This window comes from Nerophis lumbriciformis, linkage group LG01, assembly GCF_033978685.3.
Source record: "Nerophis lumbriciformis linkage group LG01, RoL_Nlum_v2.1, whole genome shotgun sequence".
NCBI lineage: Eukaryota > Metazoa > Chordata > Actinopteri > Syngnathiformes > Syngnathidae > Nerophis > Nerophis lumbriciformis.
Window position 1 is genome coordinate 68986156 of NC_084548.2, and position 133845 is coordinate 69120000.

A 133845-nucleotide genomic window follows, 5' to 3' on the forward strand; every position below is an offset into this window, starting at 1 on the left:
GTTAGATCCACTATGGACTGGACTCTCACAATATTATGTTAGATCCACTACGGACTGGACTCTCACTATTATGTTAGATCCACTATGGACTGGACTGTCACACTATTATGTTAGATCCACTATGGACTGGACTCTCACTATTATGTTAGATCCACTATGGACTAGACTCTCAAACTATTATTTTAGATCCACTATGGACTGGACTCTCACAATATTATGTTAGATCCACTATGGACTGGACTCTTACACTATTATGTTAGATCCACTATGGACTGGACTCTCACAATATTATGTTAGATCCACTATGGACTGGACTCTTACACTATTATGTTAGATCCACTATGGACTGGACTCTCACTATTATGTTAGATCCACTATGGACTGGACTCTCACTATTATGTTAGATCCACTATGGACTGGACTCTTACACTATTATGTTAGATCTACTATGGACTGGACTCTCACATTGTTAGATCCACTATGAACTGGACTCTCACAATATTGTGCTAGATCCACTATGGACTGGACTCTCACACTATTATGTTAGATCCACTATGGACTAGACTCTCACTATTATGTTAGATCCACTATGGACTGGACTCTCACAATATTATGTTAGATCTACTATGGACTGGACTCTCACAATATTATACTAGATCCACTATGGACTGTCCATTGCACCGATCGCCCAGGGTGTGGGGGTCCCCACATCTGCGGTCCCCTCCATTGTCATCCCATTGGGTTGAGTTTTTCCTTGCCCTGATGTGGGATCTGAGCCGAGGATGTCGTTGTGACTTGTGCAGCCCTTTGAGACACTTGTGATTTAGGGCTATATAAGTTAACATTGATTGATTGACATAGTTTAATTACAAGAGACTCACCTCTCTAAGTCCGATACCTCAAAATTACAATCACCACAATACCCTAGGGTTGTACGGTACACCGGTATTAGTACAGTACTGCGATACTAATGAATAATATTCGGTACTATACCACCTCTAGAAAGTACCGGTCCCCCACCTGTCGTGTCATGCAGAACGCCCCTCAGGAAGAGGTTCTTTGCGGCAAGATATAGCTAGCTAGCGCCTAAAGTCTGTCCACAGTTGTAATTGCTTCAGTATCACTAATCCTTGTCTCCATGGAGCCAAATCAAGTACGATTATTCCAAGTATCAACTCTGTAGGGTGTTGTGTGACTGCCATCTACTGGTCACACTTATCATTACACCATGCACCAAATAATATAGCTTTGAGGTCGGTAAGCACAACCAGAACTAATACGTACATTAGGCACACCGGGTTATAAGGCGCACTGTCGATTTTTGAGAAAATGAAATTATAGTCTGCTACGTAGCTTAGCTACATGAACGTGTTACTGCCCATCACCGAGTAAATGTATTATTTAAGTAACCCAAAAAAATATCACTTAATGGAAAAAATAAAACATTTGATTGTTTAATTTGTTATCAAGACGTCCAGTTTCCAAAAATAATTTGAAATGTGGACTCGTCAGACCACAGAACACTTTTCCACTTTGTATCAGTCCATCTTAGATGAGCTCAGGCCCAGCGAAGCCGACGGCGTTTCTGGGTGTTGTTGATAAACGGTTTTCGCCTTGCATAGGAGAGTTTTAATTTGCACTTACAGATGTAGCGACCAACTGTAGTTACTGACAGTGGGTTTCTGAAGTGTTCCTGAGCCCATGTGGTGATATCATTTACACACTGATGTCGCTTGTTGATGCAGTACAGCCTGAGGGATGGAAGGTCACGGGCTTAGCTGCTTACGTGCAGTGATTTCTCCAGATTCTCTGAACCCTTTGATGATATTACGGACCGTAGATGGTGAAATCCCTAAATTCCTTGCAATAGCTGGTTGAGAAAGGTTTTTCTTAAACTGTTCAACAATTTGCTCACGCATTTGTTGACAAAGTGGTGACCGTCGCCCCATCCTTGTTTGTGAATGACTGAGCATTTCATGGAATCTACTTTTATACCCAATCATGGCACCCACCTGTTCCCAATTTGCCTGCACACCTGTGGGATGTTCCAAATAAGTGTTTGATGAGCATTCCTCAACTTTATCAGTATTTATTGCCACCTTTCCCAACTTCTTTGTCACGTGTTGCTGGCATCAAATTCTGAAGTTAATGATTTGCAAAAAAAAAAATGTTTATCAGTTTGAACATCAAATATGTTGTCTTTGTAGCATATTCAATTGAATATGCTACAAAGACAACATATTTGATGTTCAAACTCATAAACTTTTTTTTTTTTTTTGCAAATAATAATTAACTTAGAATTTCATGGCTGCAACACGTGACGAATTAGTTGGGAAAGGGCATGTTCACCACTGTGTTACATCACCTTTTCTTTTAACAACACTCAATAAACGATTGGGAACTGAGGAAACTAATTATTGAAGCTTTGAAAGTGGAATTCTTTCCCATTCTTGTTTTATGTAGAGCTTCAGTCGTTCAACAGTCCGGGGTCTCCGCTGTCGTATTTTACGCTTCATAATGCGCCACACATTTTCGATGGGAGACAGGTCTGGACTGCGGGCGGGCCAGGAAAGTACCCGCACTTTTTTTATGAAGCCACGCTGTTGTACCACGTGCTGAATGTGGCTTGGCATTGTCTTGCTGAAATAAGCAGGGGCGTCCATGAAAAAGACGGCGTTTAGATGGCAGCATATGCTGTTCCAAAACCTTTCAGCATTAATGGTGCCTTCACAGATGTGTAAGTTACCCATGTCTTGGGCACTAATACACCCCCATACCATCACACATGCTGGCTTTTGAACTTTGCGTCGATAACAGTCTGGATGGTTCGCTTCCCCTTTGGTCCGGATGACACGATGTCGAATATTTCCAAAAACAATTTGAAATGTGGACTTGTCAGACCACAGAACACTTTTCCACTTTGCATGAGTCCATCTTAGATGATCTCGGGCCCAGCGAAACCGGCGGCGTTTCTGGGTGTTGTTGATAGATGGCTTTGGCTTTGCATAGTAGAGCTTTAACTTGCACTTACAGATGTAGCGACAAACTGTATTTAGTGACAGCGGTTTTCTGAAGTGTTCCTGAGCCCATGTGGTGATATCCTTTAGAGATTGATGTTGGTTTTTGATACAGTGTCTGGGGGATCGAAGGTCACGGTCATTCAATGTTGGTTTCCGGCCATGCTGCTTACGTGCAGTGATTTCTCCAGATTCTCTGAACCTTTTGATGATATTGTGGACCGTAGATGGTGAAATCCCTAAATTTCTTGCAATTGCACTTTGAGAAACATTGTTCTTAAACTGACTATTTGCTCACGCAGTTGTGGACAAAGGGGTGTACTTCGCCCCATCCTTTCTTGTGAAAGACTGAGCATTTTTTGGGAAGCTGTTTTTGTACCCAATCATGGCACCCACCTGTTCCCAGTCGAATATCCCAAATGATGGAAAAGGGTACCTAACATAGAACCATGTGGAACACCACTTGTAATTTACATCATGATAAAACTGTCATAAAGGAGGGGGCTTAGAAGAGGGCCCTTTGGGGAACGCCTCAGTTATGTCACAAGTTTGGACCTGGAAAACATGTCAATGCGAGGATCTGCCATCGTGTTTACGCTTGTCCAAGCTCCGATACGACAACAGCACTGTTTTGCGGCAAAATTGTTTGTGTGCCAAGTTTTCAACTGAACTTTGGGGCCTGTGTTGACTCCCCGGGTCACCAGTTGATTCAATTAACCGAACATGCGTTAGTTAATATATGCACGCTCGTTGAGGACAGGACTTCCACCACCTGGTCGTGCGGGTGACATGATGTACGTGTAGAACATTCCGCGGGCATTCACTCTAGTCTGGTCCATAGGATTTGCCTGCTATCAAACATTTGTATATCGAATATCAAAATTAGGGATGTCCGCCGATATTATGGGCCGATAAATGCGTTATAATGTAATATCACTTACAATTAGTGCACCAACCCAAAAAACTTCCCTCCCCCAAAAGGGTTGTTTCTTTCTGTTATTGATATTCTGGTTCCTACATTATATATCAATATATATCAATACAGTCTGCAAGGGATACAGTCCGTAAGCACACATGATTGTGCGTGCTGCTGGTCCACTAATAGTACTAACCTTTAACAGTTAATTTTACTCATTTTCATTAATTACTAGTTTCTATGTAACTGTTTTTATATTGTTTTACTTTATTTTGTATTCAAGAAAATGTTTTTAATTTACTTATCTTATTTTATAATTTTCTTTAACATGATTGTGCGTGCTGCTGGTCCACTAATAGTACTAACCTTCAACAGTTAATTTTACTCATTTTCATTAATTACTAGTTTCTATGTAACTGTTTTTATATTGTTTTACTTTCTTTTTTATTCAAGAAAATGTTTTTAATTTATTTTATCTTATTTTATAATTTTTTTTAACAAGATTGTGCGTGCTGCTGGTCCACTAATAGTACTAACCTTTAACAGTTCATTTTACTCATTTTCATTAATTACTAGTTTCTATGTAACTGTTTTTATATTGTTTTACTTTCTTTTTTATTCAAGAAAATGTTTTGAATTTATTTATCTTATTTTATAATTTTTTTTTAACATGATTGTGCGTGCTGCTGGTCCACTAATAGTACTAACCTTTAACAGTTAATTTTACTCATTTTCATTAATTACTTGTTTCTATGTAACTGTTTTTATATTGTTTTACTTTATTTTTTATTCAAGAAAATGTTTTTAATTTATTTATCTTATTTTATAAAAAATGTTAACATGATTGTGCGTGCTGCTGGTCCACTAATAGTACTAACCTTTAACAGTTAATTTTACTCATTTTCATTAATTACTAGTTTCTATGTAACTGTTTTTATATTGTTTTACTTTCTTTTTTATTCAAGAAAATGTTTTTAATTTATCTTATTTTATAATTTTTTTTAACATGATTGTGCGTGCTGCTGGTCCACTAATAGTACTAACCTTTAACAGTTAATTTGACTCATTTTCATTAATTACTAGTTTCTATGTAACTGTTTTTATATTGTTTTACTTTCTTTTTTATTCAAGAAAAATGTTTTTAATTTATTTATCTTATTTCATAATTTTTTTTTAACATGATTGTGCGTGCTGCTGGACCACTAATAGTACTAACCTTTAACAGTTAATTTTACTCATTTTCATTAATTACTAGTTTCTATGTAACTGTTTTTATATTGTTTTACTTTCTTTTTTATTCAAGAAAATGTTTTTAATTTATTTATCTTTTTTTTTTTTTTTAACATGATTGTGCGTGCTGCTGGACCACTAATAGTACTAACCTTTAACAGTTAATTTTACTCATTTTCATTAATTACTAGTTTCTATGTAACTGTTTTTATATTGTTTTACTTTATTTTGTATTCAAGAAAATGTTTTTAATTTACTTATCTTATTTTATAATTTTCTTTAACATGATTGTGCGTGCTGCTGGTCCACTAATAGTACTAACCTTCAACAGTTAATTTTACTCATTTTCATTAATTACTAGTTTCTATGTAACTGTTTTTATATTGTTTTACTTTCTTTTTTATTCAAGAAAATGTTTTTAATTTATTTTATCTTATTTTATAATTTTTTTTAACAAGATTGTGCGTGCTGCTGGTCCACTAATAGTACTAACCTTTAACAGTTCATTTTACTCATTTTCATTAATTACTAGTTTCTATGTAACTGTTTTTATATTGTTTTACTTTCTTTTTTATTCAAGAAAATGTTTTGAATTTATTTATCTTATTTTATAATTTTTTTTTAACATGATTGTGCGTGCTGCTGGTCCACTAATAGTACTAACTTTTAACAGTTAATTTTTACTCATTTTCATTAATTACTAGTTTCTATGTAACTGTTTTTATATTGTTTTACTTTATTTTGTATTCAAGAAAATGTTTTTAATTTACTTATCTTATTTTATAATTTTCTTTAACATGATTGTGCGTGCTGCTGGTCCACTAATAGTACTAACCTTTAACAGTTAATTTTACTCATTTTCATTAATTACTAGTTTCTATGTAACTGTTTTTATATTGTTTTACTTTCTTTTTTATTCAAGAAAATGTTTTGAATTTATTTATCTTATTTTATAATTTTTTTTAACATGATTGTGCGTGCTGCTGGTCCACTAATAGTACTAACCTTTAACAGTTCATTTTACTCATTTTCATTAATTATTAGTTTCTATGTAACTGTTTTTATATTGTTTTACTTTCTTTTTTATTCAAGAAAATGTTTTGAATTTATTTATCTTATTTTATAATTTTTTTTAACATGATTGTGCGTGCTGCTGGTCCACTAATAGTACTAACCTTTAACAGTTCATTTTACTCATTTTCATTAATTATTAGTTTCTATGTAACTGTTTTTATATTGTTTTACTTTCTTTTTTATTCAAGAAAATGTTTTGAATTTATTTATCTTATTTTATAATTTTTTTTAACATGATTGTGCGTGCTGCTGGTCCACTAATAGTACTAACCTTTAACAGTTAATTTTACTCATTTTCATTAATTACTAGTTTCTATGTAACTGTTTTTATATTGTTTTACTTTATTTTTTATTCAAGAAAATGTTTTTAATTTATTTATCTTATTTTATAAAAAATGTTAACATGATTGTGCGTGCTGCTGGTCCACTAATAGTACTAACCTTTAACAGTTAATTTTACTCATTTTCATTAATTACTACTTTCTATGTAACTGTTTTTATATTGTTTTACTTTCTTTTTTATTCAAGAAAATGTTTTTAATTTATCTTATTTTATAATTTTTTTTAACATGATTGTGCGTGCTGCTGGTCCACTAATAGTACTAACCTTTAACAGTTAATTTTACTCATTTTCATTAATTACTAGTTTCTATGTAACTGTTTTTATATTGTTTTACTTTCTTTTTTATTCAAGAAAATGTTTTTAATTTATCTTATTTTATAATTTTTTTTAACATGATTGTGCGTGCTGCTGGTCCACTAATAGTACTAACCTTTAACAGTTAATTTGACTCATTTTCATTAATTACTAGTTTCTATGTAACTGTTTTTATATTGTTTTACTTTCTTTTTTATTCAAGAAAAATGTTTTTAATTTATTTATCTTATTTCATAATTTTTTTTAACATGATTGTGCGTGCTGCTGGACCACTAATAGTACTAACCTTTAACAGTTAATTTTACTCATTTTCATTAATTACTAGTTTCTATGTAACTGTTTTTATATTGTTTTACTTTCTTTTTTATTCAAGAAAATGTTTTTAATTTATTTATCTTTTTTTTTTTTTTTTAACATGATTGTGCATGCTGCTGGTCCACTAATAGTACTAACCTTTAACAGTTAATTTACTAATTTTCATTAATTACTAGTTTCTATGTAACTGTTTTTATATTGTTTTACTTTCTTTTTTATTCAAGAAAATGTTTTTATTTTATTTATCTTATTTTATAATTTTTTTTAACATGATTGTGTGTGCTGCTGGTCCACTAATAGTACTAACCTTCAACAGTTAATTTGACTCATTTTCATTAATTACTAGTTTCTATGTAACTGTTTTTATATTGTTTTACTTTATTTTTTATTCAAGAAAATGTTTTTAATTTATTTATCTTATTTTATAATTTTTTTTAACATGATTGTGCGTGCTGCTGGTCCACTAATAGTACTAACCTTTAACAGTTAATTTTACTCATTTTCATTAATTACTAGTTTCTATGTAACGGTTTTTATATTGTTTTACTTTCTTTTTTTATTCAAGAAAATGTTTTTAATTTATTTATCTTATTTTATAAAAAAATTTAACATGGTTGTGCGTGCTGCTGGTCCACTAATAGTACTAACCTTTAACAGTTAATTTTACTCATTTTCATTAATTACTAGTTTCTATGTAACTGTTTTTATATTGTTTTACTTTCTTTTTTATTCAAGAAAATGTTTTTAATTCATCTTATTTTATAATTTTTTTAAACATGATTGTGCGTGCCGCTGGTCCACTAATAGTACTAACCTTTAACAGTTAATTTTACTCATTTTCATTAATTACTAGTTTCTATGTAACTGTTTTTATATTGTTTTACTTTCTTTTTTATTCAAGAAAATGTTTTTAATTTATTTATCTTATTTCATAATTTTTTTTAACATGATTGTGTGTGCTGCTGGTCCACTAATAGTACTAACCCTTAACAGTTAATTTTACTCATTTTCATTAATTACTAGTTTCTATGTAACTGTTTTTATATTGTTTTACTTTTTTTATTCAAGAAAATGTTTTTAATGTATTTCTTATTTTATAATTTTTTTAAACATGATTGTGCGTGCTGCTGGTCCACTAATAGTACTAACCTTTAACAGTTAATTTTACTCATTTTCATTAATTACTAGTTTCTATGTAACTGTTTTTATATTATTTTACATTCTTTTTTATTCGAGAAAATGTTTTTAATTTATTTATCTTATTTTATAATTTTTTTTAACATGATTGTGCGTGCTGCTGGTTCACTAATAGTACTAACCTTTAACAGTTAATTTGACTCATTTTCATTAATTACTACTTTCTATGTAACTGTTTTTATATTGTTTTACTTTCTTTTTTATTCAAGAAAATGTTTTTAATTTATTTATCTTATTTTAGAATTTTTTTTAACATGATTGTGCGTGCTGCTGGTCCACTAATAGTACTAACCTTTAACAGTTAATTTTACTCATTTTCATTAATTACTACTTTCTATGTAACTGTTTTTATATTGTTTTACTTTCTTTTTTATTCAAGAAAATGTTTTTAATTTATTTATCTTATTTTAGAATTTTTTTTAACATGATTGTGCGTGCTGCTGGTCCACTAATAGTACTAACCTTTAACAGTTAATTTTACTCATTTTCATTAATTACTAGTTTCTATGTAACTGTTTTTATATTGTTTTACTTTATTTTTTATTCAAGAATTTTTTTTAAATTTATTTATCTTATTTTATATATTCTTTTCTTCACCATACCTGGTTGTCTAAATTAGGCATAATAATGTGTTAATTCCACGACTGCATATATCTGTTGATATCGGTATCGGTAATTAAAGATTTGGACAATATCGGAATATCGGCAAAAAGCCATTATCGGACATCCCTAATCAAAATCATTCCCTTTCTTCCCCCAAAGAAAAACGTTTTTTTTATGGCAAAAATGCAATGTTTTTCTATTTGTTGTGAAGTAACTGGAACCTTCAATAGACAAATAATTAATTACCTTTTTTTCCAACAATGACAATTAAAAATTCTCAGGGATAGAAGGTCCCACACTAATAAAAGTCATATATCAATATATATTATTTTACTTCCAATGCTTAAATCTCTAAATCAACTTCAGATCTATTTTTTGAGCCATGACAGTTTAAAAAAAACAAAACAATTTGTGTTATTAGTGTTAATATTGCAACATTGTGTCCTAACATTTCACCTGTTTGCTCTTTAATTACATTTTTTTTGTGTAATAGTATTTTAAAATGGGACGGCATAGCTCGGTTGGTAGAGTGGTTGTGCCAGCAACTTGAGGGTTCCAGGTTCGATTCCCGCTACCGCCATCCTAGTCACTGCCGTTGTGTCCTTGGGCAAGACACTTTACCCACCTGCTCCCAATGCCACCCACACTGGTTTACATGCAACTTAGATATTGGGTTTCACTATGTAAAGCGCTTTGAGTCACTAGAGAACAAGCGCTATATAAATATAAATTCACTTCACTTATCCAGATATGCACCAAAATATATTCTTTCAAGGCTAACATCTTCCACCCAAAACAGAAAACCGGCGTTCATTGGTAGGAATTATTTATTCGGCAGTGCATCTGCGATGATGAAAAGCTGTCAAGTGCTTTTTCTGACACCGAGCAGCGTTCCAACACGACAATAAAACTTGTTTTTTTTTATATACTGTACATGCATTTAAAAATGTGACAAATTGTGAAGATTATTGTGCAGCTTCATAAACCCTGCTGCTCATATAAATATATTACTTATCTGTCATAGCTCGGGTTGATGGTCACGTTTCGCTTCATTTGGGCTACAGTAGGGGAAGAGAATGCAAAATGTAAAACTGCTTAGCTTTTGTGTGAAGTTCCAATTAAAAAAAACTTCTAGAACAGAGGTGCCCAAAATGTCTTAATGAGGGTCATTTTCAACAAAAATTTTTTTTGTACCTTTTCGCCCTCCCGGCGCAGCCAGAAGGGTCTCCCGTCATATATATATATATATATATATTTTTTTAAATAAGATATAATATTCTTAATGCTGTAATCTCTATCAACTTCAGATCTGTCTGTCAATCTAGTTGATTAAAACCCTTTTTAAATGCCCCCCCCCAAAAAATGCAATATTTTCCTCAAAAAATATTTAAGTGTAATTTTTGATATGAAATAATTGGAGCCTTCAATAGGTCAACAATTCATCACAACATTGATTTTGATTCATTATTATTTTTTGAGCGATGACTTTAAAAAAAGAAAAAAACAGCCTGCATGGTAGGTTTGTCTTATTAAAGTCAACATTGTTACTATTTCTCATTATGTATGATATTTTATTCCACTTTTTAAAGATCTTTAAAAAAAATTAGCTGCGGGTCGCACTTTTGACTCCCTGTTCTAGAAGCTAGTGCACCATAAATATTTTTAAACAAAAAATACAAATACTGTCATAGTGTAGCTTGGTTTTCTTAGGGACAACTTTTTGTGTGATAACGTTTTTGACCAACGTCAATGTGGAAAGGGAGTGTGGTCAGCGCGCTTGCAGGAGTAAATGTCACCGCCTCTGTCCGTGGTGCTGAAAACAGAGCGCCATCAGACGGGGGCGTGGCATGTGCTGACGGCGAGACACAGCTGGCAGATGATTAGATTGCACAGGTGGTACGTGTTAATCTAATCATCTGTTGTCTTTTAACAGTGAGCGGCCGGGTGCAGGAGGAGGAGGAAGTTGGGAGAGAGAAACGTATAGCTCAGGGGTTGGCAACCTTTAGCAGTCAAAGAGCCATTTTGACCAGTTTCACAAATGATAGAAAACAATGGGAGCCACAAACATTTTTTGAAATATAAAATGTTGTAACACTGCATACAAAGTTTTTTTTTTGCTTTGTGCTATGTATAAACCAGGGGTCTCAGACACGCTGCCCACACCTTAATATGGAATTTGAATGCTGGTGCGGCACGCGGGTTTTATATGAATGGCGCTTGTCAGCGCCATGCGTGCCGTGATGGTACAGCATATAGCACCCACTACAACCAGCGTGCCTGATCAGCCACACGTTGTATGGGGCTTCCGCTTGCTCATGTAGGTGAAAGCAAGGCATACTTGGTCAACAACCACACAGGTCACACTGACGGTGGCGGTATAAAAAAAACTAACGCTCTTACTAATAATGCGCCACACTGTGAACCCACACCAAACAAGAATGACAAACACATTTCGGGAGAACATCTGCACCGTAACACAACATAAACACAAAACAGGACAAATACCCAGAATCCCATGCAGCCCTAACTCTTCCGGGATACATTATACACCCCCGCTACCAAACCCCGCCCACCTCAACCGACGCACAGATGGGGGGGTTGGTGGTAGCAGGGGTGTATAATGTAGCCCGGAAGAGTCAGAGCTGCATGGGATTCTGGGTATTTGTTCTGTTGTGTTTATGTTGTGTTAAGGTGCAGATGTTCTCCCGAAATGTGTTTGTCATTCTTGTTTGGTTTTGGTTCAAAGTGTGGCGCATTATTAGTAAGAGTGTTAATGTTGTTTTATATGGTCACAGTCAGTGTAACCTGTGTGGCTGTTGACCAAGTATGCCTTGCTGTCACGTACGTGTGCAAGCAGAAGATGCATACTGTATAACAAGTGGTTGGGCTGGCACGCTGTTAATACAGATTGTAGAGGGCGCCAAATGCTGTACCATCATGGTACGCCCTTATTATAACTGTAAGGGTGACCCGCAAGACAGCGACTTCTACAGTCAAGTTTTCAAACTCTGACTTCTCGCTTCGCCGTTAAAGTTTGGACTGCACTGGATTAGTTTGCCGAGTACACATCCTGTCCCCCACCTTTTAATGTGTACCATGTATCATAACATTGCTATTCATTCATGGTCGTTTGTTTTGAAAGCTGTTTGAAGGACGGGGGGCGGTGCTTAGTGATGTTAAAAAGCAATGCTGTATGTGAGTAGTTTGAATATTTACACTGTACACTTTCAGTCTCATTACCAGTAAGTCTCAAATACACGTACTGCCGTACTGCCAACACATTAAGCACGCAAATCGACACATTCAACAGGAAGGCCGGCGCCGCCTGCACGTCCTACGGGCCGGCTCAGGTCGGCTCCGAAAGCAAACAAATATCAAACCGGGCCTTTTGGATTCAGAATTCCTCGTGGACGTTCCTGGCGTAGTCCATCAATTTGCTGCCCGTGAAGTACTCGCTGTACTTGAGGATCTCGTCCAGCTCCAGGGTGTGGTTCTGGTTCTCGTCGGCCACGGCGATCATCTGCTTGGCTTCGTTCAGAGCGTTGTGCTCGTTCATCGGGTCCATGTACTCCTGTGATGGACGACATAGTTAGAAATATCGTAACGGACGACATAGAAAACATTGTTTTGGTTGGCATTGGTTCAAACATAATGGATGGTATTGTTAATATCGTAATTCATGATGGCATTGTTAAAAACATTGTGGTGGATGGCATCGTTAAAAATATCGTAAAGGAAGGAGTCGTTAGAAATATCGTGATGAATGGCATTGTTAAAAACATCGTAGTGAACCGCGTAAGAAATATTGTCATGAATGCCATTGTTAAAGATTGATGGATGACATAGTTAGAAATATCGTAACGAACGACATAGTAAACATATCGGTTTGGTTGGCATTGGTTCAAACATAATGAATGGTATTGTTAATATCGTGATTCATGATGGCATTGTTAAAAACATCGTAATTAACGGCCTAAGTAATATTGTGATAAATAGCATTGTTAAAAACACTGATGGATGGCTTAGTTAGAAATATCGTGGTCAAAGGCATTGTTAAAAACATTGCAGTGGATGGCATCATTAAAAATATCGTAATGGAAGGAGTCGTTAGAAATATCGTGATGAATGGCATTGTTAAAAACATCGTAATGAACGGCGTAAGAAATATTGTCTTGAATGCCATTGTTAAACATTGATGGATGACATAGTTAGAAATATCGTAACGGACGACATGGTAAACATATCGGTTTGGTTCAAACATAATGGATGGTATTGTTAATATCGTGTGATTCATGATGGCATTGTTAAAAACATCGTAATGAACGTCCTAAGAAATATTGTGATAAATGGCATTGTTAAAAACATTGATGGATGACTTAGTTAGAAATATCGTGGTCAAAGGCATTGTTAAAAACATTGTGGTGGATGTCATCGTTAAAAATATCGTAATGGAAGGAGTCGTTAGAAATATCGTGATGAATGGCATTGTTAAACATGTCGTAATGAACGGCGTAAGAAATATTGTCATGAATGCCATTGTTAAACATTGATGGATGACATAGTTACAAATATCGTAACGGACGACATGGTAAACATATCGGTTTGGTTCAAGCATAATGGATGGTATTGTTAATATCGTGATTCATGATGGCATTGTTAAACATGTCGTAATGAACGGCCTAAGAAATATTGTGATAAATAGCATTGTTAAAAACATTGATGGATGACTTAGTTAGAAATATCGAGGTCAAAGGCATTGTTAAAAACATTCTGGTGGATGGCATCGTTAAAAATATCGTAATGGAAGGAGTCGTTAGAAATATCGTGATGAATGGCATTGTTAAAAACTTCGTAATGAACGGCGTAAGAAATATTGTCATGAATGCCATTGTTAAACATTGATGGATGACATAGTTAGAAATATCGTAACGGACGACATGGTAAACATATCGGTTTGGTTCAAACATAATGGATGGTATTGTTAATATCGTGATTCATGATGGCATCGTTAAACATGTCGTAATGAACGGCCTAAGAAATATTGTGATAAATGGCATTGTTAAAAACATTGATGGATGGCTTAGTTAGAAATATCGTGGTCAAAGGCATTGTTAAAAACATTCTGGTGGATGGCATCGTTAAAAATATCGTAATAGAAGGAGTCGTTAGAAATATCGTGATGAATGGCATTGTTAAAAACATCGTAATGAACGGCGTAAGAAATATTGTCATGAATGCCATTGTTAAGCATTGATGGATGACATAGTTAGAAATATCGTAACGGACATATCGTTTTGGTTGGCATTGGTTCAAACATAATGGATGGTATTGTTAATATCGTGTGATTCATGATGGCATTGTTAAACATGTCGTAATGAACGGCCTAAGAAATATTCTGATAAATGGCATTGTTAAAAACATTGATGGCTGGCTTAGTTAGAAATATCATGGTCAAAGGCATTGTTAAAAATATCGTTGTGGATGGCATCGTTAAAAATATCGTAATGGAAGGAGTCGTTAGAAATATCGTGATGAATGGCATTGTTAAAAACATCGTAATGAACGGCGTAAGAAATATTGTCATGAATGCCATTATTAAACATTGATGGATGACATAGTTAGAAATATCGTAACGAACGACATAGTAAACATATCGGTTTGGTTGGCATTGGTTCAAACATAATGGATGGTATTGTTAATATCGTGATTCATGATGGCATTGTTAAAAACATCGTAATGAACAGCCTACGAAATATTGTGATAAATGGCATTGTTAAAAACATTGATGGTTGACTTAGTTAGAAATACCATGGTCAAAGGCATTGTTAAAAACATTGGGGTGGATGGCATCGTTAAAAATATTGTAATGGAAGGAGTCGTTAGAAATATCGTGATGGATGGCATTGTTAAAAACGGCGTAATGAACGGCGTAAGAAATATTGTCATGAATGCCATTGTTAAACATTGATGGATGACATAGTTACAAATATCGTAACGGACGACATGGTAAACATATCGGTTTGGTTCAAACATAATGGATGGTATTGTTAATATCGTGATTCATGATGGCATTGTTAAAAACATCGTAATGAATGGCCTAAGAAATATTCTGATAAATGGCATTGTTAAAAACATTGACGGTTGACTTAGTTAGAAATATCGTGGTCAAAGGCATTGTTAAAAACATTGTGGTGGATGGCATCGTTAAAAATATCGTAATAGAAGGAGTCGTTAGAAATATCGTGATGAATGGCATTGTTAAAAACTTTGTAATGAACGGCGTAAGAAATATTGTCATGAATGCCATTGTTAAACATTGATGGATGACATAGTTAGAAATATCGTAACGGACGACATGGTAAACATATCGGTTTGGTTCAAACATAATGGATGGTATTGTTAATATCATGTGATTCATGATGGCATTGTTAAACATGTCGTAATGAACGGCCTAAGAAATATTTTGATAAATGGCATTGTTAAAAACATTGATGGATGGCTTAGTTAGAAATATCATGGTCAAAGGCATTGTTAAAAACATTGCAGTGGATGGCATCGTTAAAAATATCGTAATGGAAGGAGTCGTTAGAAATATCGTGATGCATGGCATTATTAAAAACATCGTAATGAACGGCGTAAGAAATATTGTCATGAATGCCATTGTTAAACATTGATGGATGACGTAGTTAGAAATATCGTAACGGACGACATAGTAAACATATCGTTTTGGTTGGCATTGGTTCAAACATAATGGATGGTATTGTTAATATCGTGATTCTTGATGGCATTGTTAAAAACATCGTAATGAACGGCTTAAGAAATATTGTGATAAATGGCATTGTTAAAAACATTGACGGGTGGCTTAGTTAGAAATATCGTGGTCAAAGGCATTGTTAAAAACATTGTGGTGGATGGCATCGTTAAAAATATCGTAATGGAAGGAGTCATTAGAAATATCGTGATGAATGGCATTGTTAAAAATTTCGTAATGAACAGCGTAAGAAATATTGTCATGAATGCCATTGTTAAACATTGATGGATGACGTAGTTAGAAATATCGTAACGGACGACATAGTAAACATATCGTTTTGGTTGGCATTGGTTCAAACATAATGGATGGTATTGTTAATATCGTGATTCTTGATGGCATTGTTAAAAACATCGTAATGAACGGCTTAAGAAATATTGTGATAAATGGCATTGTTAAAAACATTGACGGGTGGCTTAGTTAGAAATATCGTGGTCAAAGGCATTGTTAAAAACATTGTGGTGGATGGCATCGTTAAAAATATCGTAATGGAAGGAGTCATTAGAAATATCGTGATGAATGGCATTGTTAAAAATTTCGTAATGAACAGCGTAAGAAATATTGTCATGAATGCCATTGTTAAACATTGATGGATGACGTAGTTAGAAATATCGTAACGGACGACATAGTAAACATATCGTTTTGGTTGGCATTGGTTCAAACATAATGGATGGTATTGTTAATATCGTGATTCTTGATGGCATTGTTAAAAACATCGTAATGAACGGCTTAAGAAATATTGTGATAAATGGCATTGTTAAAAACATTGACGGGTGGCTTAGTTAGAAATATCGTGGTCAAAGGCATTGTTAAAAACATTGTGGTGGATGGCATCGTTAAAAATATCGTAATGGAAGGAGTCGTTAGAAATATCGTGATGAATGGCATTGTTAAAAACTTTGTAATGAACAGCGTAAGAAATATTGTCATGAATGCCATTGTTAAACATTGATGGATGACGTAGTTATAAATATCGTAACGGCCGCGTGGACTGGGGGGATGTCCGGGCCCTCTACTCCTCCTACTTATAGCGCACACAATCACACATATATAGGACTTTGGGGATTGTCCTGCGGGGAGGCATGGCGGGGGGTTGAGGATGCCTCCAATGGGGCTCCAGTCCTCCTGTCTTGTCCCCTGCTCGTCCATCCCTCAATCTTAGCTGCATATTAGACACTTAGGATTTGGGGGGCTTGGCTTGGTTGGGACCCACCATGACCTTGATGTCCCCCAATTTTAATCGCATTATTAGTTCCCACAAGCATACATATCTCACTCACGCTAAACTACACACATCAATAGGGACTGGAGGTCGGCTGTAACGGCTGACCTCCTAATTTTAACTACACAGTAGACACTCTGGGGGACTTGTACACATGCATGGGGGGTTTGGGGTTCGGCGCACCCCTCATTGCCTCGTCGGCCGGCGGGGACTGCGGTCTGGTGGCCTGCCAGGCTTTTATTCATTTATTATTGTTATATATATTTTTTATTTTTTATGTATTTATTATTTTTATTTTTATTATTTACTTATTTTTATTTTATTTTATTTTTTAATTTTAATTTTTTTTAAATCTTATTATTTATTTGTGTGTGGCGTCGCGCGGGTCTCACTTCCTGTTGGGTGGGGTCCGTGCCCGTGTGGCCCGACCTTGCGCTGTGGGGTCTCTGTTGGTGACTTGATGTGGTGGCGGCGCAGCCCCCGTGTCTGGTCTGGATGCTGTGTCTCGGTTGTTTGGGCGGTGGTGTGTTTGTGCGGGTTTGGGTTGGGGTGGGGGTCCTTTTGGTTGGGGGGGTTGTTGGTGTCTCTTGTTTGCGTGTTGGCGTTCGGGCTGACTGGCGGGCTGGCGCCGGGTGGTCTCCGTGGTCCTGGTGGCGTGTGGTTGCTGGTCGCAGTTTTTTTTTGATCGCTTTGATTTGATTGGCTGGTGCTGGCTGTCTGGGGTTATTGCGGCTGCTGTTTCTGCTGCCGTTTGTTTGTGGTGTGGGCGCCCGTGGCTGCTGGGTCTGGTGCAGGGGTGTGGCTGATGTTGTGACTGGTGGCAGCGCGCGCGCGTGATGGCTGTCGGGGCTGACGAACTGTGTATATGTATGTATATGTGTGTGTATGTATGTATGTTTATATATGTGTATGTGTACATATGTGTATGTATATATGTGTATGTGTGGGTATGTATACATGTATGTGTGTATGTGTATGTATATATGTATGTATGTATGTATATTTCTGGGGGTACGCTCTGGGCCTGCCTGTCAGACGGGGGTCGACGCCTCAGGCTACTGCATCCGAACTGCGTGTCTGGAGCTCCTGGGTCCCGCTGTCCATCCCTTCCGGGTGCCCGTCTTGGTTGGGGCCTGTTGGGCCTAGTCCCTGCGTCTATTGTGGTAGCTTGGTGCTGCAAGGTATTCCGGGGTGCTGCGAGTCGGCCAGTTGCTGGGGTAGTGACCTTGTTTGTCAGCATGTCTGTGATCTTCTTTTAATTCTTTTTTTTAATTAATTAATTTATTTATTTATTTATTTTTTAATATATTTTATTAATATTATTTTTTAATTTTTCCCCTCCCTCAGGGGGGGGGCTCGGCGGGGCGGTTGCTGGTTGTTCCATCTCCATCGTTGGGGTCCCTGCGGGTGGGGTGGGTGGTTCCCGTGGCCCTGTGCCTGGGTGGTCCTGCGGCGGCCGATTTGGGTGGGGTGGCCGGGGGCTGGCCTCGCCGCGCTCTCCGGGGGTGGGGGGTGGGCTCGTGGGGGCCCGGTTGCCGGTGGGGCGGGGGCGGTCTTCCCGTCCGGTTGCGGGGAGTCTCTGGGTCCCTCGGGCGGGGCGTCTCGCCTTTCTGCCCGTGTGGGGTGTGGTCTCTCGCTGGCTTGGGGTCTGGCTGTCCCCTGCTTTTCTCGTGCCCTGTCCTCTGCCGGGTGCGTCTGTCTGCGGCCTGCTGCTGGCCCTTGTGGGCGGTACGGTGGATCGGGCTCTGGGGTTCCTGTCGCTGGCCGGCTTGGCTGCGTGGGGGCGGTGGTCCCTGGTTCCCTGGGCACCACGCCTCCTGTTTGTGGGTTGGGCTCTCGGGGGTGATGGGGCCGTGCTCTGGCTCCCACGCACTCTGGGAGTCGAATGTATTGTACATGCAAATTCACATATGCTCACATACGTACATAGGTACCTACGCTCCCACATACATACACAAATACAGTACATATTTACCTACCTAATGTTCGTACATCCACACGCACATTCAATATACAAACATACACATACACATACTGTACATATACATTCACTGTACAAACACATATACACATTCTGTACATATACATTCATTGTACAATCACATATACACATTCTGTACATATACAAGTACATATGCATACTTACACTCATGCACATAATCACGTTTCATCAAACATATATTAACGTTGTTGCCCTATGGTAAACTGGGTGTAACACATGGCACACTGACAAAGCTTAACCTATTGTGACTATAACAATCTACAAGGTTAATGTAGGTTGCTTCTCTTTCTCCCCCTCCATTTTTCTGCATTCTTTCGTATCTCATGTTATCATTACGTATATGTATTGTTGCATTTAAACAACTGTATTGTTGATAATAAAGGTAAATTATTGGTATTGTTCATTATCAATAGCGCTATTTCTATTAGTATTTGTATTGATCCATTTATAGTGTAATAATGCTCATTGTCATTTCTGTATTATTTTTTATTTTTCGCTAACTGCTTATTTGCTATTACTTTTACCATCATATTTGTACATGTCATATTTGCTGATGTTGCTCTATTGTTGTTGTTGTTTGCTGTTGTTGTTTTTGTCTCTCTGTCTAATCCCCCTCTTGTCCCCACAATTTCCCCCTCTGTCTTCTTTTTTTTTCTCTTTCTATCCCCTCCTGCTCCGGCCCGGCTGCACTAAATGATAATATAAATACATTTAATAAAGTCAAATACAAATAAGGCAACAAGAGAAGTATCCTACACTTCTCTTTTGTAAAGTAAATCTGAACAGCCGACATGGGCATCTACATCAACTATATGATTTGCCTGAGAAGCTGGACAGGACACAAAAAAATAAATAAATAAATAAATAAATAAATAAATAAATATCGTAACGGACGACATAGTAAACATATCGTTTTGGTTGGCATTGGTTCAAACATAAAGGATGGTATTGTTAATATCGTGATTCTTGATGGCATTGTTAAAAACATCGTAATGAACGGCTTAAGAAATATTCTGATAAATGGCATTGTTAAAAACATTGACGGATGGCTTAGTTAGAAATATCGTGGTCAAAGGCATTGTTAAAAATATCAGTGGATGGCATCGTTAAAAATATCGTAATGGAAGGAGTCGTTAGAAATATCGTGATGAATGGCATTGTTAAAAACATCGTAGTGAACCGTGTAAGAAATATTGTCATGAATGCCATTGTTTAACATTGATGGATGGCTTAGTTAGAAATATCGTGATAAAAGGCATTGTTAAAAACATTGTGGTGGATGGCATCGTTAAATATATCGTAATGAATGGGGTAAGAAATATCAAGATTGGCATTGTTGAAAACATCGTAATGGATGGCGTAGTTAGAAATATGGTGATGAAAGGCACTGTTAAAACATTGTGATAGATGGCATACAACATATTGTGATGGCATCATTAAAAAATATAATGACGGATTGCAAAGCTCGAAATACCCTGACGGATGTCATAGTTAAAAATATCGTAATGAATGGCGTAGTTTAAAAATATCGTAATGGATGGCATAATTCGAAAAATTGTGATAGATGGCAGCGTTAAACATATCTTAATGGATGGCGTAGTTAAAAATATCGTAATGAAAGGCATAATTAGGTATATTTCGTAACAGATGGCATAGTTAAAATATATTGATGGCATAGTTTGAAATACTGTGATGGGTGGCATAATTAAAAATATAGCTAGGGATGGCACCATTAGCAACATTGTAAAGGATGACATAGGTAAAATGAACATAACGGATGGTATGGTTAAAAACATTGATGATAGCAAAGTTTGAAATATCGTAATGGAGGGAGTACCGTATTTTTCGGACTATAAGTCGCAGTTTTTTTCATAGTTTGGCCGGGCTCCAGTGCGACTTATATGTTTTTTTCCTTTTTTATTATGCATTTTTAGCAGGTGCGACTTAATACTCCGGTGCGACTTATACTCCGAAAAATACGGTAGTTAGAATTATTGTGATGAATGGCATTGTTAAAAACATCGTAATGAACGGCGTAAGAAATATTGTGATGAATGTCATTGTTTAACATTGATGGATGGCTTAGTTAGAAATATCGTGAAAAAGGCATTGTTAAAAACATTGTGGTGGATGGCATCGTTAAAAATATCGTAATGAATGGCGTAGTAAGAAATATCGAGGTGAAAGGCATTGTTGAAAACATCGTAATGGATGGCGTAGTTAGAAATATGGTGATGAAAGGCACTGTTAAAACATTGTGATAGATGGCATACAACATATTGTGATGATGGCATCGTTAGAAATATGACGTATGGCAAAGCTACAAATATCCTGACGGATGTCATAGTTAAAAATATCGTAATGGATGGCACAATTAGAAATATCATACTGAATGGCATATTTAAAGGCCTACTGAAATGCGATTTTCTTATTTAAACGGGGATAGCAGGTCCATTCTATGTGTCATACTTGATCATTTTGCGATATTGCCATATTTTTGCTGAAAGGATTTAGTAGAGAACATCGACGATAAAGTTTGCCACTTTTGGTCGCTGATAAAAAAGCCTCGCCTGTACCGGAAGTAGCAGACGAGTAGCGTGACGTCACAGGTTGTGGAGCTCCTCACATCTGCACATTGTTTACAATCATGGCCACCAGCAGCGAGAGCGATTCGGACCGAGAAAGCGACAATTTCCCCATTAATTTGAGCGAGGATGAAAGATTCGTGGATGAGGAAAGTGAGAGTGAAGGACTAGAGGGCAGTGGGAGCGATTCAGATAGGGAAGATGCTGTGAGAGGCGGGTGGGACCTGATATTCAGCTGGGAATGACTAAAACAGTAAATAAACACAAGACATATATATACTCTATTAGCCACAACACAACCAGGCTTATATTTAATATGCCACAAATTAATCCCGCATAACAAACACCTCCCCCCTCCCGTCCATATAACCCGCCAATACAACTCAAACACCTGCACAACACACTCAATCCCACAGCCCAAACTACCGTTCACCTCTCCAAAGTTCATACAGCACATATATTTCCCCAAAGTTACGTACGTGACATGCACATAGCGGCACGCACGTACGGGCAAGCGATCAAATGTTTGGAAGCCGCAGCTGCACGCGTACACACGGTACCGCGTCTGCGCATCCAACTCAAAGTCCTCCTGGTAAGAGTCTCTGTTGTCCCAGTTCTCCACAGGCCAATGGTAAAGCTTGACTGTCATCTTTCGGGAATGTAAACAATGAAACACCGGCTGTGTTTGTGTTGCTGCAGCCACCGGCCGCAATACACCGCTTCCCACCTACAGCTTTCTTCTTTGCTGTCTCCATTGTTCATTGAACAAATTGCAAAAGATTCACCAACACAGATGTCCAGAATACTGTGGAATTTTGCGATGAAAACAGACGACTTAATAGCTGGCCACCATGCTGTCCCAAAATGTCCTCTACAATCCGTGACGTCACGCGCTGACGTCATCATACCGAGACGTTTTCAGCAGGATATTTCGCGCGAAATTTAAAATTGCACTTTAGTAAGCTAACCCGGCTGTATTGGCATGTGTTGCAATGTTACGATTTCATCATTGATTGATCAGACTGCGTGGTCGGTAGTAGTGGGTTTCAGTAGGCCTTTTAAAGTATTGTGCTGATAGTTTAAGTTAAAATTATCGTAATGGATGGCGTAGTTAGAAATATCGTGATGAATGGCATCGTTAAAAACATTGTGATGGATGGCATACAAAATATTGTGAGGATGGCATCGTTAGAAATACGACGGATGGCAAAGCTAGAAATATCGTAATTGATGGCACAATTAGAAGTATAATAATTGCCATATTTATAAGTATTGTGATGATAGTTTAAGTTAAACATATCGTAATGGATGGCATCGTTAAAAACAAGGTGGTGGATGGCATACAAAATATTGTGATGGATGGCATTGTTAGAAATATTGTGATGAATGGCATAGTTAGAAATATTGTGATGGATGGCATAGTTGGAAATGTTGTGATGGATGGCATAGTTAGAAATATTGTGGATGGCATAATTGGAAATGTGATGGATGGCATCGTTAAAAATATGGTAACGGATGGCTTAATTATTAGAAATGTTGTGATTGATGGCGTAGTTAGAATATGTCGTGACGGATGGCATCACGGCATAGTAAGAAATACGGTGATGGATGGCATCGTTAAAAATATTGTGATGGGTGGTGGCATCTTTAGAAATATAAAGTTAAAAATCCACAATTCTCTCATATCCATAAATGACATGTTTTTGCCGGCGACACACTAGCGACCCACGCTGTCAGACTTGAGTACTGCACGTACATGGTTAAAACGTTAGTCTGGTTTAGAGAGATGGATCACTATCAGTGAGTGACACACTGTGTGGTAAAAAGGCATCAGTCTGCTCATTGCAAAAAAAATAATTTTAGAGTCAAACCTCCAGTTCTTCCATGGTGACGATGCCGTCGCGATCGGAGTCGATGACGTCCTCAAACTCCTTCCTCCGCTCGCGGACCCAGTTGTCGTCCATGTCCTGGGCCTGCTGGTTCTCCACGGTGCCCATGGGCAGCGAGATGAACTCTGAGAGCGCCAGCTTCTGGTCACCGTCTTGGTCTGTGGCACAGCGCCAAACATATACTCAAGGCCTAAAATAAGGATGTGCCAGTAGATAGGCCAAATTTCCTGAAAAAGCATGCGATTAATCATAAACGCAGATTCGCTCTGGCGGGTACTGTATTTATTTTTCGCTCCCAGGTTGACAAACTGTAAGCTAATTGTGCGTCGCCATGCACAGAAGTTAATAGTAATTACTAGGGATGTCCGATAATATCAAACTGCCGATATTATCGGTCGATAAATGCTTTAAAATATAATATCGGAAATTATCGGTTTCAAGATTATCGGTATCTGTTTCAAAAAGTGAAATTTATGACGTTTTAAAACGCACTGTGTACACGGACGTAGGGAGGAGTACAAAGCGCCAATAAACCTTAAAGGCGCTGCCTTTGCGTGCCGGCCCAGTCACATAATATCTACGGCTTTATGCAACGGCCATACAGGTCACACTGAGGGTGGCCGTATAAACAACTTTAACACTGTTACAAATATGCGCCACACTGTGAACCCACACCAAACAAGAATGACAAACACATTTCGGGAGAACATCCGCACCGTAACACAACATAAACACAACAGAACAAATACCCAGAAACCACTTGCAGCACTAACTCTTCCTGGACGCTACAATATACACCCCCCCCCCCCCCCCCCCCCCCCCCCGACCTCAACCCCGTCCACCTCAACCTCCTCAAGCTAATTGTGTGTCGCCATGCACAGTGTGAAGTTGCTACTTGAAGTTAATAGTAATTACTAATGTCCGATATTATCGGACTGCCGATATTATCAGCCGATAAATGCTTTAAAATATAATATCGGAAATTATCGGTATCGGTTTCAAGATTATCGGTATCTGTTTCAAAAAGTGAAATTTATGACGTTTTAAAACGCCGCTGTGTACACGCACGTAGGGAGGAGTACAGAGCGCCAATAAACCTTAAAGGCGCTGCCTTTGCGTGCCGGCCCAGTCACATAATATCTACGACTTTATGCAACAGCCATACAGGTCACACTGAGGGTGGCCGTATAAACAACTTTAACACGGTTACAAATATGCGCCACACTGTGAACCCACACCAAACACATTTCGGGAGAACATCCGCACCGTAACACAACATAAACACAACAGAACAAATACCCAGAAACCACTTGCAGCACTAACTCTTCCGGGACGCTACAATATACACCCCCCCCGACCTCAACCTCCTCATGCTCTCTCAAGAACATGTCCCAGATTCTAAGATGCTGTTTTGAGGCATGTTAAAAAAAAATAATGCACTTTGTGACTTCAATAATAAATATGGCAGTGCCATGTTGGTACTTTTTTCCATAACTTGAGTTGATTTATTTTGGAAAACCTTGTTTAATGCATCCAGCGGGGAATCACAACAAAATTAGACATAATAATGTGTTAATTCCACAACTGTATATATCGGTATCGGTAATTAAGAGTTGGACAATATCGGAATATCAGACATCGGCAAAAAAGCCATTATCGGACATCTCTAGTGTCGATACCAATGGTATCAGTACATCGATACTAAAGTGATTAAGACGGATATTTTTATTTTCTACAAATCATTAAATTTACAAAGTCTGGGAATAATTACTTGCACCCAGTGTAACATAAATATCAAATTATTTAAAAGAGTATTTGATAGTAGGTTTTGATTTTGTTTAGTTACTGTGTGCTATTGACTTTGTCTTGCTCAAACAATTGTATGTAATAAAATAGAATAAGGAACAAGTTTGAATATGGTGTTAAACTGTCAATAGCACTCAGCATATATACCTAGAAAAATTAGTTAATACATTAGACTTAAACTTCCTTTTTTTTGTCATTTAAATTTGAACTTTACAGTACAGATAAAAACAAAATTTCGTTGCATTAGCTCATGGTAGTGCAGGATAAAAAAAGCAATAAGGTGCAGATATAAATAAATAGATTACTGTACAGATAAATATATTGCACTTTTGCATATGCATCCATGTTTATGGTTGTATGTTATATTGTCTTTATATTCCAGCGAGTTAATCCATTTTTGGGGGGAATTGAGGGGATTATTTTAATGCGTTCAAGAGTCTCATATGATCCGCATTCGTATTGATGTCGGCCAATCTGAATCTGTAGCATAACACCCTGATCAGAACATACCTACAAGTGTGAAGGCGTTATTTCATGTCTAAAGGGCTTTAATAATGAGATGTGGGAACATACCCAAGTCGCGCACAATCTCTTTGACCATGTACTTGAGCATTCCTCGGCTGTGTTCCGGGTGCAGGAAGGACAGGAACTCCTGCTCGTTCAGCAGCTGGTCGCCAGGGGGGTTGTCGGCCTGAAACCAGCGATCCTTCAGGCTTTCCAGAACCTCCTGAGCTGCGAGGAGCGTCACACGCAGGCAAGGGACGGTGAGCAGCTGTGACCTTACATACTTGGTGCGTGAACTCACAATGGCTATTTAGTTTGTAACCATCCTATGATCCAGTACATCCTCAACAATCCTCATCTGAACACTAGTATTAGTTTAGACCAGGGGTCTGCAAACTGTGCCTCTGCCCTGGCTCCCTTTGACACACAATTTCAATAAATACCGCATTTTTCGGAGTATAAGTCGCACCGGAGTATAAGCCGCACCTGCCGAAAATGCATAATAATGAAGGGAAAAAACATATATAAGTCGCACTGGAGTATAAGTCGCATTTTTGGGGGAAATTTATCTGATAAAACCCAACACCAAGAATAGACATTTGAAAGGCAATTTGAAATAAATAAAGAATAGTGAACAACAGGCTGAATAAGTGTACGTTATATGAGGCATAAATAACCAACTGAGAACGTGCCTGGTATGTTAACGTAACATATTATGGTAAGAGTCATTCAAATAACTATAACATATAGAACATGCTATACGTTTACCAAACAATCTGTCACTCCTAATCGCTAAATCCCATGAAATCTTATACGTCTAGTCCAGGGGTCGGCAACCCGCGGCTCTAGAGCCGCATGCGGCTCTTTAGCGCCGCCCTAGTGGCTCTGGAGCTTTTTCAAAAATGTATGAAAAATTGTTTTAATATGGTTTCCGTAGAAGGACAAACATGACGCAAACCTCCCTAATTGTTATAAAGCACACTGTTTATATTAAACATGCCTCACTGATTCGAGTATTTGGCGAGCGCCGTTTTGTCCTACTAATTTTGGCGGTCCTTGAACTCACTGCAGTTTGTTTACATGTATAACTTTCTCCGACTTTCTAGGACGTGTTTTATGCCACTTCTTTTTCTGTCTCATTTTGTCCACCAAACTTTTAACGTTGTGCATGAATGCACAAAGGTGAGTTTTGTTGATGTTATTGACTTGTGTGGAGTGCTAATCAGACATATTTGGTCACTGCATGACTGCAAGCTAATCGATGCTAACATGCTATTGAGGCTAGCTATATGTACATATTGCATCATTATGCCTCGTACGTAGGTATATTTGAGGTAATTTAGTTTCCTTTAAGTCATCTTAATTCAATTTATATCACATGACACACTATCTGTATGTAATATGGCTTTTAATTTTTTGCGGCTCCAGACAGATTTGTTTTTGTATTTTTGGTCCAATATGGCTCTTTCAACATTTTGGGTTGCCGACCCCTGGTCTAGTCTCTTACGTGAATGAGCTAAATAATATTACCGTATTTCCTTGAATTAGCGCCGGGGCGGTAATGAATTTAAAACCTCTTCTCACTCCGGCGCTTACCAAAGGCATGCGGTAATTCTAAGCATGCGCTAATTATCTTAAAACCTCTTATCACTCCGGCGCTTACCAAAGGCATGCGGTAAATTTAGGCAAGCGCTTATAAATTTGAGTGTGATGTAAGGATACCATCATGAAAAGCACATAAAAAAAAAAAAAAAAACATTATTATGGTCTTACCTTTACTTATAAATTAAGTCCATGCGCCGCTCCGTCTGAACAAAAGCATCGATAACTTGTTTATCGAAGTCTTCCTTATCTTTCTTCAGTTTTAGAAGTCTCTCTGTCTCGATGGAGATCTTCCTTTAATTATTACCTCCTGCTTTGATTGAAAGTCCAGTTTAGAAAACTGTTGTTGTCACTTCTTCTGCAGCCGAGTAGTCGCAAGAATGATTCCTGGGATCACTATAGCGCCCTCTACTACCATGAGGCGGGAGTCATTTAATGAGTCATATTTGACACATGCAGCTATTGTATTTTACGGAGTATAAGTCGCACCTGCCAAAAATGCATAATAAAGAAGGAAAAAAACATAAGTCGCACTGGAGCCCGGCCAAACTATGAAAAAAACTGCGACTTATAGTCCGAAAAATACGGTATATTAATAAAACATAGCTGCTTACTGTTCTTTAGCATATTCAATAGCTTGGACCTTAAATCCTACTGAATAGCTCTTTATCTTCTTCCCTTTATGCGATTTTAAATGATTGAAATTAGCCTCCTCCATTTTGGAAAATGATGCCTTGAAAGGTGAAGTGTCACTCGTGATGTGACGAGTTTGACCCGGCGGTAAAACGAGGCATATGCTAATTATTCTGCGAAACAAGTTTGACCCAACGGTAAAACGAGATACGCGCTAATTATTTTGCGAAACGAGTTTGCCCCGGCGGTAAAACGAGGCATGCGGATAATGTATAACCGGCGGCAATTCAAAGAAATACGGTATTTTATATTTTACGGTAATGTGTTAATAATTTCACACATAAGTTGCTCCTGAGTATAAGTCGCACCCCCGGCCAAACTATGAAAAAAACTGCGACTTATAGTCCGAAAAATACGGTACTTACTTTCTTCATCCAGTTTCAGGTCCTCGTTATTCTTGATTTTCTCTGCAACCTCCTTTTCGTTCAAACCTTTGCTGGCGAGGAACTTGATTCGGTATTCATCCCACGTCACATGACCTGGAACGGAAGACCTTTTTGTTTTTTCAACGGATCTAAAGAGGAGTTTTTCCGTGTTATTTATCGAACCGGCTCACCGTCACCGTCCGGGTCGACGGCATGGAAGCTGTTCTTGTTCTCCTTCATGGCCTCTTGGAAGTGCTCCTCCGTCTTCTCCATAATCCAGCGCTGCATCTCCTTGGCGCTCACACTGCGGTCCTTGTTGAAATCCACTCTGAAAGACAGGCGTTAATCATTGAGTGGGCGTGGCCAAACAAACATCTTTTTTTTTTAATCATCCCATCGTACTTTGTGAAGATATCAATAAGCTTCTTCCTGTTCCGCCTCGGCTCAGAGTCCTCGTCAAACTCCTCCATCTCTTTGCCCAGGAAGACCTCCTGGTGGAAGTCCTTGTTGAGGTGGCCGTCCAGCTCCATCTTCACGCCGTTCAAGTGGCCCGGCGGGAGGATCTCGTTGTCGTCCTTGGTGTTCTTGTCTTTGGTGGCGACGGACATGTTGGCCGGCCGCGCTCTGACGTCCACGCCCAGTTGAATGGCGCACAGGAGCAGGGACGCCGCCAGGAGGTCCTGGCAGCCGAGTCTTCTCCGGACGACCATGTTTATATTGCCTGCACAGGTAAGTTCAGCAGCGTTGGGGTGGTAATGAATTACAGTTGCTTTCCCCCCAAAAAAGTATTAAAATATTACAGAACTCGAATTTTTACTTTTTAAGGTCAAGACAAGTGTTGCCTTAAAGGAGGGCTCATATTTTAGGGCAGTGTTTTTCAACCACTGTGCCGCGGCACACTAATGTGCCGTGAGATATTGTCTGGTGTGCCGTGGGAAATTATGCAACTTCACCTAATTGGTCCAAAAAATATTTTTTGCCAATCAATAGGGGTGAGGTAAAAAATCTATTCGAATTGCGATTCTCACGTTGTGCGATTCAGAATCGATACCCTTTTAAAAATATATATTTTTATTTTTTATTTTATTTAATTATTTATTTATTTTTTTTTTTTAATTAATCAATCCAACAAAACAATACACAGCAATACCATAACAATGCAATCCAATTCCAAAACCAAACCCGACCCAGCAACACTCAGAAATGCGATAAACAGAGCAATTGAGAGGAGACACAAACATGACACAGAACAAAACAATAGAAGTGAAACAAAAATGAATATTATCAACAACAGTATCAATATTAGTTATTAATTGTAACTAATATTACAATTTCAACATAGCAGTGATTGAAAATCCCTCATTGACATTATCATTAGACATTTATATATATATAAAAAAAAAGAACAATAGTGTCACAGTGGCTTACACTTGCATCGCATCTCATAAGCTTGACAACACACTGTGTCCAATATTTTCACAAAGATAAAATAAGTCATATTTTTGGTTCATTTAATAATTCAAACAAATTTACATTATATAAAACATTGTCCTTTACAATTATAAAAGCTTTTTACAAAAACCTACTACTCTGCTTGCATGTCAGCAGACTGGGGTAGATCCTGCTGAAATCCTATGTATTGAATGAATAGAGAATCCTTTTGAATCGGGAAAATATCGTTTTTGAATCGAGAATCGTGTTGAATTGAAAAAGAAAATCGATTTTGAATCGAATCGTGACCCCAAGAATCGATATTGAATCGAATCGTGGGACACCCAAAGATTCACAGCCCTACCAATCAATAATTATAATAATGTGCCGTTTAGGGGTGTAACGGTACGTGTATTTGTATCGAACCATTTTGGTACGCGGGTTTCGGTTCGGTTCGGAGGTGTACCGAACGAGTACACATGCTAGCAGCGACCGGGCTAGGACAACATGTAAAAGCCAGAACTGGAAGACCCTCCTGTCTCGTTAAGATCTCCCGTTTGGGAACACTTTGGCTGCGCGATACAACAATGGAGGACGGAGGTTTGCCGACATTGTTCAGCAGCTGCTTCTGACAACACGTCAAACATGTGTTGCACCTTTCCTGCTTCCGGCTCCCAGACCGTAGTCGAGGAGCGCAGGGGAGACACTCCTCCAGGGCCAATGTATTCTCGGGGCAACACCCTTCACTCTACCCGGCGGTGGGTCTCCACAGCTCCGGACTCCAGGGTAAATGACGAGTCCGGCGATTAGTTGCAAATCGTGGCTTTATTGAGGTCTTGCACACAGCCAATCCAACAAAACACTAGCCACTAGTGATGGGTCCGGCAAACACCGATGCATCGGCGCATGCGTCGCGCTCATAGAGCGAAACCCTGTGTCGGTGCGCGTACCGCTTTTAGAAAGTCACGTGACCGATCATGAGCTGTTACGGTCACGTGACCGATACGCGAACTGTGTCACACTGACGCCTCCTCTGTGCCCTGTGAGCGGGTCTTTTCTACAGCCGGAGAAATAATAACTAAGAAGAGAAATCGTCTAAAATGTAATACGTTGGAAAAACTGTTTGTTTTTTTTATAAAAATGTGTAAAAAAAACAAAAAACAAATTCCCAGTCCACAAGCATCCTCATTCACAACACGTTCTCTTAGATTTCCATGTTATGATACATGTTCACATTATTTATTGGCTGTATCTAAAAAAGATAAAAATATATTTTTATTTAAATGAAGATATGAAATAATCCTAAATGAAATACAATGACTTGGTTTATATTATTGTATATACTAGGTCATAAAATCAGTGTCATTTGAGTCGGTCCATAGGTTGCCTGTAGGGATTTTTAATGTCCAGCAGATGTCAGTATTTAGTGACACAGTATCAATACAGTTTTGCAATGTGTCGAAACGCTTCATGACGCCTCATCAACCCATCACTACTAGCCACTCCCTGCACTCCTACCGCTCCCTCACCTCGCTCACCCACACACTCACCTCACAAGCTGTCACATATTAAAGGGCCACACACACATATACGCTACTCTCATAACACATGCTAACCCATTTGAAGCGTCACAACCGCATTCAAGCAGCCTCTCCTTGGCGAGTCAGGCAGGGCTAAAGCAATAACAAATGTTTTCATAGCAGCATTGCATTAAAAACTAGATTTTGACCCACTTCTATGGTGGAAGAACAATGAGCCCATATATCCTCTTACTGCACTTTTTATATGTAGAAGAAAAGTTTTGTCATTTTATTTAATCTGAGCAACAACTTGAAGCAGTTTAATGTTGATTAACGTGGTTAAGTCGAAAAACTTATTGGGGTGTTACCATTTAGTGGTCAATTGTACGGAATATGTACTGTACTGTGCAATCTACTAATAAAAGTTTCAATCAATCAAAAAAAGCACTTTATATGTAGAAAGGTTTTGTTAAGAAACCATTCTCAGCCTTATCTTATTTAGTTTTTATTTGATATATGTTGACCACATTAACCCTGGCAATGCACCCTGTGTGTATATGTATGTTATGCCATTGTTTACAAATTTGGTAAATAAATAACCAACAAATGTATATTTTGTTGTTTTCTTACTGTACCGAAAATGAACCGAATCGTGACCTCTAAACAGAGGTACGTACCGAACCGAAATTTTTGTGTACCGTTACACTCCTAGTGCAGTGTTTTTCAACCTTTTTTGGTATGTAAAAGGTATGTAACGCTTAAACTAAAAATGAACGAAAGGCAAGTCCCGCTAGGGAAAGGTACTGAAGCATAGGGATGGCTATGCAAAACAAAAGTAAAACTGAACTGGCTACAAAGTAAACAAAAACAGAATGCTGGACGGCAGCAAAAACTTACAGCGTGTGGAGCACGCTGTTTATATCGTGGGAAAGCGGACGTGAAAAAAGGCTGTCCTCACTCAGGTCCGCGTGGACGGCTGAAAATCGGGAGATTTTCGGGAGAATATTTGGTTTTCGGGAGAGGCGCTGAATTTCGGGAGTCTCCCGGAAAATTCGGGAGGGTTGGCAAGTATGATTATAAATGTATGTTGTTCAATAAAAAAAATTAAAAGTAAAACGTAAAGGTTGCCATCCTTTCGCGGCTGCCGTAAATATCTCGATGTGTCGTAACTGTTCTAAATTGGAACGTCATTTAGTTTTATTAATATCATGACTTAACATATTTCATTTCTTTGATAATAGTCGTTTTAGTAGCTTGATGGTTTTTTAAAATTTGACTTTCTGGGACTCGCTACGTTTGCATACAAAACAGAAGAGTTGCCATCCGTTCGCGGCTGCCGTAAATATCTCAAAGTGTCGTAACCGTTCCAAATTGGGACGTCGTTCATTTCTATTCACATCATGACGTAATGTTTCATTGCTTTGATAATAATCGTTCTTCTTTGATGTGTGTTTAAAGTAGCTTGATAGTATTTTTAAATGTATATGTGCCCGCTGGGAATTCCCAGTTACGTCCAACTAAAACGGGCGATATTCTGATTTAATGACTTATTTATGATCAAATATGAGCAGAAAGCTACATAAGGACACGACCTTTGAGGAAGTGCTTGTCAAAGTGAAGCTACATATGACGTCAGCGTGAAGCTAAGCTAGCTGAACAAGACACAGCAAGTAACATTGTAATTATATATATTTTTTAAAACACTGTGATTTAAGATAATAAAAGGATAACGCTCACCTTGACAACCACTGTTTTGGTTAAAAAGCGTTAATGGCGACGTCTACCTGCGGTGCCGAGTGGCTAACGACGCTAACCGAAGCAGGTTTTGTCGCACTGTCGTCGGTTCCTGTTGACGTGGCTCCCTGGTCCTCCTCCGCCGTTCTCCGCACAACGTAGAGCCACTCAAATGGAGTAAAATTAAAACGACTTGTCTTAATTTCAACTGGAAAGTTGTCGTTAACTTAAAAAAAAAAAGACGTCACAAGGCTTCAAGTCGTCAAAGATAACGGCAAACACCGCAAAAAGTAGGACTTTCAAGTTAAAACATGACCAACCCGATTCAAAACCCCCTAATAACGCAACATAAACGCCTACTGTTGAACATAGAAATGTAATAATAATCAGAAAATATCTAAATATAAATATATTTCTTGTTGCGCTAATTAATTTCGATAGTTAGTCAAGACTTTTATTTCTAAAGCCAAACTGGCAGCTTCCTGTTTTTCGTGTTCGTTTTACTGATGCGAGCTTCATAGAAAAATAAACGAGCTGCTGTCACTGCGCACGCGCAAATAACTTCCTGCGGTGCTTGTTTTGCTACTTTTGAGTCGCTGAAATGTTACAAAAATAACAAGGTATCAGTGACATGCGGTGAACTATACTTTGGGAGTTTTATTTTTTATTTTTTATTTTTATTTTTTCAACTTTCTTTCTTTAGTTTATTTCGAACATGAACACACTTACATCATTATACATCACACAATTTCATATCATTTCATTTTACATCATGCCCGAAAAGGAGTAGGAAGAAGCAAAGCTTATTTAATCCTACCCCTTTCTCACTTCAAGCGTTTACAAATATATAGAATCGTTTACTGACCTTTTATATAATAAAATAACATCTATGAATTAGTATACAACAGTTTTGTAATATGTAATTAATTAATTAATTCAGTCATTAACATACTGAGATACTATACTATAGTATTTCTCATAATTCTTCTTTTTTGTACTCTGTAAGCACTATTATTTTGAACAACCTCTTAAACTGGATCATATCAGTACAATTTTTAACTTCTTTACTTAATCCATTCCATAATTTAATTCCACATACTGATATGCTAAAAGTTCTAAGTGTTGTACGTGCATATAAATGTTTTAAATTATTTTTTCCTCTAAGGTTATATTTCTCCTCTTTAGTTGAGAAGAATTGTTGTACATTCTTTGGTAGCAGGTTATAGTTTGCTTTGTACATCATTTTAGCTGTTTGCAATTTTACCAAATCACCAAACTTTAATATTTCTGACTTAATAAATAAAGGGTTTGTGTGTTCTCTATATCCAACATTATGTATTATTCTAACTGATCTTTTTTGTAACACGGTTAGCGAATGTAGCGCACATTTGTAGTTATTTCCCCATATTTCTGCACAATAACTCAGATATGGTAACACTAGCGAGCAGTAGAGAATATGCAGTGATTTTTGGCCCAGGACATATTTTGCTTTATTCATTATTGAAATGTTTTTTGCCACCTTATGTTGTATGTTTTGTATATGAGATTTCCAGTTCCAGTTAAATTCATATTACAGGACAAAGAGGGGAAGTAATTCGCTTTCATAAAAACGTTATCATAATGATATTAATGATTATGATAGCATTTAAGTCCCGTCTTAAAACTAATTTGTATACTCTAGCCTTTAAATATAAATATGTTTAAACATTTAAAAAAAAAACAGCAATAAAACTACTTCATGTCCCTCACAAAGTATTGTTTAAACATGTTTAACAAACATAATAAAGTTACTTCCTGTCCCACACTTAAGAATGTTAAAACATTTTTAAAAACCCTAAAAATAAAACTACTTCCTGTCTCTCACTTAGTAATGTTTAAACATGTTTAACAAACATAACAATAAAACTACTCCATGTCCCTTACTTACGGTAGTAGTGTTTAAACGTGTTTTACAAACATAATAAAACTACTTCCTGTCCTTCATATAAGAATGTTTAAATATTTAATAAAACTAACAATAAAACTACTTCCTGTCCCTGGCTTAGTAATGTTTAAACATGTTTAACAAACATAACAATAAAACAACTTCCTGCCCCTCACTTAGTAATGTTTAAACATGTTTAACAAACATAATAAAGTTACTTCCTGTCCCACACTTTAGAATATTTAAACATTTTTAAAAACCCTAAAAATAAAACTACTTCCTGTCCCTCACATAGTAATGTTTAAACGTGTTTAACAAACATAATAAAACTGCTTCCTGTCCCTCATTTAAGAATGTTTAAACATTTAAAAAAAACTATCAATAAAACTACTTCATGTCCCTCACTTAGTAATGTTCAAACATGTTTAACAAACATAACAATAAAACGACTTCCTGTCCCTCACTTAGTAATGTTTAAACATGTTTAACTAACATACTAAAGTTACTTCCTGTCCCACACTTAAGAATGTTTAAACATTTTTAAAAACCCTAAAAATAAAACTACTTCCTGTCCCTCACTTAGTAATGTTTGAACATGTTTAACAAACGCAACAATAAAACGACTTCCTCTCCCTCACTTAGTAATGGCTAAACGTGTTTAACAAACATAATAAAAGTACTTCCTGTCCCACATTTAGGAATGTTTGGACATTTTTAAAAACCCTAACGATAGAACTACTTCCTGTCCTTCACTTAGTAATGTCTGAACATGTTTAACAAACATAATAAAGTTACTTCCTGTCCCACACTTAAGAATGTTTAAACATTTTTAAAAACCCTAAAAATAAAACTACTTCCTGTCCCTCACCTAGTAATGTTTGAACATGTTTAACAAACGCAACAATAAAACTACTTCCTGTACCTCACTTAGTAATGTTTAAACGTGTTTAACAAACATAATAAAACTACTTCCTGTCCCTCATTTAAGAATGTTTGGACATTTTTAAAAACCCTAATGATAGAACTACTTCCTGTCCTTCACTTAGTAATGTTTGAACATGTTTAACAAACGCAACAATTAAACTACTTCCTGTCCCCACTTAGTAATGTTTAAACATGTGTAACAAACGTAGCAGTAAAACTACTTCATGTCCCTCAATTAGTAATGTTTAAACATGTTTAACAAAAATGATAAAACTACTTCTTGTCCCTCACTTAAGAATGTTTGAACATTTTCAAAAACCCTAACAATAGAACTTAGTAATGTTTAAACATGTTTAACAAACGTACCAATACAACTTCTTCCTGTCCCTACTTAGTAATGTTTAAACACGTTTAACAAACATAACAATAAAACTACCTCCTGTCCCTTACTTAAGAATGTTTGAACATTTTTAAAAACCCTAACAATAGAACGACTTCCTGTCTCTCACCTAGTAATGTTTAAACATGTTTAACAAACGTAACAATTAAACTACTTCCTGTCCCTACTTAGTAATGTTTAAACATGTTCAATAAACATAACAATAAAACGACTTCCTGTCCCTCACTTAGTAATGTTTAAACATGTTTAACAAAAATAATAAAGTTACTTCCTGTCCCACACTTAAGAATGTTCAAACATTTCTATAAAACCCTAAAAATAAAACTACTTCCTGTCCCTCACTTAGTAATGTTTGAACATGTTTAACAAACGCAACAATAAAACTACTTCCTGTCCCTCACTTAAGAATGTTTAAACATTAAAAAAAAAAAAACTAACAATAAAACTACTTCCTGTCCCTCACTTAGTAATGGTTAAAAATGTTTAATAAACATAACAATAAAACTACTTCCGGTCCCTCACTTAGTAATGTTTAAACATGTTTAAAAAAAAATAAAGTTACTTCCTGTCCCACACTTAAGAATGTTTAAACATTTTTAAAAACCCTAAAAATAAAACTACTTCCTGTCCCTCACTTAGTAATGTTTGAACATGTTTAACAAACGCAACAAAAAACTACTTCCTGTCCCTCACTTAAGAATGTTTAAACATTTAAAAAAAAACTAACAATAAAACTACTTCCTGTCCCTCACTTAGTAATGTTTAAACATGTTCAATAAACATAACAATAAAACTACTTCCTGTCCCTCACTTAGTAATGTTTAAACATGTTTAACAAACATAATAAAATTACTTCCTGTCCCACACTTAAGAATGTTTAAACATTTTTAAAAACCCTAAAAATTAAACTACTTCCTGTCCCTCACTTAGTAATGTTTGAACATGTTTAACAAACGCAACAATAAAAGTACTTCCTGTCCCTCATTTAGTAATGTTTAAACATGTTCAATAAACATAACAATAAAACTACTTCCTGTCCCTCACTTAGTAATGTTTAAACATGTTTAACAAACATAATAAAGTTACTTCCTGTCCCACACTTAAGAATGTTTAAACATTTTTAAAAACCCTAAAAATTAAACTACTTCCTGTCCCTCACTTAGTAATGTTTGAACATGTTTAACAAACGCAACAATAAAACTACTTCCTGTCCCTCACTTAGTAATGTTTAAACATGTTTAACAAACATAATAAAACTACTTCCTGTCCCTCATTTAAGAATGTTTGGACATTTTTAAAAACCCTAACGATAGATCTACTTCCTGTCCCTCATTTAGTAATGTTTGAACATGTTTAACAAACGCAACAATTAAACTACTTCCTGTCCCTACTTAGTAATGTTTAAAGATGTGTAACAAACGTAGCAATAAAACTACTTCCTGTCCCTCACTTAGTAATGTTTATACATGTTCAATAAACATAACAATAAAACGACTTCCTGTCCCTCACTTAGTAATGTTTAAACATGTTTAACAAAAATAATAAAGTTACTTCCTGTCCCACACTTTAGAATGTTTAAACATTTTTAAAAACCCTAAAAATAAAACTACTTCCTGTCCCTCACTGAGTAATGTTTGAACATGTTTAACAAACGCAACAAAAAACTACTTCCTGTCCCTCACTTAAGAATGTTTAAACATTAAAAAAAAAAACTAACAATAAAACTACTTCCTGTCCCTCACTTAGTAATGTTTAAACATGTTCAATAAACATAACAATAAAACTACTTCCTGTCCCTCACTTAGTAATGTTTAAACATGTTTAACAAACATAATAAAATTACTTCCTGTCCCACACTTAAGAATGTTTAAACATTTTTAAAAACTCTAAAACTTAAACTACTTCCTGTCCCTCACTTAGTAATGTTTGAACATGTTTAACAAACGCAACAATAAAACTACTTCCTGTCCCTCACTTAGTAATGTTTAAACATGTTTAACAAACATAATAAAACTACTTCCTGTCCCTCATTTAAGAATGTTTGGACATTTTTAAAAACCCTAATGATAGATCTACTTCCTGTCCCTCATTTAGTAATGTTTGAACATGTTTAACAAACGCAACAATTAAACTACTTCCTGTCCCTACTTAGTAATGTTTAAAGATGTGTAACAAACGTAGCAATAAAACTACTTCCTGTCCCTCACTTAGTAATGTTCAAACATGTTTAACAAAAATAATACAACTACTTACTGTCCCTCACTTAAGAATGTTTGAACATTTTCAAAAACCCTAATAGAACTTAGTAATGTTTAAACATGTTTAACAAACGTACCAATACAACTTCTGCCTGTCCCTACTTAGTAATATTTAAACACGTTTAACAAACATAACAATAAAACTACTTCCTGTCCCTTACTTAAGAATGTTTGAACATTTTTAAAAACCCTAACAATAGAACGACTTCCTGTTCCTCACCTAGTAATGTTTAAACATGTTTAACAAACATAACAATATAACAACTTCCTGTCCCTCACTTAAGAATGTTTAAACATTTAAAAAAAAAAACTAACAATAAAACTACTTCCTGTCCCTCACTTAGTAATGTTTAAACATGTTCAATAAACATAACAATAAAACGACTTCCTGTCCCTCACTTAGTAATGTTTAAACATGTTTAACAAAAATAATAAAGTTACTTCCTGTCCCACACTTAAGAATGTTTAAACATTTTTAAAAACCCTAAAAATAAAACTACTTCCTGTCCCTCACTTAGTAATGTTTAAACATGTTTAACAAACATAACAATAAAACTACTTCCTGTCCCTCACTTAAGAATGTTTGAACATTTAAAAAAAACTAACTAACAATAAAACTACTTCCTGTCCCTCACTTAGTAATGTTTAAAGATGTGTAACAAACGTAGCAATTAAACTACTTCCTGTCCCTCACTTAGTAATGTTTAAAGACGTTTAAAAAACATAACAATAAAACTAGTTCCTGTCCCTACTTAGTAATGTTTAAAGATGTGTAACACACGTAGCAATAAAACAAAACTAGTTTCTGTCCCTCACTTAGTAATGTTTAAAGACGTTTAAAAAACATAACAATAAAAGTACTTCCTGTCCCTCACTGAAGAATGTTTTAAAACCCTAACAATAGAACTACTTCCTGTCCCATGTTTACCGAGTAAGACCTTTGTACTAAGGAAATGTTAGGCAGAGACAAATGGGGTTAGTAGTGAAAGTAGCGTAAAAGCAGCAATAAAAATATATTTATATGGACTAATTCAATGATTCGTTTAGTTTCTGTTCTGTGGATTCGAGAAGTCAACAAACGAAACTTGTTAATAACTTCAATAGAGTTTGTCAGTGTGTATAGTTCAGTTTTACAAGTAAAGTGCAGGTCAAAAGTAAATTAAAGTACAAGACAAAATTAAAGAAAACAACGCAAAATCAACAATAAAGAACCAAAACAGATTAATCTGCTTTGGAACTTTATTGGAACGTCTTAGATTGCTAGCTGTCTGCCAAACTGTATAACCTCAACCTGAACTAAACAATCAAAATGTATAACCTTGAATCCTCCATCTTAATATTCTTTCACCATGTTGCCCTTTTTTATGAATTTTTATCGAATGAATACACAATGTTGGCAAACAGGAACACACAAATGTACACTTAAAAAAGTCTCAAATAATGAAATGTATGGATCTGTCAAAATTCAAAACTGGTTTATTAAGCAAGGAATAATCTGCTGCCACCAAATATCCCAAAAATATTCAAAGACGGAGATAGAAAATTTAATTTGAGGGGTAACTTGAATCTAAGACAGCCATTTGTGTTAACTCTGGAATGTGCATATATGAGTTTGTGGGGTGACTCTGTGTAAACAATTGCATGAGGAAATCAAACAAAGCATCATTCAGTTTAAAAAGAAATATAAAAAAATAAATGGTACAAAAAAAGAGGGGGTGAAAATAAAATATATTAAGAATATATGTTATTCATTTAAACAACATTTGATAAAATGAGTGTTTATTTGATCTATTATTTGTATTATATTTTATTTGAGTCGGATGTGTATCCTGTAATTATGTACTAAATATACTACATACTATAATATAAATGAATTTTGTTGTAAAAACAGGTGAATGTTTGCTTCTTCCTGCTCCTTTTCGGACACACGCCATGATGTTCTTTTTTGTTTATTTAACTCGTTAAAATTGTTTTTGGTTGTTGTGATTGATATAAAAGGTAGTTTTATTCCTCCCAAATGAAATTAACATTGATGTGTTTTATTATTATAGTTAGGCATGTAAGCAGGGTGAAATACATCTGATAAATATTCCGTTTTGGTTAAGTGAATACGTCTAAGTTTGGCATTCCTTGATTTTGTCTATTTTCTCAAGAGTTAATTCCTAAATATTTAAATACTAAAATATTTTCTTTCTCACATTAATGGATAGGGAATTAATGGTGGACTTTTGGCGCATGCGCAAACAGATCGGGCAATGACCAAATATAAAGTCGGGTGACGCCAGCGAGACGCCATATTGGGAAGGTCAGTTGTACTCCACTCTGCTGCCTCTGTGTGGCGCCATTGTGTAATAATACTGCATAAGATGCATGTATGTAGTTAAAAACATGTTGCTTATGCAATTAAGAGCCCAGTTTTCTTTGACATATAGACTTAGATAAACTTTAATGAGCCACAAGGGAAATTGTTCAAAACAGTAGCTCAGAACGGGCAGTGACCAAATAAAAAAATGGCTGGTGACGCCATCGAGACGCCATATTGGGAAGGTCAGTTGTACTCCACTCTACTGCCTCTGTGTGGCGCCATTGTGTAATAATACTGCATTAGATGCATGTACGTTAGGGATGTCCGATAATGGCTTTTTGCCGATATCCGATATTCCGATATTGTCCAACTCTTTAATTACCGATATCAACCGATACCGATATCAACCGATATATACAGTCGTGGAATCAACACATTATTATGCCTAATTTGGACAAGCAGGTATGGTGAAGATAAGGTACTTAAAAAAAAAATAAAATAAAATAAAATAAGATAAATAAATTAAAAACATTTTCTTGAATAAAAAAGAAAGTAAAACAATATAAAAATAGTTACATTGAAACTAGTAATTAATGAAAATGAGTAAAATTAACTGTTAAAGGTTAGTACTATTAATGGACCAGCAGCACGCACAATCATGTGTGCTTACGGACTGTATTGATATATATTGATATATATATATATACTTATATACACTTTATATATAAGTATATATACTTACTTTATTTGTCGCCATGGAGGCGAGGATTAGTGATTTAGAAGTAGCTAAAACACTGCCGACTGCGGATGTCCGGGAACCGGTACTTTTCAAACAGAGTATAGTACCGTTTTTGATTCATTAGTACCACGATACTATACCAATTTCGGTATTCCTTACAACCCTATAGTGGACGATTTAACACTTGCTCATTTCTAAATTGGTCTTTATCGATCTTTATGGGATTGATTGACAGCTAAGGTAGTCTCGAGCTCACCCGTGACCCTCAGAAGGTTCGGGTAGGGATGTCCGATAATGGCTTTTTGCCGATATCCGATATTCCGATATTGTCCAACTCTTTAATTACCGATACCGATATCAACCGATACCGATATATATGTAGTCGTGGAATTAACACATTATTATGCCTAATTTAGACAACAAGGTATGGTGAAGATAAGGTCCTTTTTTAAATAAAGAAATAAAATAAAATAAGATAAATAAATTTAAAACATTTTCTTGAATAAAAAAGGAAGTAAAACAATATAAAAACAGTTACATAGAAACTAATAATGAATGAAAATGAGTAAAATGAACTGTTAAAGGTTAGTACTATTAGTGGACCAGCAGCACGCACAATCATGTGTGCTTACGGACTGTATCCCTTGCAGACTGTATTGATATATATTGATATATAATGTAGGAACCACAATATTAATAACAGAAAGAAACAACACTTTTGTGTGAATGAGTGTGAATGAGTGTAAATGGGAGAGGGAGTTTTTTTGGGTTGGTGCACTAATTGTAAGTGTATCTTGTGTTTTTTGTGTTGATTTAATAAAAAATAAAAATAAATAAAAACCTGATACCGATAATAAAAAAACGATACCGATAATTTCCGATATTACATTTTAACGCATTTATCGGCCGATAATAGTTTATCTAAGTCTATATGTCGGCAGGCCGATATTATCGGACATCTCTAATGTAGTTAAAAACAAGTTGCTTATGCAATTAAGAGCCCGGTTTTCTTTGACATATAGACTTAGATAAACTTTAATGATCCACAAGGGAAATTGTTCAAAACAGTAGCTCAGAACGGGCAGTGAACAAAAAACACAAAAAACGGCCGGTGACGCCATCGAGACGCCATATTGGGAAGGTCAGTTGTACTCCACTCTACTGCCTCGGTGTGGCGCTATTGTGTAACAATACTGCATAAGATGCATGTATGTAGTTAAAAACATGTTGCTTATGCAAATAAGAGCCCGGTTTTCTTTGACATATAGACTTAGACAAACTTTAATGATCCACAAGGGAAATTGTTCAAAACAGTAGCTCAGAACGGGCAGTGACCAAAAAAAAAAAACGGCCGGTGACGCCATCGAGACGCCATATTGGGAAGGTCAGTTGTACTCCACATTACTGCCTCTGTGTGGCGCCATAGTGTAATAATACTGCATACAATGCATGTATGTAGTTAAAAACATGTTGCTTTGGTTGGTTTTCTTTGACATATAGACTTATACCAAACTTTAATGATCCACAAGGGAAATTGTTCCACACTGTAGCTCAGTTACAAAGATTGATTGATTGAAACTTTTATTAGTAGGTTGCACAGTGAAGTACATATTCCGTACAATTGACCACTAAATGGTAACACCCCAATAAGTTTTTCAACTTGTTTACGTCGGGGTCCACTTAAATTGATTCATGATACAGATATATACTATTTTCATAATACAGTCATCACACAAGATAATCATCACAGTATATAAATTGAATTATTTACATTATTTACAATCCGGGGTGTGGGATATGGAGGGGGGCGGGGGGGGGGGGGGGGTTAAGTTTGGTTGGTATCAACACTTCAGTCATCAACAACTGGATCTTCAGAGAAATTGACATTGGAACAGTGTAGGTCTGACTTGGTGCATATGTACAGCAAGTAGTGGACATAGAGAGAGAGATCAGAAATTATAAGAAAAAGTGACTACATTTGATTGTTTACATTTGATTACTTACAATCCAAGGAGGTATGATGAGGAAGGGAGGGTGTTTGTTTAGGGTTGAAGTTGCCTGGAGGTGTTCTTTTAGTGCGGTTTTGAAGGAGGATAGAGATGCCCTTTCTTTTTCTACACCTGTTGGGAGTGCATTCCACATTGATGTGGCATAGAAAGAGAATGAGTTAAGACCTTTGTTAGATCGGAATCTGGGTTTAACGTGGTTAGTGGAGCTCCCCCTGGTGTTGTGGTTATGGCGGTCATTAAGGAAGTAGTTTGACATGTACTTCGGTATCAGGGAGGTGTAGCGGATTTTATAGACCAGGCTCAGTGCAAGTTGTTTTACTCTGTCCTCCACCCTGAGCCAGCCCACTTTGGAGAAGTGGGTAGGAGTGAGGTGTGATTTGGGGTGGAGGTCTAGAAGTAATCTGACTAGCTTATTCTGGGATGTTTGGAGTCTAGATTTGAGGGTTTTGGAGGTGCTAGGGTACCAGGAGGTGCATGCGTAATCGAAAAAGGGTTGAACGAGAGTTCCCGCTAGAATCTTCATGGTGCTTTTGTTGACCAGAGAGGAGATTCTATAGAGACATCTCGTTCGTTGGATGGAAAGGATAATGCACACAAGGCCACAAAAAGAGGGCGAAAACAAAAGGTATAAAGTAGACCAAAAAATGTACCATAGTTGCAATATAAATATAACATATATGTAATATTTACATATTATATTATTATATCATATATACAATATGTATAACAAATCCCAATTACCGTGTACAATATTACAGTATATGTAACAGCTGCAGCAAAAAAAAAAAAAAAAAAAAAAAAAAAAAAAAATATATATATATATATATATATATCATACTTGCCAACCCTCCCGGATTTTCCGGGAGACTCCCGAAATTCAGCGCCTCTCCCGAAAACCTCCCGGGACAAATTATCTCCCGAAAATCTCCCAAAATTCAGGCGGACTCAATAAACGGCGTGCCTGCCCAATCACGTTATAACTGTAGAATGATGGAGGGCGAGTTCTTGGTTTCTTATGTGGGTTTATTGTTGGGCAGTTTCATTAACGTCCTCCCAGCGCGGTAACAACACACAACAACAGCAGTCACGTTTTCGTCTACCGTAAAGCAGTTCGTCTGCCGTAAACAGCAATGTTGTGACACTCTTAAACAGGACAATACTGCCATCTAGTGCATTTGATGAAAGCACTTTTGTGCGTGCCACACAGCAATGCATCATCAGAGAGGGTGTTCAGCATGGTTCGAAAAATAGTGACAGAGAATAGAACAAGGATGGACAATTCAACCCTTAACTCAACAAGTATATGTGTAAATAAATGAACACTGAAATTCAAGTATTTCTTATATATATATATATATATATATATATATATATATATATATATATATATATATATAAAATAAAATAAATATATATTTATAGCTAGAATTCACTGAAAGTCAAGTATTTGTTATATATATATATATATATATATATATATATATATATATATATATATATATATATATATATATATATATATATATATTAGAGATGCGCGGATAGGCAATTATTTCATCCGCAACTGCATCACAAAAGTCATCAACCATCCGCCATCCACCCGAACTAACATTTAATCAAAACCGCACCCGCCCGCCATCCGCCACCCGCCCGTTGTTATATATCTAATATAGACGATGCAAGGCATTAGTGAGGTTATAAAGCTTTTGCCTGTTAAAGAAAGGCGACTGATCCAATGTAGCAGAGACATTCAATGCGTGCCACGCTGTCACGGCCCAGACGCACACCAGTGTGCAATTATCTGGGAGCCGCGCTGAGCGCACCTCCAAGCGCGCTCGCGCCACTCAAACTGCTGCAGGCAGCTGCGTTCACACATGCATCTGTAAGCCTTGTTTTAACATCCTGTGGCACTCTTCTGGGATCACGGCGGACGAAACTGCTCATGCTCAGGGTGTTTGTGGAGGTTCGGGGTTTTGCACAAATGTGATGCACCATGTTATAGATGTCCCGGTTTTGTGACTGTCGTAGACATAAACAGCGTCGCAGCTCTTGCAAATCACGTAGCCAGCATTACTATCATCCTGATTTACAACCTCATAAAAACGAGTCCACGCTGAACTTTTCTGGCCTTTTTTTCCCCTGGTCTTTAGTATTCCCTTTTTTAGTTTGTCGCGTACCACGTTTGCTGCCGGAGTTGCCATCTCTTTTTTTTTCCTTCTTCTGTTGTGGCATGCTGCAGGTGCCTGCTCGTTTTTCGTATGTGGGTAACAACATTTAACTATGTATATATATTTCCGAATTGGTTTAACTGCCACCCGCCTGAATCTATTTAAAATCTAATTTTTTTATTATTTCAACCGCCCGACCCGACCCGCGGATAAAATCTATTTTTTTTTTATTTCAACCGCCCGACTCGCGGATAATCCGCGGACTCCGCGGTTGTGTCCGCAAACCGCGCATCTCTAATTATATATATATATATATATATATATATATATATATATATATATATATATATATATGAAATACTTGACTTGACTTAGCCACGCCCCCAACCCCCCCTCCCAAAATCGGAGGTCTCAAGGTTGGCAAGTATGATATATATATATATATATATAAAAACATAGAGAGGTAGCTAACACATTGGAATACAATTGGAATAATTGCAGGAGTAAAACCAGGAAATCCCTCACACCTCACCAGGTTAGATTTCATGAATTTGCTGGAGGCAGGTTGGATCCGCACGTCGTAACAGACCTCTCACGCGTGCCAAAAGAACCCTTTGTGTGCGTTCAAGGAGAGATGAAGCAGAACCGGGGTCAGCTGGCGGGCTTGGAGAAAAGGGCGGGGAGGACGTGCTCAGTCCTGGGAGCTCAGAACGCCAGGAGGACACGGACGCACTGAGACCTGTTTGATGTCCGACAGGTGTGAGGTGTGGGGGGGGGGGCCGAGGAACCGCTTCCGCGCCTGAAGATCCCGGCAAGGACTAGTCAAGACTAAGAGATGTGATCATTTTTTTCTTCAATCTTTTGAATTGCGACCCTTGAACCGTTCTGGGCGCCCCCTCCCTTCTCCCGGCTCCCCCCCCAACAGAGCAGAGAGCGTGAAAAATCTCACTAATGGGTTTATTTGCTGTCATGTGTCATTCCCTCAGAGCATTCTGCTCGGAACATTTCATAGTTGAGTAACCAGGAGGGTGAAGAGGGTGGAGGTGGGGCGGGGGGCTCAGCTGCCGTCTTTCTGACTGTCTCTCAGAGTTGCCAGATCCTTCCCCAGCTCGGTGGCCGCAGGCGAGCATCCTCCCTCCCCGAGAGAGCGCCCCCCCCAACCCCCCTCCCCGTCAGGATCCGTCCCGTGCGAGCCGGCCTGGAGATGTGGCGCGGGGCCGCGCCGCTGGCCGTGGCGCTGGCGGTGTTGTGGACCCACTGCGTCCTGGACGGCGCGCAGGCCAAGAAGGAGAGGAAGAGGCCCAAGGAGACCCCGCCGCAACACACCGAGACACAAAACCTGACCCTGTCCAACAGCGAGGAGGAATCCGGGATCCTTAAGGTACGTTCAAAGCCTCTGACAGGGTTGTCGGGGACAGGTGTGACCTGCCGGGGGGGTCGAAGCTCGTCACAAATGTGCGAAATTCTTAATGGGTGACTTGCACCGGTATGTCAGGAATGTGACCACGGCATGAATTAGTGTGAAGTGGAGCGTGAGCAAATACTCACAGATTTTTAATGATCGTGGACTAGGGTTGTCCCGATACCAATATTATTAGTACCGGTACCAAAATGTATTTTGATACTTTTCGGTACTTTTCTAAATAAAGGGGACCACAAAAAAATGGATTTATTTTAACAAAAAATCTTAGAGTACATGAAACATATGTTTATTATTGCAATTTAGTCCTTAAATAAAATAGTGAACATACTAGACAACTTGTCTTTTAGTATTAAGTAAACAAACAAAGACTCCTAATTAGTCTATGCAGTAACATATTGTGTCATTTATACACCTATTATTTTGTACACAATATAAAGGACAAACTGTCAAAATTGATTATTAAACATTTTTAAAAACTCTAGAAATAAAACTACTTCCTGTCCCTCACTTAGTAATGTTTGAAGATGTTTAACAAACGCAATAATAAAACTACTTCCTGTCCCTCACTTAGTAATGGTTAAACGTGTTTAACAAACATAATAAAAGTACTTCCTGTCCCACATTTAAGAATGTTTGGACATTTTTAAAACCCTAACGATAGAACTACTTCCTGTCCTTCACTTAGTAACGTCTGAACATGTTTAAACAAACATAATAAAGTTACTTCCTGTCCCACACTTAAGAATGTTTAAACATTTTTAAAAACCCTAAAAATAAAACTACTTCCTGTCCCTCACTTAGTAATGTTTGAACATGTTTAACAAACGCAACAATAAAACGACTTCCTGTCCCTCACTTAGTAATGTTTAAACGTGTTTAACGAACATAATAAACGTACTTCCTGTCCCTCATTTAAGAATGTTTGGACATTTTTAAAAACCCTAACGATAGATCTACTTCCTGTCCCTCATTTAGTAATGTTTGAACATGTTTAACAAACATAATAAAGTTACTTCCTGTCCCACACTTAAGAATGTTTAAACATTTTTAAAAACCCTAAAAATAAAACTACTTCCTGTCCCTCACTTAGTAATGTCTGAACATGTTTAAACAAACATGATAAAGTTACTTCCTGTCCCACACTTAAGAATGTTTAAACATTTTTAAAAACCCTAAAAATAAAACTACTTCCTGTCCCTCACTTAGTAATGTTTGAACATGTTTAACAAACGCAACAATAAAACGACTTCCTGTCCCTCACTTAGTAATGTTTAAACGTGTTTAACGAACATAATAAAAGTACTTCCTGTCCCTCATTTAAGAATGTTTGGACATTTTTAAAAACCCTAACGATAGAACTACTTCCTGTCCCTCACTTAGTAATGTTTGAACATGTTTAACAAACGCAACATTTAAACTACTTCCTGTCCCTACTTAGTAATGTTTAAACATGTGTAACAAACGTAGCAATAAAACTACTTCCTGTCCCTCACTTAGTAATGTTTAAACATGGTACTTTTCTAAATAAAGGGGACCACAAAAAAATGGCGTTATTGGCTTTATTTTAACAAAAAATCTTAGGGTACATGAAACATATGTTTATTATTGCAATTTAGTCCTTAAATAAAGTAGTGAACATACTAGTCAACTCGTCTTTTAGTAGTAAGTAAACAAACAAAGACTCCTAATTAGTCTGTTGACATATGCAGTAACATATTGTGTCATTTATACACCTATTATTTTGTACACATTATAAAGGACAAACTGTCAAAATTGATTATTAATCTTCATTTACTGTTAATATCTGCTTATTTTCAGTTTTAACATGTTCTATCTACACTTCTGTTAAAACGTAATAATCACTTATTCTTCTGTTGTTTTGATACTGTACAAAATGTAGGTATCGATCCGATACCAAAATAAGAGCCCGGTTTTCTTTGACGTACAGACTTATACCAAACTTTAATGATCCACAAGGGAAATTGTTCCACACAGTAGCTCAGTTACAAAGGATGGAAAGGATAATGCACACAAGGCCACAAAAAGAGGGCGAAAACAAAAGGTATAAAGTAGACCAAAAAATGTACCATAGTTGCAGTATAAATATAACATATATGTAATATTTACATATTATATTATTATATCATATATACAATAGTGGAGCGTGAGTAAATACTCACAGATTTTTAATGATCGTGGACTAGGGTTGTACCAATACCAATATTATTAGTACCGGTACCAAAATGTATTTCGATACTTTTCGGTACTTTTCTAAATAAAGGGGACCACAAAAAAATGGATTTATTTTAACAAAAAATCTTAGAGTACATGAAACATATGTTTATTATTGCAATTTAGTCCTTAAATAAAATAGTGAACATACTAGTCAACTCGTCTTTTAGTAGTAAGTAAACAAACAAAGACTCCTAATTAGTCTGTTGACGTATGCAGTAACATATTGTGTCATTTATACACCTATTATTTTGTACACATTATAAAGGACAAACTGTAAAAATTGATTATTAATAGAGATGTCCGATAATATCAGCCTGCCGATATTATCGGCCGATAAATGCTTTAAAATGTAATATCGGAAATTATCGGTATCAGTTTTTTTTATTATAGGTATCGTTTTTTTTGTTTTTTTTAAATTAAATTAACATAAAAAAACACAAGATACACCTACAATTAGTACACCAACCCAAAAAACCTCCCTCCCCATTCACACAAAAGGGTTGTTTCTTTCTGTTATTAATATTCTGGTTCCCACATTATATATCAATATATATCAGTACAGTCTGCAAGGGATACAGTCCGTAAGCACACATGATTAATTGAATTTTACTCATTTAAGTTAATTTTACTCATTTTCATTAATTACTAGTTTCTATGTAACTGTTTTTATATTGTTTTACTTTCTTTTTCATTCAAGAAAATGTTTTACATTTATTTATTTATTTATTTTTTTTTAAAAAGGACCTTATCTTCACCATACCTGGTTGTCCAAATTAGGCATAATAATGTGTTAATTCCACGACTGTATATATTGGTATCGGTTGATATCGGTATCGGTAATTAAGAGTTGGACAATATCAGAATATCGTATGTTGGCAAAAAGCCATTATCGGACATCCCTAGTTATTAATCTTCATTTACTGTTAATATCTGCTTATTTTCTGTTTTAACATGATCTATCTACACTTCTGTTAAAATATAATAATCACTTATTCTTCTGTTGTTTTGATACTGTACAAAATGTAGGTATCGATCCGATACCAAGTAGTTACAGGATTGTACATTGGTCATATTCAAAGTCCTCATGTGTCCAGAGACATACTTACTGAGTTTATAAACATAATGTGAATTTTTTTAAAAAGGAAAAAAGATTTTTGTGACGATACAAAATATCGATGTTATCCTAGTAGTATCGGCGAGATACGCTCTTGTACTTGGTATCATTACAGTGAATGTCAGGTGGAGATCCACCCATGGCGTTTGTTTACATTGCGACGCCGGTGAGCTACGGTGTGTAGTGAAGCATGTTTAGCTATTCCTCGTCCTCCAGTGATACTTGTAAGAAACTTACTTTGTTTGTCGCCATGGAGGCGAGGATTAGTGATTTAGAAGTAGCTAAAACACTGCCGACTGCGGATGTCCGGGAACCGGTACTTTTCAAACAGAGTATAGTACCGTTTTTGATTCATTAGTACCTCGATACTATACCAATTCCGGTATACCTTACAACCCTATAGTGGACGATTTAACACTTGCTCATTTCTAAATTGGTCTTTATCAATCTTTATGGGATTGATTGACAGCTAAGATAGGTTGGAGCTCACCCGTGACCCTCAGAAGGTTCGGGTAGGGATGTCCGATAATGGCTTTTTGCCGATATCCGATATTCCGATATTGTCCAACTCTTTAATTACCGATACCGATATCAACCGTTATATGCAGTCGTGGAATTAACACATTAGTATGCCTAATTTGGACAACCAGGTATGGTGAAGATAAGGTACTTTAAAAAATAAAAAAATAAAATAAGATAAATAAATTTAAAACATTTTCTTGAATAAAAAAGGAAGGAAAACAATATACAAATAGTTACCTAGAAACTAGTAATTAATGAAAATGAGTAAAATTAACTGTTAAATGGGGGGGGGGGAGGTTTTTTGGGTTGGTGCACTAATTGTAAGTGTATCTTGTTTTTTTTATATTGATTTAATTAAAAAAACAAAACAAAAACAAAAAAAAGATAGCGATAATAAAAAACCGATACCGATAATTTCCGATATAACATTTTAACGCATTTATCGTCCGATAATAGCGGCAGGCCGATATTATCGGGCATACCTGATATCAACCGATACCGATATCAACCAATACGGATATATACAGTAGATAATGGCTTTTTGCCGATATCCGATATTCCGATATTGTCCAACTCTTTAATTACCGATACCGATATCAACCGTTATATGCAGTCGTGGAATTAACACATTAGTATGCCTAATTTGGACAACCAGGTATGGTGAAGATAAGGTCCTTTTTCAAAAAATTAATAAAATAAAATAAGATAAATAAATTAAAAACATTTTCTTGAATAAAAAAGAAAGTAAAACAATATAAAAACAGTTACCTAGAAACTAGTAATTGTCATGACTTGGTCCTGGGTGTTAGCTTTTCCGGGATGCAACGGAAAGTTGGCTCGGGCGAGACGGGAATGTAACTACATTTTTATTTAAACTACAAAAAAAAGGAAGTAAACAAAAGGCGCGCACAATGGCGGAGAATAAACTATGAAAAACAAAAAGACTATAAACATGGAACAAAAACTTACTTTGGCATGGGACATGAAGCAGGATCTTAGAGGATGAAGAGTGTACAGAAGCATAAATGTGGAGATGTCGTCAGGAAGACAAACTGAAAACACTGAACTTAAATACTACAGACATGATTAACGAAAACAGGTGTGTGACTCAAAACGTGAAACAGGTGCGTGACGTGACAGGTGAAAACTAATGGGTTGCTATGGTGACAAACAAGAGTGCACAATGAGTCCAAACGTGGAACAGGTGAAACTAATGGGTAATCATGGAAACAAGACAAGGGAGTGAAAAGCCAGAAACTAAAGAGTCCAATAACTAAAAACATGACTAAAACAAAACATGATTACACAGACATGACAGTAATTAATGAAAATGAGTAAAATTAACTGCTAAAGGTTAGTACTATTAGTGGACCAGCAGCACGCACAATCATGTGTGCTTACGGACTGTATCCCTTGCAGACTGTATTGATATATATTGATATATAATGTAGGAACCACAATATTAATAACAGAAAGAAACAACCCTTTTGTGTGAATGAGTGTGAATGGGGGAGGGATGTTTTTTGGGTTGGTGCACTAATTTTGTGTTTTTTTATGTTGATTGAATTAATAAAAAAAACAAAAAAAACCGATACCGATAATAAAAAAAAAAAACATACCGATAATTTCCGATATTACATTTTAAAGCATTTATCGGCCGATAATATCGGCAGGCTGATAATATCGGACATCTCGAGGTTCGGGCTTGAATCTCCACTCTGTGTGGAGTTTTCACGTTCTTCCCCTGCCTGTGTGGGTTTTCTCCCGGTACAGTAGATCCCCGCGGGTGGTCTCGGAAGGAAGCCCCCTGCGGACACTGAAAAAACACGAGTAATTGAGACGGGCCATAAAAATGTTTGACACAGCTTGGATCTGCTTGTCGTTACATCCCCCATGTATGCTGTGTTATTATGCTATTTATCTTTTATTTTCACGTGTTTATACACGCGTACCAACACTAAGTGAGATGGGGTTTTTTTTAAATGAAAAAAAAACCGGCTTGTTTTCAGAGAGAAAAAATGCACAATTAGGTTTCCCCCCCATACACAAGACCTGAACGCACCACAGTTATGGGCAATAAATGCAAAAGAGAAACTAGTACATAACTCTCTCCTATGCTGCCACAGATAGATTTATTATATATTTGCTTACTTTTCTTTAATCACCGATTTGTGCTCACAAATGCCGGTGCTCTGTGTTATTGCTTAAAGGTGAGCTTTTATTTTGCATTTTTGATAAAAGGTGTTGGTCACCCTAGGCATTCTTAATTGGATTCAACCAACGCTTATTATTGAACTTTCACAGGTATCCATCCATCCATCCATTTTCTACCACTTGTCCTTTTCCCACCAACACGTCTTCCTATGAGGAAGCAGTGCCTGGGGAATCTGTGGTGGGCTCTCCTATTTCTGGGGCTGAGGTTGCTGAGGTAGTTAAGAAGCTCCTCGGTGGCAAGGCCCCGGGGGTAGATGAGATCCGCCCGGAGTTCCTTAAGGCTCTGGATGCTGTGGGGCTGTCTTGGTTGACAAGACTCTGCAGCATCGCGTGGACATCGGGGGCGGTACCTCTGGATTGGCAGACCGGGGTAGTGGTTCCTCTCTTTAAGAAGGGGAACCGGAGGGTGTGTTCTAACTATCGTGGGATCACACTCCTCAGCCTTCCCGGTAAGGTCTATTCAGGTGTACATGAGAGGTTGCTACGCCGGATAGTCGAACCTCGGATCCAGGAGGAACAGTGTGGTTTTCGTCCTGGTTGTGGAACTTTGGACCAGCTCTATACTCTCGGCAGGGTCCTTGAGGGTGCATGGGAGTTTGCCCAACCAGTCTACTTGTGCTTTGTGGACTTGGAGAAGGCATTCGACCGTGTCCCTCGGGGAGTCCTGTGGGGAGTGCTCAGAGAGTATGGGGTATCGGACTGTCTGATTGTGGCGGTCCGCTCCCTGTATGATCAGTGTCAGAGCTTGGTCCGCATTGCTGGCAGTAAGTCGGACACGTTTCCAGTGAGGGTTGGACTCCGCCAAGGCTGCCCTTTGTCACCGATTCTGCTCATAACTTTTATGGACATAATTTCTAGGCGCAGTCAAGGCGTTGAGGGGATCTGGTTTGGTGGCTGCAGGATTAGGTCTCTGCTTTTCGCAAATAATGTGGTCCTGATGGCTTCATCTGGCCAGGATCTTCAGCTCTCATTGGATCGGTTTGCAGCCGAGGGTCAAAGCGACTGGGATGAGAATCAGCACCTCCAAGTCCGAGTCCATGATTCTCGCCCGGAAAAGGGTGGAGTGCCATCTCCGGGTTGGGGAGGAGATCTTTCCCCAAGTGGAGGAGTTCAAGTACCTCGGAGTCTTGTTCACGAGTGAGGGAAGAGTGATCGTGAGATCGACAGGCGGATCGGTGCGGCGTCTTCAGTAATGCAGACGCTGTATCGATCCATTGTGGTGAAGAAGGAGCTGGGCCGTAAGGCAAAGCTCTCAATTTACCGGTCGATCTACATTCCCATCCTCACCTATGGTCATGAGCTTTGGGTTATGACCGAAAGGACAAGATCACGGGTACAAGCGGCCGAAATGAGTTTCCTCCGCCGGGTGGCGGGGCTCTCCCTTAAAGATAGGGTGAGAAGCTCTGTCATCCGGGGGTAACTCAAAGTAAAGCCGCTGCTCCTCCACATCGAGAGGAGCCAGATGAGGTGGTTCGGGCATCTGGTCAGGATGCCACCCGAATGCCTCCCTAGAGAGGTGATTCGGGCATGTCCGACCGGTAGGAGGCCACGGGGAAGACCCAGGACACGTTGGGAAGACTATGTCTCCCAGCTGGCCTGGGAACGCCTCTGGATCCCCCGGGAAGAGCTGGACGAAGTGGCTGGGGAGAGAGAAGTCTGGGCTTCCCTGCTTAGGCTGCTGCCCCCGCGACCCAACCTTGGATAAGCGGAAGAAGATGGATGGATGGATGGATTGTCCTTTTCGGAGTCGCGGGGGGTGCTGCAGCCTATCTCAGCTGTATTCATGTTTAATTAAAAAAAAATAATACAAAAGCCCAGTGGCCCTTCTGTGCCCAAGTGCCCTCATGTGCTTGTCCACCAACATCCCATAAACAATGTGCGCGTGAATGCTTGTTATCTACATGTGTGTCATGTAGGGCTGCATTAGGTCATCGATTACAGCGTTTCGAAAAAAGCTTTGATTTGTATTGCTTTGATGATTCGTTCGATGAGTAAAATATGCGGACATAAAACACATGAGAGCGGTGCACCTGTTGGTGATGCAGGTCATACTGCAGGTGATGTGGTGTGTGTGTGTGTGTGTGTGTGTGTGTGTGTGTGTGGCGGTTGTAGCGGAGTGCCAAGATTTTTTGGGAATTGTAGAACTTTGAATATGGATTTCCTGGAAATTTGGGAAAACCGGGCATTTTTGAAAATATTGATCATACCACAATTGTCCTCCACGATATGAATGGGTTGGTGTTGGAATTTTTAGAATTGGTTAAAAAATGTTGACGTAGTAACAGTTTGAATTGAGAATTGGTATTCTGAAATTCCTGGAATTTCGGGAAAACCGGGTATTTGTATGTAAAAAAACAAACTTTTGTTGTCCCCACAAAGAGGAATGTTTTTGATGGTGGAATGGTGGGAATTGGTTGACAAATGCGTGGAGGGGGGCGTGGCCTGCGGACCTGCAGTGAAGCGGGGTGTGCCAGGACCGGCTTCAAGATCAACGACAGTTGCGTAGATGGCCCACCTGGGTCTGCTTATCTAATCACCTGTCGCTCTGTTAAAAGGCAGCAGCCGGGGAGGAGAGAAATTGACACCCACTAAAGACAATTGCTGAAAAGCACAACAGAGACTTTATTGTTAAAAAAAACAGTGTCTAAAAACCCTGAAAAGGAGCGGTGATGTCTGTACTTGGTGGTCCGAAGAACCCAAAGGAGAGATACCTCCACAAAGTGTAAATATGAAAACTCTAGGACTTTAGGGCCTTTGGAAAGCCAGGAATTGGGTGGAAAGTCTTGAAAGTGGAACGGTTCGAATCGGGTGAGAAATGTTTCCGGGAATTGTGCTAGTTTGAAAAATGGCCCATTCATTTTCAACAGGCAGAATGTGCCGGAAATCTGGTATGCTTAGGAAAATGTGAGCAACTGTGTCCCGGCCGAAAAACAACAAAGTAGAAAGAGAGCACAGGGCCCAAAGATGACGAGAGAAGTTCTGCGGTCATTAAAAAGTGAAAAAGACAGACCTTTAGGTCCCATTCTGATGATGCAGCATATTACTTTAAAGCATACTTCATATTTAAGAGCAGAAAATAACCAGAAACAAGGTAAAAGTCTCTTTCGGCAGCTAACGTCATCTTAACACATGTAAGGACGTGTTCGCATCTACAGTCTGTATGCTAATGCTAAACAGTTAGTCCAAAAATCAAACACCACTCCTCCAATTAATACATTTGATACAATTTATACTTTTTCAGAGATAATTTTTGTTTAGTTTGCTTCTTTATTTATCATCATTGCCTGGTTTTAGGCTACAAAGGTTTTTTTTAAGAAAACAATTATCTTTCAAAATATTAGTAAAATATTGTTCCTGTGATAAAAATACAATTTCATTCCTATGTGCATATATAAGAAGAAAGAAGAAATCGATTAATCGGACGAACTAATCTATAGATTCCTCGACCAGTCTGCGATGTACCTTGCGTCTCACCCGCAGTGCAGCTCACCTGATCCTAATGAGGATAAGCAACGGAAAAATGAATGGTTGATAGAGGTTCTGTCATTCCTGCTCTCTTGATGTCATCGCTGTGGTCCGCATGGTGTGAGTCGTGTGACATCACAAGGTAGATTCATACCTTTGTCATAGAGCCAGACTCCAACTACTCAATTGCAGCGTTGCGAGGTTTTATTCAAGGACTCCGGGGCGGGGGAGAAAATGCAGACGGATAGAACAGTGGATGGTGTGGCTCTCCTGCCGATCGTGTCCAAATATTTTGACAAAATCTCTCCAGCACAGTGGTGCCTCCTGGCGGCTGGTGACTTCGACTCCAGCACGGGGGCCACGCTGGCCGACATGTGCACAGAGATGACCCAGAAACTCTCGGCCGACGCCTTGAAAATCATCCTACTGTTGTTCCAACGGCGGGTTGGAGACACACAAGTCGATAAAGTGGTGTCGGTCCCGGAGGGCACCATGAACAACACATTTGCTACGGCGCTTGGTGTTCCCGTGCAGCCGTGCGACTACGCCAACAAAATGGACTCGCTGCTAACGGAAGAGATTTCTCAGAGGGTAAACAGCGGTTTGGCGCCGGCCATCAACATGGATGCTCAGCCACTGGTGCCGGTTATCTACATCCCTGGTACCTTTACCAATCTCAAGGTGCTCTACCAGATGGTGCGCCTTGCCTGTGGTTCATTGTGGACTTACCTGGGTCGCGTTAAATTGACAACTCGGTGTTTCGGACCCTGCTGGCGTCAAGTGTCAGCGCATGAGCCTCATGACCACGCCGAGGTGACCCAGCCGTTAGGTCGGATGTCGGCCAGCAGCCCACAGTCAAACATCCGCCTTGATGAGACGACTGAGGCGGTGACTGAAATCCTCCACAAATGGTCTGAACCCAAAGACACGGAACCTGCAGGCGTACGACCCAAGACCCCTGCGAATGTTGAGGGCACAGCGTCTGACATTGTCACCACAATCGTGGGCGACCTCCACTATGCCTCAGACATGGAAAGAATCAGCAGCAGCTCGGTCAGCCCCCATTTCGATCTGCGGTTAATTCAGAAGACGTTGATTGACTTCTTCGCATCGAGCGTACAACCCATCCACCGCCAAGTCTTCCTCCGCAAAAACAGCTTTGTCGATTTCTCCAGAATGCGATTTGACAAGCTGATGGCGGATGTGGTCAGTCAGGGTCTGTGGAAGAACTCGGAGTACCTGGTGAGTCTTCAGGGAACCTGTGCTAGCACGTCCCACATTGAGCTGTCCCTGCCAGGCGTTCTCCCTGAAACTCCTCTGACTTTCGAGGGAATCCAAGACGACATTGAGGACCTGTATAACAATTTTGCTGTAGCGGGGACAAAAGTCACCGAAACACTTGAGAACCTGAGTGATGAGATCTCAATGTTTTCCAAAAAGTTGAGGGATAAAATCTACAACTATGTGAACACTCACCAGGAGACCTCTCAGCTGGAAGCCAAGCCACCACAGGGTCGGAAAAAGCCCCCCAAATCGGATGTTCTGTTTTACATTGTGGAAGATTCTGTGGGGAAGTTCTTGCAACAAGTGCTCCTCTGGATGGAGATGGAGCCCAGGAAGTGGAAGGCCAGTGCTGATGAAGTCTGCGGTACGCTGAGTGACATCGACACGCTCATAACAACAATTGGTACCTCAACTGTCATCAAATCGTCCCTTTGTAGAGGAGACAGACTTGGCGTGCAGACTCAAACAAAGCTGTCGAGAGGTCTCATCAGCAAGATGATCAAGACGCTGGTCAAAGATTTAACCCCAGACATGAGGAAGTCGCTGAAACCGCACACCATACAGCTGATAATTGTCCGGCTAGCAAGCAAAGTGTCCAAGAAGGTCAACCTGCAGTCTCTGTCTACTTTAGATGCGGACTTCATCCAGACCGTCACGGAAGACGTCCTCCAGCATTATCATTCCCAAGAGAGGCTGTTGGAAGCTTTAATCTCCCAGGAATCATCTTTTGATGACGTTGTGTTGAACCGTCTGATGGACAACCTGAAACGCTGCAAAAGTGATGCAGACGGGAGTAAACTCAAGAAGTTATTTTCCGCTTTACTCAAACCCTTCACTCCTTTCTGCATAGACTGAGTGAAGGACCAAGGACTGTGTCCGGTAATACTCGCATGCATGTGATACATGTAAAGATGATACACTTTGGAGTAGTCAGTGTACAGTTTGTACATGCATAAAGATGTAGTATCCAACTGAAAATGAGTACATATCTTTAACACAAGTGAGTACAGCTCACAGTCAACCTGTTTTTCAGTGGGATCATTGGTATCTAACACTGCCTTGGCTTTCATAGACATTAAATGATTAGAGCTGCCACACTCATGCAGCACCAGACCGTAGCAAGTCTTCAGAATGTTCCAGTACATGTTGGAATTCATTTTTTCGTCAATGAACAGCAGCTCTCCCAGAGCCGGCAGCTTCCATGCAAGACTGGAACTATGACGTTACAGCCATCAAGGGTTTCGGATCTTTAAAAATGTCACAGTACATGTCAGAATACATGTTTCCTTCAATGAAATGCAGTTCTCTAAATGCCGGTAGCACTCATGCAGCTTGAGACGGTGAAATTACGAGCACCAAGGGAGTCAATCTTCAGAATGTCCCAGTACATGTTGGAATTCATGTTTCCTTCAATGGACAGCAGATCTCCCAGTACCGGCAGCATTCATGCAAGACTGAAACTATGACGTTACGACCACCAAGGGTTTCGGATCTTTAAAATTGACAGAGTACATGTTTCCTTCAATGCTGGTAGCACTCATGCAGCTTGAGACAGTGAAGCTACGACCACCAAGGGAGCCAATCTTCAGAATGTCCCAGTACATGTTGGAATTCATGTTTCCTTCAATGGACAGCAGATCTCCCAGTGCCGGCAGCATTCATGCAGACTGAAACTCTGATGTTTCGACCACATGTTTCTTTCAATGAACTGCAGTTCACTCATGCAGCTTGAGACAGTGATGCTACGAGCACCAAGGGAGCCAATCTTCAGAAAGTCCTAGTACATGTTGGAATTCATGTTTCCGTCAATGAACAGAAACTCTCCCAGTGCCGGCAGCATTCATGCAGACTGAAACTATGACGTTTCGACCACTACATGTTTCCTTCAATGAACTGCAGTTCTCTAAATGCCGGTAGCACTCATGCAGCTTGAGACAGTGAAGCTACGAGCACCAAGGGAGCAAATCTTCAGAATGTCCCAGTACATGTTGGAATTCATGTTTCCTTCAATGGACAGCAGATCTCCCAGTGCCGGCAGCATTCATGCAAGACTGAAACTATGACGTTACAACCACCAAGGGTTTCGGATCTTTAAAAATGTCAGAGTACATGTTTCCTTCAATGCTGGTAGCACTCATGCAGCTTGAGACAGTGAAGCTACAAGCACCGAGGGAGCGAATCTTCAGAATGTCCCAGTTGGAATTCATGTTTCCTTCAATGGACAGCAGATCTCCCAGTGCCGACAGCATTCATGCAAGACTGAAACTATGACGTTTCGACCACATGTTTCCTTCAATGAACTGCAGTTCTCTAAATGCCGGTAGCACTCATGCAGCTTGAGACAGTGAAGCTACGAGCACCAAGGGAGCCAATCTTCAGAATGTCCCAGTACATGTTGGAATTCATGTTTCTTTCAATGGACAGCAGATCTCCCAGTGCCGGCAGCATTCACGCAAGACTGAAACTATGACGTTACGACCACCAAGGGTTTCGGATCTTTAAAAATGTCAGAGTATATGTTTCCTTCAATGCTGGTAGCACTCATGCAGCTTGAGACAGTGAAGCTACGAGCACCAAGGGAGCCAATCTTCAGAATGTCCCAGTACATGTTGGAATTCATGTTTCCTTCAATGGACAGCAGATCTCCCAGTGCCGGCAGCATTCATGCAGACTGAAACTATGACGTTTCGACCACATGTTTCCTTCAATGAACTGCAGTTCTCTAAATGCCGGTAGCACTCATGCAGCTTGAGACAGTGAAGCTACGAGCACCAAGGGAGCCAATCTTCAGAATGTCCCAGTTTATGCTGGAATTCATGTTTCTTTCAATGAACTGGAGCTTTCTTAATGCCTTCAGCACTCATGCAGCCTAAGACCGCGAGTGACGCTGCCAACACCGAGGGAGCAGATCTTCAGAACGTCACAGTACATGTTGCGATTCATGTTTCCTTCATTGAACCGGAGCTCGCTTAATGCCTTCACCACTCATGCAGCCCATGACCGAGAGTGACCACCGAGGGAGTGGCTCTTCAGAGTGCAGCATTACATATTGTAATTCATGTTTCCTTCATTGAACCGGAACTCTCTGAATGCTTTCAGCACTCATGCAGCCCAACACCGTGAGCGCCGCTGCCACCACCAAGGAAGGAGATTTTTAGAATGTCCCTGTACATGTTCTAATTCATGTTTCCTTCAATGAACCACATCTCTTCATGCCGTCAGCATTCATGCAGCCCAAAATCTTCAGAATGTCACAATAAATGTTGTAATTTGTGTTACCTTCGATGATCCGCACCGCTCCCAGTGCTTTCAGCATTTATGCAGCTGAAACCATCGCGCTACACAAATGTCCCAGTACATGATAGAATTAATGTTTCCTATACTGAACCACATTTTTCCCAGTGCCAGCAGCACTCACACAGCCTGAGACTGTGATGCTCCTGCCACCAAGAGAGCGGATATTCAGAATGTCACCTACATGTATGAAATTCACGTTTCCTTGATTGAACCGCATCTCTCCTCATGCCGGCAGCACTCATGCAGCCCGAGACGCGACGTGCACCAAGGGAGCGAACCCCAAGAATGTCACAGAACATGTGGTGATTCATGTTATCTTCAATGAACAGCAGCTCTCCCAATGTTTTCCAGCACTTATGCAGCTGTAACCATCTTCAAAAATGTTGGAATTAATGTTTCCTTCAATAAACCGCATCTCTCCAAGCACTCAGACGGCCCGAGACTGCGACGCCCCCGCCACAGTCTCAGAATGTCACGGTGCATGTAATGAACCACAGTGCAGCCCCTGACCATGATGCTACCACGCTTATGCTTACATACACAAATATCTTGCTACTCTTGTTTTGAGGAGAAACTCCCTTGAACTGCAGCTGTCCCACTTTAGCGGCACTCGTGCTGCCCCTGACCATGATGCCACCGCCCCAATGTTTGTAGACATTCATGTTGCTACTAACCTCCGCTGCCAGATGTTCAAACGATAATGACTGATTGTTTTCAGTGCCACTTTCTTCCTTCGAGCATTACTTTTTCCTTCCTTCTTTTGTCTGTTCCTTCCTTCTTTTATGTCCTTCCTTCCTTCCTTTCTTTCCTTAGTCCCTTCTTCCTTCTTTCCTTCCTTAGATCATTACTTTTTTCTTCTTTTGTTCCTTCCTTCCTTCCTTTACTCCCTCCTTCCTTTCTTCTTTCCTTCCTTCGATCATTACTTTTTCCTTTTGTCTGTTCCTTCCTTCTTTTATGTCCTCCTTTCCTTCCTTCCTTCCTTTCTTTCCTTAGTCCCTTCTTCCTTCTTTCCTTCCTTAGATCATTACTTTTTTCTTCTTTTGTTCCTTCCTTCCTTTACTCCCTCATTCCTTCCTTCCTTCCTTCATCATTACTTTTTCCTTCTTTCTTTTGTTCGTTCTTTCCGTCCTTTACTCCTTCCTTCCTTACTTACTTTCTTCCCTCCCTTCCTTCGTTCCTTCCATCAACACTTTTTGCTTCCTTCTTTTGTTCCCTCCTTCCTTTCTTTCCTTCCTTCGATCATTACTTTTTCTTTCCTTCTTTTGTTTGTTCCTTCCTTCCTTTAACCCTTCCTTCCTTCGTTGCTTCGATCATTACTTTTTCCTTCCTTCTTTTGTCTGTTCCTTCCTTCTTTTATGTCCTCCTTTCCTACCTTCATTCATTCCTTTCTTTCCTTAGTCCCTTCTTCCTTCTTTCCTTCCTTAGATCATTACTTTTTTCTTCCTTCTTTTGTTTTTTCCTTCCTTTACTCCCTCCTTCCTTCTTCCATCATTACTTTTTCCTTCTTTCTTTTGTTTATTCCTTCCTTCCTTTACTCCTTCCTTCCTTCCTTAGTTCCTTCCTTCCTTCCTTCCTTCCATCAACACTTTTTGCTTCCTTCTTTTGTTCCTTCCTACCTTCCTTTACTCTCTCCTTCCTTCCTTCCTTCTTTCCTTCCTTCGATCATTACTTTTTCTTTCCTTCTTTTGTTTGTTCCTTCCTTCTTTTACCCCTTCCTTCCTTCGTTCCTTCCGTCGTTGCTTCGATCATTACTTTTTCCTTCCTTCTTTTGTCTGTTCCTTCCTTCTTTTATGTCCTCCTTTCCTTCCTTCCTTCCTTCATTCCTTTCTTTCCTTAGTCCCTTCTTTCCTTCCTTAGACCATTACTTTTCCTTCCTTCTTTTGTTTGTTCCTTCCTTCCTTTACTCCCTCATTCCTTCCTTCCTTCCTTCCATCATTACTTTTTCCTTCTTTCTTTTTTTGTTCCTTCCTTTACTCCTTCCTTCCTTACTTAGTTCCTTCCCTCCTTCCTTCCTTCGCTCCTTCCATCAACACTTTTTGCTTCCTTCTTTTGTTCCTTCCTTCCTTCCTTCCTTTACTCCCTCCTTCCTTCCTTCTTTCCTTCCTTCGATCATTACTTTTTCTTTCCTTCTTTCGTTTGTTTCTTCCTTCCTTAACTCCTTCCTTCCTTCGTTGCTTCGATCATTAATTTTTCCTTTCTTCTTTTGTTCGTTCCTTCCTTTTATGTCCTACTTTCCTTCCTTCCTTTCTTTCTTTAGTCTCTTCTTCCTTCTTTCCTTCCTTCGATCATTACTTTTTTCTTCCTTCTTTTGTCCGTTCCTTCCTTCATTTACTCCCTCATTCCTTCCTTCTTTCCTTCATCACTTTTTCCTTCCTTCTTTTGTTCCTTCCTTCCTTTACTCCCTCTTCCTTTACTCTGCCCCTGACCACGATGCCACCGCCCCAATGTTTGTAGACAATTATCTTGCTACTAACCTCCGTTGCCAGATGTTCAAACGATAATGACTGATTGTTTGCAGTGGATAGTAAATGCAAAGTACAATAAAAGCTGTACACTGACTACTCCAAAGTACACCACAGTTCATTCTGTGTTATGGCTCACCAGAAGATAGAAGTAAAAGGCAGGAAATTAAAATGAATATTACTCAGTTGGAAGTGAATGTGTCGTGTGAACGCAGGGTCCCCGGCTCTTAGTCTCACCTGGATGTGATCCAGGTGGTGCATTTAGCAGGAATTTTAATGTACGATGAAAAATCCCATTGAACATGTCGAGACGCTTGAGTCATCAAATCCCGCCAGCTCAGGTTGTCGTGCGTTGTTGGCGAAGGATCTGCTTACATTGTTCCTCTGGATAAAACACGACCTCTTAAAGGGGAACTGCACTTTTTTTTTTAATTGTGTCTTCTCATTCACGATCCTTATATAAGACAAGCACGAGTGTTTTTTTTTTAATGCATTCTAACTTGTAAATAAGCACTAGCAAAAGTCAGCTAACAATGAAGCCAATGGGAGCCGCGCTATGTCTTCATAAAACGCTCTCTCTCTAAAAAAAAACCCATCCAAAAACCTTCATCAATGTGTTATATACACGCTGCAATATACAGTATAAGCCACTACTTTTACCTATGCTTTGAACCCTGCGACTTATAAAACGGTGTGGCTAATTTATGCATTTTTCTCTGCCCACGGCCGTAAAAAAGTAAATAAAAAAAGACACTGAATAGGTGTATAATTGTTTGTGCTATGGTGCCATCTTTTTGGACGAGTCTGCTCCTTGTAGGTGCCACAGTGTCCTATTTAGTGCTTTCAACCGGAAGTAGACGTGCTGTTCCGTCTTTTAGCCGTCCATAGCGTTTTTGCTCGTGTCGACTTAGAATGCATTTAAAAAAACAACAACATGTGTTTATGGGCGCATTGTTGTACTCCCATTATCTGGATTGTCAGCCACCTCGTACTTGCCATATTTTACGACTTAGAATGCACCGGAAAAAAGAAAAACATGTGTTTATGGGCGCATTGGTGTACTCCCATTATCTGCATTGTTAGCCACCTCGTACTTGCCATATTTTACGACTTAGAATGCATCGGAAAAAAGAAAAACATGTGTTTATGGGCGCATTGGTGTACTCCCATTATCTGCTTTGTTAGCCACCTCGTACTTGCCATATTTTACGACTTAGAATGCATCGAAGAAAGAAAAACATATGTGTTCTTCTCTTACATAAGGATTATGAATGATAGGTAAATATATATATATATATATATATATATATATATATATATATATATATATATTTAAAAAAAAAATGCTGTCCTGGAAGTAGCATCGCTCGTCCAGCTCGGCAGTGCCTTGCTCAAGGGCACCATTGTTGTGAAAGCGGAGGTGTTTGTTTCCTGCTTGTTCGCGCTTCTCCCGCAGGCCCGCTTGTCGACGTTCGGCCCACCCGTTATGTCGGCACACCGGCGACGCTGTCCTCTGTGGCGGCTGACCCCCCCCCAACCGTTGGAATCTAACCCGCGTGGAAACAAGCAGTGAGTATCTGCAAAGCCCCACAGAGGTGCTTGCGGCCGGCTGCTGTTTGTTTGTCTTGGGCCGCGCTGTAAAAGCACAGCCAATGAAGAATGACCTCGTGTCAACTCAAGTCTGCAGCAGATTATAAATCCCTGGGATTCCGCTCCTCTGTCTGAGGGGGGGTGTGGGGGGCAAAGGCAAAGAGCCCCCTCCGTCCCGGCAGTGGGTCCTCATCGTAGGCACGGTGCCATGATGTCATTTCTGGGAACGCTAGGTGGGCAGATATTTTTTAAGAGCCGAGACGGTGTTCTTCCCAGTCAATTGATTCTGTCAATCAAAACCTCCGTCTGACTCCGCCATGTCTGGGACGTCCTAATCGGGAAAGGGGGGGCCGGGGGGGATTTGGGAAGTTTTTAAGGTCCCCACAAAGACCGCGAGAAGGCTCAAGTCCTGAAAGAGAACACCTTGTTGAGCGTTTTTTTTTAACCTGACTTTGAAACAACGTCGCAAAATAGCTGTTTGTAAATTGAGACAGGGTCGGATCCCCATGGTCGTATCAACGACGCCACCTGACATTGAATAAACGTCGTCAAAAAGCATGTTGTTTCAACGTTGTATGTGTGTTGTAGGATATTGGTTGGGAAATTACCAAAATTCAATGGTCAAATTGACGTAGTCAAAAATTAGGTTGATTCAACGTTGTATTTGTGTTGTAGGATATTGGTTAGGAAATGACCAAAATTCAATTGTCAAATTGACGTCAGAATCCAACATTGAATAAACGTTGTCAAAAGGCATTTTTTATCAATGTTGTATTTGTGTTGTAAAATACTGTTTGGGAAATGACCAAAATTCAATGGTCAAATTGACATCGTCAAAAAGTATGTTGATTCAACGTTGTATTTGTGTTGTAGAATATTGGTTGGGAAATGACCAAAATTCAATGGTCAAATTGACATAGTCAAAAAGTAGGTTGATTCAACGTTGTATTTGAGTTGTAGAATATTGGTTGGGAAATGACCAAAATTCAATTGTCAAATTGACGTCAGAATCCAACATTGAATAAACGTTGTCAAAAGGCATTTTCTTATCAATGTTGTATTTGTGTTGTAAAATACTGTTTGGGAAATGACCAAAATTCAATGGTCAAATTGACGTCGTCAAAAAGTATGTTGATTCAACATTGTATTTGTGTTGTAGAATATTGGTTGGGAAATGACCAAAATTCAATGGTCAAATTGACGTAGTCAAAAAGTAGGTTGATTCAACGTTGTATTTGTGTTGTAGGATATTGGTTGGGAAATGACCAAAATTCAATGGTCAAATTGACGTCAGAACCCAACATTGATTAAACGTCGTCAAAAAGCATGTTGTTTCAATGTTGTATTTGAGTTGTAGAATATTGGTTGGGAAATGACCAAAATTCAATTGTCAAATTGATGTCAGAACCCAACATTGATTAAGCGTTGTCAAAAAGCATGTTGTTTCAATGTTGTATTTGAGTTGTAGAATATTGGTTGGGAAATGACCAAAATTCAATGGTCAAATTGACGTCAGAATCCAACATTGAATAAACGTCGTCAAAAGACATTTTTTATCAACGTTGTATTTGTGTTGTAAAATACTGTTTTGGAAATGACCAAAATTCAATGGTCAAATTGACGTCGTCAAAAAGTATGTTGATTCAACGTTGTATTTGTGTTGTAGAATATTGGTTGGGAAATGACCAAAATTCAATGGTCAAATTGACATTGTCTAAAAGCATGTTGTTTCAACGTTGTATTTGAGTTGTAGAATATTGTTTGGGAAATGACCAAAATTCAATGGTCAAAACAACGGCAGATCCCAACGTTGATTAAATGTCGTCAAAAAGCATGTTGTTTCAACGTTGTATGTGTGTTGTAGGATATTGGTTGGGAAATGACCAAAATTCAATGGTTAAATTGACGTCAGAACCCAACATTGATTAAACGTTGTCAAAAAGCATGTTGTTTCAACATTGTATTTGTGTTGTAGAATATTGGTTGGGAAATGACCAAAATTCAATGGTCAAATTGACGTCGTCAAAAAGTATGTTGTTTCAACGTTGTATTTGTGTTGGATAATATTGGTTGGAAAATGACCAAAATTCTAATTTTCAAAACGTCAGAACCCAACATTGATTAAAAGTTGTCAAAAAGCATGTTGTTTCAACGTTGTATTTGTGTTGTAGAATTTTACTTGGTAAAATGACCTAAATTCAATGGTCAAATCAGTATAAGAAACCAACATTGATTAAATGTTGTCAAAAAGAATAATGTTTCAACGTTGTATTTGTGTTGTAGAATATTGGTTAGGAAATGACCAAAATTCAATGGTCAAATTAACGTCAGAATTGAACATTGATTAAACGTCGTCAAAAAGCATGTTGTGTTAGTGGTATGTTTGTGTTGTAGAATATAGGTTGGGAAATGACCAAAATTCAATGGTCAAAACAACGTCAGATCCCAACGTTGATTAAATGTCGTCAAAAAGCATGTTGTTTCAACGTTGTATTTGTGTTGTAGGATATTGGTTGGGAAATGACCAAAATTCAATGGTCAAATTGACGTCAGAATCCAACATTGAATAAACGTTGTCAAAAGACATTTTTTATCAACGTTGTATTTGTGTTGTAAAATACTGTTTGGGAAATGACCAAATTTCAATGGTCAAATTGACGTTGTCAAAAAGTATGTTGATTCAACGTTGTATTTGTGTTGTAGGATATTGGTTAGGAAATGACCAAAATTCAATTGTCAAATTGACGTCAGAACCCAACATTGATTAAACGTCGTCAAAAAGCATGTTGTTCCAACGTTGTATTTGTAAAATGACCAAAATTCAATGGTCAAATTGACGTCGTCAAAAAGTATGTTGATTCAACGTTGTATTTGTGTTGTAGAATATTGGTTGGGAAATGACCAAAATTCAATTGTCAAATTGACGTCAGAACCAAACATTGATTAAACGTCATCAAAAAGCATGTTGTTTCAACGTTGTATTTGTGTTGTAGGATATTGGTTGGGAAATGACCAAAATTCAATGGTCAAATTGACGTCGTCAAAAAGTATGTTGATTCAACGTTGTATTTGTGTTGTAGAATATTGGTTTGGAAATTACCAAAATTCAATGGTCAAATTGACGTCAGAACCCAACATTGATTAAACATCGTCAAAAAGCATGTTGTTTCAACGTTGTATTTGTGTTGTAAAATACTGTTTGGGAAATGACCAAAATTCAATGGTCAAATTGACGTCGTCAAAAAGTATGTTGATTCAACGTTGTATTTGTGTTGTAGAATATTGGTTGGGAAATGACCCAAATTCAATTGTCAAATTGACGTCAGAACCCAACATTGATTAAACGTCGTCAAAAAGCATGTTGTTTCAATGTTGTATTTGTGTTGTAAAATATTGGTTGGTAAATTACAACATTTCAATGGTCAAATCAACATAAGAACCCAATATTGATTAAACGTCAAACAGCATGTTGTTTCAACGTTGTATTTGTGTTGTACAATATTGTTTGGGAAATGACCAAAATTCAATTGTCGAAACAACGTCAGAACCCAACATTGATTAAACGTCGCCAAAAAGCACGAAGTTTGTACAGTATTTATATTGTAGAATATTGGTTAGGAAATGACCAAAATTCAGTGGTCAAATTGACGTCAGAACCCAACATTGATTAAACGTCGTCAAAAAGCATGTTGTTTCAACGTTGTATTTGTGTTGTAGAATTTTACTTGGTAAAATGACCTAAATTCAATGGTCAAATCAACATAAGAAACCAACATTGATTAAATGTTGTGAAAAATAATAATATTTCAACGTTGTATTTGTGTTGTAGATTATTGGTTAGGAAATTACCAAAATTCAATGGTCAAATTAACGTCAGAACCGAACATTGATTAAACGTTATCAAAAAGCATGTTGTGTTAGCGGTATGTTTATGTTGTAGAATATTGGTTGGGAAATCACCAAAATTCAATAGTCAAAACAACGTCAGATCTCAACGTTGATTAAATGTTGTCAAAAAGCATGTTGTTTCAACGTTGTATTTGTGTTGTAAAATACTGTTTGGGAATTGACCAACATTCAATGGTCAAATTGACGTTGTCAAAAAGCATGTTGTTTCAACGTTGTATTTGTGTTGTAGAATATTGGTTGGGAAAATACCTAAAATCAATGGTCAAATCAACATAAGAGCCCAATATTGATTAAACGTCGTCAAATAGCATGTTGTTTCAACGTTGTATTTGTGTGTAGAATATTGTTTGGAAAATGACCAAAATTCAATGGTCAAATTGACGTCGTCAAAAAGTATGTTGATTCAACGTTGTATTTGAGTTGTAGAATGTTGGTTGGGAAATTACCAAAATTCAATGGTCAAATTGACGTCAGAACCCAACATTGATTAAACGTCGTCAAAAGGCTTTTTTTTTTTTATCAACGTTGTATTTGTGTTGTAAAATACTGTTTGGGAAATGACCAAATTTCAATGGTCAAATTGACGTTGTCAAAAAGTATGTTGATTCAACGTTGTATTTGTGTTGTAGGATATTGGTTAGGAAATGACCAAAATTCAATTGTCAAATTGACGTCAGAACCCAACATTGATTAAACGTCGTCAAAAAGCATGTTGTTCCAACGTTGTATTTGTAAAATGACCAAAATTCAATGGTCAAATTGACGTCGTCAAAAAGTATGTTGATTCAACGTTGTATTTGTGTTGTAGAATATTGGTTGGGAAATGACCAAAATTCAATTGTCAAATTGACGTCAGAACCAAACATTGATTAAACGTCATCAAAAAGCATGTTGTTTCAACGTTGTATTTGTGTTGTAGGATATTGGTTGTGAAATGACCAAAATTCAATGGTCAAATTGACGTCGTCAAAAAGTATGTTGATTCAACGTTGTATTTGTGTTGTAGAATATTGGTTGGGAAATGACCAAAATTCAATTGTCAAATTGACGTCAGAACCCAACATTGATTAAACGTCGTCAAAAAGCATGTTGTTTCAATGTTGTATTTGTGTTGTAAAATATTGGTTGGGAAATTACAACATTTCAATGGTCAAATCAACATAAGAACCCAATATTGATTAAACGTCAAACAGCATGTTGTTTCAACGTTGTATTTGTGTTGTACAATATTGTTTGGGAAATGACCAAAATTCAATTGTCGAAACAACGTCAGAACCCAACATTGATTAAACGTCGCCAAAAAGCACGAAGTTTGTACAGTATTTATGTTGTAGAATATTGGTTAGGAAATGACCAAAATTCAGTGGTCAAATTGACGTCAGAACCCAACATTGATTAAACGTCGTCAAAAAGCATGTTGTTTCAACGTTGTATTTGAGTTGTAGAATATTGGTTGAGAAATGACCAAAATTCAATGGTCAAATTAACGTCAGAACCCAACATTGATTAAACGTCGTCAAAAAGCATGTTGTTTCAACGTTGTATTTGTGTTGTAGAATTTTACTTGGTAAAATGACCTAAATTCAATGGTCAAATCAACATAAGAAACCAACATTGATTAAATGTTGTCAAAAAGAATAATATTTCAACGTTGTATTTGTGTTGTAGATTATTGGTTAGGAAATTACCAAAATTCAATGGTCAAATTAACGTCAGAACCGAACATTGATTAAACGTTATCAAAAAGCATGTTGTGTTAGCGGTATGTTTATGTTGTAGAATATTGGTTGGGAAATCACCAAAATTCAATAGTCAAAACAACGTCAGATCTCAACGTTGATTAAATGTTGTCAAAAAGCATGTTGTTTCAACGTTGTATGTGTGTTGTAAAATACTGTTTGGGAATTGACCAACATTCAATGGTCAAATTGACGTTGTCAAAAAGTATGTTGATTCAACGTTGTATTTGTGTTGTAGAATATTGGTTGGGAAAAGACCTAAAATCAATGGTCAAATCAACATAAGAGCCCAATATTGATTAAACGTCGTCAAATAGCATGTTGTTTCAACGTTGTATTTGTGTGTAGAATATTGTTTGGAAAATGACCAAAATTCAATGGTCAAATTGACGTCGTCAAAAAGTATGTTGATTCAACGTTGTATTTGAGTTGTAGAATGTTGGTTGGGAAATTACCAAAATTCAATGGTCAAATTGACGTCAGAACCCAACATTGATTAAACGTCGTCAAAAGGCTTTTTTTTTTTTATCAACGTTGTATTTGTGTTGTAAAATACTGTTTGGGAAATGACCAAATTTCAATGGTCAAATTGACGTTGTCAAAAAGTATGTTGATTCAACGTTGTATTTGTGTTGTAGGATATTGGTTAGGAAATGACCAAAATTCAATTGTCAAATTGACGTCAGAACCCAACATTGATTAAACGTCGTCAAAAAGCATGTTGTTCCAACGTTGTATTTGTAAAATGACCAAAATTCAATGGTCAAATTGACGTCGTCAAAAAGTATGTTGATTCAACGTTGTATTTGTGTTGTAGAATATTGGTTGGGAAATGACCAAAATTCAATTGTCAAATTGACGTCAGAACCAAACATTGATTAAACGTCATCAAAAAGCATGTTGTTTCAACGTTGTATTTGTGTTGTAGGATATTGGTTGTGAAATGACCAAAATTCAATGGTCAAATTGACGTCGTCAAAAAGTATGTTGATTCAACGTTGTATTTTTGTTGTAGAATATTGGTTGGGAAATGACCAAAATTCAATTGTCAAATTGACGTCAGAACCCAACATTGATTAAACGTCGTCAAAAAGCATGTTGTTTCAATGTTGTATTTGTGTTGTAAAATATTGGTTGGGAAATTACAACATTTCAATGGTCAAATCAACATAAGAACCCAATATTGATTAAACGTCAAACAGCATGTTGTTTCAACGTTGTATTTGTGTTGTACAATATTGTTTGGGAAATGACCAAAATTCAATTGTCGAAACAACGTCAGAACCCAACATTGATTAAACGTCGCCAAAAAGCACGAAGTTTGTACAGTATTTATGTTGTAGAATATTGGTTAGGAAATGACCAAAATTCAGTGGTCAAATTGACGTCAGAACCCAACATTGATTAAACGTCGTCAAAAAGCATGTTGTTTCAACGTTGTATTTGAGTTGTAGAATATTGGTTGAGAAATGACCAAAATTCAATGGTCAAATTAACGTCAGAACCCAACATTGATTAAACGTCGTCAAAAAGCATGTTGTTTCAACGTTGTATTTGTGTTGTAGAATTTTACTTGGTAAAATGACCTAAATTCAATGGTCAAATCAACATAAGAAACCAACATTGATTAAATGTTGTCAAAAAGAATAATATTTCAACGTTGTATTTGTGTTGTAGATTATTGGTTAGGAAATTACCAAAATTCAATGGTCAAATTAACGTCAGAACCGAACATTGATTAAACGTTATCAAAAAGCATGTTGTGTTAGCGGTATGTTTATGTTGTAGAATATTGGTTGGGAAATCACCAAAATTCAATAGTCAAAACAACGTCAGATCTCAACGTTGATTAAATGTTGTCAAAAAGCATGTTGTTTCAACGTTGTATGTGTGTTGTAAAATACTGTTTGGGAATTGACCAACATTCAATGGTCAAATTGACGTTGTCAAAAAGTATGTTGATTCAACGTTGTATTTGTGTTGTAGAATATTGGTTGGGAAAAGACCTAAAATCAATGGTCAAATCAACATAAGAGCCCAATATTGATTAAACGTCGTCAAATAGCATGTTGTTTCAACGTTGTATTTGTGTGTAGAATATTGTTTGGAAAATGACCAAAATTCAATGGTCAAATTGACGTCGTCAAAAAGTATGTTGATTCAACGTTGTATTTGAGTTGTAGAATGTTGGTTGGGAAATTACCAAAATTCAATGGTCAAATTGACGTCAGAACCCAACATTGATTAAACGTCGTCAAAAGGCTTTTTTTTTAAATCAACGTTGTATTTGTGTTGTAAAATACTGTTTGGGAAATGACCAAAATTCAATGGTCAAATTGACGTCGTCAAAAAGTATGTTGATTCAACGTTGTATTTGTGTTGTAGAATATTGGTTGGGAAAAGACCTAAAATCAATGGTCAAATCAACATAAGAGACCAATATTGATTAAACGTCGTCAAAAAGCATGTTGTTTGAACGTTGTATTTGTGTGTAGAATATTGTTTGGAAAATGACCAAAATTCAATGGTCAAATTGACGTCGTCAAAAAGTATGTTGATTCAACGTTGTATTTGAGTTGTAGAATGTTGGTTGGGAAATGACCAAAATTCAATGGTCAAATTGACGTCAGAACCCAACATTGATTAAACGTCGTCAAAAGTTTTTTTTTTTTTTTTATCAACGTTGTATTTGTGTTGTAAAATACTGTTTGGGAAATGACCAAAATTTAATGGTCAAATTGACGTCGTCAAAAAGTATGTTGATTCAACGTTGTATTTGTGTTGTAGAATATTGGTTGGGAAATGACCACATTTCAATGTTGGAATCAACATTCAGACCTGCACAAGGAGTTTAAAGAGTAGCAAGTAGCAAGTGGTGTCCAAATTCTTCGGGAAGATTACAAAGCTCCACCCCTTTTTGCTTCATTTGGAGGGTGTAGTGGTAGTGCAGGGGATGTCAAACTCGTTTTCATTGAGGGCCACATTGCAATTATAGGCCACTTTTAACAATGAGTAATATATGATGTGTATATCTTCTTTGGCAGCTTAGTCACAGATGACCATGCTAATTTACGCTCTTGTGTCAGACACTTATTTCGATTTGATGTTTAATTTTTTATTTAGTTTATTTTTAATTTTTTTACATTTTGTAATGGTACTTTAATTATTATTAATAGTTTATTTTTATTTTTAATTTAAATAGTTTTGTCATCCTATTTTAGTCAATTATTAGTAATATATTTTCAGTTTTGATGAGTGTTTTAATTATACAATGCACATACTTAATTATAATTTTCACATTTTTTTGCGATGGTATTTGCAGTACGTTTCCTCCTGTCTGTCTTCTCCTCTGCGAGCTGGCCTCTCCTCAAATCAGCCTCTGCAATACCCCGTCTAACCGCTTGACGCCAGACATTTCGGTTCTCCGCCTGTATCTCCCAGCTGTCTGGAGGAATATTACACGCCTTCAGATATGTATATATATATAATAATATATATATTTTTACATAAGCTTATAAAAACTGGCAGCTCAGTCACCAGAGTTTTACAGTAAAAGCAGTGTTTTTTTTTACAGCTTATAAAAAAATGGAATAAATGGAAAAACCATACCACTGTTCTTAGTGATAAAAGTCATGCAACAGAGCTGCTTTTTTTTTCTTTTTTTTCTCTCTCCGTATAATCTTGTTTTAATGTTTTTTTTTGTTTTTTTTAATGTTTAGTGTCTTACACTGTAAAAACAAATTCTGTAAAAAAAAAACGGTCATCTACTGGCAGCTATGGCTGCCAAACGAAAACCATAAAATTAAAGTAAAACATTGTAAACCAAATAATGATCAAAAACATTATATTTACAGAAATTTTTATGAAACGTTTTGTGGAAAAATATCGTAATTTTACAGATTTTTACTAAATTATTAAGATCAACCACTTTTAATAAAGTGACGATGCAAACAGTTCTGCAGAAAAATACCTTTATTCTACAGAGTTTTTCCAAATTATTACGAGCAAATACCTTTAATGAAGTGACAATGCTGGCAGTTCCACAGAAAAATACCATTATTTTACAGATTTTTTCTGAATTGTTAAGATCAACCACCTTTAATAAAGTGACGATGCAAACAGTTCTGCAGAAAAATACATTTAGTATGGACATAAACTTTTATACAACAAGCTACATATTTAATGAAAGATAATTACTGTAATTTTACATGAATTTGAAAGTAATTTAAGAGAACAGAAAATGCTATGTATAATTAATTTGGTATTTTTCTGTAAAAAAAATTGAAATATACATAGTTTGTCATTACTGGCATATTTCTTAAAATAACAAGCGTATTGTTTATTTACAGAAAATGTCTTCAATTCTACAGTTTTATAAACTATTTAAAAAAATAGAAAAATTACAGTGGAAATTTAGAGTAAATTAACCATAAAAATAGGATTTTTTTTACAGTGTACATGGAAATATACAATGTGTCTATTGTCAATTTTACATTATACAATTTGATTGATAATTTGTTTTGAAATCATAAATCAGGCAGATATTTAAATACAGAATTTCTCTTTATTTTAACAAAAAATATTTTTGGAACACATGATAACATAATATTTAGATTTTGATAATATTGAATTTGAAAAGAGATGCAATTGCATGCAGCACATGATTTTTAATGTCAAAAAAGGAAATATATTTAGTTAGAAAAGAGTAAGCATTATAATAACGCATATTATTATTATTTTTTACATAAGCTTAAAAACTGGCAGCTCAGTCACCAGAGTTTAAAAAAAAAAAAAAGCAGTGTTTTTTTTTTTTACAGCATAGAAAAAATGGAATAAATGGAAAAACCATACCACTGTTCTTAGCGGTAAAATTCATGCAACGAGCTGCCTTTTTTTTTTAAATGTAATTTTTTTTTTTTAATTGTAAAATCTTGCTGTTTTAATGTTTTTTTTGTTTGTTTTTAATGTTTTAGTGTCTTACTGTATATGGGAATATGGAATGTATCTATTGTCAATTTTGCATTCTACAATTTGATTGATGATTTGTTTTGAAATCATACAAACCCTGTTTGCAAATCATTGTATTCCGTTTATATTTACATCTAACACAATTTCCCAACTCATATGGAAACGGTTTGTATATCAGGCAGATATTTAAGTACAGAATTTCTCTTTATTTTAACAAAAACATTTTTTGGAACACATGATAATATAATATTTAGGTTTTGATAATATTGAATTTTAAAAGAGATGCAATTGCATACAGCACATGATTTTTAATGTCAAAAAAGGAAAGAACAAATATATTTAGTAAGAAAACAGTAAGCATTTTAACAACGCATATTATTTTTTTTACATAAGCTTAAAAACTGGCAGCTCAGTCACCAGAGTTTTAAAAAAAAAGTTTTTTTTTTTTTTTTTTACAGCATAGAAAAAATGGAATAAATGGAAAAACCATACCACTGTTCTTAGCGGTAAAATTCATGCAACGAGCTGCCTTTTTTAAAAAATGTATGTATTTATTTTTTTAATCGTAAAATCTTGTTGTTTTAATGTTTTTTTTGTTTGTTTTTAATGTTTTAGTGTCTTACTGTACATGGAAATATGAAATGTATCTATTGTCAATTTTGCATTCTACAATTTGATTGATAATTTGTTTTGAAATCATACAAACCCTGTTTGCAAATCATTGTATTCCGTTTATGTTTACATCTAACACAATTTCCCAACTCATATGGAAACGGGGTTTTTAAATCAGGCAGATATTTAAGTACAGAATTTCTATTTATTTTAACCAAAAATATTTTTGGAATACATGATAACATAATATTTAGATTTTGATAATATTGAATTCTAAAAAAGATGCAATTGCATGCAGCACATGATTTTTAATGTCAAAAAAGGAAAGAAAAAATATATTTATTAAGAAAAGAATAAGCATTTTAATAACGCATATTATTTCCGGTCTTCCGCGGGCCAACCCTTGAGTTTGACACCTGTGCAACTGAGAAATGTCCAGAGAAAGCTAAGGTCTTTGAAGTATTTATTTGAGATACCAAATACAATCATCATTGCAGAGGAGAGATTTTTACGCTGCTACAGAAAGGAAGAAAGAGAGAGAGAGAGAGAGACAAAGGTTTTGACACCTGTGTGATAGTGGGTGGGGGCTCGTGGTAGTGGGTGTATTGGGATCGGGCCTAAGAAGTGTGTTCTTTGCAAAGTGGCGTGCACATGGTGCTGTCATTTTCCACGCGAGTGGAAAACGTTCCCACTTCAAAAGTGCTGAGTCGGGCTGTCTCCGAGCTGAGGAAAACAAGAGAAGCGCGTGTTTGTCAACGTCTACACCTGACATGTGCGTAACCGAGTGGAGGGTGACCGCCACGTGAACGCCGTCCCACTCGCGAGCCATGGGGCCGCCAATAATGCCTTTCAAAGACTTCAAATCCTCCTCTCGCTGACTCTCTTAGCGGGAATGTGAGCCTCGTTGCTCTGCAAACAAAAAGACGAGAGCGATCTGTCATTGTTGAGCGCCAAGAGGAATCTGTAATTGGGGGCGTCAAGTCAAACATCGCGCACGGCGTGTTGAGTAATGGCGGGATTTAGCCAGAGGCCAAGCTTTTTGTTTCCTCGCTGGTGATGAATGCTGCTCTCTGTCTGGCTGACAACTACACCACTTGTTCAATATCACCCCCCATGCAGAGGAAAACTCTCATTTGAATATGTCAAACACCTCAAAAGGTGCATTGTCTGCATGTCAAAACTAGTTTGTCTCATGTAAAACTATGTCAATACAGATGATCTGTTCCAGGGTCAAACTGTGGCCGTCATAAAAGGTGGCCAGTCAATGTCGTAAGAACATTATCAACTGTAATTCAAGTGAAAAAAGAAGTCAACCCCAGTCGATAATCATGGAAATATAAATAATCTGTTCCAGGGTCAAACTGTGGCCATTATCTGAAACATTGTTGACTGGCATTCAAGTGTAAAAGGAAGTTAACCACTTAATAATCATGTAAATAGAAATAATCTGTTCCAGGGTCAAACTGTGGCCTTTATAAAAGGTGCTAAATCAAGGTTTTAAGTACATTTTCAACACGATTAACTGTAATTCAAGTGTAAAAAGAAGTTAACCGCAGTTGATAATCATCGGAATATAAATAATATGTTCCAGGGTCAAACTGTGGCCTTTATGACACCTGTTTAGTCAATGTTTTAAGTACATTTTTAACATGATTAACTGTAATTCAAGTGTACAAAGAAGTTAACCCCAGTTGATAATCACTGAAATATAAATAATCTGTTCCAGGGTCAAACTGTGGCCATCATCTGAAACATTTTGATTGGCATTCAAGTGTAAAAAGAAGTTAACCACATAATAATCATGTAAATAGAAATAATGTGTTCTAGGGTAAAACTGTGGCCTCTATAAAATGTGTTTAGTCAATGTTTTAAGTACATTTTTAACATGGTTAACTGTAATTCAAGTGTAAAAAGTTGTTAACCCCAGTTGCTAATCACTGAAATATAAATAATCTGTTCCATGGTCAAACTGTGGCCTTTATAAAAGGTGTTTAGTCAAGGTTTTAAGTACATTTTATCATTTTTGACTGTCATTCAAGTGTAAAAGGAAGTTAACCACTTAATAATAATGTAAATAGAAATAATCTGTTCCAGGGTCAAACTGTGGCCTTTATAAAAGGTGCTAAATCAAGGTTTTAAGTACATTTTTAACACGATTAACTGTAATTCAAGTGTAAAAAGAAGTTAACCCCAGTTGATAATCATGGAGATAGAAATAATCTGTTCCAGGGTCAAACTGTGGCCATCATCTGAAACATTTTTGACTGGCATTTAAGTATAAAAAGAAGTTAACCACTTAATAATAATGTAAATAGAAATAATCTGTTCCAGGGTCAAACTGTGGCCTTTATAAAATGTGTATAGTCAAGGTTTTAAGTACATTTTAACATAATTAACTGTAATTCAAGAGTAAAAAGAAGTCAACCACTTAATAATAATGAAAACAGAAAGGATCTGTGCCAGAGTCAAACTGTGGCCCTTATAAATGTTGTTAGTCAATGTTTAAAATACATTTTTAACATTTTTGACTGCCATTCAAGTGTAAAAGGAAGTTAACCACTTAATAATAATGTAAATATAAATAATCTGTTCCAGGGTCAAACTGTGGTCATCATCTGAATTTTTTTTTGACTGTTATTCAAGTGTAAAAAGAAGTTAACCACTTAATAATAATGAAAACAGAAATAATCTGTTCCAGGGTCAAACTGTGGCCATCATCTGAAACATTGTTGACTGGTATTCAAGTGTAAAAGGAAGTTAACCACTTAATAATCATATAAATATAAATAATCTGTTCCAGGGTCAAACTGTGGCCATCATCTGAAACATTTTTGACTGTCATTCAAGTGTAAAAAGAAGGTAATCACTTAATAATAATGAAAATATAAATAATCGGTTCCTGGGTCAAACTGTGGCCCTTATAAAAGTTGTGTAGTCAATGTTTTAAGTACATTTTTAACATTTTCGACTGTCATTCATGTGTAAAAAGAAGTTAACAACTTAATAATCATATAAATATAAATAATCTGTTCCAGGGTCAAACTGTGGCCATCATCTGAATTTTTTTTGTTTGTCATTCAAGTGTAAAAAGAAGTTAGCCACTTAATATTAATGTAAATATAAATAATCTGTTCCAATTTCAAACTGTGGCCTTTATAAAATGTGTTTAGTCAAGGTTTTAAGTACATTTTTAACATGATTAACTGTAATTCAAGTGTAAAAAGAAGTTAACCCCAGTTGATAATCATGGACAAAGAAATAATCTGTTCCAGGGTCAAACTGTGGTCATCATTTGAAACATTTTTGACTGGCATTCAAGTGTAAAAGGAAGTTAACCACTTAATAATAACGTAAATATAAATCATCTGTTCCATTTTCAAACTGTGGCCTTTATAACATGTGTTTAGTCAATGTTTTAAGTACATTTTTAACATGAGTTACTGTAATTCAAGTGTAAAAAGAAGTTAATCCCAGTTGATAATCATGGAAATAGAAATAATCTGTTCCAGGGTCAAACTGTGGCCTTTATAAAAGGTGTTTAGTCAAGGTTTTAAGCACATTTTATCATTTTTGACTGTCATTCAAGTGTAAAAGGAAGTTAACCACTTAATAATAATGTAAATAGAAATAATCTGTTCCAGGGTCAAACTGTGGCCTTTATAAAAGGGGCTAAATCAAGGTTTTAAGTACATTTTTAACACGATTAACTGTAATTCAAGTGTAAAAAGAAGTTAACCCAAGTTGATAATCATGGAAATATAAATAATCCGTTCCAGGGTCACACTGTGGCCATCATCTGAAACATTTTTGACTGGCATTTGAGTGTAAAAAGAAGTTAACCACTTAATAATAATGAAAACAGAAATAATCTGTTCCAGGGTCAAACTGTGGCCTTTATAAAAGGTGCTAAATCAAGGTTTTAAGTACATTTTTAACACGATTAACTGTAATTCAAGTGTAAAAAGAAGTTAACCCCAGTTGATAATCATGGAAATATAAATAATCCGTTCCAGGGTCAAACTGTGGCCATCATCTGAAACATTTTTGACTGGCATTTAAGTGTAAAAGGAAGTTAACCACTTAATAATCATGTAAATATAAATAATCTGTTCCATTTTCAAACTGTGGCCTTTATAAAATGTGTTCAGTCAAGGTTTTAAGTAAATTTTTAACATGAGTTACTGTAATTCAAGTGTAAAAAGAAGTTAACCCCAGTTGATAATCATGGAAATAGAAATAATCTGTTCCAGGGTCAAACTGTGGCCCTTACAAAAGGTGTTTAGTCAATGTTTTAAGTACTATTTAAAATGTTTGACTGACATTTAAGTGTAAAAGGAAGTTAACCACTTAATAATAACATAAATATAAATAATCTGTTCCAGGGTCAAACTGTGGCCAATAACAGAACAAATACCCAGAATCCCATGCAGCCCTAACTCTTCCGGGCTACAATATACACCCCCGCTACCACCAAACCCCGCCCCCCCAAACCCCCACACATCAACCCCCCCGACCCCTTCCGTGCTTTGGCTAAATACAAATATATTCCACAACCCCAAACACGTCTTTTAGCCCGGAAGAGTTAGTGCTGCAAGGGGTTCTGGGTATTTGTTCTGTTGTGTTTATGTTGCGTTACGGTGCGGATGTTCTCCCGAAATGTGTTTGTCATTCTTGTTTGGTGTGGGGTTCACAGTGTGGCGCATATTTGTAACAGTGATAAAGTTGTTTACATGGCTACCCTCAGTGTGACCTGTATGGCTGTTGACCAAGTATGCCCTGCAGTCACTTACCCTGTTGGTATGTTGAAAAAGCGGGTTGTAGCCCGGAAGAGTTAGTGCTGCAAGGGGTTCTGGGTATTTGTTCTGTTGTGTTTATGTTGTGTTACTGTGCGGATGTTCTCCTGAAATGTGTTTGTCATTCTTGTTTGGTGTGGGGTTCACATTGTGACGCATATTTGTAACAGTGATAAAGTTGTTTACACGGCTACCCTCAGTGTGACATGTATGGTTGTTGACCAAGTATGCCCTGCAGTCACTTACGCTGTTGGTATGTTAAAAAAGCGGGTTGTAGCCGGGAAGAGTTAGTGCTGCAAGGGATTCTGGGTATTTGTTGTGTTGTGTTTATGTTGTGTTACTGTGCGGATGTTCTCCCGAAATGTGTTTGTCATTCTTGTTTGGTGTGGGGTTCACAGTGTGGCGCATATTTGTAACAGTGTTAGAGTTGTTTACACGGCCACCCTCAGTGTGACCTGTATGGCTGTTGATCAAGTATGCCCTGCAGTCACTTACGCTGTTGGTATGTTGAAAATGCGGGTTGTAGCCCGGAAGAGTTAGTGCTGCAAGGGATTCTGGGTATTTGTTCTGTTGTGTTTATGTTGCGTTACGGTGCGGATGTTCTCCCGAAATGTGTTTGTCATTCTTGTTTGGTGTGGGTTCACAGTGTGGCGCATATTTGTAACAGTGTTAAAGTAGTTTACACGGCTACCCTCAGTGTGACTTGTATGGCTGTTGATCCAGTATGCCCTGCAGTCACTTATGCTGTTGGTATGTTAAAAAAGCGGGTTGTAGCCCGGAAGAGTTAGTGCTGCAAGGGATTCTGGGTATTTGTTGTGTTGTGTTTATGTTGTGTTACTGTGCGGATGTTCTCCCTAAATGTGTTTGTCATTCTTGTTTGGTGTGGGTTCACAGTGTGGCGCATATTTGTAACAGTGATAAAGTTGTTTACACGGCCACCCTCAGTGTGACCTGTATGGCTGTTGACCAAGTATGTTTAGGGCGGGAAAGCCATTCACAGAAGATGAATTCATTAAAAAGTGCATGTTCGATTTTTTTAAAGACATCTTTTCTCGCGGCCCAGCCTCACCCAGTTTCTGCATCCAGTAGCCCCCCCAGGTTAATTGAGTTTGAGACCCCTGCTTTATAAGAAGACCTGATAACATGCGTGGAAAACAAGAGGAGGGTCATTTCCTGGCCGGGGGCGACACTTCTTCCTGGAAAGTCTTGGCAGGACACGAGCGCCGCCTTTGCCACGGCCGCCAAAAAGTGGGGAGGTTTTTTTTTTTTTCTTCCTTTTTTTTAACGACTTCAAATAAATTTCGACCTCGTTTTTTTTCTCTCTGCCAAAACCGCTGGACAAAGTGGCTTTTAAAAGGTGGTGTTTGCAGGGATTATTAGTGGCAATCACACATAAATACTAACAAACTATTTTCTGTCAACTCATTGAGTCAAACAGGGACGCTGGTCGCATTACGACTTGTACAAAACCCCCCAAACCAGTGAAGTTGTCACGTTGTGTAAAATGGTAAATAAAAACAGAATTCAATGATTTGCAAATCCTTTTCAACTTATATTCAATTGAATAGACTGCAAAGACAAGATATTTAATGTTCACACTGAGAAACTTCATTTTTTGTTGTTGCAAATAATCATTAATTTAGATTGCAAAAAAGTTGTCACAGGGGCATTTTTACCACTGTGTTACATGGCCTTTCCTTTTAACAACACTCAGTAAATGTTTGGGAACTGAGGAGACACATTTTTGAAGCTTTTCAGGTGGAATTATTAGTCCAGACAGGTCTGGACTACAGGCAGGCCAGTCTAGTACCCGCACTCTTTTACTATTTTATTTATTTTTTCATTTATTTATTTATTTATTGCAGGTAATGACATAAAAAATAATAATAACAAAAAAAGTACAAAGTTGACAACACATAATAATTAGAGATAAATGCTTTAAAATGTAATATCAAAAATGTTTGGTATCAGCTTTCTTATTATCGGTATCATTTTTTGTTGTTGTTGTTGTTGTTTTTTGTTGTTGTTTTTTTTATTAAATCAACATAAAAAACACAAGATACACTTACAATTAGTGCACCAACCCGAAAAACCTCCCTCCCCCATTTACACTCATTCACACAAAAGGGTTGTTTCTTTCTGTTATTAATATTCTGGTTCCTACATTATATATCATTAATAGGGATGTCCGATAATGGCTTTTTGCCGATATCCGATATTCCGATACTGACCAAACCCTTAATTACTGATACCGATTTCAACCGATACCGATACATACAGTCGTGGAATTAACACATTATTATGCCTAATTTGGACAACCAGGTATGGAGAAGATAAGGTCCTTTTTTAAAAAGATTATAAAATAAAATAAGATAAATAAATTCAAAACATTTTCTTGAATAGAAAAAAGAAAGTAAAACAATATAAAAACAGTTACATACAGACATCTCTACAAATAATCATTAATTTAGAATTCAATGGCAGCAACACATTGCAAAAAAGTTGTCACAGGGGCATGTTCACCACTGTGTTACATGGCCTTTCCTTTTAACAACACTCAGTAAACGTTTGGGAACTGAGGAGACACATTTTTGAAGCTTCTCAGGTGGAATTATTTTCCATGGGAGACAGGTCTGGACTACAGGCAGGCCAGTCTAGTACCCGCACTCTTTTACTATTTTTATTTTTTTTCATTTATATATTTCAGGCAATGACATAAAAAATAATAATAAAAAAAAAATACAAAGTTGACAACACATAATAATGACAGATGTCCGATAATATCGGCCTGCCGATAAATGCTTTAAAATGTAATATCGGAAATTATTGGTATCGTTTTTTTTATTATCAGTATCGTTTTTTTGTTGTTGTTTTTTTAAATTAATTTTTGTTTTTTATTAAATCAACATAAAAAACACAAGATACACTTACAATTAGTGCACTAACCCAAAAAACCTCCCTCCTCCATTTTGATTTAATTAAAAAAAAAAAACAAGAAAAAAAAAAACAGATACCGATAATTTCCGATATTACATTTTTAAGCATTTATCGGCCGATAACATCGGCAGACCGATATTATTGGCCATCTCTACAAATAATCATTAATTTAGGATTCAATGGTAGCAACACATTGCAAAAAAGTTGTCACAAGGGCACTTTTACCACTGTGTTACATGGCCTTTCCTTTTAACAACACTCAGTAAACGTTTGGGAACTGAGGAGACACATTTTTTAAACTTTTCAGGTGGAATTATTTTCCATGGGAGACAGATCTGGACTACAGGCAGGCCAGTCTAGTACCCGCACTCTTTTACTATTTTTATTTTTTCCCATTTATTTATTTATTTCAGGCAATGACATAAAAAATAATAATAACAAAAAAAGTACAAAGTTGACAACACATAATAATTAGAGATATCCGATAATATCGGCCTGCCGATAAATGCTTTAAAATGTAATATCGGAAATTATCGGTATCGTTTTTTTTTTTTATCAGTATTGGTTTTTTAATTTTATATTTTTTATTAATTTTTGTTTTTTATTAAATCAACATAAAAAACACAAGATACACTTACAATTAGTGCACCAACCCAAAAAAACCTTCCTCCCCCATTTTGATTTAATAAACCCCCCCCCCCCCAAAAAAAACGATACTGATAATTTCCGATATTCCTCCCCCATTTTGATTTAATTAAAAAAAAAAACCCCCCAAAAAACAGATACCGATAATAAAAAAACCGATACCGATAATTTCCGATATTACATTTTTAAGCATTTATCGGCCGATAACATCGGCAGGCCGATATTATCGGACATCTCTACAAATAATCATTAATTTAGAATTCAATGGCAGCAACACTTTGCAAAAAAGTTGTCACAGGGGCATTTTTACCACTGTGTTACATGGCCTTTCCTTTTAACAACACTCAGTAAATGGTTGGGAACTGAGGAGACACATTTTTGAAGCTTTTCAGGTGGAATTATTTTCCATGGGAGACAGGTCTGGACTACAGGCAGGCCAGTCTAGTACCCGCACTCTTTTACTATTTTATTTATATATTTATTTCAGCCAATGACATAAAAAATAATAAAAAGTACAAAGTTGACAACACATAATAATTAGAGATGCCGATAAATGCTTTAAAATGTAATATCAGAAATTATCGGTATCGTTTTTTTTTTTTATCGGTATCGTTTTTTTTTGTTTTTTTTTATTTATTTATTTTATTTTTTTTAAATTAAATCAACATAAAAAACACAAGATACACTTACAATTAGTGCACCAACCCAAAAAACCTTCCTCCCCCATTTACACTCTTTCACACAAAAGGGTTGTTTCTTTCTGTTATTAATATTCTGGTTCCTACATTATATATCATTAATATGGATGTCCGATAATGGCTTTTTGCCGATATCCGATATTCCGATACTGACCAAACCCTTAATTACCGATACCGATATCAACCGATACCGATATATACAGTCATGGAATTAACACATTATTATGCCTAATTTGGACAACCAAGTATGGTGAAGATAAGGTCCTTTTTAAAAATAATAATAAAATAAAATAAGATCAATAAATTCAAAACATTTTCTTAAAAAAAAAAAAAAGAAGTAAAACAATATAAAAACAGTTACATACAGACATCTCTACAAATAATCATTAATTTAGAATTCAATGGCAGCAACACATTGCAAAAAAGTTGTCACGGGGGCATTTTTACCACTGTGTTACATGGCCTTTCCTTTTAACAACACTCAGTAAACGTTTGGGAACTGAGGAGACACATTTTTGAAGCTTCTCAGGTGGAATTATTTTCCATGGGAGACAGGTCTGGACTACAGGTAGGCCAGTCCAGTACCCGCACTCTTTTACTATTTATTTTATTTTTTTCATTTATTTATTTATTTCAGGCAATGACATAAAAAATAATAATAACAAAAAAAGTACAAAGTTGACAACACATAATAATGACAGATGTCTGATAATATCGGCCTGCCGATAAATGCTTTAAAACGTAATATCGTAAATTATCGGTATCGTCTTTTTTAATCAGTATCGTTTTTTTAATTTATTTTTTTAAATTAATTTTGGTTTTTTATTAAATCAACATACAAAACACAAGATACACTTACAATTAGTGCACCAACCCAAAAAACCTCCCTCCCCCATTTTGATTTAATTTTAAAAAAAAACCCCCAAAAAACCAGATACCGATAATAAAAAAAACGATACCGATAATTTCCGATATTACATTTTTAAGCATTTATCGGCCGATAACATCGGCAGGCCGATATTATCGGACATCTCTACAAATAATCATTAATTTAGAATTCAATGGCAGCAACACTTTGCAAAAAAGTTGTCACAGGGGCATTTTTACCACTGTGTTACATGGCCTTTCCTTTTAACAACACTCAGTAAATGGTTGGGATCTGAGGAGACACATTTTGGAAGCTTTTCAGGTGGAATTATTTTCCATGGGAGACAGGTCTGGACTACAGGCAGGCCAGTCTAGTACCTGCACTCTTTTACTATTTTATTTTTTTTCATTTATTCATTTATTTCAGGCAATGACATAAAAAATAATAACAACAAAAAAAGTACAAAGTTTACAACACATAATGATTAGAGACGCCGATAAATGCTTTAAAATGTAATATCGGAAATGATCGGTATCATTTTTTTTATTATCAGTATCGTTTTTTAAAATTTTTATTTATTTATTTATTTTTACTTTTTTTAATTAAATCAACATAAAAAACACAAGATACACTTACAATTAGTGCACCAACCCAAAAAAACCTCCCTCCCCCATTTACACTCTTTCACACAAAAGGGTTGTTTCTTTCTGTTATTAATATTCTGGTAGGTTCCTACATTATATATCAATATATATCAATACAGTCTGCAAGGGATACAGTCCGTAAGCACACATGATTGTGCGTGCTGCTGGTCCACTAATAGTACTAACCATTAACAGTTAATTTTACTCATTTTCATTCATTACTAGTTTCTATGTAACTGTTTTTATATTGTTTTACTTTCTTTTTTATTCAAGAAAATGTTTTTAATTTATTTATCTTATTTTTTTATTTTATTTTATTTTTTAAAGGACCATACCTGGTTGTCCAAATTATGTTTTTTTCTTGTTTGTTTTATGCCCTTTTTTTTTTAAATAAAAAAAACAACATAGTTTTTATATGGCAAAACCACATAATTTGCAATATTTTCCCCAATAAACATTTTAAAGTGGAATATTTGATGTGAAGTAATTGAAGCCTTGAACAGGTCAATATTTCATATCTTTGATTTTGATTAATTATTATGTTTTTGAGCAATGACAGCCTTGAAGACAAAAACAGCCCGCATGGCAGCTTTGTGTTATTAGAGTCAACTTTGCAACTTTTTCTCGTTACATTTCACCTCTATGCTCTTTTAATCCACTTTTTTTTTTTAAATAATTTTCTTACAATGTACCTCTGTCGATTATAAAAAAAAAATTCTAGTTTTTTTTGTTTCATGTCTTTTTTGTTGTTGTTTTTGTATACTAGCAAACACACAAAATATGCAATATTTTCCCCAAAAATAGTTTTAATGGGGAAAAATGAAACCCTAAATAGGTCAATAATTCATAACCCCATTGATTTTAATTCTTTTTTCTTTCCTTTTTTTTTTTTTTTTTAAAGCAAAGACAGTTTAAAAAAAATCCCAATAAATTGCTTGGGTATTTAAAGGGCCCCACTCATAAAAGTGTTAAAAATGTGGGTCTCTAGATCAAGATCAAGTTTTAATTTTATTTTCATGTTTTTTTTCTTGTTTGTTTTATGCCCTTTTTTTAAAATAAAAAAGTCAACATAGTTTTTATATGGCATTTTGCAATATTTTCCCCAATAAATATTTTAAAGTGCAATATTTGATGTGAAGTAATTGAAGCCTTGAACAGGTCAATATTTAATATCATTGATTTTGATTCATTATTATGTTTTTGAGCAATGACATCCTTGAAGACAAAAACAGCCTGCATGGCAACTTTGTGTTATTAGAGTCAACTTTGCAACTTTTTCTCGTTACATTTCACATGCATGCTCTTTTATTCCACTTTTTTTTTTTCGATTATAAGTTTGTATTTTTTCACGTTTTTTTTTGTTTCATGTCCTTTTTGTTAAAAAAATAATGTGTTTTTATCTTGTTTTTTTTATTGCTTTTTTTTTTTTAAATAAATAAAAAAACACGTAATTTTTTGTATGGCAAACCCACATAATTTGCAATATTTTACCCAAAAAACATATTAAAGTGGAATATTTTGATGTGAAATAATTGAAGCCTTGAACAGGTCAATATTTCATAAAAAGGATAATGTGTTTTTGTATACTAGCAAACACACAAAATATGCAATATTTTCCCCAAAAAATATTTTTAATGGGTAATTTCTGATGTCAAGTAAATGAAACCCTAAATAGGTCAATAATTCATAACCCCATTGATTTTAATCCTTTTTTTTTTTTTTTAAAAACAGACAGTTAAAAAAAAAAAATCCAATAAATTGCTTGGGTATCTAAAGGGCCCCACTCATAAAAGTGTTAAAAATAAGTCATCATTTTAATTTAATTTTAATTTTACTTCCAAAACTTGGGTCTCTAGATCAAGATCAAGTTTTTACCTACTCAGTGGCCTAGTGGTTAGAGTGTCCGTCCTGAGATCGGTAGGTTGGGAGTTCAAATCCCGGCCGAGTCATACCAAAGACTATAAAAAAATGGGACCCATTACCTCCCTGCTTGGCACTCAGCATCAAGGGTTGGAATTGGGGGTTAAATCACCAAAATGATTCCCGGGCGCAGCCACCGCTGCTGCCCACTGCTCCCCTCACCTCCCAGGGGGTGATCAAGGGTGATGGGTCAAATGCAGAGAATAATTTCGCCACACCTAGTGTGTGTGTGACAATCATTGGTACTTTAACTTTTTTAAGTTTTAATTTTATTTTCATGTTTTTTTTCTTGTTTTTTTTTTGCCCTTTTTTTTTTTAAATAAAAAAAACCCCATATTTTTTTATATGGCAAAACCACATAATTTGCAACATTTTCCCCAATAGATATTTTAAAGTGGAATATTTGATGTGAAGTAATTGAAGCCTTGAACAGGTCAATATTTCATATCAATGATTTTATTTCATTATTATTTTTTTGACCAAAAACAGCCTACATGGCATCTTTGTGTTATTAGAGTCAACTTTGCAACTTTCTCTCGTTACATTTCACCTCGATGCTCTTTTATTCCCACTTTTTAAAATTTTATCATTATTTTCTTAGAATGTACCGCCAGCCGTTAAAGAATTAGCTCCGGGCCGTGAATGGCCCCTGGGCCACTCTTTAAAGACCCTTATATTCTGTAACTACATAGAAACATTGATTTATTTGAAAGGTAAATGATTTTCATCCAAAGTCTCATTTTCGTTTTATTGCAAGTTATATTGGCGAGTGCTTTTCCCAGCACAGAAGGAGGACAAAACTGCCGACGTCAGCTTGTTTATTTAGTCTGCTGTCAGACACAGAAAGTCTCGCCAGATAATTTTGAAAGCGTTTCGATTCCAGCGCGTCGAGAAAGGCAAACAAGAAGTCCCTTTTTTTTTTTTTATTGCGGTGGAAACAAGACGCAAGTCCACCCTTTGCTTTCTCAGACGAGTCATCGGCGCTGCCAAAAGCTAAACAAATTCCACCTCGGCCTTTATCTGCTGGTCTCTCCCCACTCAGAGGCGCCCGCTGAAAGGCCGCTTGAGATGAATGCTGTTGGAGTTCATCGGGGCTTGGCTCGTGAGAGAAATAAAATAGCCAGACGTCGTGTTGGAGCGTTTCATGTCGGGCTAACTGGCGGTCGCTTCTTACGAGTTGGCAAGTAAACTAACAATGTAACTACAAACCCCGTTTCCATATGAGTTGGGAAATTGTGTTAGATGTAAATATAAACGGAATACAATGATTTGCAAATCCTTTTCAACCCATATTCAGTTGTGGTATTTTAGGCTTCATAATGCGCCACACATTTTCAATGGGCAGTCTAGTACCCGCACTCTTTTACAATGAAGCCACGTTGATGTAACACGTGGCTTGGCATTGTCTTGCTGAAATAAGCAGGGGCGTCCATGGTAACGTTGCTTGGATGGCAACATAAGTTGCTCCAAAACCTGTATGTACCTTTCAGCATTAATGGTCGCCTTCACAGATGTGTAAGTTACCCATGTCTTGGGCACTAATACACCCCCCATACCATCACACATGCTGGCTTTTACACTTTGTGCCTATAACAATCCGGATGGTTCTTTTCCTCTTTGACGTCCACAGTTTCCAAAAACAATTTCAAATGTGGACTCGTCAGACCACAGAACACTTTTCCACTTTGAATCAGTCCATCTTAGATGAGCTCAGGCCCAGCGAAGCCGACGGCGATTCTGGGTGTTGTTGATAAACGGTTTTCGCCTTGCATAGGAGAGTTTTAACTTGCACTTACAGATGTAGCGACCAACTGTAGTTACTAACAGTGGGTTTCTGAAGTGTTCCTGAGCCCATGTGGTGATATCCTTTACACACTGATGTCGCTTGTTGATGCAGTACAGCCTGAGGGATCGAAGGTCACGGGTTTATCTGCTTACGTGCAGTGATTTCTCCAGATTCTCTGAACCCTTTGATGATATTACGGACCGTAGATGGTGAAATCCCTAAATTCTTTGCAATAGCTGGTTGAGAAAGGTTTTTCTTAAACTGTTCAACAATTTGCTCACACATTTGTTGACAAAGTGGTGACCCTCGCCCCATCCTTGTTTGTTCATGGAATCTACTTTTATACCCAATCATGGCACCCACCTGTTCCCAATTTGCCTGTTCACCTGTGAGATGTTCCAAATAAGTGTTTGATGAGCATTCCTCAACTTTATCAGTATTTATTGCCACCTTTCCCAACTTCTTTGTCACGTGTTGCTGGCATCAAATTCTAAAGTTAATGATTATTTGCAAAAAAAATAAAAATGTTTATCAGTTTGAACATCAAATATGTTGTCTTTGTAGCATATTCAACTGAATATGGGTTGAAAATGATTTGCAAATCATTGTATTCCGTTTATATTTACATCTAACACAATTTCTCAACTCATATGGAAACGGGGTTTGTATAACAACTACATGAGTGGTATTACTAGAGACATGAATCAACGTGTAATTGCTTCACTTCGTCTTTGCTACGAGGAAGAAGCTCGTCAATAACGCTAGCAACAACAACCACATTGTTAACTTTACTATTAATAGCTTCTGTAGCTCCCACTCTCTCCCCTCTGTTGCAAGTTTTGTTGATTCTATGTGTCATACTTGCCAACCTTGAGACCTCCGAATTCGGGAGATGGGGGGCGGGGTTTGGTGGTAGTGGGGGTGTATATTGTAGCCCGGAAGAGTTAGGGATGCAAGCAACGTTACCTCTAAGGTGCGCGCCTGTGCAATTGCGCAGTGCTCAAGCGTCCTCTGCGCACGGCAAATCTATGCCACGCACAAAATCAAATAAAAAAATAAGCGCATAACAATTTTCGACAGGACAGAGAAAACAGTTTTCGTCATCATTGTACAAATATTGTAACGTCTGTCGAGACGCTTTGAGGACATGAATTCCATCCATCACTTTACTGAGCAAAACTCTTTATTGTCGGCCATAAACACATCACCAAAACATTATTAAAAAAAATATATCTAGCACAACTGGTCATTTTCTGCAGTACAAACCAGACCAAAAGCAACTTTGTTGTATCAACAGCAGCCGCTCGCTCTTTCTCACTTGCGCCAACACATGCACATGTGGCACTTAGCCAGTGATGCGTTTACAGCCACACAAAAAGTCGGACAACTCCAACACCACACATAAAGTGTCATACCAAGTCGTTACACTATGATTTACCAATCAAATGTGTGCTTATTCTAGTGTCATTTATTAGGAATCTTAATTTATAAATATTAATCATGAAATGCTGTTAGTATATTAAATAAATACTAATAAAAATATATTTTTTACAAACAGGAAGTTGCAGGAATGTACACACGATCCCCTGCTTACATCTCATTGTGCAACATGTGAATGTTTTAATGGGAACTAAATGCAATGTCTGAAAGGGGTACAAATTATTTCCAAAGCAGGACCTCCACCCAGACAAACAATACAAGTACACAGTTCATGAAAAACAATATGTGTTGTTCTTGTCATTGTAAGTGGGCCTAAACACTTATATTAGAAATGGAAATGACTGCTGTCATTTGATTATAATAATAAGGGAATGTTGTCTATTTGTGTTGGCCCTGCGATGAGGTGGGGACTTGTCCAGGGTGTACACCGCCTTCCGCCCGAATGCAGCTGAGATAGGCTCCAGCACCCCCCGCGACCTCGAAAGGGACAAGCGGTAGAAAATGAATGGATGGATGGAGATTGAACTTGTTATTTAGTCAGGTTTGGGACAGGTGTGCTGCTGGTGTAGCCACAGTGTGCACGTCTGATGTTGCTCACATGGGCTCCACTGAATGCTCAGGGAGTTTTCGCGTTTGCTCACACACATGACAAATTAGAGGGAACATTGGATGGAAGGGATTCTGGGTATTTGTTCTGTTGTGTTTATGTTGTGTTACGGTGCGGACGTTCTCCCGAAATGTGTTTGTCATTCTTGTTTGGTGTGGGTTCACAGTGTGGCGCATATTTGTAACAGTGTTAAAGTTGTTTACACGGCCACCCTTCAGTGTGACCTGTATGGCTGTTGACCAAGAATGGTTGCCCCGGGAGATTTTTGGGAGGGGCACTGAAATTTGGGAGTCTCCCGGAAAAATCGGGAGGGTTGGCAAGTATGCTATATGTGCTATGGATATAAGGCTTTTGGCAGTCTGGACCCCCTCCCTGGAGTCCAGCCTTTGATTGAATATTTTTCTTAAAATTCCTACCGTCCCCGTCCCCAGCGTTTACCTGGTTCTCATCTTTCTTTGCAAGGGGCGCCGAAAGTTGGCAGACCTGTCAGCGATCCCCTTTCTGTCTCCCTGCAATGTTTATCTGATCTCGAATGGGATTGTGCTGACAATCTCAATTTCCCCTCGGGGATTAATAAAGCACGTCTGATTCTGATTCTGATAGTTTAACATCCATCCATCCATCCATCTTCTTCCGCTTATCCGAGGTCAGACTTTCCCTCTCCCCAGCCACTTTGTCCAGCTCCTCCCGGGGGATCCCGAGGCGTTCCCAGGCCAGCCGGGAGACTGTGTCTCCCGGCTGGCCTGGGTCTTCCCCGTGGCCTCCTACCGGTCGGACGTGCCCTAAACACCTCCCTAGGGAGGCGTTCGGGTGGCATCCTGACCAGATGCCCGAACCACCTCATCTGGCTCCTCCCCATGTGGAGGAGCAGCGGCTTTACTTTGAACTCCTCCCGGATGACAGAGCCTCTCACCCTATCTCTAAGGGAGAGCCCCACCACCCGGCGGAGGAAACTCATTTTGGCCGCTTGTACTCGTGATCTTGTCCTTTCGGTCATAACCCAAAGCTCATGACCATAGGTGAGGATGGGAACGTAGATCGACCGGTAAATTGAGAGCTTTGCCTTCGGGCTCAGCTCCATCTTCACCACAACGGATCGATACAGCGTCCTCATTACTGAAGACGCCGCACCGATCCGCCTGTCGATCTCACGATCCACTCTTCCCTCACTCGTGAACAAGACTCCTAGATACTTGGTACTAGGTACTCCCCAACCCGGAGATGGCACTCCACCCTTTTCCAGGCAAGAACCATGGACTCGGACTTGGAGGTGCTGATTCCCATCCCAGTCGCTTCACACTCTGCTGCGAACCGATCCAGTGAGAGCTGAAGATCCTGGCCAGATGAAGCCATCAGGACCACATCAACTGCGAAAAGCAGATACCTAATCCTGCAGCCACCAAACCGGATCCCCTCAACGCCTTGACTGCGCCTAGAAATTCTGTCCATAAAGGTTATGAACAGAATCGGTGACAAAGGGCAGCCTTGGCGGAGTCCAACCCTCACTGGAAACGTGTCCGACTTACTGCCGGCAATGCGGACCAAGCTCTGACACTGATCATACAGGGAGCGGACCACCACAATCAGACAGTCCGATACCACATACTCTCTGAGCACTCCGCATAGGACTTCCCGAGGGACACGGTTGATTGCCTTCTCCAAGTCCACAAAGCACATGTAGACTGGTTGGGCAAACTCCCATGCACCCTCAAGGACCCTGCCGAGAGTATAGAGCTGGTCCACGGTTCCACGACCAGGACGAAAACCACACTGTTCCTCCTGAATCCGAGGTTCGACTATCCGGCGTAGCCTTCACTCCAGTACACCTGAATAGACCTTACCGGGAAGGCTGCATATTGGGACGGCGTGGCGAAGTTGGTAGAGTGGCAGTGCCAGCAATCGGAGGGTTGCTGGTTACTGGGGTTCAATCCCCACCTTCTACCAACCTCGTCATGTCCGTTGTGTCCTTGAGCAAGACACACTTGCTCCTGATGGGGTGGTGGTTAGGGCCTCGCATGGCAGCTCCCGCCATCATAAATGGTTGTACTTGTATAGCGCTTTTCTACCTTCAAGGTACTCAAAGCGCTTTGACACTACTTCCACATTTACCCATTCACACACACATTCACACACTGATGGAGGGAGCTGCCATGCAAGGCGCTAACCAGCAGCCATCAGGAGCAAGGGTGAAGTGTCTTGCTCAGGACACAACAGACATGACGAGGTTGGTACTAGGTGGGGATTGAACCAGGGGCCCTCGGGTCGCGCACGGCCATTCTTCCACTGCGCCACGCCGCCCCTCATCAGTGTGTGAATGTGTGTGTGAATGGGTGAATGTGGAAATACTGTCAAAGCGCTTTGAGTACCTTGAAGGTAGAAAAGCGCTATACAAGTATAACCCATTTATCATTTATTATTTATAACAGAAAATTGAATGATGCGGACACGCTTGTTACTGGAGTCTTACTAACACGCTTCCGCCTTGGAGACTTTGTATGTGTGAGTAATATGCAACTATGGCTGGTTTATATCGACACATGTGCTGTTTTATTTTGGAATATTGTTCAATTGAGGACACTTTTTACGTACGTCCAGTTTGTGCGCTATTGTGTAGCTGCCAGCTCCCAGTGGCGTGCCGCTTGTAAATGACTCGGCTAAAATGGAGGGAAAGACCAACATTGTGTGTTTATTGGAGGCCGTTTAGATGTTAACTGGTTATCCAGCTTTCTGCAGGACTGCTTGTATCGGAACACCTGTATCGGATATTTTTGATGCAAGCGGATATCGTCCGATACTTGTATCGCATCAGGACACCAGGTACTGTCTTATGCCGAATGTCCACAAAAAGCTTTGTTGCCAATTTAGCGACTTTGAGATTACTTTCAGCCAGTATTTAGGTGACTTTTTAAAAAGTGGTATCACAAGAGTGCAGTGCCGCGATTGAGAAAGCGTGTACCGGAGGTATTTATTTGCACGGTCAAGGTTGATTTTGTCTTCTCTCTGCAGCTTGCTGAGCAGAAGAGAGTCGATCCGCTGGGATCCTGGATGGACTTTGTCAAAAGACCCGTGGGCAACTTCCCGGCCAAGTGTCGCAAACGGAAAAGACCTCTGGTAAACGCCACACATCCAACAATGAATGTGTGACATTATCATTATTATTACTATTATTATTGATAGTGATTATTATGAGGATCAAAATTATTAGTATTATTGCTGATATTAATATTGATATTATATGTATTATTATTGTATTATCGTTATTATGATTACCATTATTGCTTTTATTTTTTTTGATGATGATTGATTATTGTTTTTATTATATTTTGGTAATAACGACTATTAATATTATTATTTTAAATTGTTTTATTATTTTGAATATTATCATAATTATTAGCACTTTAGTAATATAAACACAATTATTATGATACTTTTTTTCTTTTAATATTTATACTTATTACTGTTAATATTTATACTTATTACTGTTGTATTCATCATTATTATGGTTAGTACTACTATAATTTTGTATTATGATGATTTGTATTGCTATTATGATTATGTATAAAATTATTATTAGTAGAATGATGATAATGATGATATTCCTATAACTGCTATTGCTTATTATGATTGTGTTATCGTTATTATGATGACCATTATTGCTTTTTATTTTTTTGATGATGATTTATTACTGTTTTTGTTATATTTTGGTAATGACGAATATTAATATTATTATTTTTAAAATTCTCATTATTTTAAATATTATCATCATAATTATTAGCACTTTAATAATATAACCACAATTATTACTATCATTTTTTTTCTTTTAATATTTATACTTATTACTGTTGTATTCATCGTCATTATGGTTAGTACTACTATAATTTGGTATTATGATGATTTGTATTGCTATTATGATTATGTATAAAAATATTATTAGTAGAATGATGATAATGATATTACTATAACTTCTATTGCTTATTATTATTGTGTTATCGTTATTATGATTACCATTATTGCTTTTATTTTTTTGATGATTATTTATTATTGTTTTTATTATATTTTGGTAATGACGACTATTAATATTATTATTTTTAAAATTCTCATTATTTTAAATATTATCATCATAATTATTAGCACTTTAATAATATAACCACAATTATTATTATCATTTTTTTTCTTTTAATATTTATACTTATTACTGTTGTATTCATCGTCATTATGGTTAGTACTACTATAATTTGGTATTATGATGATTTGTATTGCTATTATGATTATGTATACAAATATTAATAGTAGAATGATGATAATGATGATATTCCTATAACTGATATTGCTTATTATTATTGTGTTATCGTTATTATGATTACCATTATTGCTTTTATTTTTTTGATGATGATTTATTATTGTTTTTATTATATTTTGGTAATGACGACTATTAATATTATTATTTTTAAAATTCTCATTATTTTAAATATTATCATCATAATTATTAGCACTTTAATAATATAACCACAATTATTATTATAATTTTTTTCTTTTAATATTTATACTTATTACTGTTGTATTCATCGTCATTATGGTTAGCACTACTATAATTTGGTATTATGATGATTTTTATTGCTATTATGATTATGTATAAAATTATTATTAGTAGAATGATGAGGAGGATAAAAATAATTCCTATTATTGCTGGTATAAGTGTTATTATTATTATTATTATTATTATTATTGCATTATCTTTGTTATCACTGCTCATATTAATTTGATTATGATTAATGTTATTATATTTTGGTTATCATGACAATTATTTCTGTTATTATTACCATCACTATGAATATTAACATAATGATTATCATAATGATATAATAATTATTATTATTTGTATTCATGTTCATAATTATTGTCGTATGTAGAATTATTGTGGTTATTGTTACTAATGTCAATGTTATGTTTAAGGCAGTTGTTATTGCTATTATGATTAATATTAGTAGTATGATGGTGATGATTATTATTGTTATCATAATTATTATTTTAATTATTTTAATCTTGATTAAATAAATAATAATAATTATTATTAACATCAGGGGTGTTGTAACTAAGATACAGTGCAGTTTAGCCATTTGAGTGCACATGCAAAAAAAAAAAAAAAAAGTCCTCCATTGATTCCTGCAGCACATGGGCTAAATATCGTAAAATATATTTAATAATATCACTGCAAATTGTTAGTTTGCTTTTCTGGGACTGCTTTTGTGTACCTGCACACGCTAGTAAAATAATAACAAGTTCAATCCGAGTCATACCAAAGACTATAAAAATGGGAGCCATTACCTCCCTGCTTGGCACTCAACATCAAGAGTTGGAATTGGGGGTTAAATCACCAAATAATATTCCCGGGCGCGGCCACCGCTGCTGCTCACTGCTCCCCTCACCTCCCAGGGGGTGATCGAGGGTGATGGGTCAAATGCAGAGAATAAGTTCGCCACACCTAGTGTGTGTGTGACAATCATTGGTACTTTAACTTCAACTTTAAATAAAGTAAGTTTCTTACAAGTATTATTATCACTGGAGGACAAGGAATTGCTAAACATGCTTCACTACACACCGCAGGAGGATACAATACACACTGCTAACAAAAGCTAGCGCGCCTGAATGTAAACAAATGCCATGGGTGGATCTACACCTGACATCCACTGTAATGATACCAAGTACATGAGCGTATCTAGTCGATACTACTATGATTACATCGATATTTTTTATTGTCACAAAATCTTTTTTCCTTTTTTAAAACTTCATATTGTGTTTATATAGTCAGTAAATACGTCCCTGGACACATGAGGACTTTTTATATGACCAATGTATGATCCTGTAACTACTTGGTATCGGATCGATACCTAAATGTGTGGTATCATCCAAAACTAATGTAAAGTATCAAACAACAGAAGAATAAGTGATTATTACATTTTAACAGAAGTGTAGATAGAACATGTTGACACAGAAAATAAGCAGATATTAACAGTAAATGAACAAATGTGTTAATAATATTTTTGTACAGCTTGTCCTTTGTAATGTTGACAAAATAATAGGTGTATAAATGACACAATATGTTACTGCATACGTCAGCAGACTAATAAGGAGCCTTTGTTTGTTTACTTACTACTAAAAGACCAGTTGTCTAGTATGTTCACTATTTTATTTAAGGACTAAATTACAATAATAAACATATGTTTCATGTACCTTAAGATATTTTGTTAAAATAAAGCCAATAATGCCATTTTTGTGGCATTGAAAAGTGTCGAAATACATTTTGGTATCGATACAACCGATCTAATGAAATATAAATGAATAAAACATGTATTATGGCCATCTGAGGACTTCATCCAATGGAAAATGGTAAGAAAGTTCTGATTCTATGCTAAACTTTGAGTGTCCCTCCCCAGCCGGGCCCAGCCGGTCCTCCTGGTCCTGCAGGCCCGCAAGGCCCACCCGGCTCACCTGGAGCTGAGGTCACCCAGGAGGTTCTTCTGCAGGAGTTCAAAGAGATGATAAAAGGTAGAGCTGACATGGAGATGCATATATATATATATATATATATATATATATATATATATATATATATATATATATATACAAACCCCGTTTCCATATGAGTTGGGAAATTGTGTTAGATGTAAATATAAACGGAATACAATGATTTGCAAATCATTTTCAACCCATATTCAGTTGAATATGCTACAAAGACAACATATTTGATGTTCAAACTGATAAACTTTTTTTTTTTTTGCAAATAATCATTAACTTGAGAATATGATGCCAGCAACACGTGACAAAGAAGTTGGGAAAGGTGGCAATAAATACTGATAAAGTTGAGGAATGCTCATCAAACACTTATTTGGAACATCCCACAGGTGAACAGGCAAATTGGGAACAGGTGGGTGCCATGATTGGGTATAAAAGTAGATTCCATGAAATGCTCAGTCATTCACAAACAAGGATTGAGCAAATTGTTGAACAGTTTAAGAAAAACCTTTCTCAACCAGCTATTGCAAGGAATTTAGGGATTTCGCCATCTACGGTCTGTAATATCATCAAAGGGTTCAGAGAATCTGGAGAAATCACTGCACGTAAGCAGCTAAGCCCGTGACCTTCGATCCCTCAGGCTGTACTGCATCAACAAGCGACATCGGTGTGTAAAGGATATCACCACATGGGCTCAGGAACACTTAAGAAACCCACTGTCAGTAACTACAGTTGGTCGCTACATCTGTAAGTGCAGGTTAAAACTCTCCTATGCAAGACGAAAACCATTTATCAACAACACCCAGAAACGCCGTCGGCTTCGCTGGGCCTGAGCTCATCTAAGATGGACTGATACAAAGTGGAAAGGTGTTCTGTGGTCTGACGAGTCCACATTTCAAATTGTTTTTGAAAACTGTGGACGTCGTGTCCTCCGGACCAAAGAGGAAGAGAACCATCCGGATTGTTATAGGCGCAAAGTGTAAAAGCCAGCATGTGTGATGGTATGGGGGGTGTATTAGTGCCCAAGACATGGGTAACTTACACATCTGTGAAGGCACCATTAATGCTTAAAGGTACATACAGGTTTTGGAGCCATCCAAGCAACGTTACCATGGACGCCCCTGCTTATTTCAGCAAGACAATGCCAAGCCATGTGTTACATCAACGTGGCTTCATAGTAAAAAAGTGCGGGTACTAGACTGGCCTGCCTGTAGTCCAGACCTGTCTCCCATTGAAAATGTGAAGCCTAAAATAGCACAACGGAGACCCCCGTACTGTTGAACAACTTAAGCTGTACATCAAGCAAGAATGGGAAAGAATTCCACCTGAGAAGCTTCAAAAATGTGTCTCCTCAGTTCCCAAACGTTTACTGAGTGTTGTTAAAAGGAAAGGCCATGTAACACAGTGGTGAACATGCCCTTTCCCAACTACTTTGGCACGTGTTGCAGCCATGAAATTCTAAGTTAATTATTATTTTCAAAAAAAAAATAAAGTTTATGAGTTTGAACATCAAATATGTTGTCTTTGTAGTGCATTCAACTGAATATGGGTTGAAAAGGATTTGCAAATCATTGTATTTCGTTTATATTTACATCTAACACAATTTCCCAACTCATATGGAAACGGGGTTTGTATATATATATATATATATATATATATATATATATATATATATATATATATATGTATATATATATATATATATATATATATGACCTTGTCTTGTTGCGGGACTGCAGAGGCAACGGAGAGACGGGCCGCGTCTTTGGACCGACAGACCGTGTCCAGCCAGCTCCCCGTTCCTCTCCTCACGCTGCAGGAGGACCTGACCCCCTACCGCAGGATCCAGGAGGCCTTCCACTGCAAGCTCAAAGGACCTGTGCTGGTGGACAAGAAGACTCTGATGGAGCTCCCAAACTTCCAGACGGTACGTTTCCTCCTCACAACCGTTTTTTTTTTTTTTTTGTTGTTGTCTATCAATCAATCAATCAATCAATGTTTATTTATATAGCCCTAAATCACAAGTGTCTCAAAGGGCTGCACAAGCCACAACGACATCCTCGGTACAAAGCCCACATAAGGGCAAGGAAAAACTCACCCCAATGGGACGTCGATGTGAATGACTATGAGAAACCTTGGAGAGGACCGCATATGTGGGTAACCCCCCCCCCCCTCTAGGGGAGACCGAAAGCAATGGAAACATCTGAATCATGATTTGGAGTGCATGAGAAAGTAGAATGGAAACCATGGTCATTTATGAACAAACATATGGTACAACACAGCAGAGACACAATCAGTGTTGTACCATACCTTAAAAAGCAGTGAAGTTGTCACGTTGTGTAAATGGTAAATAAAAACAGAATACAATGATTTGCAAATCCTTTTCAACTTATATTCAATTGAATAGACTGCAAAGACAAGATATTTAACATTAGAACTGGAAAACTTTGTTATGTTTTGCAAATATTAGCTCATTTGGAGTTTGATGCCTGCAACATGTTTCAAAAAAGCTGGCACAAGTGGCAAAAAAGACTGAGAAAGTTGAGGAAGGCTCATCAAACACTTATTTGGAACATCCCGCAGGTGAACAGGCTAATTGGGAACAGGTGGGTGCCATGATTGGGTACAAAAGTAGATTCCATGAAATGCTCAGTCACTCACAAACAAGGACGGGGCGAGGGTCACCACTTTGTCAACAAATGCGTGAGCAAATTGTTTAAGAACAACATTTCTCAACCAGCTATTGCAAGGAATTTAGGGATTTCACCATCTACGGTCCGTAATATCATCAAAAAGGTTCAGAGAATCTGGAGAAATCACTGCACATAAGCGGCAAGGCTGAAAACCAACACTGCATCAAAAAGCGACATCAGTGTGTAAAGGATATCACCTCAGGAACACTTAAAAAAGACCCACAGTCGGTCGCTACATCTGTAAGTGCAAGTTAAAACTCTACTATGCAAAGCCACAGCCATTTATCAACAACACCCAGAAACGCCGCCGGCTTCGCTGGGCCCGAGCTCGTCTAAGATGGACTGATGCAAAGTGGAAAAGTGTTCTGTGGTCTGACGAGTCCACATTTCAAATTGTTTTGTGGAAACTGTGGACGTCGTGTCCTTCGGACCAAAGAGGAAAAGAACCATCCGGATTGTTATAGGCGCAAAGTGTAAAAGCCAGCCTCTGTGATGGTATGGGGGTGTATTAGTGCCCAAGACATGGGTAACTTACACATCTGTGAAGGCGCCATTAATGCTGAAAGGTACATACAGATTTTGGAGCAACATATGTTGCCATCCAAGCAACGTTATCATGGACGCCCCTTCTTATTTCAGCAAGACAATGCCAAACCACGTGTTACAACAGTGTGGCTTCGTAGTAAAAAAGTGCGGGTACTAGACTGGCCCGCCTGCAGTCCAGACCTGTCTCCCATTGAAAATGTTTGGCGCATAATGAAGTCACAACGTGCCAACTTCACTGGTTTTGGGTTTGTAATTAGAGGTGTCCCGATCCGATACTGATATGGAATATCGATCCGATATCAGCAAAAAAAACAACAAGTATCGGATGATATCGACGTACATCTGAAATGTCCGATTCAAGCAGTCCTGCAGCATGTGCAAATCTGGACAGTCAGTCAACGTCTGGATTTTCCCATAAGCACACAAGTTTGGTCTTTTCCTGTACTTCAGTCAAGTCATTTCCAAAAAGGTGAACATTGCTGGCAGCTACACAACAGATAAGCACACAATAGCACACAAGCTACAGTCCATAATTGAACAATACAAACATTCAACACTTTTTTCAATGTAAACAAGTGTCAAATAATTCTAGTTGCAAGCGTATTTGACCAACGTGGACACGTTTGTTACTGGATTTTTTCAGATACGCTTGTATGTGTAAGCAATATGCAACTGGAATTATTTGACACTTTTTTTACATGGAAAAATGTGCTGTTTTAATTTTTTTTAAATTTTTATATTGTTACATTTTCAAAAATTACTACTCCATTTTAACTTAAAGACAGCATTGGGTGAGTGTTTTTTTCAAACCTACCATTGTTCTCTGAGTAATTTCACTCGTTGAAGTCTTTTCTAGCAAAACAACAAAAGTGTGTACTATGATTCGGGCTGATATCGAATCGGATGAATGGCAGTATCGGCCGATACTCCCGTTTTGGTATCGTATTGAAAACAATGCTGAGGATTTTCCACACCAACACAACGTTTTGTAGCGCATACAGAGCAAGAATAAATTAATAAAATAAAAAAATTAAAAAATAAATAAATAAATAAATAAAAAAAGGGGTTGCCTACAGCCACAATAATTGGCGAGTACTTCATAGGTTGGATAAAAAAAAAAAAATCTGATATTGTTCACTACACACCGTAGTGAACAATAGCTCACCGGCGTCACTGCTAACAAAAGCTAGCACACCTGACATCCACTGTAATGATACCAAGTACAAGAGCGTGTTTAGTCGATACTACTATGATTACATTGATATTTTTTATCGTCACAAAATCGTTTTCCTTTTTTTTTTAATGAATATTATGTTTATAAAGTCAGTAAATACGTCCCTGGACACATGAGGACTTTGAACATGACCAATGTATGATCCTGTAACTACTTGGTATCGGATCGTGAAAAAAAAAAAAAAGAAAAAAAAAAAGAGGTTGCCTACAGCCACAATAATTGGCGAGTCCTTCTTAGGTTGGATAAAAAAGCTAGCACGCCTGAATATAAACAAATGCCACGGATGGATCTACACCTGACATCCACTGTAATGATACCAAATACAAAAGCGTGTTTAGTTGATACTACTATGATTACATCGATATTTTTTATCGTCACAAAATTGTTTTCCCTTTTTTTTTTTTTATGAATATTATGTTTATAAAGTCAGTAAATACGTCCCTGGACACATGAGGACTTTGAACATGACCAATGTATGATCCTGTAACTACTTGGTATCGGATCGTGGAAAAAAAATATTAAAAAAAATTAAAAAAAGAGATTGCCTACAGCCACAATAATTGGCGAGTCCTTCTTAGGTTGGATAAAAAAAGCTACCACGCCTAAATGTAAACAAACGCCACGGGTGGATCTACACCTGACATCCACTGTAATGATACCAAGTACAAGAGCGTATCTAGTCGATACTGCTATGATTACTTCGATATTTTTTATCGTCACAAAATCGTTTTCCCTTTTTTTTAAATGAGTATTATGTTTATAAATTCAATAAATAAGATCCTGTAACTACTTGGTATCGGATCGTGAAAAAAAAAAATAAATTAAAAAAATTAAAAAAATTAAAAAAAAGGTTTCCTACAGGCACAATAATTGGCGTGTCCTTCTTAGGTTGGATACAAAATAAAAATCTGAAATTGTCTTTGAATAATTGGATCAGGAAGTAAAGAACGTGCTCAATCTACACATTATTATTTTCTTATATACACTGTAAAAAAAAAAAAATACTGTAAAGCTGCCAAATGAAAACCATAAAATTCAAGTAAAACATTGTAAACCAAATAATGATCAAAATAATTATATTTACAGAAATTTTCATGAAACGTTTTGCGTGAAAATATCGTAATTTTACAGATTTTTACTAAATTATTAATATCAACCACTTTTAATAAAGTGACGATGCAAACAGTTCTGCAGAAAAATACCTTTATTCTAGTTAGATTGTTAGTATGGACATATATATATATATATATAAATAAATGATAAATGGGTTGTACTTGTATAGCGCTTTTCTACCTTCAAGGTACTCAAAGCGCTTTGACACTACTTCCACATTTACCCATTCACACACACATTCACACACTGATGGAGGGAGCTGCCATGCAAGGCGCTAACCAGCACCCATCAGGAGCAAGGGTGAAGTGTCTTGCTCAGGACACAACGGACATGACGAGGTTGGTACTAGGTGGGGATTGAACCAGGGACCCTCGGGTCGCGCACGGCCACTCTTGCACTGCGCCACGCCGTCCCTATATATATATATATATATATATATATATATATATATATATATATATATATATATATATATATATATATATATATATATATATATATATATATATATATATATATATATATATATATATATATATAAAACAAGCTACATATTTAATGAAAGATAATACTGTAATTTTACATGAACTTGAAAGTAATTTAAGAAAACAGAAAATGCTATGTATAATTAATTTGGTATTTTTCTGTAAAAAAAAAAATAGAACTATACATTGCGTAAAAATATCGCAATTTTACAGATTTTTACTAAATTATTAAGATCAACCACCTTTAATAAAGTGACGATGCAAGCAGTTCTGCAGAAAAATACCTTTATTCTAGTTAGATTGTTAGTATGGACATATAAATATATATATATATATATATATATATATATATATATATATATATATATATATATATATATATATATATATATATATATATATACATATATAACAAGCTACATATTTAATTAAAGATAATTACTGTAATTTTACATGAATTTGAAAGTAATTTAAGAAAACAGAAAATGCTATGTATAATTAATTTGGTATTTTTCTGTAAAAAAAAAAGAAGAAATATACATAGTTTGTCATTACTGGCATATTTCTTAAAATAACGGGCAGATTGTTTGTTTTTTTACAGATAATGTCTTCAATTCTACAGTTTTATAAACTATTTAAAAAAAAAAAAAAAAAATACAGTTAGAGTAAATTAATCATGAAAATAGGATTTTTTTTTTTATATATAAAAGTGAATAACATGAGTGAATTCATGTAATAATACAAATAAATATGACCGCCATTGTTGTGAGCGTTTGTTGTACGATCAACTTTTCTTGGTGGTCAGAGGTGTGTTCATGGTCCTGATGGAGGCCGCTCCCTGCGCCCGTTGTTTGAGTGTGTGTGCCCGTGTGGTTCCTGGCAGCGCGCACACTCCTGAGGTTCCGCCCCCTCCAAAATATCCCTTCAATTGCCCGCGTCACGCTCTGGACGCCGCACAAAAGACAGCCTGTGTGCGACTTGGACGACACTCGGGAGAGGACAGAAATAGACAACCTGGAGGAACAGGCGCGCCTGTTGAGCGCTTCCAGCATAGCGCCGCCTTTATGGCCTCGGCGAGCGTGGTGGCCGAAAAACACGTCCGTTTGGGAAACCGTCTTCCTGTTCCACACGGTTTTGTTGACCAGCTTTTGGTTGTGTTTTCAGCCGCTGGCCAAGGGAGCTTTTTTATTGTCTTTTTTATACTGTTTGTCCCCAGTTGTTGTCGTCCTTAGACATTTTGTTCTTTATATTCTTTGTCTGTCCCCTCTTAATTGAAACTAAACCACACATTAGCTGGTAATGTCTGTTGGTATTGGCGTTCTTTTAATATATTGTTTTTCCCCAGTTGTTGTCGTCCTTTGACATTTTGTTCTTTATACTTTTTGTCTGTCTGTCCCCTCTTAAATCAATTTAAACCACACATTAGCTGGTGATGTCTGTTTTTTTTAATGCATTTTTTTACATATTGTTTTTCTCGATTGTAGTTGTTGTCCTTTGACAGTTGGTTCTTTATACTCTTTGTCTGTCTGTCCCCTCTTAAATGAAACTAGACCACACATTAGCTGGTGATGTCTGTTTTAATTGCCTTTTTTTATATATTGTTTTTCCTGATTGTTGTTGTTGTCGTCCTTTGACATTTTGTTCTTTATATTCTTTGTCTGTCCCCTCTTAAATGAAGCTAAACCACACATTAACTGGTAATGTCTGTTGTTATTGGCGTTTTTTATATATTGTTTCCCCCCGGTTGTTGTCGTCCTTTGACATTTTGTTATTTATACTCTTTGTCTGTCTGTCCCCTCTTAAATGAAACTAAACCACATATTAGCTGGCGATTTTTGTTTTTATTGCCTTTTTTATGTATTGTTTTTCAGGATTGTTGTTGTTGTCGTCCTTTGACAATGTGTTCTTCATACTCTTTGTCTGTCTGTCCCCTCTTAAATGAAACTAAACCACACATTAGCTGGCGATGTCTGTTTTTATTGCATTTTTATATATATTGTTTTTCCCGAGTGTTGTTAATGTCGTCTTTTAACATTTTGTTCTTCATACTCATTGTCTGTCTGTCCCCTCTTAAATGAAACTAAACCACACATTAGCTGGCGATGTCTGTTTTTATTGTCGTTTTTATATATACTGTTTTTCCCGATTGTTGTTGTTGTCGTCCTTTGATATTTTGTTCTTTATATTCTTTGTCCTTTCTTAAATGAAACTAAACCACACAGTAGCTGGTAATGTCTGTTTTAATTGCCTTTTTTTTATATATTGCTTTTCCAGATTGTTATTGCTGTCGTCTATGACAATTTGTTCTTCATACTCCTTGTCTGTACGTCCCCTCTTAAATGAAACTAAACCACACATTAGCTGGTAATGTCTGTTTTTATTGTCGTTTTTATATATATTGTTTTTCCCAATTGTTGTAGTTGTTGTCTATGACAATGTGTTCTTCATACTCTTTGTCTGTCTGTCCCCTCTTAAATGAAATTAAACCACACATTAGCTGGCAATGTTTGTTTTTATTGTCGTTTTTAAATATTGTTTTTCCCGTTTGTTGTTGTTGTCTTCCTTTGACATTTTGTTCTCTATACTCTTTGTCTCTCTGTCCCCTCTTGAATGAAACTAAACCACACATTAGCTGGCAATGTTTGTTTTTATTGTCGTTTTTATAAATTGTTTTTCAGGATTGTTGTTGTTGTCGTCCTTTGACATTTTGTTATTTATACTCGCTGTCATTATGCCCCCTCTTAAATGAAACTAAACCACACATTAGCTGGCGTTGTCTGTTTTTATTGCTTTTTTTATATATATTGTTTTTCCCGAGTGTTGTTAATGTCGTCTTTTAACATTTTGTTCTTCATACTCGTTGTCTGTCTGTCCCCTCTTAAATGAAACTAAACCACACATTAGCTGGCGATGTCTGTTTTTATTGTCGTTTTTATATATATTGTTCTTCCTGATTGTTGTTGTTGTCGTCCTTTAACATTTTGTTGTTTATACTCTTTGTCTGTCTGTCCCCTCTTAAATGAAACTAAACCACACATTAGCTGGCGATGTCTGTTTTTATTGCATTTTTTTAATATATTGTTTTTCCCGAGTGTTGCTAATGTCGTCTTTTAACATTTTGTTCTTCATACTTGTTGTCTGTCTGTCCCCTCTTAAATGAAACTAAACCACACATTAGCTGGCGATGTCTGTTTTTATTGCATTTTTTTACATATTGTTTTTCCCGATTGTTGTTGTTGTCGTCCTTTGACATTTTGTTCTTTATACTCTTTGTCTGTCTGTCCCCTCTTAAATGAAACTAAACCACACATTAGCTGGCGATGTCTGTTTTTATTGCATTCTCTTATATATTGTTTTCCCGATTGTTGTTGTTGTCGTCGTTTGACATTTTGTTCCTGAGGGAACTCTCCTGAAGGAATCAATATCTATCTGTCCATCTATCTTTATACTCGTTGTCTGTCTGTCCCCTCTTAAATGAAACTAAACCACACATTAGCTGGCAATGTTTGTTTTTATTGTCGTTTTTATAAATTGGTTTTCAGGATTGTTGTTGTTGTCGTCCTTTGACATTTTGTTATTTATACTCATTGTCTTTATGTCCCCTCTTAAATGAAACTAAACCACACATTAGCTGGCGATGTCTGTTTTTATTGCTTTTTTTATAAATTATTTTTCCCGATTGTTGTTGTTGTCGTCGTCCTTTAACATTTTGTTGTTTATACTCTTTGTCTGTCTGTCCCCTCTTAAATGAAACTAAACCACTCATTAGCTGGCGATGTCTGTTTTTAATGCATTTTTTTATATATTGTTTTTCCCGAGTGTTGTTAATGTCGTCTTTTAACATTTTGTTCTTCATACTCGTTGTCTGTCTGTCCCCTCTTAAATGAAACTAAACCACACATTAGCTGGCGATGTCTGTTTTTATTGCATTTTTTTACATATTGTTTTCCCCGATTGTTGTTGTTGTCGTCCTTTGACATTTTGTTCTTTATACTCTTTGTCTGTCTGTCCCCTCTTAAATGAAACTAAACCACACATTAGCTGGCGATGTCTGTTTTTATTGCATTTTCTTATATATTGCTTTCCCGATTGTTGTTGTTGTCGTCCTTTGACATTTTGTTCTTTATACGCTTTGTCTGTCTGTCCCCTCTTAAATGAAACTAAACCACACATTAGCTGACAATGTTTGTTTTTATTGTCGTATTTATATATTGTTTTTCCCGATTGTTGTTGTTGTCGTCCTTTGACAATGTGTTCTTTTTACACTTTGTCTGTCTGTCCCCTCTTAAATTAAACTAAACCACACATTAGCTGGCGATGTCTGTTTTAATTGCCTTTCTTAAAATATTGTTTTTCCCGATTGATGTTGTTGTCGTCCTTTGACATTTTGTTCTTTAAATTCTTTGTCTGTCCCCTCTTAAATGAAACTAAACCACACATTAGCTGGTAATGTCTGTTGTTATTGGTGTTTTTTATATATTGTTTTTCACCAGTTGTTGTCGTCCTTTGACATTTTGTTATTTATACTCTTTGTCTGTCTGTCCCCTCTTAAGTGAAACTAAACCACATATTAGCTGGCAATTTTTGTTTTTATTGCCTTTTTTATGTATTGTTTTTCAGGATTGTTGTTGTTGTCGTCCTTTGACAATGTGTTCTTCATACTCTTTGTCTGTCTGTCCCCTCTTAAATGAAACTAAACCACACATTAGCTGGCGATGTCTGTTTTTATTGCATTTTTTTACATATTGTTTTTCCCGAGTGTTGTTAATGTCGTCTTTTAACATTTTGTTCTTCATACTCGTTGTCTGTCTGTCCCCTCTTAAATGAAACTAAACCACACATTAGCTGGCGATGTCTGTTTTTATTGCATTTTCTTATATATTGTTTTCCCGATTATTGTTGTTGTCGTCGTTTGATATTTTGTTCCTGAGGGAACTCTCCTGAAGGAATCAATATCTATCTATCCATCTATCTTTATACTCGTTGTCTGTCTGTCCCCTCTTAAATGAAACTAAACCACACATTAGCTGGCAATGTTTGTTTTTATTGCTTTTTTTATAAATTGGTTTTCAAGATTGTTTTTGTTGTCGTCGTCCTTTAATATTTTGTTATTTATACTCATTGTCTTTATGTCCCCTCTTAAATGAAACTAAACCACACATTAGCTGGCGATGTCTGTTTTTATTGCTTTTTTTATAAATTGTTTTTCCCGATTGTTGTTGTTGTCGTGGTCCTTTAATATTTTGTTGTTTATACTCTTTGTCTGTCTGTCCCCTCTTAAATGAAACTAAACCACACATTAGCTGACAATGTCTACTTTTATTGTCGTTTTTATATGTATTATTTTTCCCGATTGTTGTTGTTGTCGTCTATGACAATGTGTTCTTTATACTCTTTGTCTGTCTGTCCCCTCTTAAATGAAACTAAACAACACATTAGCTGGCTATGTCTGTTTTTATTGTCATATTTATATGTATTGTTTTTCCCAATTGTTGTTGTTGTCGTCCTTTGACATTTTGTTCTTTATACGTTTTGTCTGTCTGTCCCCTCTTAAATGAAACTAAACCACACATTAGCTGGCGATGTCTGTTTTTATTGTCGTTTTTATATGTATTGTTTTTCCCGATTGTTGTTGTCGTCCTTTGACATTTTGTTCTTTATATGCTTTGTCTGTCTGTCCCCTCTTAAATGAAACTAAACCACACATTAGCTGGCGATGTCTGTGTTTTTTGCATTTTCTTATATATTGTTTTTCCCAATTGTTGTCGTCCCTTGACATTTTGTTCCTCATACTCTTTGTCCGTCTGTCCCCTCTAAAACCGTTTTCCTGTTCCCTCTGTGTCACACAGTTTTTGTTGACGAGCTCTGGTTGTGTTTTCAGCCGCTGGCGAAGGGAGCCTTCCTCAGAGGGTCCGGCATGGACCAGTCCACCGGGAGATTCACGGCCCCCGTCACAGGGATCTACCAGTTCTCTGCTAACCTCCACGTTGGTAAATCAAGATTCAGCCAATCACGGCAATAAATGGCAGTGCGTCAAAGAAAAGGAAAGTGAAATTAGTTATGGTGAAATGTGGGGGCAGTGTAGAAATCAACACTGGTTGCAAGCTCAAATGAATCATGAAGGATATAGTAAGGTTGGGCGATATGGCTGAAAACTGTATCACGATATATGTTTTTTATATCGATCCATATCGATAATTATTGATATTTTGATGGCCTATTCAAGCCTGCCAATAAATACAGAAATGCAATTTCCAACTTACCAAGGATGCTATTTATCAGTGGAAAAGGAGTCTGGTCGCCAGGTGGTAAAATAATTGCAGTAGATTTAAAGGTAGTTGCAGATTTCAGACACTAGATGGCAGTAGTGTATAAACTATAGAACACTACTCAGTAGTTTGGGAAGCAACTCTATAAAGCGACACATTAGAAGTGCCAGGATGTTGCTGCACCGTCTGCATTCAAGCCAACAAAACTAAGTTTCTGTTATTGAGTTGATACATCCAGATATCCCAGTTTGTCTTTTCACTCCATGCAGAGAATCCACAGCGAGACGGCGCCAAACTTGGTAGATACTGTTACGTGATTGGCTGTGGCGTGTCCCTCCCTTTGCTCAGTGTTTAGCTGTGGTCCCATCATTTCTGGTTTCTTCCGACCGAAAAAAAAAAAATATATATATATATATATCGAATTGATATTGATTACGTTTCCATCGGGATATATGTTGATATCATTTGATCGACAAAGCCCAAGTATAAAGACGGTATTTTCGAAAATGTGTGAACTTGGCCCTCCTTGCAAATATTTAAATAACACAGCCGCTCGTTTGTGCTATGTTTGTGCCGTTTTTGTTTGTGCATTTATTAGTTGTGCTATTTTTAAGTAACTCTAGCATACATTTTCTGACACCACCTCCTCACCGTATACAAAATCTCTCCAAACGGATCCCAAACAAATGTGCTACATTTGTGCTGTCAAAAAAACATTAGTGCTATTAGGATTTTAATGCTATTATCATTTTAATATCCACACGCAGCCACCCATTTTGTCCAAATATCAACAAACTTGTCCCAAAAATTGTGCTACGTTTGTGCTATAAAAAAAAAACATTAATATTCTTCAGGTTGTAATGTTACTAACATTTTACCATTAGCATCTCCACATCGTCCAAATCTCTCAAAAGTTGTCGTAAACGTTTGTGCTACATTTGTGCTGTCAATAATCAATTGATAGTTATTATAATTAATATGATATATAATAACTATCAACTCAGCCACCCACCCTACCCCATCTTGTCCAAATCTCACTAAACGTGTCCCAAACATTTGTGCAACATTTGTGCTGTCAAAGAACATTAGTACTATTATGGTTTTAAGCTTATTCATATTTTAATATTCCCCCCATATTGTCCAAATCTCTCTAAATGTGTCACAAAAACGTTTGTGCTACATTTGTGCCGTCTAAAAAAATACTACTATTATGGTTGTAATGTTATTAATATTTCAGTTTTTACACACAGCCTCCTCACGTCATCCAAATCTCTCTAAACGTGTCACAAAAACGTTTGTGCTACATTTGTGCTGTCAAAAAATAATTTGTGCTAACATGATTTTAATCTCATTAATGTTTTTATTCACTCACAGCCCTCCAAACTTGTCCCAAACATTTGTGCTACATTTGTGCTGTCACGAAAAAACATTATGACTATTATAATTTTAGCACTATTAACATTTTGATATTCACATGCATCTTGTTCAAATCTCACCAAACTTGTCCTAAAATTTTGTGCTACATTTGTGCTCGGAAAAAAAAACATTCATGCTATTTTGGTTTTTGATGTTATTAACGTTATTCATACCCACCCCTTAATTGTCTAAATCTCGCCAAACTTTTCCCACAAGTTTGTGCTACATTTGTGTTAAATTTGTGCTGTCAAAAAAACCATTAGTACTACTATGATTTTATCGTTATAAACATTTTGATATTCACATGCAGCCTCCCCATCTTGTCCAAATCTCACCAAACTTGTCCCCAAAAGTTTGTGCTACATTTGTGCTCGTGTGTGCTGTCAAAAAAACATTTGTACTATTATGGTTTTAATTTTAGCAACGTTTAATTACTCATACCCACCCCCTAATTGTCCAAATCTCACCAAACTTGTCCCAAAAGTCTGTGCTAAATTTGTGCTAAATTTGTGCTGTCAAAAAACATTCGTACTATTATGATTTTATCGTTATTAACATTTTGATATTCACATGCAGCCCCCCTCCCCCATCTTGTCCAAATCTTGCCAAACTTGTCTCAAACATTTGTGCTACATTTGTGCTGTCAAAAACATTAGTACTATTATGGTTTTAAGGTTATTAATATTTTAATATTCACACACAGCCCCTCTTCTACATTCCCCCATCGTGTCCAAATATCACCAAACTTCTCAAAAACGTTTGTGCTACATGTGTGCTGGTTTGTGATGTCAAAAAAATTACCACTATTATGGTTGTAATGTTATTAATATTTAATTATTGACACGCAGCCTCCTCATGTCGTCCAAATCTTTATAAACTTGTCCCAAAAGTTTGTGCTACATTTGTGCTGATTTGTGCTGTCAAAAAAACATTAATACTATTATGGTTGTAATGTTATTCATATTTATTTATTTACACGCAGCCTCCTCATGTCGTCCAAATCTATCTAAACTTGTCACAAAAACGTTTGTGCTGCATTTGTGCTGTCAAAAAAAGAATTGCATTTTAATCCCATTAATGTTTTTTTTTAATTCACCCACAGCCCTCCAAACTTGTCCTAAACGTTTGTGCTTCATTTGTGCTGTCAAAAAAACATTAGTACTATTATGGTTTTATCGTTATTAACATTTTGATATTCACATGCAGCCCCCCGAATCCGAATCTCACCAAACTTGTCCTAAAATGTTGTGCTACATTTGTGCTTGTGTGTGCTGTCGGGGGAAAAAAACATTTGTACTGTTATGGTTTTAATGTTATTAACGTTATTCATACCCACCCCTTAATAGTCCAAATCTCACCAAACTTGTCCCAATAGTTTGTGCTACATTTGTGTTAAATTTGTGCTGTCAAAAAAATCATTTGTACTATTATGATTTTATTGTTATTATCATTTTGATATTCACATACAGCCTCCCCATCTTATCCAAATCTTACCAAACTTGTCCCCAAAAGTTTGTGCTACATTTGTGCTCGTGTGTGCTGTCAAAAAACATTCATACTACTATGGTTTTAATTTTAGCAACTTTTAATTACTCATACCCACCCCCTAATTGTCCAAATCTCACCAAACTTGTCCCAAAAGTTTGTGCTAAATTTGTGCTGTCAAAAAACATTCGTACTATTATAATTTTATCGTTAATAACATTTTGATATTTACATACAGCCCCCCCATCTTGTCCAAATCTCGCCAAACTTTTCTCAAACATTTGTGCTACATTTGTGCTGTCAAAAACATTAGTACTATTATGGTTTTAAAGTTATTAATATTTTAATATTCACACACAGCCCCTCTTCTACATTCCCCCCCATCGTGTCCAAATATCACCAAACTTGTCAAAAACGTTTGTGCTACATTTGTGTTGGTTTGTGATGTCAAAAAAATTACTACTATTATGGTTGTAATGTTATTAATATTTAATTATTGACACGCAGCCTCCTCATGTCGTCCAACTCTTTATAAACTTGTCCCAAAAGTTTGTGCTACATTTGTGCTGTCAAAAAAACATTAATACTATTATGGTTGTAATGTTATTAATATTTATTTATTTACACGCAGCCTCCTCATGTCGTCCAAATCTATCTAAACTTGTCAAAAAAACGTTTGTGCTGTCAAAAAAAAGAATTGCATTTTAATCCCGTTAATGTTTTTTTTATTCACCCACAGCCCTCCAAACTTGTCCTAAACATTTGTGCTTCATTTGTGCTGTCAAAAAAACATTAGTACTATTATGGTTTTATTGTTATTAACATTTTGATATTCACATGCAGCCCCCCCATCTCGTCCAAATCTCACCAAACTTAATTTGTGCTACATTTGTGCTGGTTTGTGCTGTCAAAAATAACCTACTATTATTGTTGCAATGTTATTAATATTTAATTATTTACACGCAGCCTCCTCATGTCGTCCAAATCTCTCTAAACTTGTCACAAAAACGTTTGTGCTACATTTGTGCTGGTTTGTGGTGTCAATAAAACTAATACTATTATGGTTGTAATCTTATTAATATTAATTTTCTTACACACAGCCTCCTTACGTCGTCAAAACGCTCTAAACATGTCACAAAAAGCGTTTGTGCTACATTTGTGCTGTCAAAAAATAATTTGTGCTAACATTATTTTAATCTCATCAATATTTTTTTTATTCACCCACAGCCCTCCAAACTTGTCCCAAACATTTGTGCTACATTTGTGCTGTCACGAAAAAACATTATGACTATTATAATTTTAGCGCTGTTAACATTTTGATATTCACATGCATCTTGTCCAAATCTCACCAAACTTGTCCTAAAATTTTGTGCTACATTTGTGCTTGTGTATGCTGTCGGAAAAGAAACATTCATATTGTTATGGTTTTAATGTTATTAACGTTAATTATACCCACCCCTAAATTGTCTAAATCTCACCAAACTTGTCCCACAAGTTTGTGCTACATTTGTGTAAAACTTGTGCTGTCAAAAAAAACATTAGTACTATTATGATTTTATCGTTATGAACATTTTGATATTCACACGCAGCCTCCCCATTTTGTCCAAATCTTACCAAACTTGTCCTCAAAAGTTTGTGCTACATTTGTGCTCGTGTGTGCTGTCAAAAAAACATTCGTACTATTATGGTTTTAATTTTAGCAACGTTTAATTATTCATACCCACCCCCTAATTGTACAAATCTCACCAAACTTGTCCCAAAAGTTTGTGCTAAATTTGTGCTGTCAAAAAACATTTGTACTATGATGATTTTATCGTTGTTAACATTTTGATATTCACATGCAATTCACATGATTTGCAAATCATTGTGTTCTGGTTTTATTTACCATTTACCATTGCACATTGTTTGCAGACCACAGCGAGGTGAAGAGAAGCAAGAGCCAACTGAAGGCCCGGGACAACATCCGTGTTCTCGTCTGCATCGAGTCGCAGTGCCACAGATACACGTAAGAACCGCAGTAATGTAAATAGTCTGTTCCGGGGTCAAGCTGTGGCCATCATGAATGCTTTATTATTAAGTGTGCAGGCATTTTGAGCCGTCAACATGATAGGAAAGGTCCTGGTTCACCTCGGACGTCTAATCAGTTGCTCCTTATCCCATTTCTGACATTTCCTCAAAAGTTGAATGAAAATGGGTCCATAACTGTTTCAGCTATGTTGCTAACTAACATGAGAAGTTACCAAGGTCAAGTGTGTCAATGTCACACACAAAGTTGAGTGTTTTCCTGAAGATCTTGATCAAATTCTTTCCCTATTTTTACAAACTGTGATGATAAATGAAACAAACTGGCAATGTCTGTTTTGTATACTGTTTTTTATACTGTGTTTTATACTGTTTTTTATACTGTTTTTTTATACTGTTTCTTTATACTGTTTTTATACTGTTTTTATACTGTTTTGTATACTGTTTTTTATACTTTTTTATACTGTTTTATACTGTTTTTATAGTGTTTTTTATACAATTTTTTAATACTGTTTTTTTAATACTGTTTTTTTATACTTTTTTATACTGTTTTTATACTGTTTTTATACTGTTTTTTAATACTGTTTTTCTATACTTTTTTAATACTGTTTTTATACTGTTTTTATGCAGTTTTTTATACTTTTTTAATACTGTTTTTTATACTGTTTTTTATACCATTTTTTATACTGTTTTTATACTGTTTTTTATACTGTTTTTATACTGTTTTTATACTGTTTTTTATACTTTTTATACTGTTTTTATACTGTTTTATACTGTTTTTTATGCTGTTTTTTTATACTGTTTTTTCCCAGTTGCTGTCGTCCTTTACCATTTTGTTCTTTATACTCTTTGTCTCTCTGTCCCCTCCTAAATGAAACTAAACCACACACTAGGTGGTGGTGTTGGCTTTTTATTGACTTTTTTTACTTAGTTATGGTTGTTGTTGTTGTTGTTGTTCTTTGTCATTTTGTTCTTTATACTCTTTGTCTCTCTGTCCCTTCCTAAATGAAACTGAACCACACACTAGGTTGTGGTGTTGTTTTTTTAAATAACTTTTTTTACTTTGTTATGGTTGTTGTTGTTGTTGTTCTTTGTCATTTTGTTCTCTGTATTTTCTGTCTCTCTGTCCCCTCTTAACTGAAGCTAAAGCACACACTAGCTGGTTGTGTTGGCTGTTTTATTGGCTTTGTTTTATCTTGTTATTCATGGTTGTTGTTGTTGTTGTTATTTGTCATTTTGTTATTTACATTCTCTGTCCCTCTGTCCCCTCTTAACTGAAACTCAATCACACAATAGCTGGAAATATCTGTTTTTATTGTCTTGTTTATATTGTTTTTTCGGTTGTTGTTGTTGTCGTCCTTTGTCATTTTGTTCTTTATATTCTCTGTCCCCTCTTAACTGAAGCTAAACCACAAACGAGCTGGTGGTGTTGGCTTTTTTATTTACTTTTTTTTATCTTGTTATTCATGGTTGTTGTTGTTGTCGTCCTTTGTCATTTTGTTCTTTTATATTCTCTGTCCCTTTGTCCCCTCTTAACTGAAGCTAAACCACATAATAGCTGAAAATATCTGTTTTTATTTTCTTGTTTATATTGTTTTTTCGGTTGTTGTTGTTGTCGTCCTTTGTCATTTTGTTCTTTATATTCTCTGTCCCTCTGTCCCCTCTTAACTGAAGCAAAACCACAAACTAGCTGGTGGTGTTGGCTTTTGTATTTACTTTTTTTTAAATCTTGTTATTCATGGTTGTGGTTGTTCTCGTCCTTTGGCATTTTGTTCTTTATATTCTCTGTCCCCTCTTAACTGAAGTTAAACCACACACTAGCCGGTGGTGTTGGCTTTTTTATTGATTTTTTTTAATCTTTTTATTCATGTTTGTTGTTGTCGTCCTTTGTCATTTTGTTCTTTTATATTCTCTGTCCCTCTGTCCCCTCTTAACTGAAGCTAAACCACATAATAGCTGAAAATATCTGTTTTTATTGTCTTGTTTGTATTGTTTTTTTCGGTTGTTGTTGTTGTCGCCCTTTGTCATTTTGTTCTTTATATTCTCTGTCCCTCTGTCCCCTCTTAACTGAAGCAAAACCACAAACTAGCTGGTGGTGTTGGCTTTTGTATTTCCTTTTTTTTTTAATCTTGTTATTCATGGTTGTTGTTGTTGTCGTCCTTTGGCATTTTGTTCTTTAAATTCTCTGTCCCCTCTTAACTGAAGTTAAACCGCACACTCACTGGTGGTGTTGGCTTTTTATTGACTTTCTTTTATTGCTTTTTCAGGTTGTTGTCGTCCTTTGTTATTTTGTTCTCTGTATTTTCTGTCTCTCTGTCCCCTCTTAACTGAAGCTAAACCACACACTAGCCGGTGGTGTTGGCTTTTTTATTGATTTTGTTTATCTTGTTATTCATGTTTGTTGTTGTTGTCCTTTGTCATTTTGTTCTTTATATTCTCTGTCCCTCTGTCCCCTCTTAACTGAAGCTAAACCACATAATAGCTGAAAATATCTGTTTTTATTGTCTTGTTTGTATTGTTTTTTCGGTTGTTGTTGTTGTTGTCGCCTTTTGTCATTTTGTTCTTTATATTCTCTGTCCCCTCTTAACTGAAGCAAAACCACAAACTAGCTGGTGGTGTTGGCTTTTGTATTTCCTTTTTTTTAAATCTTGTTATTCATGGTTGTTGTTGTTCTCGTCCTTTGGCATGTTGTTCTTTATATTCTCTGTCCCCTCTTAACTGAAGTTAAACCGCACACTCGCCGGTGGTGTTGGCTTTTTTATTGACTTTTTTATCTTGTTATTCATGTTTGTTGTTGTCGTCCTTTGTCATTTTGTTCTTTTATATTCTCTGTCCCTCTGTCCCCTCTTAACTGAAGCTAAACCACATAATAGCTGAAAATATCTGTTTTTAATGTCTTGTTTATATTGTTTTCTCGGTTCTTGTTGTTGTCGTCTTTTGTCATTTTGTTCTTTATATTCTCTGTCCCTCTGTCCCCTCTTAACTGAAGCTAAACCACAAACTAGCTGGTGGTGTTGACTTTTTATTGACTTTTTAAAAATCGTGTTATTCATGGTTGTTGTTGTTGTCGTCCTTTGTCATTTTGTTCTTTTATATTCTCTGTCCCCTCTTAACTGAAGCTAAAGCACACAATAGCTGGAAATATCTGATTTTATTTTCTTGTTTATAGTTTTTTCACGTTTGTTGATGTTGTCATTTTTTGTCATTTTGTTCTTTATATTCTCTGTCTCTCTGTCCCCTCTTAACTGAAGCTAAACCACACACTAGCTGGTGGTGTTGACTTGTTTATCAAATGTATTGATTTTGTTATTCATGGTTGTTGTTGTCGTCCTTTGTCATTTTGTTCTTTTATATTCTCTGTCCCTCTGTCCCCTCTTAAGTGAAGCTAAACCACATAATAGCTGAAAATATCTGTTTTTATTGTCTTGTTTATATTGTTTTCTCGGTTGTTGTTGGTTTTTTTTATTGTCTTTTCTATATTGTGTTCTCAGTCGTTGTTGTTGTCATCCTTTGTCATTTTGTCCTCTATATTCTGTCCGTCTGTCCCCTCTTAAATGAAGCAAAACCACACCCTAGCTTAGCCGGTGGTGTTGGCTTTTTTATTGACTTTTTTATCTTGTTATTCATGGTTGTTGTTGTCGTCCTTTGTCATTTTATTATTTTATATTCTCTGTCCCTCTGTCCCCTCTTAACTGAAGCTAAGCCACACACTAGCTGGTGGTGTTGGGTTTTTTTTATTGTCTTTTTTATATTGTGTTTTCGGTCGTTGTTGTTGTCATCCTTTGTCATGTTGTTCTCTATATTCTGTCCGTCAGTCCCCTCTTAAATGAAGCAAAACCACACACTAGCTTAGCTGATGGTGTTGGCTTTATTATTGTCTTTTTTGTATTGCTTTTTCAGGTTGTTGATGTCGTCATTTGCTATTTCGTTGTCTATATTCTCCGTCTGTCTGTCCCCTCTTAAACAAAGCTCAATAACAGGCGTATTCCTGACAATTAGCTCAGTCCTTAAGTGTTCTTGCCACGCTCTCTTGAGTTCACACTGCAGGTCTGCAAGTTCCCAAAATAGGAAGTTTGAGGATGACATTTTTTTTATACACACTCCAAATTATTGTTGAAGTTCAACAAATAACCTTGTTGTAAAAAATGTAAAAATAAATATGCCATTTGTGGTGTCTTGCAGCTCGTTGGAGACCATCGTGGGCTTGGAAAGTAACAGCAGGGTCTTCAGCGTGAGTGTTCACGGACTCCTGGAGCTCCAGGTGAGTCCAACACCGGCTTCAGACCACGCCCACTCAGAAGACACCTGGCCTCTGCTAATAACTGCGCTGCCCCCTGCAGGCCGGCCAGTACACCTCCATTTTCGTGGACAACGCCGCCGGCGCCGCCGTCACGGTCCAGAGCGGCTCCGACTTTACGGGCGTGCTCCTGGGCGTGTAGCGTCATCACGCGGCGGACGCTGTCGCCGCTACCCCATGAACTGCTCACCGGCGCCACCGCCAGGCGCCGGCGGCGAGCGAGGCCGAGTGAGTCCGAGCTGACGGCGTGGAGGGGGCGGAGCTTCCGGGAGTTATTGTGGACGAACTCTTGAGCAGCGGAATGAGACGTTCTGCTTGTACTACTCATAGAACATACAGTAGAAGCAAAGGACAGACGATTCATATTTGTGTCTTTTAGCTCATCTTTGACAACACTGCATCGCTTTATAGCCACCGGTTGTCATGGCAACATGCTCATACTGTACATAAATACTGTGCGCTGTCACTTCCTGAGAGTCAGCGTCCACTTCAGTGGATATTTGTGTTTTGAATGACATTTTGTCTTATATATATATATATATATATATATATATATATATATATATATATATATATATATATATATATATATATATATATAAATTAAAAAATTAAAATCTCCTGACGATTGAGGGTACCCCCCTCATGAAACAGGCCTGTAGAGATGAAATAGTCTTGTGATTTTTTCCCCCACACATACATATATATATATATATATATATATATATATATATATATATATATATATATATATATATATATATATATATATATATATGTGTGTGTGTATATCTATAGATAAGTATATGTATATGTGTATATTTATGCATATATATACTGTAAAGATATATAAATATATATATATATCTTTATACGTATATATGTATACATATATATGCATATATATACTGTATACATATTACATATATATACTTTATACATATATAAATATGTGTATATATATATATATAAATATATACATATATACCTATGTATATATGTATATACATGTGTATATGTATGTATATATGTGTATATATATGCACATATATACTGTATAGATATATATATAAATATATAAATATATATATATATATATACCTGTATATATATATATATATATATATATATATATATATACATATACATATATATATATATATATATATATATATATATATATATACACATACATATATATATATATATATATATATATATATATATATATACACATACATATATATATATATATATATATATATATATATATATATATATATATATATATATATATATATATATATATATACTGTATAGATATATAAATATATATATATATATCTCTTTATATGTATATATATGCATATATATACATACTGTATACATATATGCATATATATATATATATATATATATATATATATATATATATATACACATATACATATATATACATATACATATGTATACATGTATATACATGTGTATATGTATGTATATATGTGTATATATATGCACATATATACTGTATGTATATATATATAAATATATATATATATATATGTATATATATGCATATATATACTGTATAGATGTATAAACATACATATATATATGTGTATATGTATATGCATATATGTACTGTAAACATATATAAATATATATATATATATATATATATGCATATATATACTGTATACATATGTAAATATATATATATATATATATATATATATATATATATATACTGTATACATATTTATATATATATGTATGTATATATATATATATATATACTGTATACATATTTATATATATATATATGTATGTATATATATGTATATATGCATACATGCATATATATGTGTGTATGTATGTTTATATATGTATACGTATGTATGTATATACATGTATGTATACATATGTGTGTATGTATGTTTATATATGTGTGTATGTGTATATATATATACAGTATATATATATATATATATATATATATATATATATATATATATATATATATATATATATATATATATATATACAGTATAGGGATGGACACCCAAAACAAATGTCCACTGCAAAGGACGCTGGCTCTCAGTGGGATGTCACGATGTTCTATACTCTCGCCGTACACTTGTAAGAAAGCATAGCTGCGTCAACACGTGTAAGCACTGTACTTTGTTGTGATATTTATATATGAACCGTGCAGTATGTGTACTATTTGACTAAATAAAATCTTTGTATGACTTTTGGTTGTGCTGTGTGGAGCGAGTGTGAAGGACTGTGGTCAGAAGAGGAAGCAGACGACTTGTAAACATGATTAAAAACATCTTAGTCTGCACCACACTGATTGAACGGCGGACATTTATCCATGAAAATATGGAGATGCTGCTGATCTCGCATCATTATTACATTACTCACATAAAACCACTGTAGTTGTTTCTAGTACATTCTAATGCAGAGCTGGGCAAATATTTTGACACTGAGAGAAAAAAATGTGTCTGGGGGGGCCAATGTGTTTGTGTATATAAATGATATATACACATTTAGCTGTAAAAATATGCCGTATAGTATCTGTGTTTGGCTCCCTTTTTCCAGGAACACTAATACCAAAAGTCACAATGTCCTATACAATTCTAAAAAAAGTTATGACAGACCACCTCAATTTGGAATTTGACAGATTTTTACTATTTGGGACACCCAAAATGTTCATGAAAATAAAGAAAGTGAGATTTACATCTAAGAACAATAAAACATTGAATATTAATAACATATGAACATATTTTACTTCTCAGACCAGCTCCTCCTTAGACATGATTTAATTTAATTTAAAAACAGCACTGCACATCATAATGGCGGCTACAGTTTTGATGTTAAAGATCTAAAAAAAATGATGCGTCTGGTAATCCTAGAATACGATAGATATCAAAGAAATAAAACAATTATTGTACAAACATGATGATTATCATACAATATGATAGTAATCATACAAATGTAATACTTATCGTACAAATACGATCAGTTCAGAATATAAAAAATATAATATTTGTACAGTAAATTTGGCATACAAATACGATACATATCGTACAACACAAAAGTTATCGTACAATACGACAATTATTATACAATAGTTATCATATAAATATAACAATGACTATATACAATACGATAATTATCATAGAATACGATAGAAATCAAACAAATATGACAGTTATCGTACAAATATGATCATTATCGTACAGTACAATAATAATAATTGTCAAATTACAAATGAGTTAATTAATTATTAATTTCATAAAATAAAAATAATATAATAATATAATAATTTCATAATATAAAAATAATATAATATTTGCAAAATAAATTTTGCATACAAATATGATACATATCGTACAACACAAAAGTTATCGTACAATACGATAATTATTATTCAATAGTTATCATATTAATATAGCAATGACTATACAATACGATAATTATCATAGAATACGATAGAAATCAAACAAATATGACAAATATCGTACAAATATGATGATTATCATACAATACGATAGTAATCATACAAATGTAATACATATCGTACAAATACGATAATTTCATAATATAAAAAAATATAATATTTGTAAAATAAATTTGGCATACAAATATGATACATATCGTACAACACAAAAGTTATCGTACAATAAGATAATTATCATAGAATAATTATCATATAAATATAACAATGACTATACAATGCGATAATTATCATAGAATACGATTTAAATTAAACAAATATGACAATTATCGTACAAATATGATCATTATCGTACAGTATAACAATAATAATTGTCTACAAATACAATAATTATCATACAACTATGAGAATTATTAATGCAATCATTCTCATACAATTATGAGAATATTGAACAAATATGATGATTATCATACAATACGATAGTTATCATACAAATGTAATACTTATCGTACAAATACGATCATTTCAGAATATAACAAATATGATATTTGTACAGTAAATTTGGCATACAAATACGATACATATCGTACAACACAAAAGTTATCGTACAATACGACAATTATTATACAATAGTTATCATATAAATATAACAATGACTATACAATACGATAATTATCATAGAATGCGCTAGAAATGAAACAAATATGACAATTATCGTGCAAATATAATGATTATCATACAATACGATAGTAATCATACAAATGTAATACACATCGTACAAATACGATAATTTCATAATATAAAAAAATATAATATTTGTAAAATAAATTTGGCATACAAATACGATACATATCGTACAACACAAAAGTTATCGTACAATACGACAATTATTATACAATAGTTATCATATAAATATAACAATGACTATACAATACGATAATTATCATAGAATACGATAGAAATGAAACAAATATGACAATTATCGTACAAATATGATCATTATCGTACAGTACAATAATAATAATTGTCTAAAAATACAATAATTATCGTACAACTCTGAGAATTATTAATGCAATCATTCTCATACAATTATGAGAATTATTGAACAAATATGATGATTATCATACAATACGATAGCTATCATACAAATGTAAAAATACGATAATTTCATAATATAAAAAAATATAATATTGGTACAATGAATTTGGCATACAAATATGATACATATCTTACAACACAAAAGTTATCGTGCAATACGATAATTATCATACAATAGTTATCATATGAATATAACAATGACTATACAATATGATAATTATCATAGAATACGATAGAAATGAAACAAATATGACAATTATCGTACAAATATGATCATTATCGTACAGTACAATAATAATAACTGTCTAAAAATACAATAATTATCGTACAACTATGAGAATTATTAATGCAATCATTCTCATACAATTATGATAATTATTGAACAAATATGATCATCATCATACAATACGACAGCTATCATACAAATGTAAAACTTATCGTACAAATACGATAATTTCATAATATAAAAAATATAATATTGGTGCAATGAATTTGGCATACGCATACGATACATATCGTACAACACAAAAGTTATCGTACAATACGACAATTATTATACAATAGTTATCATACAAATATAACAATGACTACATACAATACGATAATTATCATAGAATACGATAGAAATCAAACAAATATGACAATTATTGTACAAATACAATGATTATCAAACAATATGATAGTAATCATACAAATGTAATACTTATCGTACAAATACGATAATTTAATAATATAAAAATAATATAATATTTGTAAAATAAATTTTGCATAAAAATATGATACATATCATACAAAACAAAACTTATCGTACAATACGATAATTATTATACAATACTTATCATATAAATATAACAATGACTATACAATGCGATAATTATCATAGAATACGATTTAAATTAAACAAATATGACAATTATCGTACAAATATGATCATTATCGTACAGTACAACAATAATAATTGTCTACAAATACAATAATTATCATACAACTATGAGAATTATTAATGCAATCATTCTCATACAATTATGATAATTATTGAACAAATATGATGATCATCATACAATACGACAGCTATCATACAAATGTAATACTTATCGTACAAATACGATAATTTCATAATTTAAAAAAATATAATATTGGTACAATAAATTTGGCATACAAATACGATACATATCGTACAACACAAAAGTTATCGTGCAATACGATAATTATTATACAATAGTTATCATATGAATATAACAATGACTATACAATGCGATAATTATCATAGAATACGATAGAAATGAAACAAATATGACAATTATCGTACAAATATGATCATTATCGTACAGTACAATAATAATAACTGTCTAAAAATACAATAATTATCGTACAACTCTGAGAATTATTAATGCAATCATTCTCATACAATTATGAGAATTATTGAACAAATATGATGATCATCATACAATACGATAGCTATCATACAAATGTAAAAATACGATAATTTCATATCATAAAAAATATAATATTGGTACAATGAATTTGGCATACAAATACGATACATATCGTACAACACAAAAGTTATCGTGCAATACGATAATTATTATACAATAGTTATCATATAAATAGAACAATGACTATACAATACGATAATTATCATAGAATACGATAGAAATCAAACAAATATGACAAATATCGTACAAATATGATGATTATCATACAATACGATAGTAATCATACAAATGTAATACATATCGTACAAATACGATAATTTCATAATATAAAAAAATATAATATTTGTAAAATAAATTTGGCATACAAATATGATACATATCGTACAACACAAAAGTTATCGTACAATACGATAATTATCATACAATAATTATCATATAAATATAACAATGACTATACAATGCGATAATTATCATAGAATACGATTTAAATTAAACAAATATGACAATTATCGTACACATATGATCATTATCGTACAGTACAACAAAAATAATTGTCTACAAATACAATAATTATCATACAACTATGAGAATTATTAATACAATCATTCTCATACAATTATGAGATTATTGAACAAACATGATGATTATCATACAATACGATAGTTATCATACAAATGTAATACTTATCGTACAAATACGATAATTTCAGAATATAACAAATATGATATTTGTACAGTAAATTTGGCATACAAATACGATACATATCGTACAACACAAAAGTTATCATACAATACGACAATTATTATACAATAGTTATCATATAAATATAACAATGACTATACAATACGATAATTATCATAGAATACGCTAGAAATGAAACAAATATGACAATTATCGTGCAAATATAATGATTATCATACAATACGATAGTAATCATACAAATGTAATACACATCGTACAAATACGATAATTTCATAATATAAAAAAATATAATATTTGTAAAATAAATTTGGCATACAAATACGATACATATCGTACAACACAAAAGTTATCGTACAATACGACAATTATTATACAATAGTTATCATATAAATATAACAATGACTATACAATACGATAATTATCATAGAATACGATAGAAATCAAACAAATATGACAGTTATCGTACAAATATGATCATTATCGTACAGTACAATAATAATAATTGTCTAAAAATACAATAATTATCGTACAACTCTGAGAATTATTAATGCAATCATTCTCATACAATTATGAGAATTATTGAACAAATATGATGATCATCATACAATACGATAGCTATCATACAAATGTAAAAATACGATAATTTCATATCATAAAAAATATAATATTGGTACAATGAATTTGGCATACAAATATGATACATATCGTACAACACAAAAGTTATCGTACAATACGACAATTATTATACAATAGTTATCATATAAATATAACAATGACTATACAATACAATAATTATCATAGAATACGATAGAAATCAAACAAATATGACAATTATCGCACAAATATAATGATTATCATACAGTACGATAGTAATCATACAAATGTAATACATATCGTACAAATACGATAATTTCATAATATAAAAAAATATAATATTTGTAAAATAAATTTGGAATACAAATATGATACATATCGTACAACACAAAAGTTATCGTACAATACGATAATTATTATACAATACGATAGTTATCATCCAAATACAATAATGATCGTACAATACGAGAATTGTCATACAATACGATAGCTATCATACAAATGTAATACTTATCGTACAAATACCATAGTTTTGTAATATAAAAAATACAACAATATTTGTACAATAAGTTTGGCATACAAATATGATTATTATCGTACAATACAAAAGTTATCGTACAATATGATAATTATTATACAATACAATAGTTATCATATAATGACTATACAATACAATAATTATCATAGAATACGATAGATATCAAACAAATATGAGAATTATCATACAAGTACAATAATGATCGTACAATACGATAATTATCATACGATAGTTATCATATGAATCTAGTATTTATCGTACAATACGATAAATATCATACAATAGTTATCATATAAATAGAACAATGACTATACATTCGATAATTATCATAGAATACGATATAAATTAAACAAATATGACAATTATCGTACAAATATGATCATTATCGTACAGTACAATAATAATAATTGTCTACAAATACAATAATTATCATACAACTCTGAGAATTATTAATGCAATCATTCTCATACAATTATGAGAATATTGAACAAATATGATGATCATCATACAATATGATAGTTATCATACAAATGTAATACTTATCGTACAAATACAATAATTTCATAATTTAAAAAAATATAATATTGGTACAATAAATTTGGCATACAAATACGATACATATCGTACAACACAAAAGTTATCGTGCAATACGATAATTATTATACAATAGTTATCATATGAATATAACAATGACTATACGATACGATAATTATCATAGAATACGATAGAAATGAAACAAATATGACAATTATCGTACAAATATGATCATTATCGTACAGTACAATAATAATAATTGTCAAATTACAAATTAGTTAATTAATTATTAATTTCATAAAATTAAAATAATATAATAATTTCATAATTTCATAACATAAAAATAACATAATATTTGCAAAATAAATTTTGCATACAAATGATACATATCGTACAACACAAAAGTTATCTTACAATACGATAAATATCATAGAATACGATAGAAATTAAACAAATATGACAATTATTGTACAAATATGATCATTATCGTACAGTACAATAATAATAATTGTCTACAAATACAATAATTGTCTACAAATACAATAATTATCATAAAACCATGAGAATTATTAATGCAATCATTCTCATACAATTATGATAATTATTTAATCATATAAAAAATATTGTGCTCAGCGCTTATTTGCGTGCACATACGCAAGTTATTGGCGCCCACGATACACAGGGCGCCATTGGGGCTGGAGAACCGTCGCTGGTTGCACAGGTCGACAAGGTGGAGGAATGTGCTAATTAAAGCCTCTGTAGCACACACACACACACAGACACACACACACACACACACACACACACAGACAACACGGAGTATCTCTCAGCGTGTGTACAAGTGTAATTGCCGTCAATCAGGCTGATATTGATAAAGACGCGATAGGAAATTCCTGTCAGCGCTTTGGCGAAGCCTTTCCTCTTCCTTGGCAGGCTTGCGTGCGCGTTCCACTGCGGTGTGAAATGTGTCATGGCATGTGCGCGCATACTTGTCATGAAATGGAATGAATGGAATAAAAACACACACACACACAATCAAAACTCACACGACGTGTGTGTGTGTTAACGTGAGTCAAACCTTGAAAAGGAATACAAACTTGTGGAGAATATGTTGCTCAGCAACACCAATAATCAACTTAAATTTGTTACGACCGGGTCTTATGGTCAGGGGCGCCGAAAAGGGGGGGTAAAGGAGACGGATTCTAGGGGCCCATGATGGAGGGGGGCCCAGAGAGGCCCTTAATGATGATGAAATTATAATACAGAAAAAATAAAGACACTGTGTTGGGGGCCCTGTAAAGATTCTTTTCATGGGGCCCAAAATCCCTAGCGGCGCCCCTGCTTATGGTGCAGAGCGGGCGACTCCAAACAGGACTTGTAGGTAAAGACGTGATTTAATCGGAAATTAACACAAAAGAGGTACAAAACAGAAAACGTAACAGTAGCGTGACGCAAATAAAGAAGCCAGACCGACTGACAGGCTTAAATAAGGTCAGTGATTACAAACAGGTGCGCATGCGGAACACAAGAGGCGGGTGAAACTAATAAGTAGCCATGGTAACTAAACTCAGGAGGTGCAAAAACAGGAACGAAAGGAGTCCAAAACAAACAGAATACACAAAAAATGATCCAGACCACGGGTCATGACAAAAATAGGGCAAATAAAGTATATGCCTCGTGATCTCAAGTAGTATTATCACTGGAGGACGAGGCGAAAACATGTTACACGCCGAGATCAAGCCAGGAGCATGCTAAGCTAGCCTTAAACAACAGCAAGAAATAAGCACTTCGAGAAGTGTTGATTTTAAATGAACAAGTAGATAAAATATACAAAACCCAAAACCAGTCAAGTTGGCACGTTGTGTACCGGTAAATGGTAAATAAAAACAGATTTGCAAATCCTTTTCAACTTATATTCAATTGAATAGACTGCAAAGACAAGATATTTAAACAATCATTAACTTAGAATTTAATGGCAGCAACACATTGCAAAAAAAGTTGTCACAGGGGGGCATTTTTACCACTGTGTTACATGGCCTTTCCTTTTTAACAAGACTCAGTAAACGTTTGGGAACTGAGGAGACACATTTTTGAAGCTTCTCAGGTGGAATTCTTTCCCATTCTTGCTTGATGTACAGCTTAAGTTGTTCAACAGTCCGGGGGGGTCTCCATTGTGGTATTTTACGCTTCATATGGTCTTGCTGAAATAAGCAGGGGCGTCCATGAAAAAGATTGGATGGCAACATTTGTTCCTCCCAAAACTGTATGTGCCTGCAAAGACAAGATATTTAATGGTCGAACTGGAACACTTTGTTATGTTTTGCAAATATTAGCTCATTTGGAATTTGGTGCCTGCAACATGCGTCAAAAAAGCTGGCACAAGGGGCAAAAAAGACTGAGAACGTCGAGGAATGCTCATCAAACACTTATTTGGAACATACCACAGGTGAACAGGCTCGTTGGGAACAGGTGGGTGCTATGATTGGGTAGAAAAGTGGCTTCCATGAAATGCTCAGTCATTCACAAACAACACTTTGTCAACAAATGAGTGAGCAAATTGTTTGAGAACAACATTTCTCAACCAGCTATTGCAAGGAATTTAGTTATTTCACCATCTACGGTCCATAAAATCATCAAATTGTTCGGAGAATCTGGAGAAATGACTGCACGCAAGCGATGATATTACGGACCTTCGATCACTCAGGCGGTACTGCATCAAAAAGCGACATCGGTGTGTAAAGGATATCACCACATGGGCTCAGGAACACCTCAGAAAACCACTGTCAGTAACTACAGTCGGTCGCTACATCCGCAAGTGCAAGTTAAAACTCTACTATGCAAAGCCAAAGCCATTTATCAACAACACCCAGAAACGCCGCACATCTCAGACGGACTGATGCAAAGTGGAAAAGTGTTCTTTCTTTTTTTTTTGGACCAAAGAAGAAAAGAACCATCCGGACTGTTCGAGGTATTGATTTCACTCATGGATGATGGGTATGGTAATCGGCAGCATAAAACCCTGCAAAATTCAAAATGTAGACTAAATAAAGCTTATATGATTGGCCCAGGCTGACCCTGGAACAGACTACTGTATATTTATGGGTACCACTTGCTTGTGTAGGACAAGGCTGGTCCACACCAGGTGACCATAGTAGGAAGCCTGCATGGTGAGCGTGAGGGTGAAGGTTCTGCAGCTCCTGATCCACGACTCCTCCCGGGATCCTCCTGTCTTCCTTCTGGCTTTTGTCAGCACTTCCAAACAAGGCCGCCTGCAGAGCGGATCAGACGGTCAGACTGTGTGCAGAGGATGCCAGGCTCCTGTATATTATGTCTTTGGCGTGCCTCGCATTTTTGACACCGCTGCCGTTGGTTACTGCAAACACCGGCCTGCTGCTGCCAAACAAAAGCTGTTGCTAGGCGACCGGCGCCTCCCCCGGTAGGGTCAGCATCAAAATAAACCCTCGCACCTTCTTTTTAAATATTTGTTTTGAGAAATTATTACTACATAATGCTATGTTACTTTTTTTTCAAAGTATTTGAAAATATTAACAATACATTCCTGGATAATGGGATAAAAAAATAAAAAAAAGTTAATTAAAAAAATATGTTAAAATGGAATTATAATTGTGAATGCAATTTTAGAATTTTTGAATATTTCTTTTTTTTTTTTTTTAATCTGAAAATATACTTTATGGAATTATGTATCCAAATACTATCTAAATATTAAATAGGTCAATATATATATTTTTTTACACAGTTAAATATAATGGTAGGTTGATTACTGTTTTTTAAACCACAATTAAAAAAAAAAAAGTCTATTGGGATATTTTTTGATAGTCAAGTAAAGAAAATACTTTAAAATAAAATGATATTGGTAAACTTAATTTTGATCAAATTATTGTAAGATATCCAAATCAGGGCAAATACTCTTCCTCCCCCCCCACACACACACACATATATTTAATAATTTGTTTTATTTAAATGTATATTTAACCCTAACCCATATATATATATATATATATATATATATATATATATATATATATATATATATATATATATATATATATATATATATATATATATATATATATATATATTTCTTTTTTTTTTCTTTTTTTTTTAAGTAAACATTTTTTTTTTTTTTAAAGAAATATTAAAACATTGTGGGGGGAAAAAATGCATTTGCCTCATATTCTAAATTGTATTCACAATTATAATTCCATTTTAACCTTTTTTTTTTTTTTTTTTTTACTTTAAAAAAAGAAAAAAGAATATTATCCAGGAATGTATTGTTAATATGTTCAAATTGTGGATAGAAACACTTTGAAAAAAAA

At 36.1% G+C, this 133845-nt stretch overlaps 2 protein-coding genes across 3 annotated transcripts; one reads left to right on the forward strand and one right to left on the reverse strand.

The window, feature by feature from the left end:
• Positions 1-12059: 12059 nt before the first annotated feature.
• On the reverse strand, positions 12060-33608 carry sdf4 (stromal cell derived factor 4). Of its 2 annotated transcripts, none has more exons than XM_061925048.2 (7): positions 33222-33608; positions 28889-29207; positions 28678-28814; positions 28487-28600; positions 25896-26054; positions 23499-23674; positions 12060-12581 (listed from the first exon to the last, which is right to left on the reverse strand). In XM_061925048.2, the coding sequence occupies exons 2-7, from the start codon at positions 29194-29196 to the stop codon at positions 12405-12407; spliced, it is 1071 nt and encodes a 356-aa protein (XP_061781032.1). In that variant the 5' UTR covers positions 29197-29207; positions 33222-33608; the 3' UTR covers positions 12060-12404. The 2 variants fall into 2 exon arrangements, with proteins under 2 accessions (XP_061781032.1, XP_061781026.1); XM_061925042.2 differs by having other exon boundaries at positions 33175-33605.
• A 13037-nt stretch (positions 33609-46645) lies between these two features.
• Positions 46646-121653, forward strand: c1qtnf12 (C1q and TNF related 12). The gene is made up of 8 exons (XM_061972392.2): positions 46646-47279; positions 96077-96181; positions 99505-99616; positions 101323-101510; positions 111536-111644; positions 116736-116829; positions 121029-121107; positions 121187-121653. Exons 1-8 carry the CDS (start codon positions 47103-47105, stop codon positions 121283-121285), a joined length of 963 nt encoding a protein of 320 aa, XP_061828376.1. The 5' UTR covers positions 46646-47102; the 3' UTR covers positions 121286-121653.
• Positions 121654-133845: the final 12192 nt, after the last annotated feature.

Bases quoted from the DNA above. Each gene is read 5' to 3' on its own strand.
- c1qtnf12 (XM_061972392.2), top strand. From the start codon at position 47,103: ATGTGGCGCGGGGCCGCGCCGCTGGCCGTGGCGCTGGCGGTGTTGTGG. The intron at 99,617-101,322 runs GTAGAGCTGACA...GCGGGACTGCAG, and splicing joins GTTCAAAGAGATGATAAAAG to AGGCAACGGAGAGACGGGCC. The intron at 101,511-111,535 runs GTACGTTTCCTC...TTGTGTTTTCAG, and splicing joins AGCTCCCAAACTTCCAGACG to CCGCTGGCGAAGGGAGCCTT.
- sdf4 (XM_061925048.2), bottom strand. From the start codon at position 29,196: ATGGTCGTCCGGAGAAGACTCGGCTGCCAGGACCTCCTGGCGGCGTCC. The intron at 23,675-25,895 runs GTATGTTCCCAC...GCTGTGCCACAG, and splicing joins AGAGATTGTGCGCGACTTGG to ACCAAGACGGTGACCAGAAG. The intron at 12,582-23,498 runs GTTTGACTCTAA...CGTCCATCACAG, and splicing joins TCACCATGGAAGAACTGGAG to GAGTACATGGACCCGATGAA.